Source organism: Panulirus ornatus, chromosome 24 (assembly GCF_036320965.1).
Source record: "Panulirus ornatus isolate Po-2019 chromosome 24, ASM3632096v1, whole genome shotgun sequence".
NCBI classification, from domain to species: Eukaryota; Metazoa; Arthropoda; class Malacostraca; order Decapoda; family Palinuridae; genus Panulirus; species Panulirus ornatus.
In genome coordinates this window covers 7,896,670-8,034,560 of record NC_092247.1, presented here as the reverse complement: position 1 = coordinate 8,034,560, position 137,891 = coordinate 7,896,670, and the positions used below count along the sequence as shown (strand labels likewise).

Sequence of the window (137,891 nt, the reverse complement as noted above, 5' to 3'; positions counted from 1 at the left end):
TGTGTGTGTGTGTGAATGATGATGAATGATAAGTCACTGGCGTGGCACGGGTCAGAGGAGTGGAGGTCTGTGTCATGGGCCATATTGATGGTGAGGTTGTTAGGGCGGGCGCGTGTTCATAGACACTGGTGGGCCGTACTTACAATGTGTGGATTAATTGTCTTGTGGACAAGTCTTCAGATCTCGTGTCATGGCAGATAATGATCCCCCTGCAATTGCTTTGTCATGACAGATCATGACTAACCTCAAACTGGCAGTCGTGATAGATTATGACCTACAACAACCTGGTGGATTCTATGAGAAAATAACTATGATATCATTCACATCTTTCCTCTGCTGGGACGTCCATGTACATTAACATGAGTCGTAAACTGGGAAAAAACGTGACGTACAAGGTTTAATGTTGTATGTGGCCCGTGACACACAAGGGTGTGTGGCCACTTCCCCTACCGGGACCTACATCAAATCCCCAGTCAACATACCACCATGAAATTCACATGGGGACTGAATACTAAATGAAATCAAGCATGATATAATGGTCATCTCTGCAAGAGCCAGAGGTATGGGTGTTGGAAGCGTGCCCCTAAGCCCTGTCTTTCATCATCCTGATCCTGTTGTCCCTGTAAGTTCAGAATCCATCTTCACAATATCGAGAAGATTTAACAATACGATTCAAGCATCCACCGAACATACTGCCCGGTTCTTCCCTAACTAAACGCCTTAACACCTCTAGTCCCAGCCGGACTGTAATCTGAGATGGCCTGCAAACGATCTAGTGCCCCTAATACCCTTGATCGTCGTCTGTTAGTGACATATATGCTCCTCCAAGGTGCCATACATCACCCGACGGAGTTCCTCCGCTGAGTGTGTAAGTGTGAGGCCGCATGCTGGACTAGAGTGTTAGTGTGAGGCCGCACGCTGGGCTAGAGTGTTAGTGTGAGGCCGCATGCTGGGCTAGAGTGTTAGTGTGAGGCCACACGCTGGGCCAAAGTGTTGGTATATGGCGCCATGCTGGGCTAGAGTCAGTAGGGTGTTGCAGCATGTATACAAGAGCGCTACGCTGTCGCTCAAGTTTGTCAGTGGTCACTACCCTTCCCAGCGACCGCTTCACCCATCACGCGCGACACAAACGTTGGATGCATTTCAAGACTCACTCACCTTCCCCCAGAGACACCACAGGTGACGGTGGTCTCCTCACCCTCCACTACACCCTTGGGAGGGAATAGGTCATCCCTGATGGTCCAGGTTACGAGAGGAGGATGTGACCTGAGCGCTCATAAGTGGTCGTCAGCTTGATTTACGAGACGAAGTGAAGCTGCCACTCGCTGGCCACAACTTCCCCGGGGAAATATTTATCAAGCGGTAGGAAACACTTTGCATGTAAGGACGATGAGTATGCATGGCATCCGTCACACACAGTATGTCAGACATGGATAATGGGAAGACAACATCCAGGCCAACCTCGGGATACACAGACGACAACAATGTCGCCTGGATCTATCGTGGTTGTGTATCTCATCTGACTGAGTATTACGTCTCCTTGGGAGTGAGTGGAGGAGAAAGAGAGAGAAAGAGAGACATGAAGAGGGAAGGTCATGACCCTTGGGAGTAAGGGAGGGACTTGGAGAAGGCCACTCTCCAGGGGAGTGATGAAGAGACTGGGGGGAAGGTGAGCAGCCTGGGGATTTATTGTAGTCGGAGGGCTGGGTCCGTCGACCGACCAGGTCAAGAGGCTCGAGGGGATTGTTTAAGATTTCCGAAAGAAGAGTGAGGGAGGGGAGTGAGGGAGTACATGGGAAGGACATATAACAGAGCACCTGATGGCCTATATCCAGGTTATCTCCCGTAGGACAGTAATAGCGTCCTGTGTGTCTAATCTATTATTGTTACGTAAACCCAGAACCCCTTTTATAGGGCCCCTATAGCCTGAAGGCTACCCTCCACGCAGGAGCAGGGAAATGTTGAATTCCTTTGCAGTGAGACGATCCTTGACAAGACAATACTCCTTTCCGTCCATTGACGATGATACATCCTTCATGGTAACCTTGATGATGCAACAAAAACAACAGCAGCAACAACTGAAAGGTAATCCCGACAATTGTACGCGGAATTTTCTGGTTGACGACCTGCAGAGTTGAATCGTTGGGTCTGAGACAAAGACGGTGAGTCCCTGGTCCAACTTGCAAGGAGAGCATCAGTATAAGTAGTTAGTTAAGAACGAGGGAGTTGGAGTGACATTTGAAATACACTGCGAGGCCAAGATCAAGGTAAAGAGGTACTAAATGAGGGGAATTCGCACTGCTGACGACGGAGTCGCCAGGAAAACCGTACATTCGGATTCGTACATAAGAACACGGGAATAAATGTACTAATGGCGTGGAGTTCATCAAGGTGATTCTGCGTAACCTTAGCAAGCTTGAGGACGCTCGGGAATACGAAGCTTGAGGGAGGGTTGCACGGCTAGGATTCTATTCACAACCCACATGGGACATAAAGTAAGCCCTCAAGACGAAAATAGTGCACTGGGAGAGATGGAGTAACCTATGAATACCAGTGCAGCGTTGTCTGGAGTCAAGGGTTAGCTGCTGTGTGTTCTCGTCAACATGAGTCTTCTCAGCGGTATCATTCCCACAGCTTCGAAAACAACGACCATTATTTCCATTCCAAAGCCCAACGAACCCAAGGATTTTAGACTAACGTCATTATCTTGCCTCTGGACGACCTTGTAAACATACTGGTAAACAGGCTTAGATGCAGATTGAAGAGAAGCTTCATCCAACGCTAAATGGATCTCTTCAGAGAAGAAGAACTGTACTGTCATTATTAACTTTTTTGTCGAATGATCAGATGTGCCTTCGCTGGTCTCAAGGGAGAGCTTCGATAAGGCTTAGGGAAGAGCAACTGTCTCAACTCCCAAAATTGAAGATTACAGTCAGACTTCTTGATACCGCCGCACAACCAGAGAGGCTTAGGTTTGTTTCCAATGTTAATTTCTGGTAGTACGGGCATGGAGTTAGGCGCGCCTCAAGGGGGTGTACTGAGCCTACGTTCATCAAAATTCCTCATGAATATAATCACCCACAGCCACTCCTCCCGGATGATGTTAGTGGCATTGGCTATGCTGATCCTATTCCCATGTAATCGCAATATTATGGAAATACGAGAAACTCTTTGGAAAGGTTACGCAGTTTATAGATCTGTTTTCACCATGTCAACGATCACACTAAAGTAATACTGTCACACTGCGGGAGAGCCTTACAGTGGAAGGAGTTACAGCAGGTTGGAGAAAGATTTGAGTGGGTAAAACGCTACAAGAACTTGGGTATGTTATGGACATATGGAATCGTGACTTCTTCGGAGACTTCGTGCGCGGGTGCAAGACCAGAGATCATTGAAAGCAGTGGCTATGGTTAGGAACTTAGTGTGAGCTGTTGTGTGTCTACAGTTGTACTATGGAAAGTGTACACCTTTTATGTAACAAGAGTTATGAGTTCCCTCGCAGCTGAGGCTGCCTAAGGACAAAGTAGACAAACTGGTGTGAATAATCATTCGTTACTCGTGAACTGCTATGGTCACCATTCTAAGGAAAGAGATAAATATGGTGTCCCTAAAAGATAGCATTTTGGGAATTAAGGATAAGATTTCGTATCAAGCTGTTAAGGGAGAAACCTCATTGGATTTGTCTCTACGAGCCTGATTCAGCGATACGAGACTTCAGGAATGATGAAGAATGGCCAGATCTAGTGGCCAATTTCTTAAGAGAGGCTGGATGAATTGGGTGTGTGGTGGCCGTGGCAGACTCTGAGAAGGTCCTCATCAAGAGATGCCACTCAGAATAATTCATGTGGCTGGGAGGAAGACCGTGATAACCCCTGCTGCTCTGAACAATGGTTATGTACACATGATCTACCGCATCTAATTGTTTACCGCTGGATCCGCGGATCATTCAACATGCAAAGGCAGGCGCTGCTGTTAAGGGCTGTCTTAAAGCAGGCTATCACGACGGGATTTTGAGATATGCGGGAAACTGGGTATCCTCCACAGGAAATGAAAGGCAGATAAACTTACTGCACAAGAGGTCCTGTGAGTCAGTGTCTGGCTGTAGTGAGATGCGAGGAGGAAGAGACGGAAAGGAGCTGAGCAAGGAGGTACACATACTATGATGTTGGATCTGCTGAGGGGCCGTTGAACTATGGCATAAAGGGCGCGGCAAGAGCCTGAGAATCTATCATGGACAGACTGAGACTATGGTATTGGAGCTAGGCCACCACTGGAGCTGGGTTCACCCTTTAAGCTGGGTTCACCCTTGAAGCTAGGTTACCCTTGAAGCTGGGTTCACCCTAAAGGGAATAGGAAAGATGATATAAGTGTTATGATGTAATGTATACGTGCAGACCAGAAATTTACGATTTCTAACAACTGAAAATCCGACTTTAGAAGAGGTCCAAGTAAGGAAATGTTCACACGAGCAAAACACTTCATAAGAGCGACAGATATCAACACGGAGGGGCCCGGTTTTTGCCTAAGACTGTAACGAGTAAGTGCTTCAGATGTTTGTACGTAGTTTAATACCTTTACATAGTTTAGTTGTGACCTGTAATGCCTACGATGTGGGTCACTTTAGTCAGCCTCGTCAGCACAAGACGTGAGGGGCTGTCAAACAGGTTATTAAAAATATCATCGTAACACCTGGCCCTCTGCCCGCGCCTGAAGCCTATGACACACGCAACTTTTCTCATTACCTCCAAAATTTATTCTTAGATCGTGATGTAAGCGGCTGGGAAGATATTGGTCAGTGTGAGGCGGGGAGTGCCGGAGGGAGAGAGGAACCTTCTCTCTCTCTCTCTCTCTCTCTCTCTCTCTCTCTCTCTCTCTCTCTCTCTCTCTCTCTCTCTCTCTCTCTCTCTCTCTCTCTCTCTCTCTCTCTCTCTCTCTCTCTCTCTCTCTCTCTCTCTCTCTCTCTCTCTCTCTCTCCCTACGACGATCCGGTCTTGCACAAGATGACTTCTTGCTCAGGAACACCTGTACGTACCGCTATCTTTCCCTCCCCCTGACCGATGCTTCTGCTTCTGTCAATCCCGTCTTCCCTTGACGAAGGTTGGCGCTGGGGTGACGACGTGAACCAAGAGCTTTGGTGACCCTGGGTGGGCGAAATGAGGCAAGTATTATGTCATTTGTTATTCGTAATTTGTTTACTTTAAACATACGGGTTGATCCCAGCACTATTAACTCCCTGTACGTGATCGCATCGATCAATTTCTTTACAGGTAAGACAAGGATAAAGGCAGCAGTTACAGCAAGTCCATCACTTCTCATATATAAACGTTATGACATTTCTGTGTACAATATACAGGATGATCTTTGTTGTAGTAACAGTTTGTATTACGTTGATGACGTCTACCCTCTGTCGCCTCAGCCAGTGTCATACACTAGGGTCAGTACTTGGCCATGTGTTAGCTCACACCCACCTGGCTCTCTCGTATCTGCTGTAGCCATCCGGTGATAGGATGCCTCCGCCACCATTGTCCCTCCACTCCCAGTTGCTAACATAGTACCTTCAGCTTTATCTAGATACACGAAGAATTACAGTCGATTAAGCTTCCAAAAGTTACAGTGAGTAATGTCCCACCTAAGTGTACCCCCCTGGCAGTGGAAATGATACCCCCTCCTCAGTAAACCCCCCTGGCAGTGTAAATGATACCTCCTCCTCAGTAAAACCTCTAAATAAATCAATATCCAACTCTCCATCAACAGCAGAGTTATCACACACGACTAGTAAACATTTATATACAGTTGTACACAGTAGTGCACGTCCTGCCTCCACCTCGTTAACACTTCTCATTAAGAACGAGTTATATAACCCGAGACGGACCCCTGCCTCAGTGATCCACGGGCTCTTACAGATTTAGGGCTTACGCTGCCACACTGAGCAGCGCGGGCAGGAAGGACTCCTACGAAGCTACGTGTTCTTTCAGGGGATACTCATTGTACTGTACCTGAGCATCGTATGTTTGTCGAGCATGATAAGCCACTCCATGTGGAAGGAAAAATAACAAACCCGAAGCGGCGATGCGAGCAAATATTGTCCGTCATTTAAAAATGCTACACATGTTCAGAATTCCTTTTAAATCCCGGATAGAAATATTTGCCCAACTAAACACAAAAATGATGAATGCATTTAACGACCTCATATGTTATTAACCCAATTTTATTTCTTCTCTCTCCTGTTTTAAATCACAAACTGTATATGGCGTGGAAAATTAACGACATTCGTTCTTGTAATGATGTATGAAGATCTATGTTTAGGTAGAACACGCTCTATCCATATGAGCACGACGGTACGACCTCTTACGTCCTGCAGTACAACGCTTGGATACGACGGCACGGCCCTTCAGTAAGACTCTGCAACTCTAAGGTATGATGACCAGGGCTTTGACCCAACCCCACGGGTCAGGTCGAAGGACATATTATTACATCAAAGACTCGTACCTCTTGGTTCAAGGGTCGTTTCATCGTACTCACGGGTCGAAGGTGATTTAGTACCATATACACGCATATGTTCCCAATCCAGCCTGCTAACCACATATGCATATTAGTCACTAGGGAGCCTGGTGAGCCAGCGAGATGTGTGCGTGTGTGTATGTGATTACCATCTATGTGTTACGGGGAGAGAGTTTTACACTCGTGTTACCCCGTCTCTTAACCTTGTGTGTATGTGCCTTGCCTTTTTTACTTCTTTGTGTGTGTGTGTGTGTGTGTGTGTGTGTGTGTGTGTGTGTGTGTGCGTGTGGCATGGTGATAGTGGTGGTTTACCATAGCGAGATGAGACCTCCCTCCCTCCCTCCCTCCCTCCTCCTAGCACCAAACCACTCTAGAAGACGCGGCTCTCAACGCTCGCTGTTTTAGCCCAGATAATATTATTGCCGTTGGTTGGGCAGCGCAAAAGTGCGTCGAGATGCATCCCGTCGCATGGGTACGACTCCCGACTATTGGCCTTCATTACTGGAAATCGTTCCCTTGCAACGTTCGCGACACAAAACTTTACATCCTTCTGATATTTGCTGGCAACTTCGCCCTGTTATTGGTCTTTGGAAGGTACTTGTGTTGGCTAAACTGGGAAAACACGTCCATTCTCTCCTTCCAGGACAAACCACAAGTGATGGACTAACTTCTTAACTGCGTCGTAACAAGGACGATTTGGCGGAGAGAAGGGAGGTAAATATGGCCATCCCGACTGACGTGCAGTTGAGGAAGTTAGTGGGGGGAGAGGGTCTTGGCCGGAGACAGTGTGGTGGAGGAGGGAAGGTGGTTCCCCAGGCAGCTGTGAGGGTTAGCTGGCTGGGGTCTTGGGACGGGACTGGTTGTGGTGGAGGGAGATGATCCTCACCGTCGGAAGGGGAGAACGTTCCCTCATAAATCCCGACAACATCACTGAACAAAATGTGAAACATTGTCATAACTAATGACCTGCACCACACATATGCCACATTACGTACTGAGAATTACAGAATAAATATATATAAAAGAGATAGATAAAGATACTTTTAGAATCTGCGTCATGAGGCGTAACAAGTCGTGGAAGGTTAAAATTTCACAACGAAATTCATGATCTTCAGAAAAGGAAGGAAATCTACAGCGAAGGAACACAGTTCACGATTCACTGAAGACCATCGTTGGAGATCTTTGAACGGCACATGACCACAGGTGGTGCACCATACATACACAAGAACCCTGGGAGAAATGTGTGTTTCCTAAGGAGATCCTGGCGATCCTGGGGAACAGCTTGGGGGGCCTCAGGTGTCGGTCAGACCAGCACGTAATTGTGGAGGCCTCTGGGGTATAGCCAGTGTTCTCTTGAGCAAACCGTGCGAGTGGAGCAGGTGTCGGCGCCTCATGAAGGGTGATGGCCGGTGGAGCAGTACATGTAAAGGAGGTACCAACTCCCTACGGTTGGGTTAGGAGCCAAACTGACAGTCTTCGTGGCGGGATGCTACAAGAGAGAGAGAGAGAGAGAGAGAGAGAGAGAGAGAGAGAGAGAGAGAGAGAGAGAGAGAGAGAGAGAGAGAGGGAGGGAGGGAGGGAGAACATGTGTGTTCCCCTCACCGTGGCTAGTTCACCGTGTCGCTGGTAATGTAAGGGTTAACCCGGACGTTGAGGTCTAACGCCTTGACCCGTCACGACCCGCGCCCTCACCCCTCACCAACTGCTGTGTTCTCAGCCTTTGCACTAGACTGACGGACACTTCCCACACGTGTGGACGGCCATACACAGCTTAGGGTGGACAGCCTCCGTCAGGAAGAGTCACTGTGATACACACTAAGGGTCGTAGAGTTAACTCTCGAGGTTGAACACAATCTGACGTAGCAGCACTCGTACTGAAGGCAACAGGAGGGAAGGGAGCGGCCATGATCCAGAGCGGAATACAAGTTCGCCGTAGCTGCTGTGGCAACGCCAGCCACCTCTGTACAACGTAATAAAGTCTCGGTCTCAAAGAGCGAGATTATACAGAATACGTCCATAACAACGAGAGAAAATGTATAACGATACACACACACACACACACACACACACACACACACACACACACACACACACACACACACAAACAAACAAATATATATGTATATATATCCATTAATCTGGTTATCCTCTTATTCACTTATTCTTATATGTCTTAGATAGGGGCTGGCGACCAAGTGTAATAAAAAGATATGAACAATAATAGTAATAATAATAATAATAATAATAATGATAATGATAATGATAATGATAATAATAATAATAATAATAATAATGATAATGATAATAATAATAATAACGATAATAATAATAATAACAACAACTTTGTATGAGAGCATACAGAAGCAGTGGACAAACACATGGCACGTTAGCATAAACAAAGCGAGCCATCAGCTAGTGTAATGAGATCTGGCGAAGACCACACCGACCACACCAGCAGTGATAGTGTTACAGGAATGAGCCCCACACATCACCTCCAGTCCTCATAACTGCCCGGGTTAATCTCAGGTTCTCAACGCTACTACGTTTTTCTCTACGAATACTTAGATATCTAACGTTATAGATGGAGAGTGCGGCTGAGGAACTAATTTCATCTAAGGTATTTTCAAAACGGACGTAATAATGCCGTCGTGGAAGTTTGATTATGTAGACGCGACGCTCTGCTGTATACTCGACGCGCTGCGGAACAGCACCTTCAAACGAATTCCAACTTCGCTTAAATCCCACAACAATAGAGTAACACAACCAGGGTTTTGCTCATGTCAGAGTTTTCTAAACTGTCTTTTAAATCATGAACCTATTCTAGGTTCAGGAAGTTGAAGCTTTCCAGACAAGTGAGCCAAGAGGCGTTGACCTGACTTTACCGTACGTCTATAGGTTTCAAGTTCTCTGGATTCATGATTAACACAGTAATGCATAATATGATCAGGTCCAGTTGCTTGACACCTGTTGATCGGTTGCTGGGGGTCTTCCGTGGAGAAGACCAACACTTTACGTACTCACACAATTATTTACTCAGAGTGAGTAACATTCACAACCTTAGTATAAATATCAAACATGAATGGATAAAGTATAGGATGCCAATAGACATCAAGAACATCTTAAATGAAGTATTTCATTTCTCCACTGTGCTACGAACCAAGGATGTACACACGAGAACACTCGAGTGTTCACAAGACATCACATTTAGAAGTGTCCTTGGGGTTAAGAGTACATTCCCATTGTATCCTTAATTTCTAATTGGGTGCCACATCTTAAGTCCTTCAGGCCCACATTTCTCATCTACTCCACGAGATCATCTGTTCTCTCCTGTTCGCTGGGAGTTCCCAAGAAGCGTTACACACCTCCTACCCTCGCTACTCCTTGGCCCCAGTAATTCTACCGTCGTGGTCAAGGGTCGTACCGTCGTGCACGAGGGACTAAGGTGTTTATCAGGTATGAAAATATCATCTCTTGCATGAAGATATTTTTGTTCCTGCCGTGGTTGTACGTATTTGTCACCTTACAAATTAAAGATGACCCATTTCACATGAGCTATGAAAGTACACGCGATTCAATGTATGATATGAATGAGATTAGAAAAAATATTGTGCATATGATATTTCACAGTTGGGTCCTTGACAGCGATAATTACTTGTTTAATTAAACTTATAGATGGTATATGAACAAGGTGCAATATTAAAGACATCATTGCACAGTAACACACTGGCCCAGACCTTGTCAACAAGTTTTTGAAGTGTACAAAATAACATCACCATCTGGCGAGGGAGGCATGTGCCTGACCTCCCCTGTGTCCTGTGATCAATGTATGATCAGTGCAATAACTAATTACACTGTTCTTTGTACAGTAACACCATCTGGTTCAGTCTCAATTATTGCACAAAAAGAGGATATATATATATATATATATATATATATATATATATATATATATATATATATATATATATATATATATATATATATATATATATATATATATATATAAACTAAGTATCTATCACTTAACGTCCCGGGAATCGAACCCCAGTTCATCTGTGTGGCAGCCAGGTAGTCTGACCCCCAGGCCACAAACAGCCCTCCGTAAAAATTTCCTGATTCACGGATCTCATGATGCCTCACTCATCCTTGCCAGGCGGAGACATGGACGCCCTACGCACACTCTGAACTAGAAAGAAAAGCTTATCAATTGACTCACAAAACATCACGTTAATGTGTATATACGTAATACCTGATGTAAACTATTTACCACTTACACCCCGAGACTCGAACCCAGGTCCACTGGTCCACCTGCTTCTTAAAAAGTTGAGTGTAGACCTACCTGTGCTGAGTGTACTACTTCCCTGCTGGTGTTGGGCGTAGTTCACTTGCGGGTCTGGAGGCGTTGAGAATATACTCAGCAAAATGAGTTATTTCGGTGGAATGTGAAGCGCCGTCACCATAGCCGCCCCCGCACACACACACACACACACACGCCACACACACACACACACACACACACACACACACACACACTAAATTGGAAGACCGCCTTGCGAGACGAACCACAACTTTTTGCGTGGAATTTCTCCTCAAAAACGCACATTATAATTTTCAAACTCTCACGCAAAATAACCTTTCACGGTGGACGATATAAACACGTAATTAGTACTTCAAAGGAATTTGCTTTCCTTTAACAGAAAGAGATTATTTTTCCCGCTTTTTTTTCTTTGTAGTGACTGATGTTTTGCTGGCTAGTGGCCGGACAGATGTGGCAGAGGTGTCACAGAGGGGCCGCAGGTAAGGCAGGAGCTTCCAATTAAACATGTTTATGTCAGGAGTGTCCATGTGTCCACACCTGTCACATTATGCATCACCACTCACTCATCCGGGGCCCTCCCGCTCTCCACGTCTCCCCTAACCTGGCGCAACTTACGCCCAGACCGTCACCCATAAAACGCTTTCAGTTCCTCCTGAGGCTGCAGCCGTCAGACGTCGAGAAAGTTCGGGTATGATTCTCGGACTCTACATGTTAAGGGTATTTCACATGAGGTGTGGGCCAAAGGCAGGAGGTGATCAGCGATGCTCACGTCCATGTCTGATGCTTCAAGTCAGAGAAGGTGGCAGTGACCCCTGCCCAGAACTGTATAGCGGGGATGTCGAGGGTGCAAGCAGCTGTTTCGCTGTGGGGTAAGCGATCCATCACATAGCTGACATGGATGGAGAGATATGAAGCATCGCTACGGAGAAAGAATGTAGTTCTGCTCTGAGTGATGATTGCTCTGCCTCTCCACCCCTGAAGCGGTTTCAGTTTAAGCTCAGAGCTTCAGATGTTGAAGCCTGGAGTCAGACTATGACGAGTGGACACGACCTGCTGGCCTGAATACGTAAAATGACCTCAGCTGGTATGTGAGGGGGTTGCTGAGGCCCTCGTCTACGAAGCTGCAGCTTTAGTTTCTGAGGCAGGACAGGTTAGGGGGCCAAGGTTAATGGCAGGAGTGTGTGGTGTCGGCAGATACCTGCCGAAACTTGGTGACCGCACGACCCCGGGGAAGCGCGTAGCTGCGTGTGGCGCCACACTTCATGGATACCATTCCTCCTCAACGAAAAAAAAAAAAAAAACGGGTTTGGTTACTCCTGTTTGTAAAACAGAAAACGAAGCACACGGGACTGTCAGCAGCCAATTAGGAACATCTCTACCCTAAGTTCTACGTACGCTGTCGCTCAGTCTTATGCAATTATGGATGTGAGGGCATGCGCTGCTGTCCAGGCTTCCTTAACCATATCACTGTAAGTCTTAGAAAGTTGACCACAACCTTGCGTCTGTGGCTCTACAGACGAGGTTCAAATGAAGTTAAGGGAGAGGGAAAGGACAGATCGTCTGAGGACAAGGGCCCGTGTTGGGTTAAGACTTGAAGAGTCTTTTGTAACAGCAACGAACACGGTAAAGCTTCTCGTCCTGTTTGCTGGTCTCTTGAATATGTTTGTCTCGTTGCATCAGGCAACCCCGGGGGATCATACTGCCCACCAGGAGGCAACGTTGATACCAGTTAGTGGTGGTGCTGGCACCGTGATGGTGGTGGCAATACTGACACCAGACGGTGGTCCTGCCTGTACGGAAAAGTCTCCTTAACTACCGAGGGCACGACACGAAGAGCACGAAGAGATATGACCCTTAAGCACGACGGTACAGCCCCTAAGAACGACGGCACAACCCTTGATAACGACTGCGGGACCCTTAGGGTCACACATATTAGCTTGTCAGCGTTTGATCTGACTCTTGAAATGCCAGACCATCGAACAGATGTCAGCATATCCGCCGACCACAGACCACACCTGCTACACTAGCGGCCCGAGGAAACTGTGCAAGATTGCATCACTGATACCAACGTAGAGACTGGTTGGTCTACATGAGAGAACCTTCACGGGTGAAACTCACTAACGAGCAGCGATGTGAAGAAACAAAAAGTCGTTGTCCTCCACCACAAACGTAAGCAAAAACAAAAAAAATGTAAAGAACCAATAAAAAAAAACGTGCAAAATTAATTGGATTCGAACCAGCGCAGATTATTGCCAATGACCCTTAGTGATGAAATCTGACATTCATAATTTGGAGGAACACGGTATCCGCTGGGAAGGATTGATTTTGTGGAATTTGTAAAGCGTCAGGACCTAATGGGTCATCCAGCGGAGTTCTGCATGAAAAACATCGTCAGAACTTTTAAACTATTCACATGGAGTCAGAGTTATATATTTTAGTTTTCTTCGAAAATATCTAAACATCTAAATATATATATATATATCATATAATAAATACATTAATAATTATATATCAGCGTCGTTTAAGAGGATTACTCTTTCATTTGCATGATGCTCAAAGATCTTACATTCGTGTGCAAGGATTGAAATGTCGTGCCCATGGACCGTTACCGTCATATTCAAGGTTCGAACCGTCGAGCTTTAGGATCGAACAGTCTCGCTCAAGGGCCGAACTTTCATGCTCAAGGATCGTACCGCAGTGCTCAGAGATCGGACCATCGTGTTCAGGGATCGTACTGTCGTGTTCAAGGATCGTACAGTCGTGTTCTAGGATCGTATAGTCGTGTTCAAGAGACTGACAGATCGGGATGAGTTCATCAGAAAAACACCCAACAGAGTGTCCATTTCGTCTTCTGAGGGATTCATCCAGCCTCGTACCTTGAGGACAATGGTTCATTTTCCGAAGGTGAGTCTTAGACACAAGGAAACACACGAGTACGTGGTCCAGGTGAGCCTCAGCTTCTCTTACATCACAGCATAACCAGACATCCTGACCACGGAGTTCATAACACCAACATGAGCATTTCTCGCATGAACAGTGAATGAGACAAGGATGAAATGAAGCCAATCGAAAGGTGATTCAGAACTATGTACACAAATATATAACAAAGTCACTTTCTTTGTTTACAACACTCGCCCTCCACAGGAAGGATCCAGACTTCTGAAACATCCTTTTGTGGTGAAACAGCATCGTAAAATTCTAATAAAACTCCGGAGGGATCTCGATAGGATAAAGTTTTGGAAACTCGCCGAAGTCCGATACAGTATTGAAAACTGGTACCGATGTCAATACTTCTCGTGGAATGCATTTATGAAGGAAATACCATTGTATTCACAGTAAACTTTAATAATGGTCCTGGGATTTATTCATACTCATATTTCAAGAAAACGATATCAGCGTCAACTCGAAACTGATTTATGAATTCAGTAACAGTTGTCACATTCCATTTGCCATGACGAGAAAATAAAAGGCGAAAATAGATGATACAGCATCAGTGTCCATCTGTCTATGTATCAATCATCATTTAAGCTATTCTTATTAACATGAGGTAGATGAAGCACGTGAACACGTAAACCTTTTGTGGGAATCAACTTTGTAAGACGTAGGTCCTTAACCTGACATACGTGGCCAGTCCTCCCCACTCTCTAGGACAGACTTCGTAATATAAGGTCTTTCACAGCTTAAGTCTCAGAATTCTTATGCCATGGTCGAAATTTGGCGAGTGTGGGTGAACACCACCTCAAGAAGATTGTTACAGAAGAATGTTTTGATCAGCTGAAGCGAACGTCCTTCTCGTAGCTCACAACTACGAATGTAGACGGTAGAGAACAAGACATTTATTAATGACAATGACTTCGTCGAATCTGCATCATTTTCCAAGCTGCAGGAGCCTCATAACAGGGGTCGTGAAGAGGAAGAAGAAGAAGAAGAAGAAGAAGAAGAAGAAGAAGAAGAAGAAGAAGAGGAAGATAAAGATGAAGAAGAAAAAGAACATTATTATTATCATTATTAGTATTGTCATTATTTTCATTATCATTATCATTATCATGATCATTATCATTGCTATCAGGAGTAGTAGTACTAGTAGTAGTAGTAGTACTATAATTGCTATCATCTTTATTGATAAAGATTGTAATTATAATAATAATGAAATAATAATAATAATAATAATAATAATAATGAAATGATAATAATAATGATAATAATGATTGATACTAATGATAATGATTTGCTAGTCGTGTCAAGGCTAGGTAGTGTCAGTGTCTGATCCAACCTGCACCACAGACCACCACTCGCTAACATATACCTACACATCAACAGATGATCCCTAAAAGACCAGGGGAGTAGCCGTCCTGGCCGACAGGAGCTGTTACCTGGGAAAGAGATCCGCCAGTTGACGTTCAACCTGACCTTCAGTTACTTCTGGGAGGAACAGGTAATCAAGATTAAGGGATCTTGCCTGAGATGCTTCACTCGACCAGGAGTCGAGCAGAGGCGAGTAGATTCATCATCACACAACGGAACCCCAATATATGGAGGTTTTAGCGAGATCGGAATTCTAGCTGTAATTGGTTTTCCAGGAGATGGTCCGTCTTTGCTCAATCACTGGTTAGCCTACACCAGAGTCCTAGAGTCTGTTGAACTCGTGATGCCTCTGGAAATCAACCAAGTTGCTCTGAGGATAACAGAACGGATTAGGATGTACGAGTTGTAGAATCTTTTAATAATACCCTACCTATGTTTCTATATAAGGATTAGAGATCCCTCAATAAGATTACACTTGTTGTTACAAGTCGCTCTTACAGTGTCAATCAATCCTCCTCACACCACAAGCTCGTACTCGGACATTTCATTTCTAATACATCCAACCCCGTCCGTTATATCATTACTATCACCATTTTTATCATTATGATTATTATCATGATTATCATTAATACCGTTATCATAATCATTGTCATTGTTATTATCATTATTATTACGTCACTTTCAATATTGCGGGATGTGACAGCGTTTTCCCGAAAAAGTACTATCTACAGGTCAACGCTATTCTCCTGAACAACAAAATAAACCTATATCACTTCCAGAGATCCTGTATATGGCGAATAGTGAGTTATGTAGAGGATATTCCAATCACAAGGCGAGAAAGTCACTTTTAACAAAACCTCCGCCAAAAGCCAATGGTGTACAAAATTACACTAGTTTGCCATACGAAAGAATGGTGTATTCACCAAAGAAAATGTAACTTTTATGGATAACGTAAACAAAAGTTTTTACTGTCTTATTTTGTCTGAGCCCTTGATAAATAGTCACCATTATCCATGCTGATTAGAACAAAGCTATCATCCTACCTACTAAATATCAGTAGAATTGACAAGTGGTAATAACTGCCCAAGCAGCGTTTCAAAACTCTATTATCAAATGTTTTGTTCAAATATCATCCTTCAAAACAAACAATAATATTTTGGTGATATGAAATGATTGTCTTTTGGAGAAACTGAATTTATGAGTCATAGCAATAAACAAAAGTTAACGATAACTTTTATTTCTTAAACGCTACAGCAACAACTGTGAGGGTCAAACTGGGTTTCGCAACACCACCGGCCATATAGTAAGGCAACGGAAGTAAACGTCCATCATTCACTAATCTGGATGTAGTAGCCTGGTAGTGTTGAGCACAGCGTGGTGTGAGGAGCCTCGACAACCGTCAACAGCTAACCAATTTGGTACTGATTCATGGTGGGGCATGGGACAGAGGACGACACCTTACACTCACTGATCTGGCTTTGTGACAAGAGCAGTGAGAAGGATGGAGGTGTCCATATGATTCGCTGGCAACCCTTGGTGGACTACCAACGTCCGAGGAGGATACAAGGTATAGATACGAGTCGTCTTTGTTCTTATATGAGGAAGTTATTCAACCAAGAAACAACATACGTTTTTCTCAGAACTTAGCGTATTACCGAATACAATATGTGTGATGTGTACTGTATCAGTTGTCCCATAATCTAGTGATCTCTTCTCCGTTAGATATAATTAAATCTGATCACTATTATTGCCTGAGTGACTTCATGCTTCCAACAGGCCACTCTGCACAGTGTAATTGATGATAAATGCTTTGACGGTATCAGTGTATGGGAGAGTTGCGTAGGTGAACAGATGGCCAAGATGAATCTCTATCACATGCGGGACAGTGTGTTTGGGGCATTTGTAGCTCCAGCTAGATGTAGGTCTACTCAAGGAGGAATCTATGCAGGACGAACTTGATTCCCTCACAGGTCAGGTACCGGGAGAACTAGGAGAGGCATTCTCCTTAACTAGAGCTGATGTAGATGATCAGCCAGTCCCTTGAGGACCATTATACTCAAAGGATCGCACCTTCAGGATTAAAGATAGACACACCACTCGCTCAGCAATACTGACACTAAACGGAAATCTACAAAAAGACATTAAATTTTCGGATTAACGGTAAACATTACCACGATTCAAATTCTGACAACTGTAGGTATCAAGATCATCCATCATTGGAATCATCAAATCCTAATAAGAAAAATACAGATGTTTTGTAACGTGACGACACAATGGGTACATGGAGGGTGTTTAGTTTTCCTTTCTTAGGCTACAGTTGCTTACATAATTGGCGGGGAGTGTGGCGGCGCGCGCCCTGTGACAGGGTAATTTCCCAGACGCCAAGTGTGAGACAGGCGGCGCGTGGTGCTGCCCGGCCGCTCATTATGCTCCCGCAGATATCGACTCCGCTAATAGACCTTTATTAACTATTGGCATCCATGTATTGCCCACGTAGTAAATAATGGGTGACTCTCTCTCTCTCTCTCTCTCTCTCTCTCTCTCTCTCTCTCTCTCTCTCTCTCTCTCTCTCTCTCTCTCTCTCTCTTCATCTACCCACCTCCATTAGTTCTCCATTTCTCTCCATCTTTTATTCTCTCTCTCTCTCTCTCTCTCTCTCTCTCTCTCTCTCTCTCTCTCTCTCTCTCTCTCTCTCTCTCTCTCTCTCTGGCAGCATAAATTGTTCCTATTTTCGTCGCTCACGGTCCATCAAGGCACTAGATATATAAAGGAACTTTATATGATGTAAATTGGCAATACAGAACTAATTAAGTGAGAGATACGAATGCAGGCCGTGCTAGCGACCCCATCATCCCCCCATCCCAGGGTGTGCCAGGGACCACTCCATCCCATCCCAGGGTGTGCCAGGGACCACTCCATCCCATCCCAGGGTGTGCCAGGGACCACTCCATCCCATCCCAGGGTGTGCCAGGGACCACTCCATCCCATCCCAGGGTGTGCCAGGGACCACTCCATCCCATCCCAGGGTGTGCCAGGGACCACTCCATCCCATCCCAGGGTGTGCCAGGGACCACTCCATCCCATCCCAGGGTGTGCCAGGGACCACTCCATCCCATCCCAGGGTGTGCCAGGGACCACTCCATCCCATCCCAGGGTGTGCCAGGGACCACCATTTTCCTGCCAGAATGTGGCAAGAACCCTTCCTCCTACCTCCCTCTCCCAGCCGGGATGTGGCATGGATCACCTCCCCTGCCACCCCGTGCCAGGCATGGATCACCTCCCCTGCCACCCCGTGCCAGACATCTAGCTCGCCTTCCCTCCCCAGGCCGTGCAAGGGGCCGCCACCTCCCCTCACGAGTCCTTCCCGTTTTGTTAGAGAGAAAAATATGCCTTCCTGCCCGTGTTATTCACGTCGTCACCACTAGACCAGTCACACTGGTATTCATGTGAGTCAAAATGTTCGATTTCCGGACTGAGTTGTGTGTGTGTGTGTGTGTGTGTGTGTGTGTATGTGTGTGTGTGTGTGTGTGTGTGTGTGTGTGTGTGTGTGTATGTGTGCGTGTGATCGTCTATTTCTTTCGTAAAGGGAGGGAGTTATACAATAGAGGGACCTCATCCCTTATACTTTTTCTATTATCATAAAACATTTTAAGACCCTGTATAATGGCCGAATTCACTGTTGCATAACTCAGTTTATTCCAGTCTTCCTCTACTCGTGTGCTACAGAAGTATTTCTTCGTATCTTTTTTAACAAGTTTCTTACTCAATTTCATGTTATGGCCACTGGTTGATCTATCCTTGCATCTTTCGAAGAACTGTTCACTGTTAACGTTATCAAATTAGTCTATAAATTTGAAAGTTTTGATCAAATCAACCCTTATTCTTCTCCCCCAAGGTGGACGAATCCACAGCCACTTGTCTCTTTCTGTAACTTATTTCTCTCAATTGTGGTACCATTTTTGTTGCCCTTGTCTGGACTTCCCTCATTAGTTCTCTGAACTTCAAATGTGGTGACCAAACCTGAGAGGTGTCCCACTTCCAGCTCAATTATTTTCCTGAGGTGGGACTCTGGCGATCGGTTAGGGACAATGTCTATTCCCAACTCTCTCACACACAGATTCCTGCAACTTATTTCCGACTAAAAAGTATTTACATCGAGGCCTTCTTTTATTGTGTTCCATCCTCGAACTAAACATTTACTCGGGTTGGATTTAATCATCCAACAGTCAAATCAACTTTGGAGATTGTATGGCTCCCCTTGTATGTGGATGCAATCCGCCTTGCTTTTTATCACTCTTCTGACTTTGGCATCATCTGCAAACATATAATAGGCTCCCAGGATTCCACCCATGGCACGTCGTTCATACTAGAGCAAGGAAAGCAGTGTGCCCAGAACAGGACCCTGTAGCATGCCACTGTTGTAACTATAGGACTTTATTCCACCAACTACTAGTGATATTAGTGAGGAAAAGGGGAACAGTAGGCAAATCCTGTCGTACCTGAAACAATACTTTGGCAGGTTTAATGGCTAAAGGTCATCATTTCAGAATTCATACCATAATCAACCACACAAAATACAGAATTAGATAATAAACTTATATCCCCTTTGCCTTTTTGCCTTAACATTATAAAAACATCCTGTGATTGATAAACATATTAATCATGTTATCTTATATGAATAATAATAATGATTTTTGACAAGATGCTTCTTTTCTTCAGATCAATGTATCCATCATGACGTAGGGAAACTGTAGGTCGACTGGAAGTTGTTGTGTTTAATGTTTATAGACGTATATAAATTGACACAAGTTAGGCATGTATTTCAAAGTCAGTATCTTGATTTATTACTTCTTTTTCTTATATTGAAAAAAGGATGACCAGGACATGAAAGTGAGATCTTTCTCGAGCATAACTTTTTGAAATATGAAATATCCAAATGCACACATTTTTAGAGAGGTTACCCATAAAACGTTTTCTCTAATGCATGTATAAAAGAAAATGTAATTATTTTAAGCTATAACTATAGTAATTGACGTTTTGCTAAAACTGCTAAAATTAAACATTATTTTTGTCTAGATTCTAGCTAACAATATGCAAATACAGCTGTAAAGATATTTAGGAACGTTAACATTAAAACGTCACTTGATTGCGGTTATAAAATTGGCAAGTTTTCCAATATTCTGAAATATGACAGTTTAACACGTATTTTGCACAGAAATACTAGTGATTTCAATTACATTTGCTACCCATATCATCCGTATATATTGCAACTCAGTACTAGCTTTGATAAAACTTTGATTCATACATGAGTTGCCATATTAACTTCATGTAAAGATGCGGGTCCCAGGGTCGGAAATAGGAGGAAACCAATAGCGTAAAAATCTTTCGTCAGCTACGCAATGATTCTCGGACGTAGTGGGAGGGAGGACAAAGTAAGGCCGTGAAACCTGAGCTCTGTCCTCTCGCACCAAGTTCGAGATTAGGTATGTTGGATGCTGCAGACAGCCTGGCGGAAGAAGATGCCACAGAATAAAGAAGGTAGAGTCAGGCGACACCAATAACTATAAGAGAGACAAGAAAAAAGCTGTGGGGATCGTGGTGCCTGGAGAAGATAATAGAGCGATAACAAAGAGGATGAGAACAATGTACAATGTGCAGGTCAGGTTTATATAATGGAAGGGAAGAACAGACTAATTTGATGATACAGATAAAGTAAAGGAATCGAAGATGAGATGAGAATATAAACTGTTTTGGTGATCTAGAGAAAGCACAAGACGTACCAGCATCGGAGATAAACAACTAGTGTTTATGCAGAAGTGAAGTACCAGAAAGAGAACGTCAGGGGGTAAGAAGACTATGAGGGTACAGGGTGTGGATAATGAATCCAGAGGAGTGAACAGGGAAAACAGTTTGAGGTATTATGTCAAGAAAGATGTTTGGGAAAAATTATATATATATATATATATATATATATATATATATATATATATATATATATATATATATATATATATATATATATAACGTATCTCCTGCGTTTCTTGGAAGGCAATTAAGAGGAGCAGGAGTTAAGAATCCTCCCCTCCTGTAATCTTTTCTGGAGAGGAGGGATAATAGAAGCAAGCGAGGAATACTCCTCAAAGATGCAGTTATCTGTACCTGGCGCTACCTCACTGAGGCGGGAGAAGACGAGCAAGAATATAAGAAAAGAGCTACTGCAGCTTCAAGGCCGTAGTAGCAGGGAGAGGAAGGAATCCCTGAAGCGAGAAGTTTTTTTACGAGATCAGGTTCCCTGACGAATGATGAGTGTTGAGACTCACCTTGCCATCGAGTGATGAGTGTCATGTTGGGTACAACCCATGACTAGGGTTGTATTCTCTGGCAAATTTTAGTATTAACCTTTAATCATAATGATATTCCTCTTGTGAGGAAGAGCAACGGCACACGAGAAATTCTCGACTGATTCTCTACGACTGACAATGGACTGTCTCCCAGGGTCATCCGGCCCACACCGCAGCCTCTCTCCCGCCCCTCGCGGAGACCCCTTGTGTATATTGAAGCGGGTTCAGTACGTTCACAGTCTTAGAGGAATGTAATATATTTCTTCCCTCAGGAATATACATCATTTGCCGATCTGCAAGTGGTGGATGGAGTGGCTGTGTATGTGACTCGAGCGTCGTAAAATGTCAAATGGCCACACTAACGTTGCACCATTTCCTAATTGCTGAAGACGCGTTGATAAAACTGATGCGTCAGTCTGCACGAAAACAGCTGCATGATATGACGATAGTCACCCCATCAGCCTGGTCTTTAATGTTTCCATGTTGATATTATGCTCTTAATTTGGATCGCATGAGGTAATAATAAAGTTTATTTTCCAACAAAGGTGACATAAGAAAGACAGACAGACAGAAGTGTATCTAACTTGATACAAGTAATATTTCTTGCTGCTGTATTTAGAAAACCTGAAAATTACATGAAGTACAGGACAATAAACTGTTCGATCGTCAACTGAACTCTAGTACCAGTTAATGTAGCTACTGTTCCCTGACGTATAAGAATCCTGGTATGAGTGCGATAGAGGAGCCAACGAACACGTGCCTTGTAAGCCAAGTACCCATTTTATCAACCAATCCCTAGGGGTGGTTCATCAGCTGAGTTGACGGTGAACCAGGATTCGAACCTTTAAGCTCGATCCTGGGCAGCCCGTGAATGCGTCACGGTCAGGAACGATATAACCGTTACACCATGGCTTCGAAGCTTCGATCATCTTAGGCGCTTTCATACACACAGGCACTCCCTCCATTACATGACCCCCAACCCTTGCATGCTTCTCCTCTCCCAAGTCCTCACTCCCACGCTGCTCTCCCCTACCCTACCCTTTCTCCTTTTAGTGCATAGAGAGGGGCAAAGTCTCATCAGGGACTTAGTGGGAACCTGGCGGATAAAAGCAGACCTACCGTGGTGGGAGGAGTCGGTCAAGTTTAACTACCGCCACAGACAACTTCAATTCACCCATTAAGGCCGTATCATGCTTCAGCCAGTCCTCCTCAGGAGCCACCAACATTACCACCCTCACGACCAGTTCCCTTAACGTTATCTGAAATCTAGAGTCATAGGTCGGAGCTGGTAAACATACCAGCGGATCTCTGCGCTTCCCACCGCATTGACGAATCACTGAAAATTGAGCGAAAAGATTTCAAGTTGTTTATCATCATACATTTCAGGGTTAAGAACCCCTCCTCGGACCAGCAACAGAGGAAACTATGGACAAGCGACCACGAGGGATCATGCCAAATGTTTCCCAGTATTTACTTCCGGTCCTTAAACTAAAGAAACGATGTGGATTTATGTAAAGAGGTGATGGTAAGCTTTGGAACTGCACCTGTGTGGCTAGTGAATAGGAAGGCGGCCACTAGGCAGGTGAGTGTTGTAGCTACGACAACACCAAGATTCCTTACCTAACACCTGTTGCGTCGCCCTCATGAAACAAGTAAAGACCGTCGTCAGCTTAGGAGCGCGAGGGAGACCTCATACATAACCTTCCTCAGCAACGGAAATCGTAAGCAAAAGTAGAATAGAATATTCATACATTATGCTTAACATAATTTTGAATTGTGAACGAAGACTGATTGTAGTTTATGGGTTTTGCCTTTAGTATAGCGTTATTACAGATCACTTTGATGAGTATCAAGATATTTCAATCCATTGAGCACGATGGTACGACCTTTGGGTGTGAAGGCGTGCCCCTTGACCTTACTCTTAAGGGACGGGTCAAAGGCGAGGCCTTCACACCCAAGTGTCGTACTGTCATGCTTAGAATGAAGTGGTTGCAAAATGTATTCAGCTAAATGCTACAACTCTACTCGCCTTAGTAATAACATATGGTAAATTGTCACTTCTTAAGATGCTGTACCATCACACAGAGGTATCCGGATAGGTCCGTGTGATTACTGGTTGTGTGCAGTGTTAATGTTTTTGTGGATTACGGAGAAAGAATTATCTTACCCCGTCTCCAAGGGCGGCCTTGAGGGAGGACAAACCAGGCGACTGCCAGGGGCCCAGAATTTGTATAATTAAAACAGTATAATTGTAGTGTCGTGGGAAGGACAAAGTGGAACTGAAATCGGAAATTGCTTGCAAGTAAGTCACCAAAAGAAGCCTTCGAGTGGGGACCCTTATGACTCCCTTGTGAGGATACTTAACAACACTATGGCCATCATCATCTTCGTTTTCATTGCTCTAGGATGGCTTAGATCCATACAACTTATCATTTCACACATCCTCAACTCACCGTGCCAACGTTTCCATTCACACCATCTCTCTACACGAAATGTTGAAATTGCGTTCGATCCCAGACCATTCTCTCAGCATCTTCCTCCTGCGTATACCAGTAGTCCGCCCCACCACGCTAGCCAGACAATAAGTGTGGCAACTTCCAGTCCGTTCCACTGTGCTATCACTCCACCTCACTCTTATACCTAGAAGCATTGATCAGCCATAGCTATACCATACACACACTCACATCTATTTCAGACCACTCATTCATATATATATATATATATATATATATATATATATATATATATATATATATATATATATATATATATACATACCGCAGCTTATGCCGTGTACCCATTTATCGATCCAGCCCAAGGGGGAGGAGCATGTGGGTTGGTTGTGAGCCGCCGGCTGGGCTGCCCCATCTGGTACTGGACGCTCCACACATGACCAAAATCCACCTTCATATCCCCTCCATTCTGGCTCGTCAGGTGTGGTTGAGTCGGCACCCAGGGCCTGACCACGTCTACCTCCTCACCTCCTCACCTCCTCTCGCCACCAGCTAACAAGCTGTGGTTGAGTCGGCACTGCCTTCGCTTCTGAACTCATTTACATAATTCAGAAATAACAGTCGTTCTCTGACTGATCCCCTTGAGTCTCCGCTTGTTATTTTAGCCCAGGCTGAATGAGCACGTCTGTCTTGTTCCCTGAGTAATATTAGTGTCAATATGCCCTCCCTTGTCTTCCTCGTCTATGATTTTGATAGTTCGAGGACATCTTCCCTTCCCTGCCGCCTATTTCCTTAAATTGTGGCACCATTCTTAACATTCTCCATAGGACCTACTACATTAATTCTGCGTTTACCATGTGATGTGATCAAGCAGTTTGACGTATGTTAAGCAAATCCTCTTGGACATCTTCTAGTCCAAGTTCTGGAGGATTATTCTGACACAAAAGATATAGTTTGCTGCTCTCATGACCCTCGTAAAGTTAAGCTCTCTTAAGAACTGAGCCATAATGTCACCCAGAGGAAGCTTCCACGGACTGGGTCTTGTAATTTTTCTCAGTACGATAGTCAGTCTTTGTTTCCTTTCATCCTTTCCCTTCGTTTCTCTGCACTTCTTCAGAACTGAAACTAAGCAGTAATTTATCAGGTCGCCTCTTTATGTTGTCTGGGTCTCATTACAAGTTGTCCCACTTCCTGGTGCCTTGTGCTTTATTCGTAATATTCTTCAGCTGTCAGCACATTCACGTAGGATTCAAGTCCATCTGACTAGTCGTTTACTACGATTAGAAATACCAGTGGTTCCAACAGTAAACCCTGGAGAACCTCACTCGTTATTTTTGTCAAATTTGAAAAACCACCCCTGACTAACTCTCATTGTTCTTTTCCAATCAGTCCATCCCATAAGTTATCCACCTAACACCAGTCTGGTATATTGTGCGTGTGTGTGTGTGTGTGTGTGTGTGTGTGTGTGGTGACCCACAATCATACAGAACAACAAGGACATGGCTTATCAGTGCAAAGCATCAGCCACAAATGCTGGACAGTGTTACGTCTGGGATATGTATGACTGATGACGCATGGCACCCCAGGCTGTCCGACGCTTGACGACGCGGATCACGACGCCACTGACGACGCGGATCATGACGCCACTGACGACGCCAGATCCGCTACGATAGGTCTCCCTCCAGAGCCTCCGAGTAATCACGTTATAAGAATCATTGTAGTTCTTACTAGAACAATAGAGACCCTAGCTTGAGAGATGCTCCGCATAACCTGAAGCATACATATCCAGGGCAGGGGGGAATTCGTTTGAATTTTCAGTCAACAATAATGATATTAGTGTAGATTAGCTTTCTGGTCTAAGTAAACTTTATGTTCACATGTTTCAATATCATAACTGAATGTGTGACTCGACCAGATGATGTATGGTTAGTGACTCGACCAGATGATGTATGGTTTCTATAATGTTTTTGTTTGAACAAGACAGAAGTTTCATGTTGTAGTGATGTGTCTTTAAGCAAAGACAGATCAAGATATCCGGGTGGGTCCTGCTAACTTAAGTAACCATTCATCTGTTCCTCATTGGAGTTCCGTCTCTACAGTCTTCGCAAAACCATCTGACGAAGGTTGCACATAGGAAATAAGAAAATGCATAGATTTTCAGTCATTTGAAATACAACTTTTAACTACTTATATCAGTCCATCTCGTCTCTAAATACGCCCTTTGCCCTTCGACAAACAACATTCCTCGAACGAAGAAAATCAAGCACATTCCAAACCAATCAGAGTGCAACAATCAGTAAAAGAAAATCTTCAGTCCATCATCAGCTCCATCTTGAATTCGGTCTTGCTGAGCGAAATTCATGACGCGAGTCCGTCCAACGCGAACCAAAATCTGAGGAAAATTTCGCCAGTTGCCGTGTGAGTCGTAAAGCTTCAGTCGGTTCGACTGTGGCAAGTGCGTCAAGCATGTGAGAATCTGCCTTATCTCGGTAGCTCGCCCTGCACTCCAATGCCAATGAGTCGAGTGAATACCACAGTTGGTGCCCTTCCTTAGGGTGTGAGGTCGAATCATGGTCATGGTATGGGGTGGAGTGCTTGGCATTTTCATTTGTCCGTCCATTTTGCGCCAGATCGAGTGGTAGTCTAGGTCGAGTGCTAATAATAATGGTCGAGTTACTACCCCAGGTAAGTGATAGCCCAGGTCGAGCGTTACTCCATGTTGAATACTATTCCAGGTCGAGTGGTAGCTAAGGATGGGGCTTTTGACCATATGTCCTCCAGTCGAGGACCAACTATAGCCTGGTTTCCGGCCGTATTGTTTCCAAGGCGGGCGGGGGGTCTTCTCCGACCCTACCGTCCCGCCCTGCCGCCCAGTCCTGGCCATATCACCACCGAAGTCTTATAAAGTTATTGTGCATCTACGGGAAGTACTCCCTGGCTGGGGGGCCAGGCGCGGCACTCGCCGCCACCACATTCAGTCGCTCATTATACGCACAGCTTCCATACTGATCAGGATATTCCCACAGAGGGCGTGACAGGATGCCAACTGGCTGGTGGGCGCTCCCTATACAGGTGTGGGACGGGTATCCCTGCCGTATGGGCTGGCCTCCCTCACACACCTCTTGCCCCGTGGGCGAGCCTCCTCCACACACCTCATGCCGTCATAATCCACGGGAGGATTTTCCCAGCGTGTAGCCAAAGGTAGGCAGGCCGGTGGGTCCTGGGAGCCCCTTAGATCCACACACACACACACACACACACACACACCTCACCCACAAGAGTGAAGGTCGAGAACTAAGCGTGAAATCCCTCTGTAATGGTGATGGGGAACGGGCGCGGCCAGACAGTATTTTTTAACCCCTATGGGTATACCACATTGTGATGTGCTGCAGTTCTGACCGGCCAACCTCCGTAGGCCAGACTGTGTGAACTCTTGAAGCCAAAACCATGATTACCGGGGCACTGCGATCGGGGAGATATCATCAGGCCACGTATTTAGATAGTCTGCGTCACACAACGTAGATAACAGACGATATGTGCGTTTACCTTAACCTCTTATTAAGAGACGGAGATCTCTTGCAATAAGACAGATCTTCCGTCATCCTGTTGTCAGTGTTGGATATGTTTACCGGACGTAAGTAAGTACTTCTGTGCAGTCGCTAGGATGGTGGTGTACTTATGGAGAGGAGAATCCTGGAGAGCCAGCGAGTCTCAAAGAAGACTGCCGGCCTCCCTCTCGGTTGATTTACTACAAATTCGGACCCTAACCACCGCTGTGACGTAACAGCGTACAGAACCTTGTTATTACCCAAGGACCAGACACTCTATAGCGCCAACCGCTCGAGAGAAGTCAGATTCCGGGACATTATCTCAAGCGCCCCTTACCTATTGTAATGTTTTTACTGTTGCTTCTGTTTGATTAGATATCTGACAAAGATTTTATTGATTAATGAAGCAATTTTTAGCAAAGTCTGCTCGAGGGTATGACAGCAAAGTCTGCTCGAGGGTAAGGCAGCGAGAGAAGATAATATCCCAAGACGTGGGTTCCTGCAGGGGGAGGTGTTGGGTCACCCTGTCTGCTGATGTCAACCATCTCCCTCCATCATGGGTGTAACGGTTGCCGCGCGCCCCCCTTTGTTGGCCCCCCGTGTGCGTTTAGGTGGAGGCCCCCCTAGCCCCCCCTGACCACCGCCGCCGCCGACGCCCCCTCACACGCCCCCCTTCCTCCCCCCTCCCCCTGCTCCTCCCTATCCCCCCCGACCTCCTCTTCGACCCCTGCTCGACGCCCCCGGCCATGGTGGTAGGATGTCGCGCAGTTTTCCCATTACTCGTTCGTTCTGTCTTAAGACACGTTATACTTTGGCGGTGGCCCTCACGTCTCGTGCAGTACCTACACTCACGTGTCACACTGTTGTTTACCATCGCGAACAAGGACCGGATTTAAAGTCCAACAATTTCGTGCTCCCAATATGTCAACGTTCTGGGAACGAAATGTTGCCAGTTCCTTCCCAAAACAAAACTTGCTTCATTTAAAACCAACGTTTGTTTCGAAGCAACACCGGTGGCAGGTATCGTACCGTGCATCTCATGGTCATAGCTCTGCATCCGATGGTAACATCAGGGCTAGTTTTAGTAAAATAAAATAAGAAATATATATTCTACAGTGCGGCGCTGGCTCGGAGGGTTCCCCGCTCGACCAAAGCAAAGCGTGAAACCCCCAACCAGTGTGTAGTCGTCCCTTAGCACAAACTGGCGTGTTCTCTGTTGGTGTCTTAATGTTATGAACTGGATTACTCTAATTTGTGTGGATATTTAAAAGGCAGAGCTTCAGGTAAGACCGTGTGATGTTCGTTGCCACTAGTGTGGTTTTTTTCTCCATTGTTTACGTCGTGGTTCCCTTGGGTACACCGAAAATGAAAGTGTAGAAGTATTGGAGGGATCCCGTCCAACTATTGCCTCCATGGTATAGGCTACCGATGATATTTGGGTCCCCTTTAGATATCAGTTATGTAACCTAACCTTATCAGAGTTTATAAACCTGAGATAGTGTAACCCCAACCCAGGGTTCGCTGTTCCTATTCGTTGGTGTTTTAGTCAGGAGGACAATAGCAGCACCTTCAAGTCGATCCTGTGGTGCACTCTGTTCAAGACGTCATTTATAGTATCGCTAGATTTCAAGGGTAGTATTTGGACACATCGGCAACCATCGTATATCTGTACGATTGTATTGGAACGATAGTTTTGTGGCATGTCTAGATATTTATGGCGTGCGCCTGGCAGTGGTGTTATGATTACTGGATTTCTCTCGACGATCAACCACTTGTGAATCCCTGGCCCAACAGGACACAATTTATCCTTACTGTTGCTATAGACACGTCGAACATAAATTAGGTAAGTATATAATGTATATTCATTTTCTTTAATCAGGTCTAATAATCCCATACTGCATTTATAAATCTTACGATCATACGATCACGCTAATGTTTCTGACACTTTAAGTACCAAAGTGCCAAATTTCAATTGTCGTATAAGGCGTGTTCTGAGTCATACGTAGCATGAAACGTTTCCATCAAAGCTCCGAACTAGACGAAACTGAGAAGTTTTTCAAGTCGGGGGGTTCCACTGCACGTCCGTCCGTAGCTAAAGACACAACTACCCGTACATGATGAAGACGTGGACAGAAACACGAATATCCGTCCCCTATTTACCCAAAGATGACAACAGTTGTTAAGACCATACACGCCGGACATCATGTTCACAACTCTGTACAGGTAAATCGAAACATCAAACAAAATAAGGATATTTCTATTGTCAACGTGCCACACACTTTGTGACTCGTGTTATTGTAGAACTATCCAAATGAACTTCTGGAGGTTTGATTGTGTCAGCTAATTCATCTCTCACGTCTTGACTGTAAGTAAAGCCAACATAATGGTATCTGCTTACCTCGCATGGGCTAGCCTACGAAAAGGGATGGAGTGAAAATCATTTATTTTTTTCTAATTTAGGATTATAATGTTAGAGATGGGTTGATTTTCATTTGTGTATCGCATCATCTTAGATGGTTACTGTTTTAGAATTGTGTTAAATGAAAGAAACACACACACACACACACACCTCGGGAGTATATATGACCAAGCACCAGGAAAATAAGAAACATCAGTTACAAAAAAAAGGATTATGACAAGGGTTGATAATTAAGTAAAGAAGCATTTCCTCATCATTGAAGTAAGTGATGAAAGTGCAAAATATAAACATTCATCAAACTTCATATTAGTCAAAATATCTTGAGAGAGATCCTCAGAAGGGGAGAATATCCACCACGTAATGCACAAGCAAGTATCATGTATGCATGTGTTTATATATGTGTGTAGATATCTGTAGAGACGTTTGTGATTACCCATGAAATCAAGATTTATTCTAACAAATGAAATGCACAAAAAGTAATCAGTTATCACACACACACACACACACACACACACACACACACACACACACACACACTTGCCTGAAGGTTTGGACTGAAAATTAGACATGTCAGCAGATAATGCATAGGTCATGAGGGAAGTGAAAAAGGGAAGGATTGCATCAACTCAATAAGAAGATCTAGACTGCAAAGTTAGTATGATATATGGTCACTGAAATTCAATTCAAGCAAATGTTAAGTGATGAGGATGAAACAAAGCGAAAGAAGGTCTCAGTATTATTGTTATCCAGCAGGATATAAGCTTCAGGATTCTGTATATGAAGAGTCGACATCATCCATAACTTGTCAACAGATTCCCACGTTACGATAGTTGTTAAGGACACAGTCTGGCTTCTGGCTCATATATTAGAGGAATAGCTTTCACGTTGATGGATAAGGAAATATTTAGCAAGTTGTTCATATCCTACATGAGGCCCAAACTAGAATATGCTTCTCACGTTTGGTCACCGCACCTAAGAAAGCATGAAGCTAATAGAGAAGGTCTAGAGGAGAGAAACAAAGACGGACCTAGGAATAAGAGTTACGGAGAAAGGTTATAGAGGCGTAGATTTGCCCACGTTGGAAGGCAGAAGAATGAAGAGGGATTTGGTCACAACCATCAAGTTTTTTAAAACCATATGACATAACATTAGATTAAGAGACTCGTTAAAGAATGTAGAAAATGGTTTTCTGGCATAAGAGTGGCGGATAAATGGAAAAGATGGCTGAGGACATGGTTATATAGGCATCACATGAGTGTAAGAAACTGTATGATGGTGGACAATGTAAAACCGTAGATTCCCTCTCACGAAAGGGTCCAGGGACGCCTTTAGCTTCAAGGCTGCACTGCACACGGTAGCAGGGACAGGGTGAACACCGAAGTGAGTTCTTCAACGAAACTGTAGATTCTTTTGTCAGCTGACAGTGACACCGCCTCTCTTGGTGTCATCTCGGGCGGAGTACGGTAGTGTGTCACCAGGTTGCACCTGCAAGTGACGGCGGAACCATCGTTAACCGATGAAAAGAGTAAAGCCTGGTGTGTGTGTGTGTGTGTGTGTGTGTGTAGGATCATGTATAGATAGACAACAGTTTGTCGATTTTAGGCAGCCATTCGGCTTGAAGTACATAGTTATAACTGGAAGGTCATAATTGTAACTGGCTAGAGCTTAAGATGACGGTGAGCTGGGTTGGATATGTAGGTGGGTGTGCGTCATTACCGACTGTGGGCAGGGAATTCTGCAGCCGAGTGTATTGGTGTGCTTGTGTATTTGTGTGGGTGAGAAGCAAAAGCTTCATGCAGTTGATAAGAGAAAACGAGTCACTATTCGGGGTCTGTGATGCACTAGCGCCCAGCCTCGAACAGGCAAACTAACCAGAAAAAATGTTGAATACTCTGGCAAACCCGCCTTCTCAAGTTTACCATATGAGCCAGGAGGGTATGGAGACCTGTGGAGCGAAGCTTCAGACAGCTTGAATTGTACTGATCAGTAAAGCAGCATTGCCATCAGGTTCCAGACCGTCGAGCAAGTTCGGAAAGTAAATACGAAGCTTCGGAATGAAAGATGACGTACATGAAGCTAATAAGGTCGTATGATGATTGTGTTGATCTTCATTTTCTGTGTCGTAATATTGCTTGTCCACCTACTGTGGAAATATTCATGGTGTTTGGTAAACACTTCGTCAATGGTTTCCATGGGGTGCAAGATTTTTACCCTCTCCTAACCTGATACATTTAAAAATTGGGAGACCCAGCGTGCATTGTTATCACCAACTACGTGTTGCATGTCTCGATAAGATTGATAACATTTCAGGAAAAGGTTGACATATTTATTTCCATTTTGAGAAAGTGACCCCTGACGGGGATAACTGTGGGATTGTTCCTTGTGTGAAAGTATTGCTTATAATTAGGCACTGAATGAGTTGACTGAGAACGTTCTCTCTTGTGAACTTCTGGTATGTAAACCTGATCAGTTTACAGTAGTACACCTGCAGCCTGGGGATAGAGTGGTAGTTGCAATGACAGGGCGAATGATACACAGGATTTGGAAGTGTCCACATTATCCTGGCAACACCCAGAGTAATCCTGGTAACATTCATGATCATCCCGGCTCATCCTCTAACCCTGGCTAGACCTGGAGTAATCCTGGCCATCCCCGCTACACTCGATGAGTCAACAGAATTGTCTCTCACTCGTATCTTCACCTTCCATGAAGATTTAGGAAGACGTTCGCTTCCGTGCTATGAAGAGATGGGTCATTACTGAAAATGAGAGGGGAAAATGGTGAAAGGATTATTCATTAAAGTTAATTTTAAGAGGTGTTCTGACGGGCTGTTGGGTCAAAGGAATTGCTAGTATGTCAAAGGGTTGTTCTCCCGTGCTCAGGAGTCGTACCGCCGTGCTCAGGAGTCGTACGACCTTGTTCAGTACTCCCATCGCCGTGCTCAGGAGTCGTACCACCGTGTTCTTGGTGATGAGAATTCCACGTTGACGCAAAACTTTTTTTTTTTTCTGAAAAATTATAAAACTTTTGGTCATTTTTCGTGGCCGCAGTCTACCCCTCCGTCTCATTCCCCCTACACAAACAGATGACCTTTGACCAATCACCCTGCTGGATGCCACGTGGAGTCAGCCACGTTTTGATAAAATAACTCGCAAATAACGACGAGAAATTACTGTAATTACCCTTACGTACTTCCTCTCTTTTTTTGTGTGGCTTTAGATTTGTTATCTATAATAACAAACCGTCTGTGACCCGCTGCTGGCAGATCTTCCCTACAGTTTATTACGAGTCATGGTTTATATCACCACCCAAGAAGGGGTTTAGGAGTGACTCGAATTTCCATGTGTTTTGATTCCCATGCGAGTCATCACTGGTATTCCTGTTATAAGGGTGGACCTTAAGGTCTTGAGTTTTGTAGCACCACGACCACCAGTGGACTTGGCTGGCTGTCATGGGGCCCAACCAGCCGCCACCCTCATGACGCCTCTGTTTGTTGATCATCCTCACATCATATCTACACATTATAGTTGACACCAACTTATTTAATGTGTTGGTTGTCCGTATGGAACAAAGATCATTGTTTCCATTCGCCATGTGTTCAGAAATAGACATTATCAACGCTAATTTCACTGGGTTAGGTTTTTGGTATGAAACGAAATGCTTCTGTATACCACTGGATGTAATTCACTGGAATTACGAATGAAAATTAATCTTCAAAAGGATCGGGACGTTAGGCAGTGGATAACACAGGCGCGATCCGTCTGCCAGGGTAACTCGTCCTGAGCGGCGATGCTGTGGACCAGGGGCCTGGCTGACCCAGGCAAGGGGACGGTATTAGAGGAAATTGCGATGCCGTGTGGTGAGGAAAATGCCCGTGCGTGTGGAGGGCCGGGTTGCTAGCCCCGCTACCAGCGACTATCGGAGGCACAAGTGACTCACAACAACATTAGTGGGAAAACTGGACTTGTACGTGGGTTATGAAGAGTTGTGAAGACGAAAAACTTGGAAATTACGAAGTGGAGGATTACAGCAGAGAGCACCAGTGTGATGAAACGGTAGGAGGGAGGCGGAGCGGAGCTGAGGGACGGGTGGGGTCCAGTGAAGGGCTAGCCGACCCCCCTACCCCACGCCTGCCTCAGCCGCCGCCCCCTCCCCTCCCTTACCCACCGGGCCCACCCTAGGGCTGGACGCTGTGCCCCTTACCTTTTTTTTTCATATACAGGCAGGGGGTAGATAAAAGGTCCTTCGGGACAGCACAGGAATGAAGGATGTCCGAGGAGGGGGGCTACGGGACGAGACCCTCCCTAGCCACCTTGGCCGCTTATTTCGAAGCCAAGCCTCACGTTTATGACAAGTTTTCCCAGAGTGGGTAGACGCCTCGTGGTAGCGATGAGGCTGTAGCTTGTTATAACAATGTTGTCATAATATGTAGTTAGTTCAGCGTAATTGGTCATTAGTGGAGGGCGGGTTAACCACGTGTGTCTTGAACGAGAAGATTGTGGCGGGGTGAGGCAGCCTGGCAGCAGCCACCCGGACGAGAGGGGGCAGCCATGCTGGTACTGCCTCCACCACACAGTCCCCTTTGTTGTTTGTTGCTCTCCCACATCCACAGGTCTGTACTGCCAGTGGTTCACCTGTAGCCACAGGTATATAATTACCAGGGACGGAGGCTTGGGAGGAAGGGAAGGCGAGGCCAGGGCCGCTACGGGCCCGTCCGCCGCTTAGCCTAGCCTAGCCTAGCTCTTGCGTGAGCGGTTATGCAAGGAACAGCAAGATCTTGCAGGCATGGCGATTGCGCAGGTTGGCTTGGGTGTGGTGCTTGGACAGTGAGGGTGTGGCCCTGTAGGGTCGGTACAGTCCTGGCCGGAGATACCAGGGTCAGCCCCGGTGGTGTGCAGCACATGTGCTGATGTACAGCTCATCATAACGTACCTTCTTAAGTTTCGCCGCGTAGCTCACCGTCGCTGAGGGTTCGTACGCTCCAAGTTAGCCATCTGTCGCAGTGCTTGTGGCAGACGTGGCCAGTACCAGGGTATGTAACGGTGACCTCCTGGAAGATCGTAGAAATGCTGCAGGAGACATGGAAATGGCACTTGATTGTAAACGAGGCTGAAAGTGAATAATAATGATGGGGTTGTACCGGGGAAGCCTGTGGCACGCACACTAAAGTGTGATCCTCCTATATATATATATATATATATATATATATATATATATATATATAGAGAGAGAGAGAGAGAGAGAGAGAGAGAGAGAGAGAGTGTGTCACGCAGTTAAATGTAAAAAGAAAGTGTAACAGTGTATGTACGTTTCCATGTCCATGATTTTGTTTTTGATACCTTTCAAAATAGCTGTAAACAGTTCAAGTCGTGCAGATTATTGGACATTAACTATATGTGAAGTATTGCAGGTTACTGTGAACACGGTGTGAAGGTGATGTTCCTTGCGGCTACAGCAGTAGTAGGTGGGGCAGGGGAAAGACTGGCGTCCAGGGCAGAAGCTTGTCGGAGCCAGAGTTTGAGTGAAAGTAGTTCGGGTGAAAGTATGACATTAAGGATAAATTTTGGATATTCCGCTCAGGTTTTACGAGATCAAAACAATTACATCAGCAAGTGCAGTCTTCTCAAAATATCCGGAATAGACAACTGTATCAACATTTGGGTCGCCTCGGTGCATGTGAATGTTGGTAGTGATGGGTGTGTAGACAACACTGAGAATACACAAGGGAAATACTGGGTGTATGATATGAGAAGAACAGCGGAAAAGGAAGGGATGGTGCGGCAGTGTTGGGGTGGGTGTTGGAGGGTGGGAGAGAGGGAGGGAGACAGGTGGGGCGGGACGTGCGTCGCCTGTCCTGCTGGGGAAGTAGGAGAACCGCTGCTACCCCAGCCCCGCTCCCCTGGATGGCGCCGCCTCTGCTGACGGCGGGGCCGCCGCTGGCTGAAGAGAAATATTGCGTCTCTGTCTTGGGAATCTGATACAGAAGTGTACGTGAATACAGCTGGGTGAGAGGCAGGATGGGAGAGCGTGGAGGGTATGAGAGTGGGTGGGTGTTAGGGCATGGGCCCGCGGCCTCATACAAGAGCGGCAGCGGTCACCACCTCCAGTCTGCCTCCCACCCTCCTGTACCAGCTGAGGAGGCAGGTGGTGATCACGCGGCGCAGGTGGTTCATGGCGGCCAGGTACCACGTGCTGCTCAGCTGTACCGGTTGTACCGCGGGAAGGATTTATCGCCGGTACGAATACCTCCCTACCAACCTACCTACAGCCAGACGCCATAAACCTGAAGGCTGGGGTCCGCGGAAGGGACGGGCACCCCTGCGGGCCCTTGTAATGACTGGGTGGTGTTGGCTGGGCTGCCGGGCTGGGCTGGGGGGTGGCAGCCCCAGGCCATAGGGAGGGTGTTGGGGGGTGGGGGGTTCGGGCCCGGGACCCCGGCCCCGCGCCCCCTTCCACAGGGCGCGCCGCCACGTCACCCATGGACCCACAGGGGCAACACCCACTCCCCTTCACCCTCCACACTCGCTGTGTACACTGTCCACTCCCAGTCTCTCTTGCTGCCTCTGTCAAAAGTCTCCCCATCTCTCTCCCCCTTAGCACTATCATATTCTCCCCACCGGACCCATCTTTGTCCTCTTAACACTACCATTTTCTCTCCACCGGAAAATATATCTATAAATCAGCAGTACCTGAAGCAAGCGTCCTGCCTCACCAGGAACCAACGCTACTCATCACCAGGAGTGGAGGGAGTCCTACGGTTTTGCTAGATACTCATCCGCGTCTTCGTGTTGGCTTCCTCCTTACGCTTTGCTTGGACGGGTGAGGGAAATACACCCATGTCCTTAGACGGGAAAAGAAATACTCACTTCCCTTCGATAGATAAAGGGAATACCCTCTCATCCTTAGACGGGTAAAGGATATACCTCCTTAACTCTCGAAGGAATTATAACCGATTATTCAGACTGGAACTCCACAGTGAAGGAAGACGTACTGGATGGATTTTCAGGAGCCGCTACTCGCTGCAGCCTCCACGACAAACAGGTATTCCAGCCGCTTGAAAAAGAGTCTTCTATCGCAAGGTTGAGTAATGATACAGAACAAACGTTTCGCTGTACAATTACGTCGCAGATTTCCATCTCACACACAAAGACAGACATACAAGAACAGGCAAATACATACCATAAAAAAGTCATTCCGCGCGTGGAAAGAAATTCTGATTTCAAATTTCAGAAGTTCATTCTTAAGAGAAGAGTGAGCCGAGTCACAAATACGGAAGGAGGCGGACTAGAAGCTAATAATGCCTTGTTCTTTGGGGATGTTAGAGGAAGAAGGCAAAGACGTGCGCTGGAACAAGCAAGACATGCATTCAAGTTTTCTGGGATGAAACCTAAATTTTTTTCTATGGGTATATGGACACACGTGTTGTCCCTCCTTCGCCACCTGCCGGTGGTAAACCATAACCCAAAGCGTGAGTACTTGTTGCTGTGGTGGTTCTGTCCACCGTGTTACCACAGTAGGGATATCAACGCACCTGGAAGTCTAATCAAAGTGCCTCAGAATCTGAAATCTCGTCCTCAGTGGTTTAGTAAGCAGACAATGGACCTTGACGGTTTCCCTGGACGTGTATGACGTACTGTGATGAGGCTGGGAGTGTTGGGACGTGTAGTTTGGTTTACAGGAGTGGGAAAGACATTGTACTGACGTACTGGACTCATGTGTCGCTCAGCCTTCTGGGTAGTTGGTTACTGTGTAATAAAACTATACAGCAGATGATCCGATGGACGTGGGACGATGCCCGAGGAGGTGGCGATGTTGCCTGTACCGTACCGCTGCAACAGGTTGACGGGGGTGAGGCGATGGCATGCGGGAGGGAGGAGGGTTGAAGGGGCGATGGAGGAAAGGAAGGGAAGGGTTCTTGGGGTCCGGGACGGCCGTGTTGGTCCGCGGCTGGCGACCCGTGGGCCCGACTGGTTAAATTACAGGCATGTGAGGTTACCAACCACCAGCCTTCTCCTGGGGTAGAACACCCCTGACTACCTATGGCTTTTTGACAGGCGTGGTAGAACACCTCAGATCAGCTATAGTGTCATGCTGAGCGCGTTAGAACACTCCTGCCCAGGTGTAGCTTCAATGTTGGGCGTTTTTGAACACTCTTGACCTACTAATACCTCGTGTTGTACGTGTCAAAACACGGAGAACCAACTTGCACCTGATTTTTGATGTTTCAAAACACACGTGCCTTCCTGCTGTTCATGTTAGACATATCAAAACTACCCTGACGAGTTTCACTTCATTTTGTACGTATTTGGGAGAGCCTGGACAAGCCTTATCTTGATACCAGATATGTCAGGACGCATCAGACTATATTACACGTACAATTAGACGTTTTAGAACACCTTAACCAAGACTCAAATTGATAAAACGTGGTAGAATGTTCCTTACCAGACTTCAGTTGATGAACATGATGGAACACTCCTTCCTGATCAGACTACTGCTGACAGGCCGAGGCTGGCCACTCCGTGTTGGACGAATTAAGATAAGGCCAGGAGAGTCTTCACTTGGTGATGACCACGTAGGAAAAGCACTAATCTTTTTTTTTTTTCCACAAAGTCCTCCATTGCTCCAGTCATTTTTTGCAATGTTTAAGTCTTCCTGAATTTTGAGCGCAATTTCCTTTTTGGCTATGTTGAGCGCAGGTAATGTACCTTGATGATTGCCATTACCATGGTCTTTATCTATGTTATTGCCACCACCGCCACCACAACCACTCCTCTCAGCACAGAGCTGGGAGACTATCCACCACCACCAGTCACTGCAAAGCCGCCTCCACAAAAGCCTGCAGGACACTAGAGGAAATCAACAGGAAGCAGGTGGAGGATTTCTTGACCAACTCGAGTTACTTAAGTGGGAGACGAAATGGATTCGGAAATGATAGATCATACTGGATGAATCCGTCAGAATATTGTGAGAGTAATTAATATCCTCGGAAGAAAAATTATGGGGGGTTGGATTGTATAGTTCTGAGTGCCAGAATGTGCCAAAAGGCCTTTGATGCTGTCCACCACAAGAATGACGATGAATTTGGTCCAACGTCTGAGGTGCAAGACGAGGGCTCTGGGCAGGGATAGACAGACAGCTGTCTAACTGTGGGAACCGAGAACACATTAGAGGAACCTCTTCAGTCAGGCTGAAGGTGACCACTAGGACTTCTCAGGACTCGTTGTTGGTTGATGCCTCTGATGTTTCTGAGCTATGGAAATGATTTGCCAAACGAGACAAACAAGTTATGAAGGGAGGGGAAAGTAACAAGGACTACGAAATACTGCGATGACACCCAGATAAACTGCAGCAGTGGTTGAACAAATAACTCGTGAAATTTAACCTTGACACATGCAAAGTTATTTGTATAAGAAGGTTATTAACGAGACCTGAATGTGAACACCATATGAGAGGAAATGATTCCAAAGAATCGTACTCGCCTAGAAGTTGACATCAAGCCAAACTTGTCGCCAAAATATAAGGTCAGAAGGCTCGTGAGGTTGGCAAACTATAGTCTGATCTAGATTGCATTCAGTTACATAGTCAGTGGAATAGTGAGGAAGATCTACACGATGTGCAGTCGAATCCAAGTGGAATATACCGCAACAGTAATTTTTTTTTTTTTTCAGGAATTACATAGAACTTCTGGAGAGGATATAAAGACATGCAACAAGAACGGTATCGGGAAATACTGGAAAGAGTTACGAAGAGAGGAGGGAAACCATCCATCATCTCTGTGGTAGAAAAAAAAAAAGATGAGAGAAATGTTGACTTAAATGCGTACTCCGTGGAGGTCATGAGAACGTAACACAGAACAGTTGTTTGAAGTCGGAAGAAATCGGGAACAAGAGTGTGTATAATTGAACGTTGGGTAAGAGAAGTGTACTGAGGTACGTGAGGGAGCATTTCTTCAGCAACAGGGTTGTGGACACGTGGAACGAGCTAACTAAAGAGTTAGTAATTGAGAACATTATTGGAAAATGGTCAAGTCTGTGTGATAAACATGCTGGGGTAATGGATAGGGCCCTACCAGTACAAAGGTTCCTCCACGCATGCACAGATAGGTAATAACAATTACATTTATAACAAAACCACCACCATCACAAATATCACAACCACCACCACGATCACAACCACAACCACCACTGCCACCATCAAAACCACGACGATCACAGCCACCACCAGCGCCACTTTTAACCTAACCTGCTTCCACCACCACAAGGCCACCGCCAGCACCACCACTGTCACCATATGTCATGATTCCTTGATACCACCATCTGTAGGCTGTAGACAATAACCAGCCGGAGCAGTACTACCGTACTGACGTGATTCCCAGAACTATCCTCCCCTCTACACTCCCCTTCCCATATCCTTCCCACTGTACCCCCTCCTCCTCACTGCACCCTCTCTTACATCCTCTCCACCTGTTCTGTTTTTTTCTCTCTCTTTCCAGCTCTTATCTCTGCATGTACCCCAGCTCCTGGGACTTGGACACTCGGCACGCGTCTTGTTGCTGCTTCTTATAACTTATGTGTAGAGATCAGCCACACGGGGATTGACCGTTGTGATACCTCCTTGCTTCATACAGCGGAGCTGTGGAATTCTCCTCTGTCATTTATCTTTCCCTCCTTCTATAATCTTTTTAACTTTTAAACTTCTAAAATAGTCTTTTTTCCTCATTTCTATCGTCTTTACCCAAGATGGCTGTGACTGGGATATGCTTTTGCCTGCATCGTTACGATAAGACGCATTTGTTAAGGATGAGGTGAATTTAGGTCTATGTATGACCGTAGTAAAGATGCATTTGACGATGTCTCTTTCCGCAGTGAGCATCGTGAGTAAAGGTGCAGGGAATGACATACAACATTCGCCAGAGTATCTTTCCAGTTATCAACGATTTCATTTCTTCAACATATAACAAATCGAACTCACAAAGTGACGATTCAACTCTGCATTCCTTCTCTTCTTTGAAAAGCTGATGAGAACTGCCAGAGGAAGCAGTATCGCTTGCTGCACCGTACATGGTGGTAAAGGATATGAGAACTTACATCAAAGGACACAACAGGGACTCGACCACGTTGACACTTGGAACAGGACAGAACAACAGAAGACAGTCCATCAGCTGTATTGTAATTTCCGTCACATATACCGATATGTCGTAAATTAAATCCCTCACAGATAAATTGTTATTTATAAGTGGTTTACTGAGACAGTTGCAGTGTTTGCATCGTTCTCTGAAACTCACATAAAGTGGTACATGGACAGTGAGGTCTGGATTTTGCGGTGCAACCAGTACAGGTGCGACAGGTTAAGGCAGGACATGTGGAGGAATTAATGTATTTTCAAGACCCTCTTACAGCATCGGTTCTTCGTAATTACTCAGTTGACGTACCATTAATATTTGTAATCGTAACTGAAATTTTAAACTTGATATTCATTATGATCTATAAGCCACGAGATGCAAGACCACAAGAATGTATTGAGCAGATGAGATATATAGAATCCTGCTGTGAGAGTCTCCCTTCTGTAACCTTCCCCCTCCCTACTGTATCCTGCCTCTCCCTTCTGTACCCTCCCCCTCCCTACTGTATCCTGCCTCTCCCTTCTGTACCCTCCCCCTCCCTTGCTATTGAACCCATCCTCTCCCTCCCGCATCATTTGTTCTGTTGGTGTGGCTGATCCATGATCTGACGGTGAGGTACGTATCATTTACTCATGGGGGCGTTATAGGGACGTAAGATTTGTCGTACATAACCTTTGGGACAATTTGTTGACTTGTATCTGTATACATCCATCTTGAACTCTCAAGATACAGGAATGTTGTAGGTCAGTGTTTACATGGTCCTCTGTATATACGTCATTCTTTAGAAAACTTGGACGCAGTTTTCAGCAGGAGCGTTTTTGTGTTTGTCCATCCATCCAGCGGGCTGGCCGGCTGTGTCCTCCCCAGTTGCTTATTTTTATTTTTAGGAATGTCCTCAGAACCGGTAGTAACCAGTTCCCAATTCTGACGGCTAAGAAACGGCCAGAGCTGAACTCAAGTGATATTTCGCAACGCGCGTTTAGACTGTGTTAGGTGTTTGGTCAGCTTGAGTGTAGGTATTAGGTTGGGTTACGTTATCTTGGAAAGGAATGGCGATGAATTCCTCCTGCTGAACTATTAATACAGGATGAAATTCGCGAGGTCTCAAGTGAACTCTGCTCTCGAACCTGCAGAGACCGGGAACCGGTTTCGCAAAGACACCTCAATCCGAAGTCCAAAGGTTTCGAACGAGTCCGGCTTGACATTTCATCATATGAATTCTTGCTGTTATTAGAAATTATTGTTATGTTATTTTATTGACCACAGTAATGTCATTAGTCACGTTTGTTATTCTTTTCATGTGTATCGTGTCCTGAGCCGTATCTTTGGGTCAATTTCCAGCCTCCCGAAACCCTCGTAAGCTATAAGTAGGGTTACGTAGGGTCTCGGACAGAGCTGTGGAGGTAGAAGGCCTCCTAGCCCATCGTAATGCATATGTAAAGCACAGTAAGGTCCCAGACCGGGCTGTGGGAGGAGAAGACCTCCGGAACCATCGTCGGGCATAAGTAAGTTGTAGAATCCTGACAAGATGACTGCTATGGAGGTATCACTATCCTACAGCCAAGCAAGATAACTGATCTAGAATGTGTCAAAAAGGATTTCTCTACTTCATCTTACATACAGGGACTCATAATCTATCGAGCGTGAGGAACACAAACGTGAACGATTCAACAGAATAAAGACCGATGCTTTGAGGACACTGGGTGTTCTTGGTGCAGGTCTGTGCACAGAAATACTTCCCATCTAACATGACGAGCGTGGCGGACCCTCCAACCGCTGCCCTGTGACCTGCTGCGGCAAACCTCCTATTGCTATCATGTGTCATGCCAGGGGAAGCCCCAACTGTTGCCATGTGATGTGCTGGGAGAAACCCGACAACTGTTGCCATGTGATGTGCTGGGAGAAACCCGACAACTGTTGCCATGTGATGTGCTGGGAGAAACCTGACAACTGGTGCCATGTGATGTGCTGGGAGAAACCCGACAACTGTTGCCATGTGATGTGCTGGGAGAAACCTGACAACTGGTGCCATGTGATGTGCTGGGAAAATCCTCAGATGTTGCCAAGTGATGTGCTGGGAGAAACCTGACAACTGTTGCCAAGTGATGTGCGGGAAAAAACCTTCATTTATTGCCATGGGATGGGAAAATCCTCGGATGTTACCATGTGATGTGCTTTGGGAAACCTTCACCAGCAGTCATGTGACATGCGGGTAACGAGACATGACATACTCCACAGACATGCCACGTAATGTCCCTAAGACACCTCCTGTTCCTGCTGTCACATGACATACTGGAGGTATGCAAGACTTTTGTGCCTTAGAGGGAAGTAGGGGACGGGAGACCTGGCACAATTCTCATATCACGTGACAGGAAGTCGCCTCCAGTCACTGTCATGTGAACTCCAAGACGAGTACACACCACGTTCCCGTCGTACACTGCTGAGGTCTTCCAGGATCAATGGTCATGGATTTATGTATCGTACAAAAGTAAACTAACTTCACGTATTTTTTTCACCAAGGAGTGGAATCCGAAATAGAGGGTGATTGCTCTCATCTCGGACATCATTTTAACCTTTTCCGTCATGGGAATCTTAAGGCATTAAGAATTTCTTATTCAAAATTTCTCAAAAATCTGTTTACGAGAAACAGTCACCAATGGCTTGGAGTCAACGACCTCTACCAGTGATGAGGGGCCAGGTAGGGCACGACCCTGAACTCGACGGAACGACCCTTGGATATCATGACCTCGCCTTTGACCTCATCCTTAGGGGTTGGTCATGTCAAGCACCAGGCTTTCGTATCCAAAAATCATACGGTTGTGTTCAGTAGTCGTATCTTCGTTTTCCAGGGTCGTCCTGTCGTTCTCAAGGGTCGTAACGCCGTGCTTAAAGGCTTAAGAAGTACCAGAAAAATATGCTATAGCGAAATATGTTTCCTTGTGTGAACTGCATGATTCTTATAAGCGTGGCTATATATCGAAGTTTTGCTACCAACTGTTGTCATCCTGACACCGTACCATCACTCATCGCCTTGCCACCATCTAGTGGTGTCAGCAGTACCCTACTCCTCCCAGGGCCTACTCTGTCACACTGCCATCACATATTGGCTTCACCCTATCACTAACCATCTTACATAGTGACATCATCATGCGATCACCCTACGTATCTGATTCCATCACCCTGTCAGTACTCACGCGTCACCCTGCCATCACTCTGCCGGCCTGCCCTCACCCTAGCCCAACCCTGGCTAACGCAGCCTCCACGAGGGGCTTGTGATAGGGGGGTGTGGTGTAGAGATGGGCCTTTGTGGAGGTGGTGGTGGGGAGGGTAAGGGCGTGCAGTGGCGTGCATTGTTGGTGTGTTGCTCCCCCTCTTCCCAACCTCACTTGTCTGGCCCACCCCACCCCCTTGCTCCCCGCGCCTGCCGCCTCCTCCTACTCCTCCTCCTCCTCCCTGCATGCCCGCCCTCCTCCCTCACTCCCATGGCCACCAGACCTCAGCTGCACCTCCCAACAAGCCTGGATTAATTGTCGGAAATTCAGAGGTTCGAGAGAATGTGGGGAGTTTCCGGAGAAGGTGGGACTGGTGTGAGGCAGGGTCCCCACTAGGTGGTGTGAGGCAGAGTCACCAGTGGCTGGTGTGAGGCAGAGTCACCACTGGCTGGTGTGAGGCAGGGTCACCACTGGCTGATGTGAGGCAGGGTCACCACTGGCTGGTGTAGGGCAGGGTCACCACTGGCTGGTGTGAGGCAGGGTCACCACTGGCTGGTGTGAGGCAGGGTCACCACTGGCTGGTGTGAGGCAGGGTCACCATTGGCTAACACCTCACACTGGACGACATGACATTGACCAACACCACGGGGGCAGCATAGGTGGCACTTCAGCCAACCAGCATTTGTAAGGTGTTAAAGAACAAGGGATAAGAAAGGACGAGAAGAGATATATTGAAGCAAATATTGTGATCTAGACAGAAGATAACCCTATTTTTTGTCATAAATTCTTCAGAAACAAATGATTAGCTGAAGAGCAGCTAATCGGACTCAGGGATTGAGAAGGAACAGCTGTAGTGGATGATATAAGGATATGCCAGGAACAGACTGACAAGCTCCAAAGTGCTTTCATAGAGGAAGACACGAACGCCATTGAGATGGAATAGGAGAAAAAAGGTCTTAGAGAGCGCCAAAATATTTATAGGTCTTAGAGAGCGCCAAAATATTTATAGAAAAAGAGACAGAAAAGGAATACTAAAAGGTCTTGTCGCATATGAGTCTTATAGTAATGAAAAGAGTTTTCAATATGTGCTGAAAATGCGGGCAGATCTACTTGACATTCCACTTGAAATGTTGTTTAAGATGTCGCTTGAGAAGGGTTAAGTGCCAAGGGAGGGCAAACGCCTTACCTCTCTCTGAGAAAGAAGACTTGGAGGAACTGCTGACTCGTCTCCCTGACGAGTGTAGTCTACAAGATACTGGAAAAGATAAGTAGAAAGCAATGGATGACTTCTTTGCTGAGAAGAAGCTGCCTAAGTCAGAGAACAACATAATGTTAGGGAAAGATCATCTCTAACGAACCTATTAGATTTTTTACGAGAGAGTGAGCTCCGTCTTAGACCAAAGATGAGGCTGGGTGGATTGTATGTATCAAACGTCAGAAAGCATTTGACACTATGCCACATAGGAAGCTGGTAAAGAACCTGAACCTCCAGGCAGGAATAAGGGGTAGACTCCTTCGTTATAGATATTAACTAAGTGTAAGGGAATAAAGGATGCTTTGCCAGAGGAGCCTCCTCGAGATGGGTTGAGGTCACTAGCGGCGTTTTGCAGGGTGTAGTGCCAGAACCGTTTCTCCTCTTGATCGACGTGGATGACTTGCCAGAAGGATTGAACCCCTTAATATCTTTGCCGATGATGCCAAGGTCTTGAGGGAAGAAAAACTGAGAAGGGATGCATTACCTTACAAGTAGAACCAGACAAACTCTGAAGTTAATCTGATACATACGTAGTTGATGAAACGCAACTCCAGTAAATGTGAAGAGATGAGGATAGGACGCAGCGAAAGAATACTTCAATATCTAACAGGAACTACACTACAAGAGTCTGTTTGTGAGAGATTTTGGCGTCCGAAAATGTCTTTAACCTGTTGCCAGAGTCGCACCTTAGAGGAACAGTTAAGAGACAAACTGTTGGCAAATATTTCCCATGCATTCAAATGCATGGATAAGGAAATATTTATCAACCTATTCACATCCTACATAAGGCCATACCTACAATATACTTCACCAATTTGGCCACCACACTTAGAGTACAGAAGAAAATTTTAGATAACAGAAGGTGGAAATGAGGACAGCAAATATGGTTCCAGAGTTAGAAAAGTCGAGTTACAAAGAAAGGCTAAACACCTTATTTGTTTATCATGGAAGATAGAAAGGTATGCTGCTGATCTAATCACAACCTTTAAGTTTTTTAACTATTTTGATGTAGACAGGGAACAGATCTTAGAGAGATGCGAGGATGGAACGAACAAAGGCCATTATATGAAATATAAGCAAGAAATTTGGTAGAAAAGATGGAAGTGAATATTTTTAGAGCATGATGGTGTATGAATGGAATAAACTGAACGATGAAATTGTGAAAGTAGTCAGCATACAGTGTAAAAAGTTGTGTGATAGCAGAGACAGTTCCAGAGATGGGGGGTCCCACGAGTGTAGATATTTCCCGTAGTCTACGAATAGTTCACTACACACGACGCACAAGGTGGGCGGCATGACGATGACTAACACGACACACTGGGTGGGCGGCTTGACACTGACCGAAACCACACAGGGGCGGAATGACTTTCGCCGACACCACATACGGGGGCGACATGACACCAACCGACACCACACACAGAGGCGTCATGACACTGGCTGACAGCAGAAGGGAGGATGGGGAGCAGCATGACACTTTATACACCCGCCAACGAGTGTTCGCTACCGAGCGGAAATCAGGTGGTTCCGGAGCGTCGCGTCGAGGGCAGGAGGCTGGTTGGTTGGGTGGCGTGGCGCGCGCCTGGCGTGTGTGGTGCCCCTACCTGTTGCTCCAGCGCCTCACCCACCTTACTACACACAGTCTACCCAGTCACGCCTCCTGGCTCAACTGCCCACGTCTTATGGTTTGTCTACCCACGTCTCGGCCCGTCCATCCCTACACCCACGCCTCCCGGCGCGTCCATCCCTGCAACCACGCCTCGTGTTCATCCACCCTTACCCACGCCTCCTGGGTCACCCACCTGTTCGTTGCCAAATGAACTCCTGTGCTCTCATGGACTCATCCACATACTGTTTTATCATGTTCACTCTTTTCTCACCACCTCATCCACCTGTACATGCCATCTCATCCATCCATGCGTCATAACACCTACTCGCATCTCTTAGTTCATCCACCCACGCCGCGCCACCTAGCTTACCACCCACGTATCCTTGCTCACCACTCACGCCTCTCATTCCCTCATTTTCTAGCCTGGCCACTTTGCGATCCAACGTCTCCTGAGGAGTTAACTTCGAAGTTTCAATCGCTGAAGATGGCGGAAACATTTCAGTTAAAAGTATTTTTGATATGTCTAAATGTTAGTTTCTTCAGGCGTGTCCGTGTTTGTAATGATCACAGGCAGCAGCATGCGTGGTTGACGCTTTAACCTTGCTCGCATCAGTAATCAATATGAAGTAACTTTCCTGTTCAACGTCCGTATTCTTGTAAGAGTTTGTACTGCTGGTACAGTAGTACAGTTGTATTACAGAACTGGTTTCATGTGAGTGGGTGGGCAGGTCGGAGGCGCTCCACAGTGAGGAAATCTGAGGCTTTTCTTGACGTTTACATGTCTCAGTCTGGAGTCACTGTGAATGCCTCAGCAGACGGTCATGTCCTGGGATGATGTCCCTTATTTTGGTCGAGTTCATCTGGGATTAGTCACGTCCAGTCTGGTTGGAACATATGCGGCACTGGTGTCTGTCCCACCGCTGCTGCCTCGGGGTTATCATGAGCCGTGAGGTCACAGACACCTCCCCTGGTGGAGGCTATGGACATTTGTACCAGGCGCGTCCGTTGGACTCAGTCTTATCTGTAGATTCGCTTTCCTTGTGACAAATATAAAGATCTTGAAATATGAGAACTATCTCGTAAGAACATCTTTGATATTATTGTTATTATTATTATTATTATTATTATTATTATTATTATTATTATTATTATTATTACCGAGTGCGTGGAGTGGCTGCAGGTGAGTGTGTGTGTGTGTGTGTGTGGAGGGAAGGGGTTGTTGTGTGGTAGGGAGGGCGCCGTACAGAATGCCTCTCATGATCAACTAGCAGTGAAAACAAGGCTAAAGTGGGTAGCTGGGGGGCGCCAGGCTTTAATGTGGTGGTGCTGGTGGGAGGATGGGGGGCAGGAGGGACAGACGGGGCAGGGTAAGGCAGGGGCGGCAGGGCACGGGTGGAGGGAATGGTGAAAATGGTGGTGGTGAAGAGCTGTAGGAAGGAGTTGAAGCGGTGGAGGAGGTTCTGGTGTATCCCATGATGATGTGGTGGACCTGAAGTTGGTGGTGGTGGAAAGCTGTAGGGGGTTGGTGTTCTGGGTGGGCAGGAAGAGGTGTAAGGAGTGGTGGTGATAGGGGGAGTGTGGTTGGCTGGTGGTGGAGAGGTGGAGGTGGGTGGGGGGAAGTGTAGGGGTTGGGATGGTGGTGGGTTCGTGGTGAGTGTGGAAGGGTCATACAAATTATAATTAAGGAGAGTGAGAGTAGTGGCGAAGGGTGCTGGGGGGGGGGGGTGTTGAGGGGGATGCGAGTTGAGATAAGAGAAGCGGTGGTGAGGGTGTTGGAGGAATCCGTGCACTTGTTGTTGGTGGTGGTGAGGGTGTTGGAGTGTGCCGTGTACTTAGCATTGACGTTAACAGTGTTGGAGTAATCCTTACACGTGATGTTGGTGGTGGTGAGGGTGTTGGAGTAATCCATGCTCTTGGTAGTGGTGGTGGTGAGGGTGTTGGGGTATCCCTTGTACTTGGCGGTGGTGTTGAGAGTGTTGGAGTAATCCATAGATGTGATGTTGTTGGTGGTGAGGCAACTGCAGTATGCCGTACGATTGGTGGTGGTGGTGGTGGTAACGGTGTTGGTGTACACTGTGCACTGAGCGGTGGTGTTGGAGTAATCCGTGGACTTGGTGATGGTGGAGGCTGTGGGCCAGGCAGTGGTGGCGGTGACGACGTGGGTGCTGGTGGCGACAGCAGCCCCCCTTCTCTCTCTCTCCCCCTCACCCCACTCCACCCCCCCCCCCCCCCATTCTCCCGCGGGCCTGTAGCCCCAGCCATACGTCAGCCCCTCCAGCCAGCATGGCCACACCTCGCTTATATCACTCACCTAACACCAGTACACACTAGCTACACTAAAACGTATGTTTCTATAAAATTCAAACATTAGAGGAGCGTTGGTTTTGTCAAGTGGAAAGGTTAGTTGGCCCGCTCCCTCCGTCTCGCCTTGCCTTGGCCAAATTGTGTAGTGTTCTCCCTCCTCCCTTCCCCCCAGGCTGGGCCGGGCGCGCACACCCCGCCACCACCGACCAATCCCTTGTTTGTGTAGCCGCCGCGCCGTACCCGAGGTATAGTCAGGGTCTTCAGCTACAGCCCAGCTCCACTGTTTTGCTTTTGAACGTGACACAGTCACTGTATCCTTTCTAAACATCAAATATCTCTGTACCTGTTTCAGTCTGGCGTAGTGGTTCTGTCCTTACTAATTCTTCATATCCTCATAATTTTCACTCACACTTGGTATTCTTATTCTCTTAACCCTTCATTGTGTGTGTGTGTGTGTGTGTGTGAGAGAGAGAGAGAGAGAGAGAGAGAGAGAGAGAGAGAGAGAGAGAGAGAGAGAGAGAGAGAGAGAGGTGGAGGCGCTGTGTGGTGTCAGTACATAAATACTTAACAAACAACTTTAGTTATGGGTAATTTGTCTCTATTACACTGAGATACAGTTTTACAGTTGTGATGTTATCAGTTATCTTCTGAATTTGGGTAGCTGGAGAGCCATGCATGTTCACAGACAGTCGTGCTTGCCTCTGATCTTCCAGTTAACGAACATTAACAGGTAATACTGCATTCAAAGCAAAGTTGCTGATATATCTGGTTCCAGATTTACAACTGGAGCCAGAATTTATGTATACACAAAGCTAACATACGCCTCATACATTTTCTCAAATTACAATATTAAAGGAAATAACAGGATTTTACTTTGTACCTTGGGGTGCTTCAGAATCACAAAACAGGAGACTTGATCGTTCATGACGAAGTAGTCTGCTGGGTGATAGTAATTATTGTACTTGAGTCCTAAATCTTACTAGAAATACAGACAATAAATTAGAAGCCACCATTCCATCTGGCCCAACAACCGGCAGGAGAACCGCACCGTCTGAAGTAGAGGGTAAACTGCAGTGGAAATCTTTTGGAAATATGCGAATACGAAAAGTGATTTATTCAAATACTGCAGCCGCCATATACACAAAGGATAATGCAAAGTTGTAATTCAAAGTTTTTAATATTTTCTGCAGTGACAGCAGCTAATGGTAGGTTGCCCTAATATTCTACACTGTATGTGTATCTTCCTTACAAAATTGTGTATTGGGTCGAAATTATTTAGCTTATCTAGTTCTATTAGATGTCATGGAGACTGAATGTTTAGAGAAGATAATTTTAGATCGCCAACTTTTCCTCATTAAAGATATGTCAGAGGGATGAAATTAGTTTTCTTCTTTTTTGTGTCTTCACTGACCAAGTTTGATGACCAGAACTGAACCTGTTTATTTTGAAAGAGGACTACCTAAGGTGTGTCATAAGCATTATATCCCACCAGTGATAGTTTCTGTTTCTAACCTTATAATTGCTTTACGATCTGCTTCTGGGACTTGCTCTATGTATATTGGTACCAATTATATATTCTAGGTTTTCCATGTACTTGTGACAACTTCTTAAGCATTTGATATTTGATTATCATTTTTCCCAAAAGAAAATGCATTATTCTACACCTGTGTCTACCTTGAAGTCTCTTTGATATGGCTCAGACAACTCCATTAATTCATCTGATTCACTTTAAATTCCCCAGGCAGTCTTTCTTGATTGAACTTTATTTTCTAATTTCGTTTCAATGGTAAATGTGGAACTTCTACCTGTGACTCCTGTCTTCAGGTCACTGCTATAGATAATATAAAGTATGGAGCTTAAGTTTGAGCCTTTTGGTATCCGTCTTGTCATGTCAGGCAGATATTTCCATATTTTATCTCAAAAAGTTAGTCTGCTGTCCATATCCAGATAGTTTTCTTCTCATGGGCCTTCATTGTGTGTAACAGACTTTTGTGTGATACGTTTTTAGATGTACAACTTATGAGGGTATTTTGGAACCCCAGTTATATTTGCAGGAAAAAAGAATTTTGTTGATTCGTTACATATGATGTTTTGTAATGTAAACCAAGTGATAATCAGTTATTGATTTACTGACATCAATAAGTTTAAGATTTGTATCCCTAGTTGTTGTTTTTCCAGTCTTACTGATCCATTCTTCAGGCTGGAAAAGGTTCATATGGTGAAGAAAGTTCAGTGTGAATTGGATTCCTCTTCCATCCATATGTACCTCCAAGATTCGAAAAAATGTTTTCACTTCCTTTACGAAATGGTCCCACCTGATGGATGTGGTCAGTTTCCCGAGCACTGTGGGAGCTCCATAATGAGAGAAGAAACTCCTGGGGCAAGAAGTATTATTTGTGCATACATCTATCTATGTTTGAGGACATTATGTGTTTGAGGTGGTTTGATCGAGTAAGTAATGAAAGGGTTAGAGAGATGTGTGGAAATGAAAAGAGTGTGGTTGAGAGAGCAGAAGGGGGTGTGTTGAAATGGTTTGGACATATGGAGAGGATGAGTGAGGAAAGGTTGAAAAAGAGGATATATGTATCAGAGATGGAGGTAACAAAGAGAGGCGGGAGGCCAAATTGGAGGTGGAAGGATGGAGTGAACAAATTTTGAGGATCGGGGCCTGAACATGCAGAAGACTGGGAGGCGTGCAAGGAATAGTGAACTGGAACGATGCCGTATACCATGGTCGACGTGCTTTCAGTGTACTGAACCAGGGCATATGAAACGTCTAGGGTAAACCATGGCAAGGTTTGTGGGACCTGGATGTGGATAGGGAGCTGTGGTTTCGGACCATTACACATGACAGCTAGAGACTGAGAGTGAACGAATGTGGCTTTTTTTTTTTCCTGGTGCTACCTCGCTGAAATCGGGGGTGCGATGTTGTTCCTTGTGCGGCGGGATGACGCCAAGATGGATGAAGGCAAGCTTGAATATGTACATGTGTATACATGTATATGTCTGTGTATGTGTGTGTATATATATATATATATATATATATATATATATATATATATATATATATATATATATATATGTGTGTGTGTGTGTGTGTGTGTGTACGTGTGTGGGAGAATATAGGGTGGGAGAGGCCGAAAGTTCTGGAAGCGTTGAAAAATGTGTGGAAGGCGAGAACGTTATCTCGGAAAGCAAAAATGGGTATGTTTGAAGGAATAGAGGTTCCGATGATGTTATATGGTTGCGAGGCGTGGGTTATAGATAGAGTTGTGCGGAGGAGGGTGGATGTGTTGGAAATGAGATGTTTGAGGACAATGTGTGTTGTGAGGTGGTTTGATCGAGTAAGTAGTGAAAGGGTAAGAAAGGTGTGTGGTAATAAAAAGAGTGTGGTTGAGAGAGCAGAAGAGGGTGTTTTGGAGTGGTTTGGTAACATGGAGCGAATGAGTGAGGAAATATTGACAAAGAGTATATATGTGTCAGAGGTGGAGGGAACGAGGAGAAGTGGGAGACCAAATTAGAAGTGGAAAGATGGAATGAAAAAGATTTTGAGTGATCGGGGCCTGAACATGCAGGAGGTTGAAAGGCGTGCAAGGAATAGAGTGAATTGGAACGATGTGGTATACCGGGGTTGACGTGCTGTCAATGGAGCGAACCAAAGCATGTGAGGCGTTTGGGGTAAACCATGGAAAGTTTTGTGGGTCCTGGATGTGGAAATGGAGCTGTGGTTTCGGTGCATTATACATGACAGCTAGAGACTGAATGTGAACGAATATGGCCTTTGTTGTCTTTTCCTAGCGCTACCTCGCGTGCATGCGGGGGTAGGGGGTTGTCATTACATGTGTAGCGGGGTGGCAACGGGAATGAATAAAGACAGCAAGTATGAATTATATACATGTGTACATGTCTGTGTGTGTGTGTGTGTGTGTGTGTGTGTGTGAGAGAGAGAGTCGATGGGCCGTTCTTCGTCTGTTTGCAGGCGCTACCTCGCTGACGCGGGAAACGGCGATCGAGTATGATAGCAATAATGATAATTTATATATATGTATATATATATATATATATATATATATATATATATATATATATATATATATATATATATGCCTTACTTCAAGGGTAAAAGGCTTGTGTAAAAGTAGAGAGGAGAGTTCCAAGTGAAGGTTGGTCTGTGCCAGGGATGCGTGATGTCACCATGGTTGTTTGTATATAGATGAGGTGGTGAGGGTGGTAAATGGGAGAGTCTTGGAGAGAGGGGCAAATGAGAGGGCCTGAGAAGTGAGACAGTTGTTGTTTCGTGATGATGCAGTTCTGGTGGCAGATTCAAATGAGAAGCTGCAGAAGTTGGTGACTGAGTTTGGAAGAGTGTGTGAAAGGAGAAGGTTATGAGTAAATGTGAATAAAAGCAAGATTATGAGGTTTAGCAGAAGTGATGGACAGGTAGTTGGGGTGTGAGTTTGAATGGAGGGAACTTGGAGCAAGTGAAATGTTTTAGTCACCTGGGAGTGAACATGGCAATGAATGGAACCATGGAAGCAGAAGTGAGTGATGGAGTGGCTGAGGGGGTGAAGGTATCCAGTAGCATTGAAGAATGTGTGGGAGAGAATATTATTTTAGAAGGAAGAAATAGGTATGTTTGAAAGTATAGCAGTCTCAGCGATATCTTATTATTATATGGATGCGAGGCATGGGGCCTGAACATACAGGAGGGTGAAAGGCATGCAAGGGATAAAGTGGATTGAAATGATGTGGTGTACTGGGATCAACAAGCTGTCAGTGGACTGAACCAGGGCATGTGAAGCATCTGGTTGTGGAGAGGGAGTTGTGGCTTAGGTGCATTACACATGACAGGCAGGGAATAGATATGAGTGGATGTGGCTTTTTTTCTTGTTCCTGGCACTAAATCAGGGAGCATCTCTCAAGTATGAAAGAAAAAAATGCATGTATAAAAAGAATTTGTAGCAATTATCATAATGTTTTATTTGCAAAAAGGTATCCATAGGGTGAAAACATACATTTATGAAATTACATGTGTATGTCTTGTCTCAGCATCATCATTCTTATAACAGAGACAAAAAAGATTAAATGCTATACTCCTCGCTGTATAAGTGAAATCTTTCCAGTTGGCCTCTGAGTTGAAATATACTACCCACCCATACATTAGTGTATAAAGCAAATAGAAGCAGTGATTGCAATTGCAGTTCAAGTTTTTACTAGTTCTAGTCCCCATCAAAAAGTCAACCAGATGTTAAAAGATATTTTGTCCAAGCTTTGGTTATTTTGTAGCTCTACAGAATACTGTATTACAGTATATGATTAACACAAAGTTCTGCATAGACTCAACCAGTTTTCATAAAAATTCAGTTACTTAAAGTAATGCTATTTTTTTTTTTTTTTTTTTTTTTTTTACAGTATGGGAGAATCAGTGCCAGATACCCAGTTACACCTAAGATGGCACTCCCATGCCACTACTTTCACCAGCATGCTCTCAGAGCTACATCATGGCCGGGCATATACTGATGTATCCTTAGTGTGTGATGGAGGTATCGTTAGGGCACATCGTGCTGTTCTCTCTCTCTGCTCTCCATACTTAGGTAAGAGTCAAATTTCAGTATGGTTTTATCATTCTTTTATTGTATTGCATATATAGTAATACAGTTGTATATATATTGCTGTTTTATGTAAAAGAGACTCAGTAAAATTTGAATCTGGTACCTGATACAGGCTTCTCAAAAACCTAATGAATGAACTCACCAAAATTTGAATTATGTTTACAAACCAAGTTTAAGTATTATGTTGGATTCATTCGACCCATGAATAAAGTTTGTAAGAGCCTATTAAGTTATAATGTTATGCAATGATATAACTACAGTCAAAGCACATTCATCTGACTAGATAATGTGTCCAGTCTTATTTTGGGTGTTTCTTAACAATACTAATAACTTGATAATTTTTAATTTCCTGTGTCTTTTATGGAAGTTATTATTTTCAACATACTTCAACCAGTTTTTAAAGTCTCTTAATAGTGTAGTATTCTATTGCACAGTATTCCAGGTATTGTACAAGGTGAGTTCTAGGTATCCCTGGGGATAGGGGAGAAAGAATACGTCCTACATTTTTCCTGTGTTGTGAAAGGTGACTAAAAGGGGAGGGAGTGGGGGGCTTGAAATCCTCCCCTCCAGTTTTTACTTTTCCAAAAGAAGGAACAGAGAAGGGGGGCAAGTTAGGATTTTCCCTCTAAGGCTCGGTCCTCTGTTCTTAACACTGCCTCACTAATGTGGGAAATGGCGAATATGTATGAAGAAAAAGAAGGAAAAAAAAGAAAAAAACATATATATATATATATTTTTTTTTTTTTTTAATTTTCCAAAAGAAGGAACAGAGAATTGGGCCAGGTGAGGGTATTCCCTCAAAGGCCCAGTCCTCTGTTCTTAATGCTACCTCGCTAATGCGGGAAATGGCAAATAGTTTGAAAGAAAGATATATATATATATATATATATATATATATATATATATATATATATATATATATATATATATATATATATATATATATATCACCATATGAAATATATATGAAAATATATAGATATAAATAGATAGATAGATAGATAGATATAGATTTAGATATACCCCTGGGTATGGGGGAGAAAGAATACTTCTCATGAATTCCCTGCATTTTGTAAAAGGCAACTGAGAAGGGAGGGAGCGAGGGGCTGGAAATTTTCCCCTCGCTGGAAGTGGGTGGGGGGATGCTATTTCATGTGTGGCGGGGTGGCAATGGGAGGCGATGGGAATGGATGAAGGCAGCAAGTACAAATATGTACATGTGTATATATGTTTGTTTATGTATATGTATATATACATTGAAATGTATATGTATGTATATGTGCATGTATGGGAGTATATATATATATATATATATATATATATATATATATATATATATATATATATATATATATATATATATATATATTCTTTCTTTTTCTTTTAAACTATTCGCCATTTCCCGCGTTAGCGAGGTAGCGTTAAGAACAGAGGACTGGGCCTTTGTGGAACATCCTCACCTGGCCCCCCTCTGTTCCTTCTTTTGGAAAATTAAAAAAAAACGAGAGGGGAGGATTTCCAGCCTCCTGCTCCCTCCCCTTTTAGTCGCCTTCTACGACACGCAGGGAATACATGGGAAGTATTCTTAATCCCCTATCCCCAGGGATAATATATATATATATATATATATATATATATATATATATATATATATATATATATATATATATATATATATATATATATATGTGTGTGTGTGTGTGTGTGTGTGTGTGTATGTGGGTGGTTGGGCTATTCTTTTTCTATTTCCTCACACTACCTCGCTGAAACAGCGATTAAGTATGATATGGATAAATGAATATATTAATTGAAAGTACTTTCATTTTGCTACAGCACTGGGAACCTGCAAAATATCAGGTATTATTATCTGCTGAAATTTGCCATTTGTTGAAGGTTATTCAGCTGTTACAGCATATTAATGAGACCATATTGTATTTTATTTCCTTATGAATATTGGCTAGAAAATTCAGCAATGCTTTACTAACATGCATCCTATCTCTTCCATAGCCATTGTATTAGGAGCATGTCCAGACACTGATGCACCACTGTTACTGCCTGAGGTTCCAGTGCAGGATATCCTCTATTTGGTCTCTTTCATATATCGTGGTCAAGTGGATGTCCATCAACAGCACATAGCATCATTCCTTAGGACTGCTAAGCATTTGCATGTTCTAGGACTTGAAGAAGGAGACAGGGTATGTATTTCTGAGATTGTATATTTGTTTGTCTCTCTGTGACCATCCTTTTCAGAGAAACTCCCTCATACTTATTTCACAAGCATATGTTTCATACAGATATTGTATTAAAACTGCAAGCATAAGATATGCCAGATAGTGTTAGGATGGATATTAGTAAACATGCCCAAAAATATGAATTAAGGCAAATGCCAACCAATCTAACTGTTGGTTTCTTGAGAATCTCGCATTTAACCTCGACCACATGGGTACCATCATGAACCTAATCTCTGCTGGTATGGTATACCAACACTAATTCTGTGTTTGTCCTGGCTTTCAGTAATTATTAGCATGCCAGACTTCAGCATGACTGCTTTGTTTAATGGAGAATGCTTAATTTTTTAAGTGTCTTGATACAACTAATAGAACATAGGATTTTTTAAATGACCTCTACAAAATGTCCCCATATTCTCAGTAAGTTGTCAAACTTTAGGTAAAGTAGTTTTTGAGAAAGATTCATGGTTTGGTTTTCCTTTTGCATTGACTTGGGCTTAGATATCACAGCAATGATCTGGACCTCAATAATGATACGAGAAAATTATAGTCAATCAAGAAGTTCAGTGCACATTCTCTCAGATTCAGCATTCCAAAATCCACCAACTCTCAAAATCTGGCATTTGGAGTGTACTGGTTTGTGAAACCCCCAACTTGTGGAATTACCTATTGGTGCCTTAGTCTCTGTCAAAGAAAAACCTAATTCTAAGTGCCTTTAGCGAGTTTTATTTTCATCACACTTCAGTTGCTTCCCATCTCTACAGGAATTCATGCTCTTTCACATCTGGAATATTCACAAGTTTAGATTCAACCTCTCCTGTCAAGCACCATATGTCTTCCTCACCTGATCTTTATGTCTCTGAAACCCAGCTGTCTAAGGCTGCCTCTTTTCACCTCTTTTTCAGTTTCAAAACTGTAACCTTTACCATTGTTTCCACTAAAAGGGCAATGTTTATTCCTGCTGCAGAATGAAAATACATATAGCTTATTTCATGGATCTGAAGTCACCCAACACACAAGCAATTGTAATTAGCATTGAAAAAGAATCCTAAAGTGTCAGTTACCCACATAACACATGGGGAAAGGTGTGCCCCTGACATGTGCATTCATATATCCCACAGTCATCAACAGCTACTTATTGACAGTTTGGGGCACTAATTATTATGATCATTATTTTTTGAATGTTAAACTGTTAGCACATGGAAAATGTCTTTGTATGATAGTAAAGAAAATTATCTGTAACTTGTCATTCTGTAACTCATAATTTGCTGTAAATTGGCACAGCTCCGACAAAAATTTATGGGAAACAAGTGGTTCTACAGTATACTAACTTAGTTGTAAGTGCCTCTTGGTATAGTGAGACAGTAAGGACAGTAGTGAAAAGAGGTAGATATCATACATGCCGTATGTACAGTCTAAATTGAATGTGTTATACAACAAGTATTTAACTCCCCTACTCATTGCCTCACATCGTACACTACCCTCTGTACATCTGCAACAACTTCAAAGCCCACCCTTGGATGTTGGTAAGTACTTAATATAACTCTGTTTTCAGTGTAATATATTTCAGTATGTGCCCATATTTTAGGGGATTTACAGTAATTCAGAAAATCCAGTATGTCAAGAAGGCCTCAGCTGAATTATGGAGAGTTTATTGGATTCCAGTGGTGTTGATGGAAAAAAAATGAAATCTATCATTGTAAGTTAACAAAATTGCATGTGCACAAATTCAAATGTCTGTATGCCAAAAATTTTGGTTAGTTTATCAGACTTTCCCTTTTTTTATACACTTTCTTGTTACCACTTATTAATTGATAAGACCAAAATATTTTACTTATTTTTGGCAGTCTTAGTAAACTGTTATCTAGGGTAGTCCTGACAAGGATATCTTGATTATTTTCAAAGGGTTAAACTAGATAAAGTGGAACTATTTTCCTGATCTTATCTTAATGTGTTTGGCATGGGGAATATTGGGAATGAGTGCCAGAATTATTATTAGCAGTACCAAATTGGTTAGGAGGGTAGCTGCCTGGCTTCAGTGAAATGGAGCTCCAAGGTTGGGTGAGCTTTAAGAAGTTGAGTATTTGGAAGCCTTATACAACACACTTCTAGGCTTTTGTTGCCAAGATAATTCAAGCCTAATTTGTTTACTTGAGCTTGAGACTGACTATTCTCATAGCTTATATAGCAAACAACTAAGCATGAAACTTTAGAAAGATGGAACAAATTACTGTTTTAGTATTAAAGCTGATAGTGAATGAGATAAGCTGAATTATGAAACTGCAATTTTGAAGTGTACAGAAGTTTACACTCTTGTATGATAGTGAATAAAGTTCAATAGATGGGTCCCTAATAGTGTAGAACTCCCTCCCTAAACTGTACACAAAGATAATTACAAATAGGTAAATATTTGTAATACAATCTGGTTATGGCCTGGGTCTGGATAGGGAACTGTGGTTTCAGTGCTTTGCACATGTCAGCTAGAGAATGGATGTAAGCAGGTGCAGCCTTTTTTCATCTGTTCCTGGTGCTTCCTCGCTTACACGGGAAACAGCTGTCAAGTATGAAAAAAAAAAGGAAATAAGATTTTGGGGTTTGATGTTTGATTCATACATCAAGGGCTGAATGCAAGAGCATTTTGCTTTATAATTTTTTTTATTTATTAATTTCACAGTTGGTTGACTCCCCAAGCAAATCTGATGCAAGCTCCAGCACTTCTGGAAGTGAAGCTGGTGATGAGCCCAGCACACCTCAGTTTGTTAATGGAAACAACAACAACAATGAAAATGATGATGATGAAGCAGATGAAGATGATGAAGAGGATGATGAAGAAGATGACATGGTAGTTAATTAAGACTTTGTTTTACTTATTCTGAAAGTTTTCCCTCAAATATTCTAACTAATTTGATAAACATCTTGGGGTTATTAAGTTCCCCTTAGCCTTTAACCAAGAGTCCATTGTTAACTAGTAAAGAACAATAATATGCCAGAAGACAGATGTTATACACAGACACATATTGAGGAAATTGTTATCAAATAATCTTTGGTTTTGTCTGTGTACTTCCATGTAACTTCCTAAGGTAGAGGTAGGGAGTTTATACTCTTGGTGCCCCATCTTTTCATCATAGTTTTATCAGATGAACCACTACTAATCTTTCAAATATTTCCTACATTTACTTTATTAGCCAAGGGTATTGATTATATTACAAAACTGAAGGACAAAAACAAGATCTGAATTTATGAAAAGTAATTTCCCTCAACTGAGAAGAACAGCGAATAAGAGAAATGAATGTCCGGCTTTCTTTGGAAATAATCTGTAAAATCCTAATGATAATAATATGTGCATATTTTTTGTCATCTGCCCTTAGAGATGGGATCACCTGGCACAAAATAATTTCTGCCAGTCTCCTTTAATGGAACAAGTCATATGTCATAATGGAACAAGTCATATGCCATATGGAAGTCATATGGAACAAGTCAATGATAACTTGATAGGGATGGGTTTTTCAACACCTCATGCTTCACTAGGTTATTATTTGTCTTTCTGGTCTCCCAAGGTCAATCAGATCCAGCTTAAAGATATATGTTCTTGCTTCCAAGCAAGAGTATAGCATTTCTTCCTGGAATAATGTCTTAGGTCCCATAGTAAGTTATTGATAGAGGAAAAATATCATCCAGGACAGAAATAGTAAAAATATTATGAAACAGAAGGACAAGAAGCAAAAGATGAATTCCTCCACTCTCAATACCACATCTAGATAATACGATATTATCATCATAAGTGAGCACCAGGGTTTGTTCCATAAAAAAACTGACATATGAAAGCCTTATTTTAAACTATTTTTTTTTTTTTTTACATTGGACACTCCAATAATGGACAAAAGTCCACATCAAGATCAGCCCTTAAGTGAAATGTAGAGAGGTTAATGAAAGAAGAAAAGAAAAGACAAGGGAAAGTGTTTACAAATTTTGGAGGAAGATAAAAACCTGTCTTTCAAGATGTGTCAGGTCATACTTATTGGGAAAGATATGAAAGGGTAGAGAGATCCAAGGCTTCAATGTGTAGGAAAAGAAACAGTTATCAAAATGGCCCACCCTTGAGTTGCCAACAGCCACAATGATCATGTGACAGCAGCTTGCCAAGTAATGTGTGGTCTAGCTAGTGGTGTGGGCACACAAGCTGCCAGCTCTCAGGAGCAAAACCTCAAGTAATATCTCTAGAAGAGGGAAAGTGAACCAACATTACGGCATAGGGCAAGTGGGTCAATTTTTGAAGTTAGTCTGGGAAGTTTATAAGCTGTCAAATTTTTTTATAGACTGTAAAGTACTCTTGTATTTACATATAAGATTAGCATTTCATGGCATACACATATAACGTAGATATCATTGTTTAGCATTTATAACTTCATTAATTACTTTGCAGAGTGAAAGAATTGACATTATCAAACATGAGCTGAATGTGAAGGAAGAACCACCAGAGACCAGTGAAGTTTCTGCAGATGTCACAAGTGATGGAAGGATTGATTTGAATTATTACTTGCAGCAAGCAATTCAGAGTGCATCTATGCCATGTCCATTATGCAAAAAGGTGAGTAACCATTTGTTGAAATTATTGGATCATGTGCAGCTAGTTTCCATGAATATCTACAAAGTTTGTATTTGGAATGAATCATAGTATCTAATATTAATGATACAAAGATGTTGTGTATAAGATTTTTATTGTACTTGATGACCATATCCTGTGTAAGTGAGGTAGTGCTAGGAAACAGACAAAGACCCATCCCTTCAAATATACACATATGTACATACACGCACATACACATGCATATACATGCATATACATGTCAACATATACATATATACATACATATACATATCAACATATACATATATACATACATATACATATATACAGATATACATATATACACATGTACATATTCATACTTGCTCACCTTCATCCATTCCTGGCACTACCTCGCCCCACAGGAAACAGCATCACCACCCCCTGCATCAGCAAGGTATTGCCAGAAAACATGAAAAATCCACACATCCACTCACACTCGGTCTCTAGCTGTCATGGTAATGCACCGAAACCACTGCTCCCTATCCTATATATAAAGTGAACTTTATATATATATTTTCTTTTATGTTGAAGGCTTTATTCAGACAAAAGTCCACATCAAAGCTGGGCCTTAATTGAAGTATATAGAGAATTACGAAACAGACAAAGAAAAGACAAGGAAAAGCATCTACAAATTTTTCAGAAAGTGAAAGACCTGTGTTTTGAAATGTGCCAAGTCATAGTTATTTGGAAAGACATGAAAAGGTAGAGAGTTCCAAAGTTTTGACTTGTAGGGAAAGAAACAGTTATCAAAATGGCCCACCCTTGAGTTGCTAATGGCCACACAATAATCATGAGACACAGCAGCCTGCTGAGTATTGCATGGTGTAACTAGTGGTGGGGGCACACAAGCAGCCAATAGTGAAAAGTAGGGAAATAATTTGTGGCAGGTCATAAATTGGAGCATCATCATAAATTTGGCCAAAGAAAGAGCCATCTGTGGGAGTTACTTCACTCCTCCCTTAGTTGTTTCTTTCATCACTTATTAAGGCAAACCAGGCAGACTTTGTATAAGACAATGCTGAGAAGATCTTTAACAATAAAGACAACACATTATTCATATTTGAAAGTAAAAACATTTGTCTTTTTGTATTTCTGCACGTTGTTCATTTTTTATTTTTTCAACTTGGTTTCTTAGAGAAATTTCTGACTGAAGTAATATACCCCTTTCCTTATATGTATTACTTCTGATATTTAATCAACTTTATCTTGTATGTGAAATCTCATATTTTTTTTCAGGAATTCAAAAGTCAGTCTGGCCTTAGAGACCATATACGATTACATACTGGTGAAAGACCCTTTGAATGTGAATTCTGCCAAATGAATTTTGCCAGGGCCTCACACCTTAAACGTCATCGCCGTATGCATACTGGTGAGAAGCCTTTTATGTGTCGTATCTGTGGTAAAGATTTTTCACGAGGAGACAAGCTTAAGGATCATCTAAGAAGACATGATGCTGAGGACAAGTTGAGCAAAATTCGAAAACAAATTTACAATCCAGAAGATACCACAGAACCAGACACAGAAGCAAGTCAACCTGCTGGTGTGACTCCCAGTTCACAAGTATTAACAACAAAATCTAATAATACAACTTCTGAACCCTCTTTAATGCCGCCTGCTAAACGACCCAGAGGCCGCCCCCCAAAGAATCCTATAGCACAAGCTCAGTATCAACAAGTAATGGCTCAGGTTCCCTCAGTACTTGTTCCACAAAGTGAAAGTTATATGCCTCATATGCTTGGTGTTACCAGCATTGGAGAATGTATTCTCAGACCTATAAATTAGAGAGATCATAATTTAGAGTTAATTCTAATAGATGAAGTTTTGACTAACTTCTGTAAAGGATTTTGAAGCTGTTATATAAATCCATAGGTGTTTTTCACTGGAAAATTTAGTATAAGGTTTTATCTTAGCAGTGTCAAAAATTTAAGGTAAGCAATGCTAGTGTTTAAGCCTCATTTTAGTGAATAGCTCATCATGTTCTTCATTCATGTAACCCAAAGTGTCAGATTTAATACATAAGTGTCATCAGGTCCATTCAGTAAATTTATTTTTTATAAGATTACCTTTTGTGGTTAAGGTTAACAGTATTATAAAAGACTGCACACTTTCGTCAGTGGAAAAAGTTTGGGACAGCATTAACAACTACATTGGGTAACTTGAATATATATTTTTTAATTTTCCAAAAGAAGGAACAGAGAAGAGGGCCAGGTGAGGATATTCCCTCAAAGGCCCAGTCCTCTGTTCTTAATGCTACCTCGCTATCGCGGGAAATGGCGAATAGTATGGAAAAAAAAAAATATATATATATTCTTCTTCATACTATTCGCCATTTCCCTTGTTAGCGAGGTAGCATTGAGAACAGAGGACTGAGCCTTTGAGGGAATATCCTCACTTGGCCCCATTCTCTGTTCCTTCTTTTGGAAAATTAAAAACGAGAGGGGAGGATTTCCAGCCCCCCCGCTCCCTTCCCTTTTAGTTGCCTCCTACGACATGCAGGGAATACGTGGGAAGTATTCTCTCTCCCCTATCCCCCTTTTTTTTTTGTTCATATATATTCGCATTTCCTGCATTAGCGAGGTAGTGTTAAGAACAGAGAACTGAGCCTGAGGGGGAAAATCCTCATTTGCCCCCCTTCTTTGTTCCTTCTTTTGGAAAAGTAAAAGCTGGAGGGGAGGACTTCCAGTCCCCCACTTTCTCCCCTTTTAGTCGCCTTTTACAATACACAAGGAATGTATATTTTTCATCTTGATCTGAGTATCATTAGTGCCAACTCATTCCCTTGTTGAAATTTGCCTACAGCATGTTATTGATCTAGAATTACTTAATGATACACTGGGTTTTCATACCAAGACAATATGGAATCAGAAAAAAATTCAGTGTCCTTTATTTTTACTTTGGTGCATAATACATGACAGGTAGAGAGTGGATGGGAATGAATGAGACCATTCCTTTGTTCCTGATGCTGCCTCACCAATGCAGGAATCAGCAAACATTCTTGAAAAAATATATTCTTTTTATGATGGAGAATAATGTTATGAGAATAGTGTATCTGTGAGTACCTCTTTATGTAGTTTTTGTCCAAATGCATTATTTGGATTCCCTCAATTTACTGCCTGGTAAATATTACCATGCGTTTTTCTCTCATCTCCTTGGGCATTAGAGTTCCAGTTCTATATATGGCCTTCATCAATATAGTTGTTTCAGACTTATATTTCTCACTTGCTTTGTTAAATGTTTACACGAAGACAGCAGGCTTACATATTTGTATTACTTGGGCTAAGCTTAGGCTCTACTTTTTGCATGTGACATAAGCTATTTTGTCCATAATTCCTGAGCTATTCACTTCAGTTGCTTCTTTAATGCAATCAATAGCTTTACTCATTCCTTTGTAATACAGTTGGTATTCACCTTTGGTTTGATATCTTTTTGTTATATACCAAGATGTTAGTGCAGATTTTAATCCTCTTGTATCTTCCTAATTGAGACCCTGTTAGATTTAGTACATTACTCTTGATACCCTAATATTCCTGTCAAACATTGATTATCATGTATCTTTCCCTTCTTTCTAGGCTGTATAGTATGAGTTCTTCAACCTCCCATGAGTTTGTTTCATTCCCTTTATTTGGCTGGCAAAGTGTCTGAATTCTCACTAACTTGTTTCTTCTTGTTTGGTCAGTGACCATACAACATATTAGTACTTAATTTTGCCTCATTTATATATACTAAACATTTTCATTATCAGCTTAAATGTCTCTTGTAGTGGACAATTTGATTAGTAATAATAACTAATCAAATTGCCCTTTGAATTCCAGGTTTTCCTTTATGATAATCATAGTTCTTTGATGGTTGCTTCACTTTCTCCCCCAGTTGGGTCTTTGTATGATGTCACCAAGAGATTGTGAATCAATCCCTGGCTTGTTTGCTTAAATGTATCATTGCTAAGTTCCATCAAGTTTTCTTTTGTCCTTTTGAATATTATACCTGTCTTTTGCATCTTTTTCCAGAATTCTGATTCTGTGATTTTATTTACTATAGTATCATCAACAAAACATATTCCTGTCCTTTTTTTTTACTTCTCTCTCATTGTCTGATATCACTATTATACACTGAATTAAGCCCTATACCATTCCTTGTGGCTCTCTATACAGAACATTTTAAGAGCTGGTTATGTTTGCTACTTTCTGAATTTCTGTTCATTATAAAGAAAATATACCCACCTACCTATCCATGAGAGAGAGAGAAAGACGGGGTTATATTATGAGGTGGTAACCAATACTGTGCCTTGGAGATAACAAATATTGTGCCTTTGAAAAATAAAGTTAACAGCAATACTCTTATGTGAATGTGAACTGTGATGGAGACTCATTCCTTTATGTAATAAGCTATATATTCCTTATTGTTAACACTGCTTTGCTAGATGTATAAGTAATCCAGACCTTTAAGAGTGATATACTTGTTTATGCAATGTGGGTACTGGATTTTTCCATTTATCTTAACATTACATCTCCATCATAGAATATGTTAAATGGGTGATGTAATATAAAATGTATTAGTTATAAATGTTATCTTTTTCATACATCATTACTGTAGCCCTCACAGTGTTTGATTTCATGTATTGTAACATAGATTTCACTATAAAGTTATCATTTTACAGCCATAACATCTGTCATTTTCATTATCATTCAGCTGTTATTAACTATGCATCTGTAGTGTAACATTTATTATACAATATCTCATGTACAGTAGTTCAGTTAATATTAAGTTGCACATATGAATTAGAAAATTATAAGAAAAATATAATAGTTGAGCTGTTGTAGAGATGAGACTGAGACCATTGGAATCATGTTACTTTTCTTCTCAAAAAAAAAGTGTATTTTGTACATTCCTATTTAAGTGGTCCAGAATTCTCTATACTCACACATAGCTTAAAAGAGCTGAAGTTATTCAATCACTGGTGTCAGAAGTGACTGATCATGTTTCATTTCCATAAAACTGTATATTTCCAGCTTTGTTTTTCCTTTACACTGTTCAGTAAAATGAAATTTTCCTGATTTCAGCTTGAGTTGGCTGTATACAGTGTACTTTATGTCTCTGATTCAGTGTTGCATACTTGAAACCAATATTATTCATGTATTCCTAAATCAAAATTCTTCAAGCAGTACAAATTCTTTTTACAATACTGCTGAGATAGCCCTAATTCTTCTTACATGATTTTCTCAGGGGTTAGCAATGAAGTATTTCTTTGCGTATGTTAGAGCCAAACCAATGCACTGAAACCCATATCTTTCAGGTGTTGAAGGTGAAGTGTTGGTAGGTCAAAATGCATAAGGAACATTTTGTGCACACTAACCAGCTTTTTGAATTGCAGAAATGGTGTGAAAATGGAAAAATGATGAATTACAGGTAGACCCAGATTTATGAAGCTTTGGTTTACGATTTGCAGAGTTACGGAAACATTTGAATAAAAATCCCAGAAATAAAATTTTTTTCTAAACTTTTGGAAGTGCTTATTCTGAGATGCCGACACAGGTATCTTAGGCTTCCCATTCTGAACCTGGTCAGTTTACAGGAAGAGAACCCTTTCATAAATCAGGGGCTACCTGTTCTGACAAAGGTAATTAATTGCTGGTTGAGGTCCTGTCATCTATAGTCACGCTATATTATAAAGTAAAGCTCCTTGCTGTTATTTAAAGAATAATGTAAATTAAAAAAGTCATTCCAGTCTGTCTTTTGTAGGTGCTCCTATGAATATTTTGAATCCCTGTGGAACATGTTTTGCATCAGTTTATTTTTTATAGATAAAGTTTATTTTCAAACCAATATCAAAATAAAGATCCACTTAAATTCATGAATATCAATTACCCTTCTTCTTTTGACATGAAGATACTTTGTGTTAGTCTCTCTTCATGCATCTTTCCCATGTTTGGGTCTGAATTGTTTCATCATGCTTTGATCAATTCTATGCTCTGATTAGTTCTGTCAATCGGACTATGCTTACTGCCACACCTTTCTCAGTCATTTCTCACATAATCAACCTGCCTCACGTCATACCATTATCAACTTCAAGCATTCAATTTTCAGCACATCCACCCTATTTTCTTTTGCATTCAAGGCCCAAGACTCGAATTTATACAACTTTGTTTGGACTACTTTCAAATATAACCATCCATACATATACACACTTTAATGCACCTAGGTTAACACATTCTTCCTCTCTGGGACTAATGTCAGTTCCCATGGTTTCATAAATAGTAAAGTCAACTTCCAGGTACCTAAAGCACTCCAATTCCTTTCCATACAAATTGTGTGGAAGAGTGTGACTGAGGGCGGTGACATGCACAGAGCATCAGCCTGAGGAGGAACATGTTTTTAACAGTGTTAATTATGTGTGGACAGTGTTTGCACTGAAGAATGTGGGTGACATATACTTTGAGAAATAGGAAGATATGTTTGCAGTATCTATGGATCTGGAGAAAGCATATGACGGTTGATGGATATGCACTGTGGAAGGTGCTAAAACATATGGTGTGGGAGTAAAGCTGTGGTAGTTAATCACAATTTCACTTTTTCAACACATTTTTATTATTTATGAACATTCAAAAACTGCCATGCTAGAATATTCATTATACCTTTACCTGGGAGAGAATATCAAGTTTGAGAGTTCTCGAGAAAATGTAGTTAAACCATGTATGTCTAAAGCCAGAGAAATAGTTGTTGGATTCTTCTTTCACTGCCCATATCTTACAACTTCCCTTTATGACAAAGTATAATAAAGATATATCTCAACTCAAACTGAACTGCCTCAAAATCTATTTCTTTTGGTTACTAATTATTCTAAAGATTCTGTTTCTCAATAAGTCAATATACTCTACTGCCATCTATTTCTCAAAGTAATATGTTGATATCCTATACTGTAAACAGCTAGATTATACTCATATTCTAATTCTGTTTATTTGAGTTTCATGAAACACTTTCAACACTTGCACATGGATGTCCCAGTGGATGTTCTCCAATATAATTACTTTGGCAAACACAGGATACAATCTGTGTTAAAAGCTTTAAAATTCTTTCAATATTTCTTTGTTTACAATATAATATATAGTTAAGAGTCATGGTATGATATGCGCACTAATTTTTACTTTGCATTACGTGGACATACTACATGTCTCAATTTCAGCACATCCACTCCAAGCACCTCACAGAAGTAATATTTACAGTAGTAATTAACAAACTCACTTTGTAATGATGTTAGTACAGTATAAATTTATTGTTTGGTGTATATACCATTACAAAACAGTAAACTATTTACTATTTAGTGTATGTAATATTATTCAGAAATTACTCACCTGTTCAAACAAGCAAATGTAAAAAATTCATGACTAAAACGTGTAACAAATTCTTAATCACAGTAATCATTTATGTGATAGCGTAGCGACAATAAGCATTTCAAAAAGCTCGCTTCATAATCATGTTGATATATGATATACTATCTAGTGTACATTATAAAGAAATCAGTTACAAACCCATCTCAAATTCATGGTGATGCCAATTCAAGATTTACTATTTGGTGTACACAGCATTATTGAGCAATCATTAATGAACAAAGATATGTAAAATATTAAACAGTATAAGACCAGAAACAGTTTTGCACATTCATAACTGTTGTAGGCATTTATGCATGGTATCACTTTTTAATATACATTCCTCATTCACTCTAGGATACTAGGAAGGCTCACCCCTTCATGCACAAAAGTGTTAATAATATGTATAATAAATATTTTGACTTAACAATCTGATTTTTAAGTGGGGAACAGGGATTTTTCTTTTAGGTCTTAGCTTATAACATCTCAAAGTTCCTATTAAATGTACATCCAAATTTCCAAGGTGAAAGTGAAAGTAAAGATTAGCAAATGACATCAAAGATTATCCCTAATTAGGAGAGAAACTTTATCATAACATTCTTTCAAAATCCTCTCATCATTTCACAGAGCACCTTTATGAAAATGTTTTTATTGCTGTTTTTAATGCTTAGGAGTGTTTTCATCACAATCACAGTTTTTCATAATACTTCTTAAGGAATTCTTCACATTCTTGGAGAGCAGAAACCAGATTAGTGTAAGCAGCAAGGGTGCAAGCCTTTGAAAGTGGTGACCAACAAAACATCTTATGCTCCTCTGAAATGGCCACTGCAGTTGTAGTGTTGGTTAACTCTGCTGCCCAATACACCACTGATTTTGGCTTATCAAATGCAGAATACTGAAAGTAATAAAATATTTCTAAACTTCTTTTCTCACCCTTCATACAGTATCTCTCCAGAATCAATGAACATCACACTTTAAATACATTCAATAGAGAAAATGCTTTCTTGACAAATCAGTTGGTTTATTCTGACACTTGGGGAGGGGGTTGTCATTTCATATGTGGTGGGGTGGCGACAGGAATGAATAAAGGCAGCAAGTATGAATTAGGTACATGTGTATATATGTATATGTCTGTGTATGTATATATATGTATGCATTGAAATGTATAGGTATGTATATGTGCATGTGTGGACACGTATGCATATACATGTGTATGTGGGCGGGTTGGGCCATTCTTTCGTCTGTTTCCTTGTGCTACCTTGCTAATGTGGGAGACAGCAACAAAGTATAATAAATAAATAAATATAAATGCTAGCAAAAAGATAAATAAATATGAATACCAGTACTTTTGAAGAACAGTTAACATATATGTTTTACAAAAAGAACAAATATCTGAATCAGAAAAATGTGCATGTGACTACCACCTTGGAAAAGGATAGTCAAAAAATAATTTACCATTTCTGCTTTTCATCAAGTTGACTTATCCTCCACAAACATTCCAGTCACAATGTAACTCTTCTTTTTTGTAATATGAAAGCATCTCTGGTTAATAGATTTCAATATTTTACTCTTAAATTTCTCCCCTTACACACTCTCCCAAACTCTGAAACTAACATCTGCAGTTTCTCACTTGAATCTGCCACCAGTGCTGTGTCATTGACACATATATCCTCTTTGTCAATCTTTCCTCACTCATTCTCTCCATGTGACCAAACCATTTCAATACAACCTCTTCTGCTCTCTCAACCACACTCTATTACCACAAATCTCTCTTACCCTTTCATTACTTAATCAAACCACCTCACACCACACATTGTCCAACACATCCACCTTCCTCCACACAACCCTATCAATAGCCCATGCCTCAAAACCATATAACATTGTTGGAATCACTATTCCTTCAAACATACCCATTTTTGCTCTACAAGATAATGTTCTCGCCTTCCACAAATTCCTTAATGCTCCCAGAACCTTTGCCCCCTCCCCCACCCTCTAACTCACTTCTGTTTCCATGGTTCCATTCGTCACTAAGTCCACTCCCAAATACCTAAAACACTTCACTTCCTTTAATTTTTCTCCATTCAAACTTACATCCCAACTGACTTGTCCCTCAACCCTACTGAACCTAAAAACCTTGCTCTTACTCACATTTACTCTCAACTTTCTCCTTTCACACACTTTTCCAAACTCTCCAAACTCAGTCATCAACTTCTGCAGTTTCTCACTCGAATCAGCCACCAGAGCCATATCATCGGCGAACAGCAACTGATTCACTTCCCAGGCCCTCTCATCCCTAACAGACTGCATACTTGCCCCTCTCTCCAAAACTCGTGCATTTACATCCCTAACCACCCCATCCATAAACAAATTAAGCGACCATGGAGACATCACACACCCCTGCTGCAGACCGACATTCACTGGGAACCAATCACTATCCTCTCTTCCTACCTGTATACATGCCTTACATCCTTGGTAAAAACTTTTTACTGCTTCTTGCAATTTACTTCCCACACCATATACCCTTGAGACCTTCCACAAAGCATCTCTATCAACCCTATCATATGCCTTCTCCAAAGCCATAAATGCTACATACAAATCCATCTGTTTTCCTAAGTATTTCTCATATACATTCTTCAGAGCAAACACCTGATCCACACATCCTCTACCACTTCTGAAACCACACTGCTCTTCCCCAGTCTGATACTCTGTACATGCCTTCACCCTCTAAATCAATACCCTCCCATATAATTTCCCAGGAATACTCAACACACTTATGCCTCTGTAGTTTGAACACACACCTTTATCCCCTTTGCCTTTGTACAATGGCATTATGCATGCATTCTGCCAATCCTCTGGCACTTCACCATGGTCCATACATACAATGAATATCCTTACCAACCAATCAACAACACACTCACCCCCTTTTAATATATATATAATGGAAAAGAAAGACTGTTGGATGTTAATGTTCTGAGAGGGGCAGCTGGTGGGATGTCAAATTACTATCTTGTGGAGGCAAAAGTAAAGAATTGTAGAGGTTTCCAAAAAAGAAGAGAAAATGTTGGAGAGAAGAGAGTGGTGAGAGTTAGTGAGCTTGGACAGGAAACTTGTGTGAGGAATTGTCAGGAGATATTGAGTGTAGAATGTCAAAAGAAAAGAGCTAATGACAAGAGGAGCAGCTGGTGAGATGTATGAAAAAATATTTCACATTTACCACTATTTCCAAAGTTCGTGATGTATTACCAGGAGCAGATGAAGAAAGGCCAAATCCATTCATATCCATTCTCTAGTTGTCACATGTAATGCAGCTAAAACCACGGATCCCTACCTATGACCAGGTGCTACAAACCTTTCCAGAGTTTACCCCATATGATTTACATGCCCTGGTTAAGTCCAATGACAGCCCATCAACCATTGTATAGCACACTGTTCCAGTTCACTCAGACAAAGGAAGGCCACATCCACAACACATCCATTTTCTAGCTGTAATGTGTAATGTGTCAAAACTACAGCTCCCTATCCACAACCAGGCCCTACAGACTTTACCATGGTTTACCCAAGATGCTTCACCAGTATATTTGTATTGGCCCCAATGGTGTTGTATGGACAAGTGGCTTCACTTCTATAAAGAAATGTCCAGAGGCTCCCCAACTTACGATGCTTTGACTTAAGATTTTTCAACTTTACAAAGGTGTGCTATTCAACACTTTATTATAAAATAGGCTTTGTATTAGATGATTTTGTCCAACTGTACACTAATGTAAGTGTTCTGAGAATGTTTAAGGAAGGCTAGGCTAATCTATGATGTTTGGTAAGTAAGGTGTTGTACAATATTAAATGTATTTTCAACTTATGATATTTTCAACTGACGATATTTTCAACTTACAATGGGTTTATCGGCACGTAACCCCATTGTAAGTCAGGGAGCCTCTGTACAGAGGAGGGGAATGTGTTGGAAATGCTATCTCTGTGAACATCATCTAGGGTGAGGAAAGTTGATGTGCCAAGGAATGATAGTGTAAAAGAGAGGTGTGATAATAAGGAGAGCACGTTTGTGAGAACTGAAGCACATGTGAAAAAAATTTTGCAAACAACTAAATCATTAGTCAAATTCTTTTTAGAAAACAAATGTTTATAATCTGTGACTGATATCAAAATGTTTTCTGAACTCTTTACAATTTGACAAAGAGCATCCTTACTGGAAGACTGCATTAGAGAGGAGAGAAAATATCAGTGGACAGGATTCCTCCAAATGTGTATCATATTTGCCAATAGATTTCTTGCTTTATACTTACACACCTTCAAGACCTTCTCAAAGGACTTTATTATTGAGAGATCTTTTAGATGTAATCCTGTTTCTTCCTGTGTCTCTCTAATGGCAGCCTCCATGTCTGACTCACCCGGATCTACATGACCTGCAGCAATACAGATATAAACGTTACATGGTAAAGTGTGTTACTGGTTACATGTGAAAGGAGGAAATTGAGAGTAAATGTGAATAAGAGCAAGGTTATTAGGTTCAGTAGAGTTGAGGGACAAGTTAAATGGGATGCAAGTTTGACGGGAGAAAAACTGGAGGAAGTGAAGTACTTTAGATATCTGGGAGTGGACTTTGCAGCAGATGGAACCATGGAAGCGGAAGTGAGTCACAGGGTGGGGATGGGGTGAAGGTTCTGGGAGTGATGAAGAATGTGTGGAAGGAGAGAACGTTATCTTAGAGAGCAAAAATGGGTATCTTTAAAGGAATAGTAGTTATAACAATGTTATATGGTTATGAGGCATGGGCTGTAGATTGGGTTGTACGTAGGATGTGTTGAAAATGAAATGTTTGAGGACAATATGTGGTGAGAGGTGGTTTGATCAAGTAAGTAATGGAAGGTTAAGAGAGATGTGTAGTAATAAAAAGAGTGTGGTTGAGAGAGCAGAGGAGGGTGTATTGAAATGGATTGGTCATATGGAGAGAATGAGTGAGGAAAGAATGACAAAGAAGATATATGTGTCATAGGTGGAGGAAACAAAGAGAAGTGAGAGACCAAACTAGAGGTGGAAGATGGCGTGAAAAAGATTTTGAGCAATTGGGGCCTGAACATACAGGAGGGTTAAAGGCATGTAAGGAATAGAGTGAACTGGAGCGATGTGGCATACTGGGGTCAACGTGCTGTCAATGGATTGAACTTGGGCATATGAAGTGTCTTGGGTAAACCATAGAAAGTTTTGTGGGGCCTGGATGTGGAAAGGGAGCTGTGGTTTCGGTGCATTACAGATGACAGCTAGAGACTGAGTGTGAAAGAAACACCATTAAGAAAAGGAAACACAAGAATCTTGAACACTTTTGTGTCCTACCACATCTTTTGAAGACTAGTTAGAGAGAAAAACAATAGTTACAATCGAGGGTTAAATGTGTGCATAGGATAGAGGTAACTGAAACGATGTGGTATGCTGGGGTCGACATAATGTCAGTGGACAGAATTAGGGCATGTGAAGCCTCTGGGGTAAACCGTGGAGGGGTCTGTGTGGCCTGGTTGTGGATAGGGAGCTGCAGTATCAGTATATTATACATGACAGATAAAGAATGGATGTGAGCAGATGTGGCCTTTCTTTGTCTGTTCCTGGCATTACCTTGCTAATACAAGAACTAGCAATCAAGCATGAGAAAAAAGAAATATGGAATGGGTCAAGTGACCTGTATACATAATCTGCATACGTATCTATTTCCTCTCTCTGTAACTAATCCTCTGAAGATGTGGTGATACACGAAATTGCTCAGGATTCTCATGTTTCCTTTTCGAAGTGTTCCTGAATTCATAGTCATATGTTTGTCATAATTTTCCTGTGGGGAGGTGTGGTGCTGGGAATGGATGGAGGTCAGCAAGTATGAACATGGTCATGTGTATATATTCATATGTATATGTGTATGTATATGTATGTATATATATCATATTATATATTTTGCTTTGTCGCTGTCTCCCACGTTTGCGAGGTAGCGCAAGGAAACAGACAAAAGAAATGGCCCAGCCCACCCCCATACACATGTATATACATACACGTCTACACACGCAAATATACATACCTATACATGTTTATGTTTATGTGGATATGTAAACGTGAATGTATGTATATATATAAGTATATGAGTGGATGGGTCCTTCTTTGTCTGTTTCCTGGCCCTACCTCTCTGATGCAGGAAACAAAGATCCAGTATAATAATAATAATAATAATAATAATAATAATAATAATAATAATAATAAAAATAATAATAATAATAAAATGATAATTCATGATCATATCAAGTTAATGAAAAAATGAAATTAATCATTTTCAGCTTCAGGTAGAGAATTGACAACATTAAGGAAAATGCCTTGAAGTCTACTGCTCTGTCTGATGGGTTAACTACACTCATATCAAATCTTTTCTAAATAATACATGTAACAAGAAGGAAGAAAAAGGGGGAAAGGAGGTAAAGTGGACGTTTCTTGGAAGGGGCAACTTAGTTTCAGGAACTACTGGTGGTGAGAAAAGCTATTGTTACTAACCTTTAGGAGGACTCCAGTCACCTTCTTTTCTAGCTGCTTGCAATAAAAGATACTCTATTCCTGTTGAGACCCGACGGAAGACGATGAGTCCTGCTGCTCGTACCTCAGGCACTACACTCATTATTGTTTGAAGAAGTGAGCTATGAATATGGGCACCACACTTCTGGAGATCCTTATGCTTCCTGTGCTAAAACTTTGCCAAAGCTACAATGAATATAAAAATTTTACTCAGCTGAAAGCATACATCAATAGTACACAATTATAGTATAAATATAAGAAATCAGAGGAAAAAATAATTCTATGGTTGGTTAGCAAAGCGTTGCAGTCTTATACTATGGTTCCACTTCACAAAGTTTGATGGATTCAGGACATTTGCAAGGAGAGAATAAAATGCAGCTTGGGATGACTTACCATATATCTAAACTTCCTAACTAATCACAATTAGGGTCTGTTCAGCATAGCACTGTACAACCATAGGCAACCAAACTTGACAGCTGTCAATCAGCAGTGTTTCATGTACTCATCTGTCAAGACAGGATATATATATATATAAATATATATATATATATATATATATATATATATATATATATATATATATATATATATATATATATTATAAAATATGATGAAGATATTACAGTGAGGAGAGCTATGATAATGAGGAAAAATAAGTGACATACTTTAAGACAAGTATATGAGAACCTCATTTATTATTCAATATCAATTTAATTCACCTTTGATTTCATTTTCTTAATATATGATTTTGGTGTCAACTGCATTCACTTGCTATGTTAGCTGTTTACCTCCATTACCTACATAGGTGAAAAGCGGTAATGTCAATCAATGTTAGCATACTTCGATTACAGTACAGACAATTTGAGTAAATGTTGGCTATTAAGTGTCAGCTTGGTTTTGAGAGATTTTATAAGATCATTTAGATATGTTAGCTTCCTTCACGTATGGCAAAAATATTAACCTAATATAACCCTTGGGGGTATAGGAAAGTGGCGCATCTTGGCGATCCGGTTTGTTTACATAGACAAATGTATAACTTTTGCCACAATTTCCACTTTCATAATCCTCCTTAATATTGTGTAATTAAATTCTTTTTAATAGACAGAATAGTCTTCGACAGATACTTCTCTATATACAGGTCACTAAGTTAAATAACGATTTAAAAGCACAATTCCTAAACCTAGTTTCAATGTACTTAAACTGATAATTTATCAATTTTCATTTATATCAGTAAATAGTGGCACTAAATAGGGATAGTAGTGATTAACTGGCTAAATGGGTAAAATAGTCGGCTAAAAAGCGTTTGTAACCAATGCCAAATGGCATTTGCAAGGCAACGTTATTTTGCCGACTTGCCGGAAGCAATACACTCTTTTTACTGAATTTTCCTTATGTGGCCGTAAACAGCACAAACCTACTGCTGTCTAGCATCACTCATACCAAATCTGAACTTTATAAACACAATGATTTGCTGTAGAGTTGGCCATGTCTGTCCCAAACATTAGTATTTCATTCCATGCAGTGGCAATGATTCTTACCCCCTCAAAGCACATCGTTTAACGGACGAATCAACTACAGTAAAATAGGCTTTGATGTCCTTGATAAAGACATAAAGCTCAGAAACGCTTGCCCTCGAACTACATCAATATCGACTAGATAATGTCGCCACATATCCCTAGGAGACATACCTTTTCTTAGGCAACATAAACTTGAGCTTGCAACGTGGACTTCATATGCTTGAGTCTGTGCTAAAGTTCACTATTTTCCTCTACTTGATTCTGTGTTCCAATCGGGGCCGCATATGCTTAAATTTAAGATTATTGGCTTGCATATACTTGAGTCTAATATGACTTGGCTGCATATATTTGAGTCTCCGGTCTTAGGCTTCATATGTTTGAGTGTAATTTCCCACAAGGGGATACATGTGCTGGCGTGTAAGGTTCGGGGACAGTGTGTAAGGGACTTTATTAAGTACAGATGTAACTTTGCTAACCACTTTCGTATGTCAGAAGTTGTTTTTCTGTGTGAATTATGAAAAATAGAGAGATTGGTGACCTATTGTATAGTTCTATATGGACAATATGAGACTGGTAACTCGAATGAAATCTTCAAGGGGATATTCCTTAAATGTTCTTTTCACTGAAAAAGAAAGTAATAAATTTCAAGAACAATGAAAATCCTTTACATAAAAAGTTTGACACACACCTTAAGGACAGGAAAAAAAATTCTTTACACACACACACACACACACACTCGTGCAAGCAAATTATGCTTAAAGATGGAGGTGCTGCCCCTTCCCCGACTGAGTGCCATCGAGTGCTGCCCTTTTCCTTACGTTGGTCTTAGTAGCAACCTGACAATGGGGTTAACAAGGTAGTTGAACTGTTTAACAACCTCCACCTGGAGGGGCGTATCTAGGGGTAATAGCGCTTATGGCAAGCACTGAAATTGTGCCCTTGGCATGATTAAAAATGTACATACAGTGGATGCATATAGAAGATATACACTAATAAACTGTTGAAGATTTAGGCCAAGCATGAATTTATATAAACTCTTACAAACTTAAAGACTTATTAGATCAAAATTGTAACGTAGAAGCGGTAATGTAACTGGTAGTAGCGAGTTTTTTTTATCTCACAAATCCTAAAAACAACAAACCTGTTGAGTGGCGCCCCCTTCAAGTGGCGCCCAGGCCACCTGCCCAACCTGCCATACCCTTTTGAGTTATAGATTTATTACTTAATCCTCCCCCCCCTCAAAGAAAAGGCTTTGAATATTAGACCTTCCTGACCTGTTATGCATTAATTTCATATTATATTGGAACTTATTATCAGTAACTTTAATTGCGAGTAAACTGACAGTGGCAAGTTATTGTTTGATATAACACAAAATACCATTTTGAGGTGTAATGGACAGTATATCTAAGTTATACATGGCCATTACAATACCATATTGCTCGTATTTTGATAGTCATTTGTTGATTGCTTTTAATATATGTGTACATAAGAATATATATCCTACTGGTTTAAGATATTAGTTTCTCAAGAAATGTAACCAAAAACATAATATATTACTCATATAAAAAGACATGATATATCGCTATCAGGTATGTTATATATTCGTTAGTAGTACATATTGCTGTGTTCGAAACTATAAATTAGTTTGAAATCGTGTTATATCTTTTTGTCAAGTAAATGTGAAACCATCTAATAAAGGGTAAGATGAAATATATAACATATATCACGACCACTTCCCGTAGATAAGTGAGTGCGAGAGAATCTGAGAGTCAGTTCACTTCAAATATGAATAGAAAAATTCAGGCCACGGACAAATTCTCTGGAAAGTGGACAAGTTCTGTGGAAGGCGGGAAAATCTTTGCGACGCGGGAAATGTAAAAATTCTAGAACATTCTTTAATGTTTAGTGACACTGACTTAGATTTCAAACTTTAAGATTTATTGAAGTCTCGGATAGAAAAATATCAATTTCAGGCAATTTTTTTACTAAAAAAGGTTTATTCTTTATTTTCGTATCTTTTTCTTATAAAAGAAACGAGTATTCTTAAATCAATGTCATAAAAATTACCCAAGTCGCATTAGGACTTTCCGTAAATGAGTGAGTGCGAGAGAATCTGACAGCTCATTTCAAACATGAATAGAAAAATTCAAGACACGGACGAATTTTCTGGAAAGTGGACAAGTTCTCTGGAAGGCGGGAAAATCTTTGGGACGAGGGAAATGTAAAATTTCCAGAACATTCTTTAATGTTCACTGACATTGACTTGGATTTAAAACTAAGATTTTTTGAGGTTTCGGGTGAAACAACAACAATTTCAGGCATTTTTTGACTAAGAAAGATTTATTTTCTATTTTCACATCTTTTTCTTATATAAGAAAGGAGTACTCTTCTTAGATTAATGTCATAAGAATTACCCAAGTCGCATTAGGACAATGAGACAAAAAAATTTCTGGCGCCAATGTTCTCGGGTAAGCATCCCCGTTTGCAGAACCATTATCTCGCGGGCTTTCACACTGAGTGGATGTCCAGAGATTCTCTTACCGATAGTTACGAATTTATTGAAAGAAGAGGTAAGTGGGCATTTATAGACTCTAGGCAGAATTTGAAATGAATGCACCAGGGAATTAAATGTGTCGGAGAAATGATTATTGGGGACGAAATGTGATTTCAAGTTTTTAGCCATTATGATGGCCGCCGTTTGTTGCATTTCTTTTACCTCGCATGAATCAGGCATTTGTATATTTTGATAATCATAATAGTCTACATTTTCTTTTCTTTCAAACTGTTCGCCATTTCCCGCATTAGCGAGGTAGCGTTAAGAACAGAGGACTGGGCCTTTGAGGGAATACCCTCACCTGGCCCAATTCTCTGTTCCTTTTTGGAAAATTAAAAAAAAAAAAAAAAAAAAAAAAAAATACTACATATTAATGTATGAATTCATGCATAAGTTTTAGAAGTTCATCCAGGTCCGGTGTGGGAGAATTCCTCGACGCCTTGTGCCGGTTCGTATACGATTCTCTTATTACATCCAAGTAGTTTTTACTTTTGACCAAAGTATACTTGATTTGGTATGAGGGGGCGAACTACGAACTATTAGACGGATAGAATCCTAATGTAGCAAATTATTACAAAATTGATTAAAGCTGTACTGATTCGTTTGAGTCCGTCGGTTATATTTGAATATATGAAACAAACATGATAACGAATTTTAGCTTGATAGTGCAATATGCTTTTTGGATAATACAGTTACAGGGAGTTGAATTTTTGAATTTGGTTTGTGGTACATATTTAAAGCATTGTTGCACATTCGTTTTCCTTTATTCACAAAAAGAATTAGAATGTTTGAATATAGGAAGATTATTGTAAGCTTTTTACCATGGGATGGTTGTTGAGATCCCGCCAAGACGCCATCTTTGTATATGTCAGACCATGTTTCAATTTGTGTAAATGTTCCCTTGTAGACGCTTTTTGTGCTTATTAAATAACTGATTTTAAGTGTTAATAAGCTTTTGCCTAAGATTAGTGCATATTTTGCGAAACGTCAAAGATGTCACGAATTTTAAGATTCCCGCCCAACCGCCATTGACTTTCCCGCCTGAAATTTATTTTCCCGCGCAACCGCCATTTTGCAGATGGCGTAGGTCAGAATAGCTGGTACCCATCTCTGATTTCATAACCATTCAGAAGGTACATCGAAAAGAATAATGTTTTCCTCTACATAGATTGCAGGCATAATGGAAATTTCTGGTATATCAAGGTATTGTTAGGCGATTTTTTTTTGTACATAATATGAAGCAAAATTTTCCTGCTGAACAATTTAATAAATATTCAGATCAGAAATATAACGTTTTACTTGATAGAAATAAAACATAATCTGTTTATTGATGAATACCTTATATATTTAATGAAAGTTGTACTGATGAATAATTTTTCAGTGAATTTAATTATATATGGTGTAAGAACATACGTCATACACATCCTCGTTAAGACACCACTTCTGTCAATCACACAGGCTTTTGTCAATAATGGCTCCCCGAGAACTTATGATTGAAGCTTATAACACTTTTATTGCAGGCTGTGTTGTTCCAGATGACTATTCTCCATCCTGGATTTCGAAAAGACTGACGTTGAGGCTTCCTTACACGTCGCACCAGCTACAGGAATGTGGAGATACGTTGCCATATTTTATAAAACTGGGTAACAAGGAAGGTTAGTGATATATTTTTTTTTCATTTTAGTGATTGAACAAGGCAGAGTGACTTACAGAAGCACTTATAAACTGCACTTTAATGTATCCAAGCTGGAATATTAGTGCTGCTACCTGTCATTTTTGTTTTTGTTTTGCTTATGACATTATAGAGGCACTGCCCACATAAGCATTGCAATGTTGATGCCACTAGAAGTATATCATGTTTTTCAGCATGGCATTTCTGAGGTTCTGTTTACTGATAAATTGCAGTGTTGATATCACTAATATGGAATATCAGCGGCAGCCACTTACAAGGTGCTTTTGATCTTTATGACATTGCAGAGACACTGTTCAGAGATGAACAGTGCAATGTTTAATGTCTCCAAACTGGGCTACCAGAGCAGATATCACACCCAGGGGGCTTTTATGAATTTTGTTTTTGATAATGACATTACAGAGGCACTCCCTTAAGATGAAGTGTAATGTTAATGTCAGCTAGTTACTGCACGCAAGGAATTCTTATTTTTTTCAAATATTTTTTGAAGCATTAAACAGACATTAAGTCTTGTGTTAATGTCACCAAACTGGAATATTAAAACAGCTATCTCACTCAAGGTTCTCAGTAATTAGAGTTCTTTATGATGATGTAACATTGTAGATGAACTTTGCAGTTACTGTCATTAAACGAGCATCAGTGCAGTTACCACATGCAAGGTGTACATACCATTTTTTCTTATTAATGACAAGAGATACTTTCTAGAGATGAGCAGGGCAATGTTAACGTCAAAACTGGAATATCAGAGCAGTTACCAAACCCAAGGGGCTTTATTATTTTTGTTTTTGATAATGACATTGCAGAGGCACTTTTCACATGAACAGTGCAATGTTTATGTCAGTAAACGTAACTACAAGTGCACTTAAAACACTCAAGGGATTCCTGTTTTTGTTTTTATTGTGACATTTTATAGGCAGTTTATGGACACTTGAGTTCATTATATTGTTTATGTCACTAAACTGGAATAGAGCATCTATCTCACTCGAGGTTCTTTGATAATATGTTCTCTATTTTATCAAGATTGTTTGTAAATGAAGATTGTGGTGCTTTTGTCATCACATGAGCATCAGAGATGGTACCACATTCAAGGTGTTATTTAACATTTTTTGTTTATGATGATTCTTACCAATTTTTGTTTGATAATGACATTACAAAGGCACTATCCACAGAGATAAACATTGCAATGTTTATGTCACTTGACTGGAATATCAGCTACCTCATACAAAGTGCTCTTTTACATATTTATATTGACACAGAAACACTGGCCACAGATAATAATCCGTGTAATGTAGTGCTGCTACCACATACAAGGTGCTCTATTTTTTGTTTTTTCCTTTACTGAGATGAATTGTGCAATGTTGATATCACTTAATGGAATATTACCCGTAACTACATACAAGATGCTTTTATCATTTTTGTATGATTTTGATAATGACATGACAGGCACTGTCCACAGAGGAACTGTGCAGTGTAATGTTACTAAACTGGACTACAAGAACAGCTACCACACCCAAGGGGCTTTGTCATTTTTGTTTTTAGTAATGATATTATAGAGGCATTGTCCACATGAACAGTGCAATGTTATTGCCATTAAACAACTTCCAGAGTAGTCCCTACACCCAAGGGGTTCTTAATATTTTTTTGTATTGACATAGGCAGTTTTTAGATATGAACATTGTAGTGGTAATGTCACTACACTGGAATATTAGAGCAGCTACCTCACACAAGGTTCTCAAAAATTATATTTTCTTTATTATAACAAAAGAGAATGTAGATGAACATTTTAGTGTCATTTTCATCAAGCGAGCATCAGAGGAGCTACCACATACAAGGGGTTCTTACCATTTCTTGTTTTTGATAATGACATTAAAGAGGCACTGTCTACAGAGGTGAAGAGTGCGTTGCTAATGTCATTGGAATGTCAGAGCTAATATCACCTACAAAGAGTTTTTCCACTTTTGTTTTTGGTAAAGACATTACAGAGGCAAAGTTAATGTCAGTAAATTGAATTAGAGCTGCTACTACACCGAAGGGGCTCTAACATATTTGTTGTTGAAAAACATTACAAAGGCACTTTCCATAGAGGTGAACAGTATATTGTTAATGTCAATAAACAACTACCAGGTTTACTATGCTTTTGTTTATATGGACATTTTATAGGCAGTTTACAGACGAAGTGGTGTTAATGTCACTAACTGGAATATTAGAGCAGCCACCTCAAGGTTCTCAGTAATTAACCTGTTCTTTATAGATGTTCTTACCATTATTTTGTTTTTGATAATGACATTACAGAGGCACTGTCGACAGATGAGCAGTGTAATGTTATGTAACAACACTGGAATATCAGAGCTGTAACCACATACAAGGTGCTTTTATCATTTTTTGAATTATGAAAATGACATTACAGAGGCACTGTTCAGAGATCAACCATGCAATGTTAATGTAACAACTGGAATATTAGAGTAGCTACCTCTCACAAGGTTCTCAAAAATTATTTTCTTTATTTTAACAAGATTGTCTATAGATTTTATTTTATCAAGATTCTGTGTATAGATTTTATTTTAAGGAGATTCTGTCTATAGATTTTTTTTAACGAGATTCTATCTATAGATTTTATTTTAACAGGATCCTGTCTATAGATGAACATTTTAGGGTCATTGTCATCAAGCGAGCATCAGAGGAGGTACCACATACAAGGTGTTCTTACCATTTCTTGTTTTTGATGACATTACAGAAGCACTGTCCACAGAGATGAACAATGCATTGTTAATGTCAATGGAATGTCAGAGCTGCTATCACACACAAGGGGCTCTATTTGTTTTTATTTTTGGTAAAGACATTACAGAGGCGCTGTTCACAGAGGTGAACAGTGCAATGTTAATGTCTTTAAACTGGAATATGAGAGCTGCTATTATGCCCAAAGGTTTCTATCATATTTGTTGTTGAAAAACATTACAAGGGCAGTTTCCATAGAGATGAACAGAATATTGTTAATGTCAATAAGCAACTACCAGGGAATTTACAAATCTTTTTTGTTTATATGAACATTTTATAGGCAGTTTAGACATGGACAGTGTAATGTTAATGTTGCTAAACTGGAATATTAGAGCATCTACCTCTCAAAGTTGTTATTATCATGTTCTCTACAGTAACATAACAGATTCTATCTGTAGGTGAACATTACTGTATTGTCATCAAACGAGCATTAGAACAGCTACCCCTTATAAGATGTTCTAACCATTTTTTTGTCTTTGATAATGACATTACAGAGGCACTGTCGACAAAGATGGACAGTGCAGTTTTTCACAACACAGGAATATCAGAGCTGCTACCACATGCAAGGTGTACTTGTCATTTTTTGTTTTTTGATGACATTACAGAGGCACTGTCCTAAGAGATGAACGGTGCCATGTTAATGTAACGAAACTGGAATATTCGGGCATCTGCCTCACACAAGGTTCTCAAAATTTATCAATTTCTTTATTATAATGAGATTGTTAGATGAACATTTTAGTGTCATTGTCATCAAGCGAGCATCAGACAAGGTACCTCATACAAGGTGTTTTTACCGTTTCTTGTTTTTGATGAACATTTTAGTGTCATTTTCATCAAGCGAGCATCAGAGGAGGTACCATATACGAGGTGTTTTTACCGTTTCTTGTTTTTGATAATGACATTACAGAGGCACTGTCCATAGAGATGAACAGTGCAGTGTTAATTAATGTCAATGGAATGTCAGAGCTGATATCACATACAAGGGGCTCTATCTGTTTTTGTTTTTGGTAAAGACATTACAAAGTCCCTGTTTAGAGGTGAATGGTGCAATGTTAATGTTTTTGAACTTGAATATGAGAGCTGCTATTATGCCCAAAGGTTTCTATCGTATTTGTTGTTGAAAAACATTACAAGGGCAGTTTCCATAGAGATGAACAGAGTATTGTTAATGTCAATAAGCAACTACCATGGAATTTACAAATCTTTTTTGTTTATATGAACATTTAATAGGCAGTTTAGACATGGACAGTGTAGTGTTAATGTCGCTAAACTGGAATATTAGAGCATCTACCTCACTCATGGTTCTGTTATTATCATGTTCTCTACAGTGACATAACAGATTCCGTCTGTAGGTGAACATTGCTGTATTTTCATCAAACGAGCATTAGAGCAGCTACCCCTTATAAGATGTTTTTACCATTTTTTGTCTTTGATAATGACATTGCAGAGGCACTGTCAACGGAGATGGACAGTGCAGTGTTGTCACAACACAGGAATATCAGAGCTGCTACCACATACAGGGTGTTCTTATCACTTTTTGTTTTTTGATGACATTACAGAGGCACTGTCTACAGATGAACGGTGCCATGTTAATGTAACTAAACTGGAATATTTGGGCAGCTGCCGCACACAAGTTTCTCAAAATGTTATCAGTTTCTTTATTATAACGAGGTTGTTAGATGAACACTTTAGTGTCATTGTCATCAAGCGAGCATCAGAGGAGGTACCTCATACAAGGTGTTTTTACCGTTTCTTGTTTTTGATGACCATTTTAGTGCCATTGTCATCAAGCGAGCATCAGAGGAGGTACCACATACAAGGTGTTTTTACCATTTCTTGTTTTTGATAATGACATCACAGAGGCACTGTCCACAGAGATGAACAGTGCAGTGTTAATGTCAAAGGAATGTCAGAGCTGCTATCACGTAAAAGGGGCTCTATCCATTTTTGATTTTGGTAAAGGCATTACAGAGGCACTGTTCACAGAGGTGAATGGTGCAATGTTAGTCTTTGAACTGGAATATGAGAGCTGCTAATATGACCGAGGGGATCTATCATATTTGTTGTTGAAAGACATTATAAGGGCAGTTTCCATAGAGATGAAGAGAGTATTGTTAATGTCAGTAAACAACTACCTTGGAATTTTTAAATCTTTTCTGTTTATATGAACATTTTATAGGCAGTTTAGACATGACCAGTATAGTGTTAATGTCACTAAACTGGAATATTAGAGCATCTACCTCGCTCGAGGTTCTCAGTTATTATCATGTTCTCTACAGTAACGTAACAGATTCCGTCTGTAGGTGAACATTGCCGTATTGTGTCATCAAACGAGCATTGGAGCAGCTACCTCATATAAGATGTTCTTACCATTTTTTGTTTTTGATTATGACATTACAGAGGCACTGTCATCAGAAATGGACAGTGCAGTTTATGTCAACACAGGAATATCAGAGCTGCTGCCACATACAAGGTGTTCTCATTTTTTGGTTTTTGTTGACATTACAGAGGCACCTCACAGAGACGAACAGTGTCATGTTAATGTAATGAAACTGGAAAATTAGGGCAGCTACCTTCCACAAAGTTCTCAAAAATTATCAATTTCTTTATTATAACGAGATTGTTAGATAACATTTTAGTGTCATTGTCATCGAGCATCAGAGGTACCACATACAAGGTGTTCTTAACGTTTCTTGTTTTTGATAATGACCTTACAGAGGCACTGTCCACAGAGATGAACAATGCAGTGTTAATGTCAGTGGAATGTCAGAGCTGTTATCACATGCAGGGGGCTCTTTCCATTGTTGTTTTTGGTAAAGGTATTACAGAGGCACTGTTCACAGAGGTGAACAGTGTTGATATCACTAAACTGGAGTATGAGAGCTGCTACTATGCCCAAGGTGTTGTATCATAGCTGTTTTTTAAAAACATTACAAGGGCAGTTTCCAGAGACGAACAGTATTATTAATGTCTGTAAACAATTACCATGGAATTTGCAAATATTTTTTGTTTATATGAACATTTTATAGGCAGTTTACAGATATGAACAGTGTAGTGCTAATGTCACTAAACTGGAATATTAGAGCAGCTACCTCACTCAAGGTTCTCAGTAGTTATCTTTATAGATGTTCTTACCATTTTCTCGTTTTTGTTAATGACATTACAGAGGCACTGTCGACAGGTGAACAGTGCAGTGTTATGTTGCAACACTGGAATATCAGAGCTTTTACCACATACAAGGTGTTCTTATCATTTTTTATGTTTTTTGATGACATGACCAAAGGCACATGATGAACCATGCAATGTTAATGTCATTAAACTGGAATATCAGAGCTGCTGCCCCATACAAGTTGCTGTGTCATTTTTTTGTGTTTTATGTCCACAGGTATGAATATTGCAGTATTAATGTCTTTAAAGAAGAATATTAGAGCTGCTATCACACACAAGGTGCTGTACCATCATCCTTTTTATTATGACATTACAGAAGTTTTGTTTACCGATGAACATTGTTGTTATATCACCAAACGAATACTAAAGCAGCTCCCTGTTAAGGTCGTCTTTTGATATTTTTTGTTGACATTACAGAGGCACTGCCTGACTATAGGAATGAACAGTGCAATGTTGTTAATGTCACTAGACCAGTCTACCTTAAAGAAGGGCTCTATCATTTTTGTCTTATGTTACCTAATAGAAGGGCTCTTATCATTTTTTTCTTTTATGTTACCTTAAAGAAGTTCTCTATCATTTTTCTTTTTCTGTTGCACTGAGATGAACAATGCGGTGTTAATGGCACTCACAAGAAAGGGGACCTTGTCATTTGTTTTATGGTTAATTGCATATTCAGGACATGCAGTGGGTAATCATTAACACTGGTTATTGTTTGGTTTAATTGATAGCCCTTAGTTTCCACTTTTCACAGCATTCGCTGACATAGACATTTTGAATAAAATCTCAAGATTCTATGAAGAAAGTTTGTTCATAACCACTTGGACTCAAGGAGCACAAATGTCATTGTAGATAAGAAGACAGATTTTACAGCAGTAAAGAAGCAATACCTAAAAACGTACCAGCATTTAAAAGGGACTTAGGAATGCATTAAGGACAATGAAGTATTTGATTTTGGTAAGTTGTTAAAAGTTATTATAATCCTGCAAAAATAACAAAAATAACTCGCTGTGAATCGTAAGACATTTTATATGCTAGAGCTTGCTAATGTGTTGTTAGGCATAATGATTGATATGATTAGAGAAACATTATGCATTGAATGATTGAAGGAAATTGGTTGATATATCTAAGCGGTCTATGCAAAATGTTGCATGCTCATTTCTTTCTGTACCTTCTCTTTAGAGACAAGAAGGAGCTTAATAGCATCAAAAAGGAAACGTTGGGTTGAGGGCGTTCTCCCATCTGGAAGATACAGATCAACAACCTTCAAAGTTCTCAGTCTTGACAGCCAAGACCTGGAACCACTTGGTGATATTTGAGACTCCGATAACTCAAAATGTAAGTACACAAAAAAATGTAAGTACACATTTTTGTTGAGTGGAAGATATGTTACATTGTTTTATAAATATATATATATATATATATATATATATATATATATATATATATATATATATATATATAATCAAGTATGTGTATGTGGGTGGATTGGGCCATTCCTCGTCTGTTTCCATGAGCTACCTTGCTGATGCGGGAGACAGCAATTAAGTATAATGAATAAAATGAATATAGGTAATCATTAGGTATTAGTTTGTAGGCAGCTAATGACCAGGGAGGTTATTGATGGCTGTATAGTGAGCCAGCACTTCAGTGGGCATCAAGTTGCACTCCTCTGACCCATGTAGCTGTCTTAATGCTTCATCCACACCTGGACTGCTGGCATTCTTTGCACAAACATACAATCTTTCCATGTCATGCATTACACTTGATAATACTCAACTTGCATTACTCATTCTTGTAATTAATTTTCCTGCAGTGTACTAGCCCAGCCTTTAGTAAAATGGTTGGAGCAATAGGTAGAAATAGTAGGCAGGCATATTAGGAAGTAATGGGTAGGAACCTTATGTAGAAGTAGTAGGTAGAAACACTTAGGCTGGAGTATTAGGTAGAAGTAGTAGGATGGAGCATAAGGTACTAGTAGTCACTAGGAGATTTTGGTAATCTGTGACGGAATTGCTGTCTGTCTGTGACCTGTTACGAATGAGGAACTAAAGGCTATGAAGGTGCACTGGAGCTCATTAGTTATGGAGAATGTTGCCGTGGCCACCCCCTTGAGGGAACGGGCATCTGAGATACAGATAGATAGTAAATGAACATTATAGATAATATAGTAAATATTGATGATTAATTGGGCAGCAGTGTCAAGGAGATGGCAGTGTCAAACTAAAAGTAATGCATTCAAATGATGGTCTGATAGTAAGTGAGAAAGAGCTAGTATTCAAAGATTATACCTAGGAAAAAGCACCTAATATTGTCATGATTGTTAAACTAAACATCAGAGATATGTTTTTAACTGCTATTCCCAGATGAGTTCATGATAGTAAGGAAAGAGGTGAAAGGGTGGGAGGATTAAGTCTCAAGAAAAGATAGCTTGAAGTTTCAAAAAGTAAGGAAAGATGACCCATTCTGACTATATATATAATGGTAAGAGTAACTAGTTGGAAGAAGAGCATAGCGGGAATATTGTGTAATCCTTCAAAGAATTGCAATGATCTTGAACATATTTAGTGATAACAGTAAAGGAACAAACAGGATGGAACATGAAAGACTTGCACTTCTTAGAGATAGTAAAGTACTGATACAGGGGATATCATTTATAAGAGCTAGACAGGGAATTTGAATTCTCATGGTGATGAGTAATGGAGACGAGTTTTAGAGCACACAGGAGAATTTCCAATACTAACATGGAAGGGAATGCACTGTGATGAGAAGAACTGATACGCTCATTGCTAGATCTTAGCTTCACAGATATTGGTAAAGGTATTGAGAATATAACATTTAAAGCACCACTTGGAAAAACTGATCATGTAATGCTCAAGTTTGACTTGTAAATGAGGACATAAAAAGAGCAGAGGTGAGTCATTGCTTAAAAAGGAGATATAATCATGGAAACAACACAAGCCACAATAATTTCTGTTGTATTGTAAATTGGGAAGAGGAATTCATTAGTGCGGAACCAGGGCTTTGTGGTAAGAGTCTGTGATATTTTAAGAGAAGTAGTTGAGATATGGGTACCTCAAGCCTCACTTATATAGGGAACAGTAAGAAGGGTAAAGGAATGGTTTGATGATGATAAAATGTCAACATGCAAAGGAACTTCGATATGTGCTGGAATGAATATATAGCCGGCACTAGCATTTTCAAGTTGTAAGAGCACATAGCAAGCATAGTAGGATAAGGAGGAGCAATAAAGAATCTTTAAGAAGAATGTTGTGGGCAAAGCTAGTGAAATTCCAAAACTTTTCATAAATTCATTAGGAGTCAGTAGCCAGCTAATCTAGGAATTCATTAAACGTCATAATCCTTATTTATTGTATGGCAAATGTAGACATTTGCTAGAAAAGTTGATGAAATCAACAGATATATTATCAGTCTGGTATAATGACACAATGTCATCCCTAAATGATGAAATAGGTACTGAGATGATGAATGTCAACAGTCAGAATGGCAGATATATAAACTGATGATCAATTCCCTCTTTCTCAGTCCAAAGGTAGAGGGAGACCTAGAAAGAGTTGTTTCTGGTACTAATAACATGGCTGCAAACTCAAGGCCTAATAGTAAAGAAAGAAATGGTTCTTGGACTAATGACACTTTCTCAGTATTTTTTAATCAGACCAAAGCAAATTACTTGAATAGGAGTACTGTAATACACATAGGTGTACTAAATGCTTAGGCTTACCTGCAGCATGCTATTAAGGTCTAATGAAAAAATTGACTTGCTAAGAAAATCAAATATAAGTGTGACAAGGGAAAATATGATAAAACTAAAGGAAATATTGGATTTAGATTTGGAGGAAGAATTTGATAATTGTAATGTCCACGAACAGTGGAATAAGTTTAGAAATGTACTAGAAAAGGAATAGAAGCAATTCCAAAGAAAGTTACCAACCAGACAGGAAAAAGAAAAAAATATGCCATCACCCAATTCCTTTCAGTCGTAAGGCTCTGTCCGAGATTAAAAGAAAAGAAAGAAATTATTGACTGGATATTTGAACACTAATGATGGACAAATATACACAGAATACTGTAAGACTAGGACCCAAGTCTGGGCTATTACCAGAAAAGCAACAGGAATATGAGAAGCAAATACCTCAGGTCGAACAAAAGCCAAAGACATTCTGGAAATGTACAAGGTCAAAAACTAAGAGAAAATCCAGTATCCCTGATTTATTTTAGGACCAGTCTAAAGGAATCAACTAAATCTGACAAGGAGGAGGCCAACATTTTAGCAGACTTTTTTTATGTCAGTATTTACATTGAGACTGACACTGAAATGCCAGAAGTGGAGAAAGTAAATGCACCACCATTACAAACAATGACAATCAGCATAGAGAAAGTTAAGAAAAAGAAAAAGCTGGATGAGATGAACATCTCCAAATCAGCAGGTCCAGATGGGTTACATCCTAGAGTACTCAGGGAAATCGGCAGTGTCATATGCACTTCCTTAGCAATCATATTTCAAATATTTACTTGAGAACTTCTGGAAGACTGGAAATGCGCTAGCACAGCCTTGTTTAAGAAAGTAGCTGGTAATGTGGACCCGTTGGTTTGACTACTATAGTATGCAAGCTAATGGAATCACTAGAGAGAAATAATTGAGCACATGAAAAGACAAGTTACTTAGAATCAGTTTAGTTGTATTAGCGGTAGTTCTACATTGCTACAAGTTTTAGACAAATGGACAGATGAGGTTGTTTGGGTGTAGTGTACTGCAATTCTATGAAAGCTTTTGATAAGGTCCTGCAACTATGCCTACACAAACAAGAAAAATACCAAAGTCACTGGTCAGTACATTGCATGTATAAGATCGTTTTTGCTTAGACAGAAAGTATGAAATAGTAAATGGGGAAAAATAGGAATGGAACAAAGTTTCAAGTGGAATACATCAAGGATATTTGCTGGGTCCCATTCTGTTTGTACTATACATTAATGATATGCCAGAAGTGTCCAGTTTAGGTACTAATGGTTACCGTATTTGTGGATGAAACCAAAGCATTTAGAGGTATATTTCAGCAGATTGATTGTGACAACTTGCAGAAAGACATGCATGCACTTTATGAATGGCTCAAAAAATGTCTTCTATGCTTCCACCTGGAGAAATGTAAAGTTATAAGAATTGCAAAATCAAAAGTAGAATGGAAAGCTTACAGTTTGAAGGAAAGTTTACCATCCATAGAGTACATAGCAATAGAAGGATATTGGAGTGATTATTGACACCAAACTCATTTGAACAACACGTGAGATAAGATCAATAAGGCAAAATCGATTATGGGTGCACTAAGAAAAACAATGGAATACATGCATTGTAAAACCATTTAGATACTATATACAGCACTGATGAGAACTCATCTTGAGTATGCCAGCCAAGTAGAGTGTCCACATCTAAAGAAACGTACATTGAAGCTATAGAAAATGTCAAGAGAAGAGACCAAAGAACTACTGGGGCTATCAACTCTCATATTAAGAATGAATCAAGAAATTAAGCCTTCAAACACTATTGATGACCCTAGTGGTGATATGATTGTGATGTACATGATACTAACTGGAAACTATGACAAAAAAGTGTCCAGTTTTATACAACTGTGTGATGACTCCACCCCTTGGCACCAGCTTAAACTATAAGTCAAGATGAAGATTAGATATTAGGAAATTTTCATTTGCACAAAGAACAGTAGAAACATGGAACAGCCTACTAGAGAAAGTACAGCACCATCAGTACAGTCCTAGATCGTTTCTGGGAAAGCAAAGGGCAAATATAACTAAAATGAGAAAATAGATGATGTTAAGAAATATAAGTTTAAACGAGGAGCTGACAGAAGAGGACTCCACGGAAGGCCTACAGTCGGAAGAGGATCTGTATGATATAAGGTTGTGTGAGGAAAATGTCCAGAGAAGAGTGATCAAACGAGCACTTGGGCTATCAATGCTTATACGAAGAACAACTCAAGAAATTGAACCTTCCAGTACCCAGCATATATATGCTCTAGAGGTGATATGATTTGGCGATGTCATCTCAAGGTACTAACTGGAAAATGTGATGAAAATGTGTCCAGTTTTATAGAATCCCATGATGACTCCACCACCCATGGGCACCAGCTTGAACTATAAATCAATATAAAGATTAGATATTAGGTAATATTCATTTACACAAAGAACAGTAGACACATGGAACAGCTTACCAGAGAAAGTAATAACAGCACCACAGGAGGCTTGCAGTCAGAAGAGGACTTCACATGAGGCCTACAGTCAGAAGGGAATCTGTGAGTATGATACAAGAATGTGTGAGGAAAATTCCAGAGAAGAGCGACCAAACAAATACCAGGGATATCAACACTTTCATACAAAGAATGACTCAAGAAATTAAAGCTACCAACACTAGCATACAGACATTTTAGAGGTGAAATGATTGAGATGTACAAGATACTAACAAGAAGATATAATGAAAATGTGTCCAGTTTTACACAACCCTGTGATGACCACCATCTGTGGGCACCAGCTTAAACTATATATAGACTAATATTAGATATTAGGAAATATTCATTTATAGAAAAAACAGTAGAAACATGGAACAGCCTACCATAGAAAGCGATAACAGCACCATCGATACAGTCCTTTGAAGCATGACTAGATCATTTCTGAGAAAGCCAAGCACAGAAATATACCAAAATGAGAAAATACACACAACCAGACATGACCTAAGCAATTTAAGTTTAGATGAGGAGCTGACAGAAGAGGACTTTACAGGAGGCCTACAGTCAGAAGATCTGTGATTATGTTACAAGGATGTGTGAGGAAAATGTCCATAGAAGAGTGACTAGACAAGTACTGGGGCTATCAACACTTTCATACAAAGAATGACTAAGAAATTAAATCTTCCAACACTGGCATATAGACAGTCTAGAGGTGATATGATCGAGATGTACAAGAAACTTACCACAAAATACGATGGAAATGTATCCAGATTTATACAACCCCATGACTCCACCCACTGGCACCAACATGAACTATATGAATCAGGATGAAGATTAGATATTCGGAAATGTTTGTTTTCACAAAGAACAGTAAAAACATGGAACACCCTTCCAGAGAAAGGAATAACAGCACCATCAATACAGTCCTTTGAAGCAAGACTAGATCGTTTCTAGGAAGGCCAAGCACAGAAATATAACTAAGGAAAAAATACATATCACTGGACATGACCTAAGAATCGTAAGTTTAGACGAGGATCTGACAGAAGAGGACTCCACATAAGGCCTACAGTCAGAAGAGGATGTGTGAGGGAAATGGCCAGAGAAGTGTGACAAAACAAGTACTGGGCTATCAACACTTTCATATGAAGAACGACATTAAGATATTTAACCTTCCAACACTGGCATATAGATGATCTAGAGGTGATATGATCAAATGCACAAGAGGCTAAGTAGAAGATGTGATGAAAATGTGTCCAGTTTTATAGAACATTGTGATGATTCCACCACCCTTGGGCACCAGCTTAAACTATAAATCAAGATCATGATTAGATAGGAAATTTTCAATTTCACAAAGAACAGTAGAAACATGGAACGACCTACCAGAGAAAGTAATAAGAGCACCATCAATACAGTCCTTTGAAGCAAGAGTAGATTGCATCTGGGAAAGCCAAGCACAAATGTAACAAGAATGAGAAAGTACACATGACATAGATTTAAGTCTATACAAGCTGACAGAAGAGTACTCCATAGAAGGCCTACAGTCAGAAAAGCATCTGTATGATATAAGGATGAGAGGAAAATGTCCAGAGAAGAGCAACTGAGCAAGCACTGGGGCTATCAACACTTGTACGAAGAATGGCTTGAGAAATTAAACCTTCCAACACTGGCATATAGACGATCTAGAGGCGGTATGATCAAATGCACAAGAGGCTAACAAGAAAATGATGAAAATGTGTCCAGTTTTATAGAACCCTGTGATGACTCCACCAAATTTGGGCACCAGCTTAAACTATAAATCAAGATCAAGATTAGGTATTAGGATATTTTCACTTAAACAGAAGAGTAGAAACATGGAACGACCTACCAGAGAAAGTAATAACAGCACCATCAATACAGTCCTTTGATGCAAGAGGAGATGCATCTGGGAAAGCCAAGCACAAATGTAATGAATGAGAAAGTACACATGACATGAAAGATTTAAGTTTATACAAGCTGACAGAAGAGTACTTCATAGAAGGCCTACAGTCAGAAAAGTATCTGTGAGTATGATATAAGGATGATAGGAAAATGTCCAGAGAAGAGCAACCGAACAAGCACTGGGGCTATCAACACTTGTACGAAGAATGACTTGAGAAATTAAACCTTCCAAGACTGGCATATAAATGATCTAGAGGTGATATAATCAAGATGTACAAGATATGAACTAGATAATATTACAAAGATATGTCCAGCTTTATAGGACCCCGTGATGACTCCGCCCATGGGCACCCGCATAAACTATATAAAACAAATCAAGATTAGATATTAGGAAATAATAATTTACACAGAGAACGGTAGAAACATGAAGCAGCTTACCAGAGAAAGTAATAACAGCACCATCAGGGCAGTCCATTGAAGCATGACTAGATCGTTTCTGGGAAAGCCAAGCACAGAATTATAACTACAAAGAAAATGCACCCATCTGGACATGACGTAAAGAATTTAAGTGTAGACAAGGAGTTGACAGAAGAGGATCTGTAAATATGTTATAAGGATATGTGAGGAAAATGCCCTGAGAAGAGTGACCAGACAAGTACTGGGGCTATCAACACTCATACAAAGAATGACTTAAGAAATTAAACCTTCCAACACTGGCATATAGACAGTCTAGAGGTGATATGATCGAGATGTACGAGAAACTTACCACAAAATATGATGGAAATGTATCCAGATTTATACAACCCCATGACTCCACCCACTGGCACCAACATGAACTATATGAATCAGGATGAAGATTAGATATTCGGAAATGTTTGTTTTCACAAAGAACAGTAAAAACATGGAACACCCTTCCAGAGAAAGGAATAACAGCACCATCAATACAGTCCTTTGAAGCAAGACTAGATCGTTTCTAGGAAGGCCAAGCACAGAAATATAACTAAGGAAAAAATAAATATCACTGGACATGACCTAAGAATCGTAAGTTTAGATGAGGATCTGACAGAAGAGGACTCCACATAAGGCCTACAGTCAGAAGAGGATGTGTGAGGGAAATGGCCAGAGAAGTGTGACAAAACAAGTACTAGGCTATCAACACTTTCATATGAAGAACGACATTAAGATATTTAACCTTCCAACACTGGCATATAGATGATCTAGAGGTGATATCAAATGCACAAGAGGCTAAGTAGAAGATGTGATGAAAATGTGTCCAGTTTTATAGAACATTGTGATGATTCCACCACCCTTGGGCACCAGCTTAAACTATAAATCAAGATCATGATTAGATAGGAAATTTTCAATTTCACAAAGAACAGTAGAAACATGGAACGACCTACCAGAGAAAGTAATAAGAGCACCATCAATACAGTCCTTTGAAGCAAGAGTAGATTGCATCTGGGAAAGCCAAGCACAAATGTAACAAGAATGAGAAAGTACACATGACATAGATTTAAGTCTATACAAGCTGACAGAAGAGTACTCCATAGAAGGCCTACAGTCAGAAAAGTATCTGTATGATATAAGGATGAGAGGAAAATGTCCAGAAAAGAGCAACTGAGCAAGCACTGGGGCTATCAACAATTGTACGAAGAATGGCTTGAGAAATTAAACCCTCCAACACAGGCATATAGACGATCTAGAGGCGGTATGATCAAATGCACAAGAGGCTAACAAGAAAATGATGAAAATGTGTCCAGTTTTATAGAACCCTGTGATGACTCCACCAAATTTGGGCACCAGCTTAAACTATAAATCAAGATCAAGATTAGGTATTAGGATATTTTCACTTAAACAGAAGAGTAGAAACATGGAACGACCTATCAGAGAAAGTAATAACAGCACCATCAATACAGTCCTTTGATGCAAGAGGAGATTGCATCTGGGAAAGCCAAGCACAAATGTAATGAATGAGAAAGTACACATGACATGAAAGATTTAAGTTTATACAAGCTGACAGAAGAGTACTCCATAGAAGGCCTACAGTCAGAAAAGTATCTGTGAGTATGATATAAGGATGATAGGAAAATGTCCAGAGAAGAACAACCGAACAAGCACTGGGGCTATCAACACTTGTACGAAGAATTACTTGAGAAATTAAACCTTCCAAGACTGGCATATAAATGATCTAGAGGTGATATAATCCAGATGTACAAGATATGAACTAGATAATATTACAAAGATATGTCCAGCTTTATAGGACCCCGTGATGACTCCGCCCATGGGCACCTGCATAAACTATATAAAACAAATCAAGATTAGATATTAGGAAATAATAATTTACACAGAGAACGGTAGAAACATGATGCAGCTTACCAGAGAAAGTAATAACAGCACCATCAGGGCAGTCCATTGAAGCATGACTAGATCGTTTCTGGGAAAGCCAAGCACAGAAATATAACTACAAAGAAAATGCACCCAACCGGACGTGACGTAAAGAATTTAAGTGTAGACAAGGAGTTGACAGAAGAGGATCTGTAAGTATGTTATAAGGATATGTGAGGAAAATGCCCTGAGAAGAGTGACCAGACAAGTACTGGGGCTATCAACACTCATACAAAGAATGACTTAAGAAATTAAATCTTCCAACACTGGCATATAGATAATCTAGAGGTGATATGATCAAGATGTGCAAGAAACTTACCACAAAATACGATGGAAATGTATCCAGATTTATACAACCCCATGACTCCACCCACTGGCACCAACATGAACTATATGAATCAGGATGAAGATTAGATATTCGGAAATGTTTGTTTTCACAAAGAACGGTAAAAACATGGAACACCCTTCCAGAGAAAGGAATAACAGCACCATCAATAGTCCTTTGAAGCAAGACTAGATTGTTTCTAGGAAGGCCAAGCACAGAAATATAACTAAGAAAAAATACATATCACTGGACATGACCTAAGAATCGTAAGTTTAGATGAGGATCTGACAGAAGAGGACTCCACATAAGGCCTACAGTCAGAAGAGGATGTGTGAGGGAAATGGCCAGAGAAGTGTGACAAAACAAGTACTGGGCTATCAACACTTTCATATGAAGAACGACATTAAGATATTTAACCTTCCAACACTGGCATATAGATGATCTAGAGGTGATATGATCAAATGCACAAGAGGCTAAGTAGAAGATGTGATGAAAATGTGTCCAGTTTTATAGAACATTGTGATGATTCCACCACCCTTGGGCACCAACTTAAACTATAAATCAAGATCATGATTAGATAGGAAATCTTCAATTTCACAAAGAACAGTAGAAACATGGAACGACCTACCAGAGAAAGTAATAAGAGCACCATCAATACAGTCCTTTGAAGCAAGAGTAGATTGCATCTGGGAAAGCCAAGCACAAATGTAACGAGAATGAGAAAGTACACATGACATAGATTTAAGTCTATACAAGCTGACAGAAGAGTACTCCATAGAAGGCCTACAGTCAGAAAAGTATCTGTATGATATAAGGATGAGAGGAAAATGTCCAGAAAAGAGCAACTGAGCAAGCACTGGGGCTATCAACACTTGTACGAAAAATGGCTTGAGAAATTAAACCTTCCAACACTGGCATATAGACGATCTAGAGGCGGTATGATCAAATGCACAAGAGGCTAACAAGAAAATGATGAAAATGTGTCCAGTTTTATAGAACCCTGTGATGACTCCACCAAATTTGGGCACCAGTTTAAACTATAAATCAAGATCAAGATTAGGTATTAGGATATTTTCACATAAACAGAACAGTAGAAACATGGAACGACCTACCAGAGAAAGTAATAACAGCACCATCAATACAGTCCTTTGATGCAAGAGGAGATTGCCTCTGGGAAAGCCAAGCACAAATGTAATGAATGAGAAAGTACACATGACATGAAAGATTTGAGTTTATACAAGCTGACAGAAGAGTACTCCATCGAAGGCCTACAGTCAGAAAAGTATCTGTGAGTATGATAGAAGGATGAGAGGAAAGTGTCCAGAGAAGAGCAACCGAACAAGCACTGGGGCTGTCAACACTTGTACGAAGAATGGCTTGAGAAATTAAACCTTCCAAGACTGGCATATAAATGATCTAGAGGTGATATAATCAAGATGTACAAGATATGAACTAGATAATATTACAAAGATATGTCCAGCTTTATAGGACCCCGTGATGACTCCGCCCATGGGCACCCGCATAAACTATATAAAACAAATCAAGATTAGATATTAGGAAATAATAATTTACACAGAGAACGGTAGAAACATGAAGCAGCCTTCCAGAGAAAGTAATAACAGCACCATCAGTGCAGTCATTGAAGCATGACTAGATCGTTTCTGGGAAAGCCAAGCACAGAAATATAACTACAAAGAAAATGCACCCATCCGGACGTGACGTAAAGAATTTAAGTGTAGACAAGGAGTTGACAGAAGAGGATCTGTAAGTATGTTATAAGGATATGTGAGGAAAATGTCCTGAGAAGAGTGACCAGACAAGTACTGGGGCTATCAACACTCATACAAAGAATGACTTAAGAAATTAAACCTTCCAACACTGGCATATAGACAGTCTAGAGGTGATATGATCGAGATGTACGAGAAACTTACCACAAAATACGATGGAAATGTATCCAGATTTATACAACCCCATGACTCCACCCACTGGCACCAACATGAACTATATGAATCAGGATGAAGATTAGATATTCGGAAATGTTTGTTTTCACAAAGAACAGTAAAAACATGGAACACCCTTCCAGAGAAAGGAATAACAGCACCATCAATACAGTCCTTTGAAGCAAGACTAGATCGTTTCTAGGAAGGCCAAGCACAGAAATATAACTAAGGAAAAAATACATATCACTGGACATGACCTAAGAATCGTAAGTTTAGACGAGGATCTGACAGAAGAGGACTCCACATAAGGCCTACAGTCAGAAGAGGATGTGTGAGGGAAATGGCCAGAGAAGTGTGACAAAACAAGTACTAGGGCTATCAACACTTTCATATGAAGAACGACATTAAGATATTTAACCTTCCAACACTGGCATATAGATGATCTAGAGGTGATATGATCAAATGCACAAGAGGCTAAGTAGAAGATGTGATGAAAATGTGTCCAGTTTTATAGAACATTGTGATGATTCCACCACCCTTGGGCACCAGCTTAAACTATAAATCAAGATCATGATTAGATAGGAAATCTTCAATTTCACAAAGAACAGTAGAAACATGGAACGACCTACCAGAGAAAGTAATAAGAGCACCATCAATACAGTCCTTTGAAGCAAGAGTAGATTGCATCTGGGAAAGCCAAGCACAAATGTAACAAGAATGAGAAAGTACACATGACATAGATTTAAGTCTATACAAGCTGACAGAAGAGTACTCCATAGAAGGCCTACAGTCAGAAAAGCATCTGTATGATATAAGGATGAGAGGAAAATGTCCAGAGAAGAGCAACTGAGCAAGCACTGGGGCTATCAACAATTGTACGAAGAATGGCTTGAGAAATTAAACCTTCCAACACTGGCATATAGACGATCTAGAGGCGGTATGATCAAATGCACAAGAGGCTAACAAGAAAATGATGAAAATGTGTCCAGTTTTATAGAACCCTGTGATGACTCCACCAAATTTGGGCACCAGCTTAAACTATAAATCAAGATCAAGATTAGGTATTAGGATATTTTCACTTAAACAGAAGAGTAGAAACATGGAACGACCTACCAGAGAAAGTAATAACAGCACCATCAATACAGTCCTTTGATGCAAGAGGAGATGCATCTGGGAAAGCCAAGCACAAATGTAATGAATGAGAAAGTACACATGACATGAAAGATTTAAGTTTATACAAGCTGACAGAAGAGTACTTCATAGAAGGCCTACAGTCAGAAAAGTATCTGTGAGTATGATATAAGGATGATAGGAAAATGTCCAGAGAAGAGCAACCGAACAAGCACTGGGGCTATCAACACTTGTACGAAGAATGACTTGAGAAATTAAACCTTCCAAGACTGGCATATAAATGATCTAGAGGTGATATAATCAAGATGTACAAGATATGAACTAGATAATATTACAAAGATATGTCCAGCTTTATAGGACCCCGTGATGACTCCGCCCATGGGCACCCGCATAAACTATATAAAACAAATCAAGATTAGATATTAGGAAATAATAATTTACACAGAGAACGGTAGAAACATGAAGCAGCTTACCAGAGAAAGTAATAACAGCACCATCAGGGCAGTCCATTGAAGCATGACTAGATCGTTTCTGGGAAAGCCAAGCACAGAATTATAACTACAAAGAAAATGCACCCATCTGGACATGACGTAAAGAATTTAAGTGTAGACAAGGAGTTGACAGAAGAGGATCTGTAAATATGTTATAAGGATATGTGAGGAAAATGCCCTGAGAAGAGTGACCAGACAAGTACTGGGGCTATCAACACTCATACAAAGAATGACTTAAGAAATTAAACCTTCCAACACTGGCATATAGACAGTCTAGAGGTGATATGATCGAGATGTACGAGAAACTTACCACAAAATACGATGGAAATGTATCCAGATTTATACAACCCCATGACTCCACCCACTGGCACCAACATGAACTATATGAATCAGGATGAAGATTAGATATTCGGAAATGTTTGTTTTCACAAAGAAAAGTAAAAACATGGAACACCCTTCCAGAGAAAGGAATAACAGCACCATCAATACAGTCCTTTGAAGCAAGACTAGATCGTTTCTAGGAAGGCCAAGCACAGAAATATAACTAAGGAAAAAATAAATATCACTGGACATGACCTAAGAATCGTAAGTTTAGATGAGGATCTGACAGAAGAGGACTCCACATAAGGCCTACAGTCAGAAGAGGATGTGTGAGGGAAATGGCCAGAGAAGTGTGACAAAACAAGTACTAGGCTATCAACACTTTCATATGAAGAACGACATTAAGATATTTAACCTTCCAACACTGGCATATAGATGATCTAGAGGTGATATCAAATGCACAAGAGGCTAAGTAGAAGATGTGATGAAAATGTGTCAATCAAGATCATGATTAGATAGGAAATGTTTCAATTTCACAAAGAACAGTAGAAACATGGGAACGACCTACCAGAGAAAGTAATAAGAGCACCATCAATACAGTCCTTTGAAGCAAGAGTAGATTGCATCTGGGAAAGCCAAGCACAAATGTAACAAGAATGAGAAAGTACACATGACATAGATTTAAGTCTATACAAGCTGACAGAAGAGTACTCCATAGAAGGCCTACAGTCAGAAAAGTTCTGTATGATATAAGGATGAGAGGAAAATGTCCAGAAAAGAGCAACTGAGCAAGCACTGGGGCTATCAACAATTGTACGAAGAATGGCTTGAGAAATTAAACCCTCAACACAGGCATATAGACGATCTAGAGGCGGGTATATCAAATGCACAAGAGGCTAACAAGAAAATGATGAAAATGTGTCCAGTTTTATAGAACCCTGTGATGACTCCACCAAATTTGGGCACCAGCTTAAACTATAAATCAAGATCAAGATTAGGTATTAGGATATTTTCACTTAAACAGAAGAGTAGAAACATGGAACGACCTATCAGAGAAAGTAATAACAGCACCATCAATACAGTCCTTTGATGCAAGAGGAGATTGCATCTGGGAAAGCCAAGCACAAATGTAATGAATGAGAAAGTACACATGACATGAAAGATTTAAGTTTATACAAGCTGACAGAAGAGTACTCCATAGAAGGCCTACAGTCAGAAAAGTATCTGTGAGTATGATATAAGGATGATAGGAAAATGTCCAGAGAAGAACAACCGAACAAGCACTGGGGCTATCAACACTTGTACGAAGAATTACTTGAGAAATTAAACCTTCCAAGACTGGCATATAAATGATCTAGAGGTGATATAATCCAGATGTACAAGATATGAACTAGATAATATTACAAAGATATGTCCAGCTTTATAGGACCCCGTGATGACTCCGCCCATGGGCACCTGCATAAACTATATAAAACAAATCAAGATTAGATATTAGGAAATAATAATTTACACAGAGAACGGTAGAAACATGATGCAGCTTACCAGAGAAAGTAATAACAGCACCATCAGGGCAGTCCATTGAAGCATGACTAGATCGTTTCTGGGAAAGCCAAGCACAGAAATATAACTACAAAGAAAATGCACCCAACCGGACGTGACGTAAAGAATTTAAGTGTAGACAAGGAGTTGACAGAAGAGGATCTGTAAGTATGTTATAAGGATATGTGAGGAAAATGTCCTGAGAAGAGTGACCAGACAAGTACTGGGGCTATCAACACTCATACAAAGAATGACTTAAGAAATTAAATCTTCCAACACTGGCATATAGACAATCTAGAGGTGATATGATCAAGATGTGCAAGAAACTTACCACAAAATACGATGGAAATGTATCCAGATTTATACAACCCCATGACTCCACCCACTGGCACCAACATGAACTATATGAATCAGGATGAAGATTAGATATTCGGAAATGTTTGTTTTCACAAAGAACGGTAAAAACATGGAACACCCTTCCAGAGAAAGGAATAACAGCACCATCAATAGTCCTTTGAAGCAAGACTAGATCATTTCTAGGAAGGCCAAGCACAGAAATATAACTAAGAAAAAATACATATCACTGGACATGACCTAAGAATCGTAAGTTTAGATGAGGATCTGACAGAAGAGGACTCCACATAAGGCCTACAGTCAGAAGAGGATGTGTGAGGGAAATGGCCAGAGAAGTGTGACAAAACAAGTACTGGGCTATCAACACTTTCATATGAAGAACGACATTAAGATATTTAACCTTCCAACACTGGCATATAGATGATCTAGAGGTGATATGATCAAATGCACAAGAGGCTAAGTAGAAGATGTGATGAAAATGTGTCCAGTTTTATAGAACATTGTGATGATTCCACCACCCTTGGGCACCAACTTAAACTATAAATCAAGATCATGATTAGATAGGAAATTTTCAATTTCACAAAGAACAGTAGAAACATGGAACGACCTACCAGAGAAAGTAATAAGAGCACCATCAATACAGTCCTTTGAAGCAAGAGTAGATTGCATCTGGGAAAGCCAAGCACAAATGTAACGAGAATGAGAAAGTACACATGACATAGATTTAAGTCTATACAAGCTGACAGAAGAGTACTCCATAGAAGGCCTACAGTCAGAAAAGTATCTGTATGATATAAGGATGAGAGGAAAATGTCCAGAAAAGAGCAACTGAGCAAGCACTGGGGCTATCAACACTTGTACGAAAAATGGCTTGAGAAATTAAACCTTCCAACACTGGCATATAGACGATCTAGAGGCGGTATGATCAAATGCACAAGAGGCTAACAAGAAAATGATGAAAATGTGTCCAGTTTTATAGAACCCTGTGATGACTCCACCAAATTTGGGCACCAGTTTAAACTATAAATCAAGATCAAGATTAGGTATTAGGATATTTTCACATAAACAGAACAGTAGAAACATGGAACGACCTACCAGAGAAAGTAATAACAGCACCATCAATACAGTCCTTTGATGCAAGAGGAGATTGCCTCTGGGAAAGCCAAGCACAAATGTAATGAATGAGAAAGTACACATGACATGAAAGATTTGAGTTTATACAAGCTGACAGAAGAGTACTCCATCGAAGGCCTACAGTCAGAAAAGTATCTGTGAGTATGATAGAAGGATGAGAGGAAAGTGTCCAGAGAAGAGCAACCGAACAAGCACTGGGGCTGTCAACACTTGTACGAAGAATGGCTTGAGAAATTAAACCTTCCAACACTGGCATATTAATGATCTAGAGGTGGTATAATCAAGATGTACAAGATATGATCTAGATAATATTACAAAGATATGTCCAGCTTTATAGGACCCCATGATGACTCCGCCCATGGGCACCCGCATAAACTATATAAAACAAATCAAGATTAGATATTAGGAAATAATAATTTACACAGAGAACGGTAGAAACATGAAGCAGCCTTCCAGAGAAAGTAATAACAGCACCATCAGTGCAGTTCATTGAAGCATGACTAGATCGTTTCTGGGAAAGCCAAGCACAGAAATATAACTACAAAGAAAATGCACTCAACCGGACGTGACGTAAAGAATTTAAGTGTAGACAAGGAGTTGACAGAAGAGGATCTGTAAGTATGTTATAAGGATATGTGAGGAAAATGTCCTGAGAAGAGTGACCAGACAAGTACTGGGGCTATCAACACTCATACAAAGAATGACTTAAGAAATTAAACCTTCCAACACTGGCATATAGACGATCTAGAGGTGATATGATCGAGATGTACTGGATACTAACCAGAAAATATGAAAATATATATTTATACAATTTTGTGATGACTCTGCCCATGGGCACCAGCTTAAGCTTTATAAATCAAGATCAAGATTAAATATTGAGAAATATTTGTTTTCGTAAAGAACAGTAAAAACATGGAACAGCCTTCAAGAGAAAGTAATAACAGCACCATCAGTACAGTCCTTTGAAGCAAGACTAGATCGTTTCTGGGAAAGCCAAGCCCAGAGATATTACCTCAAGGAGAAAATACACAACCAGAAGGGGACTCACAGGAGGACTTCAGTCAGAAGAGGACCTTGGAGTATGATTTAAGGATATGTTTGGATAATGTTCAGAGAAGATGACCAAACAAGTACCGGGGCTATCAACACTCATATGAAGAATGACAAGAAATTGAACCTTCCAACACTGGCATATAGACTATCTAGAGGTGATATGATCGAGATGTACAAGATATCCGAAAAATATGAAAATGTGTCCAGTTTTATTGACCCTCGTGATGACTCCACCAAACGTGGGCACCAGCTTAACCTACATAGATCAAGATGAAGATTAGATATTGGGAAATATTTGTTTATACAAAGAACAGTAGAAACATGGAACAGTCTATCAGAGAAAGTTGTAACAGTACACCATCAATACAGTCCTGTGAAGCAAGACTAGATTGTTTCTAGGAAAGCCAAGTACAGAAATATTACTTCAAGTAGAAAATACACATCTAGACATAACCTAACAAGAGGACTCCACAGAAGGCCTACAGTCAGAAGAGGATCTGTAAGTGTGATGTAAGGATGTGTAAGTAACAGAATAACAAGTTCCTCTGTGTTTTCACAATGGAAGATATTAATAATCGCAACACCAGTGAGATAAAATGGGGAGGAGGTTCTGGAAATCTGGATACTGACATCTGGAATAGATTATTATTGAAATCTGAAAGGACCCATAAAATGCTCTTGGTCTCGATGAAATTTCACTATATGTGCTATAGATTTGTGCAGATATGGCAAATGATTCACTTTAATTGTTGTACATTTTGTCACTGGAGAGTGGCAAAGGGAAAGGAAAAGGGTAATAATTAAACCAGTATTTAAAGAATACTAGGCACTGGTGTTGAACTACAGACTAGTCCCTCTACACAATGTTAGTGTGTGTGTGGTTTTGGTAAAGATTATTCAAAAGTATGTGATTAATTTTCACTGGAGGAGAAATATCCTAAGAGAGAGTGTATGATTTTAGGGAAAGGTCATATGTAACTGACCTCTAAAGCTCTGTGAGAGTGAGCTCAATCCTGGATGAAAAGAATGCTGTATTTTTTTTGTATTTGGACTACCATAAGCTTGTTATATACCATTCTTTACTGCTTCTTACTGTTCTCTCTGTCTTTAAGGCTTGAGATACCCATGTCTCTACTCTTTCTTGTAAATTTCACAAAGCTTTGAATCCTGGCTACTGAATTCCATATCGCTTTTTATGTTGACAGAAATTATTGAGGTTTATTTGATTTCAGCAAGTATATATCCTATTTTTGTCCTATCTCACCTTTGTTCTTGTAATGCCCGCATTTACCATATAGTCTAACTTGAGTATTGCATGATTACTTCCTCCCATTGGTGTATCATTATGTTCTCAGTATCAGTGTTAATATATGTGAAGATAAAACATGTTAGTATGAAGGAAAAAGATCTGCACGTTCTTAAAACATTTCCATGACTCCTATCACTATGAGAATGGCAGCACCCTTAGTCTTTCCCTTTGTAAGTGAAATTCCCCATTATCACAACTTTGCTATCCCTGAGAAGTAACTTTCACTGCTTTATGCACAATCCTGATCGTTCTTTCATTGTATGTTTGTTCTAGTTTGTTGCACTTTTTTTGAGGATTATACAATATTGATAAGCCTATACTGTTCTTTCCTACAGTTACATTTTTCCAATGATTGTTTGAATTGGCTGTTTTCAATGATTTTGTTGAAGCTTCAGCCTGTCATTTGTAAAGAGGGCTTATCCTCCTCCTCCTTTGTCTTCTCTGTCCTTTCTGTTATGTTCCCATCTGGGTAGAATGGGGTATAACTTATCTCTTTGGGAAGATTAGTTTCTACAACTCCAACAATATCAGAGCCACTTTCCCTTCTATGATCTTGTAGTTCCATCTCTATACCGCTAGCTATTAATCCATCAACATTTGAATACATTTGTTTCAGTTTGTCAATATGATCTAACACTTCTTCCCTCTCTGGAGTACTAGCAGGATTGCTCCATCTTGTGTCAAGTGTGGCATCTCAATTTTTTTTTTCTGACTATTCTTTGCTGGATATTGCAAAACTGCTAACAAACCATGTTGACCCACCTGCCCATAAAATGACAGACCCCCACCTCTGGGGATAGGCTCCAGTACTAAAGACACATCTTGTCTATTGATAAGCCTTGATGGAACAAATAAACCTACTCTAATGAGTTCAGGATACGAGAATTTCTGTATCCTATTTGAGGAAAAAGCCTCGAGTTGTACAGGAATTAGGAAAGTACCTTTCTTGTTGAGGGCTTTGGTAGTCTTACCCTTAAAGCTTCCTACCCTCTTTAGGAATATGGAATCTCCTTTACCCTGGTGAGGAAAAAGCCTCTTGATTTTTAAGGGATTTGGAAGTTACCTAGACTGTTTAGGGATATGGAATCTATCTATTCTCATAAGGGTTATGAATGCCTTACCCAATTGAGAAAAAAGAAGCCTCTAACCTGTTCATTGATATAGGAGCTATGTGTCATCGCATTGTCTGTGACCCCGGGGAGACCCAGCCTCACCCTGCTAGTCGTATATGGCTTGTCCTGGTGTGTGCACTCATGCATGAGTCCTCCCCGGCGCTTTCAATGCAGAGGCCCCAGGCATTTTTTTGTGTCTGTTCTGCTGACGGCTATGGAATATCTAACCTGATCAGAATTCAGAGAAAATAAAAGGCTTCTTGCCCTGTAGAGGAATAAGGTTGTTACCTTCCCTATTCATCTTGATGAAAGCTTCCTTACCCTATTCAAGAATATGAAGCCTTGTATCCGTGAGTGATACAGATGATGTTTACCCTGTTGAGAGTATGGAATATATGTATTGTATATGAGGAAAAAGAAGCCTCAGAGTTGTACAGGAATTAGGAAATTGCTTTTCTTGTTAAGGGCTATGGAAGCCTTACCCTTAAAGCAACCTACCCTCTTTAGGAATATGGGATCTCCTTACCCTGTTGAGGAAAAAGCCTCTTAATTTTTAAGGGATTTGGAAGTTACCTAGACTGTTTTGGGATATTGAATCTATCTATTCTCATAAGGGTTATGAATGCCTTACCCAATTGAGGAAAAAGAAGCCTCTAACCTGTTCATTGATATAGGAGCTATGTGTCATCGCATTGTCTGTGACCCCGGGGAGACCCAGCCTCACCCTGCTAGTCGTATATGGCTTGTCCTGGTGTGTGCACTCATGCATGAATCCTCCCCGGCGCTTTCAATGCAGAGGCCCCAGGCATTTTTTTGTGTCTGTTCTGCTGACGGCTATGGAATATCTAACCTGATCAGAATTCAGAGAAAATAAAAGGCTTCTTGCCCTGTAGAGGAATAAGGTTGTTACCTTCCCTGTTCATCTTGATGAAAGCTTCCTTACCCTATTCAAGAATATGAAGCCTCATATCCGTGAGTGATACAGATGATGTCTACTCTGTTGAGGATATGGAATATATGTATTGTATATGAGGAAAAAGAAGCCTCAGAGTTGTACAGGAATTAGGAAATTACTTTTCTTGTTGAGGGCTATGGAAGCCTTACCCTTAAAGCTACCTACCCTCTTCAGGAATATGGGATCTCCTTACCCTGTTGAGGAAAAAGCCTCTTAATTTTTGAGGGATTTGGAAGTTACCTAGACTGTTAAGGGATATGGAATCTACCTATTCTCATAAGGGTTATGAACACCTTACCCAATTGAGGAAAAAGAAGCCTCTAGCCTGTTCATTGATATGGGAGCTGTCATTGCATTGTCTCTGACCCCGGGGAGACCCAGCCTCACCCTGCTAGTCGTATATGGCTTGTCCTGGTGTGTGCACGCATGCATGAGTCCTCCCCGGCGCTTTCAACGCAGAGCCCCCAGGCATTTTTTTGTGTCTGTTCTGCTGACGGCTATGGAATATATACCCTGATCAGAATTCAGAGAAAATAAAAGGCTTCTTACCCTGTAGAGGAATAAGGTTGTTACCTTCCCTATTCATCTTGATGAAAGCTTCCTTACCCTAATCAAGAATATGAAGCCTTGTATCCGTGAGTGATACAGATGATGTCTACCCTGTTGAGGGTATGGAATTTATGTATTGTATATGAGGAAAAAGAAGCCTCAGAGTTGTACAGGAATTAGGAAATTACTTTTCTTGTTGAGGGCTATGGAAGCCTTACCCTTAAAGCTACCTACCCTCTTCAGGAATATGGGATCTCCTTACCCTGTTGAGGAAAAAGCCTCTTAATTTTTAAGGGATTCGGAAGTTACCTAGACTGTTAGGGATATGGAATCTACCTATTCTCATAAGGGTTATGAATGCCTTACCCAATTGAGGAAAAGAAGCCTCTAGCCTGTTCATTGATATGGGAGCTAAGTGTCATCGCATTGTCTGTGACCCCGGGGAGACCCAGCCTCACCCTGCTAGTCGTATATGGCTTGTCCTGGTGTGTGCACACATGCATGAGTCCTCCCCGGCGCTTTCAATGCAGAGCCCCCAGGCATTTTTTTGTGTCTGTTCTGCTGACGGCTATGGAATATCTAACCTGATCAGAATTCAGAGAAAATAAAAGGCTTCTTACCCTGTAGAGGAATAAGGTTGTTACCTACCCTATTCATCTTGATGAAAGCTTCCTTACCCTATTGAAGAATATGAAGCCTCGTATCCGTGAGTGATACAGATGGTGTCTACCCTGTTGAGGGTATGGAATTTATGTATTGTATATGAGGAAAAAGAAGCCTCAGAGTTGTACAGGAATTGGGAAAGTACCTTTCTTGTTGAGGGCTATGTAAGCCTTACCCTTAAAGCTACCTACCCTCTTAAAGAATATGAAATCTCCTTACCCTGTTGAGGAAAAAGCCTCTTAATTTTTCAGGGATTTGGAAGCTACCTAGACTATTTAGGGATATGGAATCTACCTACTCTGATGATGGTTACGAATGTCTTACCCAATTGAGGAAAAAGAAGCCTCTAACCTGTTCATTGACATGAATGCTAAGTGTCACTGCATTATCTATGACCCCGGTGAGATCCAGCCTCACCCTGCTAGTCGTATATGGCTTGTCCTGGTGTGTTGCACGTATGCATGAGTCCTCCTCGGCGCTTTCAATGCAGTGCCCCCAGGTATTTCTGTGTCTGCCCTTCTGATGGCTATGGAATATTTACCCTAATCAGAATTCAGAGAAAATAGAAGGCTTCTTACCCTGTAGAGGAATATGGTTTTTACCTACTCTATTCAATTTTATGGCTTTACCCTGTTGAAGAATATGAAGCCTCGTATCCCAGAGTGTTACACATGATGTCTACCCCATTGAGGATACGGAATTTATGTATTGTATTTGAGGAAAAAGAAGCCTCTGGGTTGTATAGGAATTAGGGAAGTACCTTTCTTGTTGAGGGCTATGTAAGCCTTACCCTTAAAGCTACCTACTCTCTTTGGGAATATGGAATCTTACCCTGTTGAGGAAAAAGCCTCTTAATTCTTGAGGGATTTGGAAGCTACCTAGACTGTTTAGGGATATGGAATCTGCCTATTCTCATGATGTTTATTAATGCCTTACACAATTGAGGAAAAAGAAGCCTCTAACCTGTTTATTGATATGGGAGCTATCTGTCACTGCATTATCTATGACCCCGGGAAGACCCAGCCTCACCCTGCTAGTTGTATATGTCTTGTTCTGGTGTGTGCATGCATGCACGAGTCCTCCCCGGCGCTGTCAATGCAGAGCCCCCAGTCATTTCTTTGTGTCTGTTCTGCTGAGGGCTATGGAATATTTACCCTGATCAGATTTCAGAGAAAATATAAGGCTCCTTACCCAGTAGAGGAATATGGTTGTTACTCTATTCAGCTTTATGTTCTTACCCTATTGAAGAATATGAAGCCTTGTATCCCTGAGTGATACAGATGATGTCTACCCTGTTGAGGGTATGAAATTTATGTATTGTATTTGAGGAAGAAAAGCCCCAGAGTTGTACAGGAATTAGGGAAGTACCTTTCTTGTTGAGGGCTATGTAAGCCTTACCCATAAAGCTACTTACCCTCTTTAGGAATATGGGATCTCGTTACCTTGTTGAGGAAAATCCTCTTAATTTTAGGTATTTGGAAGCTACCTAGACTGTTTAGGGATATGGAATATACCCTATTCTCATGATGGTTATGAATGCCTTACGCAATTGTGGAAAAAGAAGCCTCTAACCTGTTTATTGATATGGGAGCTAAGTGTCACTGCATTATCTATGATCCTGTGGAGACCCAGCCTCACCCTGCTAGTCGTATATGGCTTGTCCTGGTGTGTGCACGCATGCATGAGTCCTCCCAGGCGCTTTCAATGCAGAGCCCCCAGGCATTTCTTTGTGTCTGCCATGATGAGGGTTATGGAATATTTACCCTGATCAGAATTTGGGGAAAATAAAAGGCTCCTTACCCTGTAGAGGAATATGGTTGTTACCTACTCTATTCAGCTTTATGTCCTTACTCTATTGAAGAATATGAAACCTCGGATCCCTGAGTTTTACAGATGATGTCTACACTGTTGAGGATATGAAAGTTATGTATTCTATTTGGGGAAAAAAAAAAGCCCCTGAGTTGTACAGGAATTGAGGGCTATGTAAGCTTACCCTTAAAGATACCTACCCTCTTTAGGAATATCGAATCTCCTTACCCGGTTGAGGAAAAAGCCTCTTAATTTTTGAGGGATTTGGAAGTTACCTAGACTGTTTAGGGATATTGAATCTACTTATTCTCATGATGGTTATGAGTGCCTTACCCAATTGTGGAAAAAGAAGCCTCTAACCTGTTTATTGATATTGGAGCTATCTGTCCCTGCATTATCTATGACCCTTGGGAGACCCAGCCTCACCCTGCTAGTCGTATATGGCTTTCCTTGGTGTGTGCACGCATGCATGAGTCCTCCCTGGCACTTCAAATGCAGAGCCCCCAGGCATTTCTTTGTGTCTATTCTGCTGACGGCTATGGAATATCTAACCTGATCAGAATTCAGAGAAAATAAAAGGCTTCTTGCCCTGTAGAGGAATAAGGTTGTTACCTTCCCTATTCATCTTGATGAAAGCTTCCTTACCCTATTCAAGAATATGAAGCCTTGTATCCGTGAGTGATACAGATGATGTTTACCCTGTTGAGAGTATGGAATATATGTATTGTATATGAGGAAAAAGAAGCCTCAGAGTTGTACAGGAATTAGGAAATTGCTTTTCTTGTTAAGGGCTATGGAAGCCTTACCCTTAAAGCAACCTACCCTCTTTAGGAATATGGGATCTCCTTACCCTGTTGAGGAAAAAGCCTCTTAATTTTTAAGGGATTTGGAAGTTACCTAGACTGTTTTGGGATATTGAATCTATCTCTTCTCATAAGGGTTATGAATGCCTTACCCAATTGAGGAAAAAGAAGCCTCTAACCTGTTCATTGATATAGGAGCTATGTGTCATCGCATTGTCTGTGACCCCGGGGAGACCCAGCCTCACCCTGCTAGTCGTATATGGCTTGTCCTGGTGTGTGCACTCATGCATGAATCCTCCCCGGCGCTTTCAATGCAGAGGCCCCAGGCATTTTTTTGTGTCTGTTCTGCTGACGGCTATGGAATATCTAACCTGATCAGAATTCAGAGAAAATAAAAGGCTTCTTGCCCTGTAGAGGAATAAGGTTGTTACCTTCCCTATTCATCTTGATGAAAGCTTCCTTACCCTATTCAAGAATATGAAGCCTTGTATCCGTGAGTGATACAGATGATGTCTACCCTATTGAGGGTATGGAATATATGTATTGTATATGAGGAAAAAGAAGCCTCAGAGTTGTACAGGAATTAGGAAATTACTTTTCTTGTTAAAGGCTATGGAAGCCTTACCCTTAAAGCAACCTACCCTCTTTAGGAATATGGGATCTCCTTACCCTGTTGAGGAAAAAGCCTCTTAATTTTTAAGGGATTTGGAAGTTACCTAGACTGTTTAGGGATATTGAATCTATCTATTCTCATAAGGGTTATGAATGCTTTACCCAATTGAGGAAAAAGAAGCCTCTAGCCTGTTCATTGATATGGGAGCTAAGTGTCATCGCATTGTCTGTGACCCCGGGGAGACCCAGCCTCACCCTGCTAGTCGTATATGGCTTGTCCTGGTGTGTGCACGCATGCATGAGTCCTCCCCGGCGCTTTCAACGCAGAGCCCCCAGGCATTTTTTTGTGTCTGTTCTGCTGAGGGCTATGGAATATCTACCCTGATCAGAATTCAGAGAAAATAAAAGGCTTCTTACCCTGTAGAGGAATAAGGTTGTTACCTTCCCTATTCATCTTGATGAAAGCTTCCTCACCCTATTCAAGAATATGAAGCCTCATATCCGTGAGTGATACAGATGATGTCTACTCTGTTGAGGATATGGAATATATGTATTGTATATGAGGAAAAAGAAGCCTCAGAGTTGTACAGGAATTAGGAAATTACTTTTCTTGTTGAGTGCTATGTAAGCCTTACCCTTTAAGCTACCTACCCTCTTTAGGAATATGGAATCTCCTTACCCTGTTGAGGAAAAAACCTCTTTAATTTTTGAGGGATTTGGAAGCTACCTAGACTGTATAAGGATATGGAATCTACCTATTCTCAGATGGTTATGAGTGCCTTACCCAATTGTGGAAAAAGAAGCCTCTAACCTGTTTATTGATATGGGAGTATGTGTCACTGCATTATCTATGAACCCGGGGAGACTCAGCTTCACCCTGCTCGTCGTATATGGCTTGTTCTGGTGTGTGCACGCATGCATGAGTCCTCCCCTGCACTTTCAGAGCAGAGCCCCCAGGCATTTCTTTGTGTCTGCCATGCTGAGGGTTATGAAATGTTTACCCTGATCAGAATTCAGAGAAAATAAAAGGCTCTTTACTCTGTAGAGGAATATGGTTGTTACCTACTTCTTTGAGGAAAAAGAAACCTCAGTTGTACAAGAATTAGGAATGAACCTATCCTGTTGAGGGCTGTGGAAGTTTTACCCTTAAAGCTACCTACCATCTTTATGAATATGGAACCTCTTTACCCTGTTGAGGAAAATGAGTGATTTGGAAGCTACCTACCCTATTAAGGGATGTGGAATCTGCCTATTCTCATGAGTGGGTTATGAATGCCTTCCCAGTTGAGGGGAAAAAAGCCTTAAACCTGCTCATTGATAGGGGAGCTACCTACCCTGCTGAGAGGGCTATAGAATGTTTACCCTGTTCAGAATTCAGAGAAAATAGAAGGCTCCCTACCCTATTGAAGGATAAGAAGCTTCTCTATTATGAGGGCAATGGAAGTGTAACCCTAATAAAGGTTATTAAAGCTACCAACCCTACTTAGGGATATGGCATCCTTACCCTGTTGAGGAAAAGAAGCCTGTAACCCTTACAAGGCCCTATTTGGTTGGGTGGTTGGGATGGGCCAGGGTGGAACTCGCTTAGCAGCCACCTCCTCGTGGTGAGTTCTGGGTAGTTTAGGTCTGTGAAGATCTAGATTAGCAAAGAGCTGCTTAAATGTATGGTTTCTTAGAAGGCTTGAAATGACCTGTCAATTTCATTAACACCCCTCCTCTGTAAGTTGGTGTTAGAGTAAGTGAGCTTGGAAGAGAGACTTGTGTGAAGAAATACCATGAGAGGTTGAGTGGCAAAAGGTGAGAGTAAATGAATTAAGGGGAGAGGGTGAGGAATGGGATATATAGGGTAGCAGTGATGGCATGTACAAGAGATACAAGTAGCATGCCAAAGGTGGATGGTGGGTAGATTAAAAAGAGTAGTAAGTGGCGGGATGAAGAATTAAAGATGTTAGTGAAAGAGAAAAGACATTTGGGCAATACTTACAGGGATGGAGTGCAGACAATTGGGGGGTTTATAAGAGAAAGCAGCATAAGGTAAGAGGAAGGTGGAAGGTGCAGGGGTTGAAAAAGTGGGCAAATGAGAGTTGGGTTGAGCAAGTATCAGTGAACTTTAGGAAGAATTTTGAGTTTTTTTGGAAGGAGGTAAATGAAATGCAAAAAGCATGAGATAGAGAACAAATGGGAATATTGGTGAAGGCAAAAGGGGAGTGATAATTGATAGTAATGAAGTGAGGTGAAATGGAGTGAATATTTTGAAGGACTTAAATGTTTGATTATAGTAGCAGATGTAGGGTGTTTAGGTTGGGTTGGTATACAAAGTGAGAAAGCCATGGAGAGTAGTTTAGTGAAGAGGTGCTACATGAGATGAATTGTGGCAAGGCAGCTGCAGTGGATGGTATTGCAGCAGAATTAAGGAAGGGAATGACAATTGGTTGGTAAGGATTTTTACATATGTAAGGTTCTGCAGAGGGTAGCTTAAGGATCCGCTTTGACACTAACTACTTCATGAAAATATAACTGGCTATTATAGCAATAAGGGAGGTTTAAAGGGCAATTATGAGGTTGAGGGTAGTGAAGGCACTTGAGAGTAGATGGGATTGCAGCTGAAGTTTGGAGAAAGTGTGAGAGAGTGGAGCCTTTGATTTGTTATAATTTATTGAAGCACAATGTTGTGCCTGAGCATTGGATGAAGCTATTATTGTTCCTTCATTTAAAGGAAAAGGTGCATAGGATGTGTGTAATGATTATAGGAATTATGTCTGTAAAGTATATCAGGAAAAGTACTTGCAAGAGTGTTGATTTATAGCATGATGGAAGTGACTGAAAGCAGAATAAGTGAGGTGCAAGGGGGTTTAAGGAAAGTTAGGGTATGTGTGGATCAGATTTTTATGGTGAGTGTGGAAAAGTATCTAGTGAAAGATCAGAAACTCTGCGGCTTTTATTGATATAGAGAAAGTGCATGAAAAGTCGAGTGGATACTGTATGGTATGCATTAAGGATGTATGGGGTAGGGAGACAACTGTTTTATGATGTGAAAGCCTTTGATAGAGCAATAGCAATTGTAAGAGTGGATGAAAAGTTAAGCAAAATTTCCTGTATACTTGTGGGTATGGTATTCCACTGTGGCTTTTTAGCATATGCTGATGGAGTGATAAGAAAGATGAAAGCAAAACTAGGAAAAGGTGATGCGGAGATGGAGTATAGTAGTGAGTATGGTGGCTGGTGACAATCATGTCTGTGGATGATGCTGTATTGTTTGCTGAGTGGACAGGAGTTGGAGAAGGTTATAAGATGTTTTATATGTGTAGGTGATTAAAGGTATATGTGATAAAAGGAAAGTAATGAAGTTTGAAAGGAAACAGAATGAATGTATATAGGTTTTGAAAGCCCTGTTGAGTGAAAGTTTATTGAAGTGTTAAAGATATGGAGGAGAAAAATGAAGTCAACACGCTTTAAGTATTTGGGAGCTATCTCGGGTAAGTTTGATGGTTTGGAAGGAGAGGACAGTACAGAGTAGAAGAGTCAAAGGGTCCCTAAATAGAATAATGAAGATTAGAGGCTTATATAAATGAAGAAAGGATTAAGGGACACCATGCATAGTCATCCTGACCAATGCAGCCAAAGCATGACATGGGATGAGTCACGGATCAAGAGTCCAGGATGTTGAAACAAGTTATTTGAGAGGAGTATGTGATATGACTAGATGGAATTAAGAAAGTATTGAGGGATGTTACAAGAGATTTGGTATAGCAGTGAATGGAAATAGTATGTACTGTAGAGTGAAACTTTTTTGGTGGTGTGGCTATGTGGAAAGAATGCATGAGGAAATTTACAAGGAGAGTGTGCTATTAAAGGTATTGATTGGTGTGAAATAAAGTTCTCCTGTGATAGGGAAATAGAATGGAAGAGAACTATAGGCTGTAGGGAGAGAAGTGGGGAAAGAATGTGTGGTGTATGCGAGGGAGGCACATAAGGACACGGAAGAGTGGGAACTTTTGCCATGGCCAACATCTTGGTGGGAGTTTCCGGATGGAATGGCCATCAAAGATGGATTGTTAGTATGATCCATGTTGAGCCTGGGAACTAATAAATAGGCATAGATTGCTTGTCATTTACTTGGGTTTAAATTCAAGAATTTGTTTGATGTCATCAATCTATGTGTCCCCCAAGGAGCTTGTTACATACAAAACTGATGGCCTTCGTAACCTTTGCAGTTATTAATACCAATTAACTGGCCAACCTTAATTTTATGGTATTGAGAATTTCAGTGTAATATCCATCCAGTAGCAGTTGCTATCAGATCCAACAACATGCAGTCTGCTTTAATTGTTGTAGTAACATGCAGTGATTGTTCTCATATCTTAAGAATTATCTTCAGGAGTGAGCTTACCATGACAGGCAGATGCATGGATGGAAACTACCAGATACAACAGGATCATAGAAAAGACAACCACAAAGAGGACTACTAGGAGGCACAAGCAAATAACGAAGTGACCACTGACAAATAAGTGATCAGGAAGTACATAAAGATATCTTGATAAAAATTACCATTTCACAACCAGTTGTGAACAATGGTTTAATAAAAGTAGAATTCTCTGAAAGGCTATTACTGGAATTTATTATTATATGCAAACTTGTGTAATATTGAGATCCAGATAGGCTATTTATATATGATTTAATATATTACTCATGAATGTATTTGTGTGTTCAACATTAGGGCAGTTGTTTAAGGTATTTTGTTTCTGAATATGAAGAGGCTGGATGGAAAGAATTTGCCAAATCTGATTTTTAAAATGTTTTGGGAAAGAAGCTAATAATCAGGCATCAAACTGTTGATGATATCATAACACCAGTGATAGTAAGTGTAATGTATATCATTAAGAAAGAACGATAAAATGAGTGGATGTGGTTGTTCATCATCTGTTCCAGACACTAACGCAGGAAATGGCAATCAAGTATTAAAATGAAAATAATACTTCTATATCCTGCATAAGCAAGCTATTTCCAGCTGAGGTCTCATTTAGTCACATCCAATCACTAACTGTCATGTAATGCACCAAAAACCAGAGTGCTTTTCACGACCAGGAACCACAAACCTTTCCATGGTTTCCCCTGCCTTCTTCATATCCCCAGGTTTAGTCAATCAGCTTTACAAGCAATTCCAAAATAAGAGAAAAGTATTTGACAGAAAAATACAGAATCTGGCTATTAACAAAGTGCATTATGATTATGCTAACTGCAGTTACAAAACATATAAAAATGTCATTTATGTTAACTCACTTTGAATTACGGGTTCTGGTTTTGATGGTACATACATATTAGCTAGAGTATCAGTGTGCAAAGGAGGCCATTTCCTTGTTCCTGGCTCTACATGTAATATCCCTTAAAATATTTGAGTTGTAATGCTTTCTCTAAATTTTTTTATCCTTATTAAGCATTCCAGCCATTCATGTACTTGCAGTGGGAATGTAAGAAACCATTAATTTTTGGCATGTGGGGCTCTTTGTTTCAGCCATTCATGTACTTGCAGTGGGAATATAAGAAACCATTAATTTTTGGCACGTGGGGCTCTTTATTTTATAAGTAAATATACATATATTTTCCCTGACTGGTATAAAATTCAGCCAAAGATGCGCACATATATAAAATATTCACAATATGGTTTGGACGTTTCACAATGGTTGTGAGCATGATCATGCCCCCATTCCGGAGGGAGGCCCTTACACTATCACTCACATTCTTACACCACATTCAAGTTTCTTTATCAGTGCCAGTTCCACTGTAATCAGTTACATTTTTTGCTGTGACAAGTTAAGTACTGGCCACTCAATCACTGGCCTCTAGTCTTGCTCTGCTATGTACTGTATATACCAACCATGAGTAGTGTTTGAAGTGATGCTGTTTGATGAAAGTCATCTAGTAATACCTCAGTTACTCCCAACCTGAAATGGATCGGTTGATATTGTCACAAGTCTGTCGCGTCACAAGTCACTGACATTCGTTAGGTGCAAATTGTATCCTCATCTATTTGGACCATTATTGTTACTGTTAGCCACATGTCATCATGACTAAATTGCTTACTATTCGTCAGGTGCTCAGAAAGTCTCCAGTCATCTGTCACATACCAACTACCATATAATATTCTACCTCACATGCTACCTGCCTACTTTGTCCCTCACATTTATTGGTTTTCTAAGTCACTAAGTTCTAGGCACTTGTCAGTATTTGTTATTTCAACAGTAGCTACTGATCACCTCTTATTACTTACCATTATAAGTCTTACTAGAATACAGAATGATCCCAATGATATACAAAACAATGCTTTTGTTATCCATTTGCAACATAATATTTTAAATGATGAGCACAAAGGAGAGGCACCACGACAGGTATTCATCTACTCACAGACTACCTATATATAAGACTGTATGATCCACTGAGTACATGAGAAAAAGGCGGACTTGCCTGGGCAAGAATGAATGAATTGTGATTCACAATGAGTCGTGACACCTGAGTATTATTGAGGAATCAATATAAACATGAACAGTGACCGCCGTAATAAAGCCATCACCGACTTGGGGTTCGTGATAAAATTAATTGGAGTTTCTCATCCCAATATTATCAATGACATTAGGCCTTAAAGAAATCCTGAGTAGTGCTTATATAAGCTTTTTTTTTTTTTTTTTATAAAGAAAGGCTGGAGGTCGGCTTTTTTTCTGGAAAGAATTAAGTAAATCAAGGCTTAAAATTTTATAAATTAGACATCAATAGAATATGAGCAAAATCATCTTCGTACTGTAAGATGTACGAGCATGAACTTGCTTAGTTGTATTTATTAGAATAATTTACATGTATACCAAGTTGAAAATGCATTGCTACCTTATCATACAGTAGTTTTTCAAGGCAGTTTAACCTAAACAAAGATGGAGTTTTCTGACCACATCCTATCATTTACTACCAGACTCCACCTGTTTGAGGTTACACTGCTAGTGAAAAGTCACCTCTAGCAAGGTTGTATCATTTGGTGTACAGTCTCGTCAAAGAACTTCTCATTCTAAAGGAGTCTTCATTTCACTGCTTCTGGAAGTAGTACAGTCTTGGGTTGCATGATCCTTTGCAGGGTTTTGGTTAATGCCAGGACTCTTCCATAGAAATTGGTCCTGGGGTAATTATAAACAGAATAAAGATATCCTACCCTTTCCCAGCATGTAGACAACAAAACATCTTTTCAGGCTTGTATTTCAAATATCTGAGAAGCTCGTGCACCTGTTTATGTGACCTTAAATAATTTTCACATAAGTTAACTCATATTGGTAATAAGTATACAACTAGCTTCATCTCCCGCAAGCAGTTGTAAGCGCCTTTACTGCCTGAAGTAAGAAAAAAAAGGTACTTGTTTGAGTAAATTTGACCATATAAAGAATAGCTACCATATTGTCATGTCTTTTATATATATAGTATGGTATGAATATAGCAGAAAACCTTGGCAGTACATCTTGATATGACTTCAGTTATCCATTGCAGTTGAAAATGACCGAAGACCCAATGGGAAGCTTTTTTTTTCATCTTTCATCTAGGGGCCCAAAAATCAGTATCCAGATGTAACAGATTAGGCAAGTGATACTTTCTGGAAAAAACCCATAAACTGCAATTCCTGTGTATAATCCACATTTATTCTTTGCTATTTGGCACTACTATATTAATTTGTGAATCAGGTTAAATGTTACAAGTTTAGCACCTGTTTAAGGAAGATTTTTCTTGAGATACTCAAGGATATGATTCACTAATCTGTTGTACATAATACCCCTCAGAGAAGAGGAAGACTTGCGAGGCAGATCAGTTTTTAATGTCAAGGCTCTTCTAGAAGCTGAAAAAATGCAACGTATTTTAAAGACATGGACTTGCCTTACATTAATATTTATTTCTGATGTACTGTTAACTTGGTAAAGTAAGGCACAAGTATAGTGCTGGCAAGCATGACCCCTGCAATCTGGAACTCCTAAGCTAGATGGTGAAAAAGTAGGTGATACCAACGGCAAAAAAAGTTAATACACTTGCACAAACATGACATGAAAACAGCTTGGTGATATATGAAAGCCCAAGAGGATGAAGTGAGTCAAAGAGATCCAAGTTGTAACTTAAAGATGACAAGGCAATAGTAACATTTCATCTACAAGTTATACTAATGGTAAAATGATACCATCTGGAATATAGAAAAAAATATAAACTCTCATAACTTAAAGATTTCACATAAATGACTTATTTAGAAGTTACCACAGCCAGGAAACCTTTCAGTTTTGTCTTTGTTTTGAGAGACCTTTGAAGCTGCAAGTGCTGAATACCATTACTGCAAGTTTCTTCAAGGTTTCTGTTTAAGGGCACAAATTCTTTGCTCCATAAAGTCAACAAAAATGTTTTTTCATAACCAGAAACACCACAAATGTTTTTCACTTCCAGTGTTTAAGTCCACTAATGCTCCTTCACCTTTACTTTGTAAGATCACTATATATGTCTGTTCACCTTTTCCATCATGAAAGATCACCAAAAGTTATATTTTGTGATGTTCATTTTCACTACAGGATCAGCTGAAGTATTTTATCCACTATTGTTTATTCATACTGATTTTGCCAAATTATATTTCTAAGAAAACTATTATTTTCTAAGGCTAGGAATGGCTACTGGTGGGTTCTCCCAGGAGAATGTATGACTGCAATGGTGGGGGGAGTCCTAGCTGAGGAGTTCCAGAGTATATTCTCTTTGGCGTGAGCGAATTGCGGATAGTGCGCCAACACAGAGAGGTCAGGCTGGCAGGTTGCATCCAGTGGGGCATCATAAGAGTCTTCAACTCCAAGAATACTGGTCCTAGTATCTGAAAGGGAAATGCAGGTTGCAGTGTGGGTCTTCTCTCATTATAGTTAAGGAAGTTGGAATGTCATGTGATTCATTTCTCTTTAAACACCAAAACAAATTAGTAATTGAAGGTTTTATCTGAGGAGATAAACAAGTGGGCAATGAAAATATTATTTGAATCTTATGATGCATCGTGCATCTACTGATTTTTGAGTATTTTCACACCAAGTCAAGCATTACTGTTGTTCAAATTCAGTAAAAACATACCTTATAACACCTAGACTGTCTAAACATAGTTCTCAGGACATGCTGATGCATTCTCCTTGGGTTATCAGCCATCATATGAGACAGGATGGTGATGGTATAGGAACAATTTTCCACTCTCCGGTGAGTAATCACAGCCTGCAGGATCAACACATTTTATGTTATTTATCCTTTTGATTTATGGTATACATGATATCCAATGTTAACCACTAAACTTTTTATTATTTATATGGGTATGTTTGAAGGAATAGTGGTTCCAACAATGTTGTATGGTTGCGAGGTGTGGGCTATGGATAGAGTTGTGCGTAGGAGGATGGATGTGCTGGAAATGAGATGTTTGAGGACAATGTGTGGTGTGAGGTGGTTTGATCGAGTAAGTAACGCAAGGGTAAGAGAGATGTGTGGAAATAAAAAGAGCGTGGTTGAGAGAGCAGAAGAGGGTGTTTTGAAATGGTTTGGTCACATGGAGAGAATGAGTGAGGAAAGATTGACCAAGAGGATATATGTGTCGGAGGTGGAGGGAACGAGGAGAAGTGGGAGACCAAATTGGAGGTGGAAAGATGGAGTGAAAAAGATTTTGTGTGATCGGGGCCTGAACACGCAGGAGAGTGAAAGGAGGGCAAGGAATAGAGTGAATTGGATCGATGTGGTATACCGGGGTTGACGTGCTGTCAGTGGATTGAATCAGGGCATGTGAAGCGTCTGGGGTAAACCATGGAAAGCTGTGTAGGTATGTATATTTGCGTGTGTGGACGTATGTATATACATGTGTATGGGGGTGGGTTGGGCCATTTCTTTCATCTGTTTCCTTGCGCTACCTCGCAAACGTGGGAGACAGCAAAAAAAAAAAAAAATGTATTATACTTGATTGCCACTTCCCACATCAGTGAGGTAGTGCCAGGAAACAAGAATGGCCCCTCCACTCGTGTACACATATATATACATTAATGCACATATACACAAACACATATCCAAACATATACATATATACACGTACATATTTATACTTGCTTGCCTTCATCCATTCCCAGCCCTACCCTGTCCCACAGGAACAGCATCGCTAACCCCTGCGTCAGCAAGGTAGCACCGTGAAAACAAGACAAAAAAGGTCACATTCATTCACACTCAGTCTCTAGCTGTCATGTATAATGCACCAAAACCACAGCTCCCTATCCACATCCAGGCCCCACAAACCTTACCATGGTTTACCCCAGACATTTCACATGCCCTAGTTCAGTCTATTGACAGCACCTCAACGCCAGTATACCACATTGTTCCAATTCGCTCTATTCCTTGCACACCTCTCACCCTCCTGTATGCTCAGGCCCTGAATGCTCAAAATCTTTTTCACTCCATCTTTTCACCTCCAATTTGATCTCCCACTTCTTGCTCCCTCCACCCTTGTTATATATATATCCTCTGCCAATCCTCACTCATTCTCTCCGTATGTCCAAACCATTTCAACACACCCTCTTCTGCTCTCAGCCAGATTCTTTTATTTCCACACATCTCTCCTACCCTTTCATTACTTGATCAAACCACTTCACAACACATATTGTCCTCAAACATTTAATTTCCAACACATCCACCCTCTTCTGTACAACCATATCCACAGCCCATGCGTCACAGCCTATAATATTGCTGGAACTACTATTCCTTCAAACATACACATTTTTGCTATCCGAGATAACGTTCTCTCCTTCCACATGTTCATCACTCCCAAAACTTTCGCCCCCTCCACCACCCTGTGACTCACTTCTGTTTCCATGGTTCCATTTATGGCTAAGTCCACTCCCAGATATCTAAAACACTTCACTTCTTCCAATTTTTCCCCATTCAAATTTACATCCCAATTAACTAGTTCCTCAACCCTACTGAACCTAATTAACCTTGCTCTTATTCACATTTACTCTCAACTTTCCCCTTTCACACACTTTTCCAAACTCAATCACCAACTTCTGCAGTTTCTCCCTTGTCAGCCACCAGAGCTGTATCATCGGCGAACAACAACGGACTCACTTCCCAGGCCCTCTCATGCCCAATAGACTGCACACTCACCCCTCTCCAAAGCTCTTGCATTTACCTCCCTAACCACCCCAACCATAAACAAATTAAACAACCATGGGGACATCACACACCCCTGCTGCAAACCAACCTTCACTGGGAACCAATCGCTCTCCTTTCTTCCTACTTGTATACATGCCTTACATCCTTGGTAAAAACTTTTCACTGCTTCCAGCAGCTTACCTCCCTCACCATATACTCTTAAGACCTTCCATAAAGTATCTTTATCAACCCTATCATAAGCCTTCTCCAGATCCATAAATGATACATATTTACCCACCTGTTTTTCCAAGTATTTCTCACACACATTCTTCAAAGCAAACACCTGATCCATACATCCTCTACCACTTCTGAAACCACAGTGCTCTTCCCTAATGTGATGCTTTGTACATGCCTTCACCCTCTCAATCAATAACTTCCCATATAATTTCCCAGGAATACTCAACAACTTATGCCTCTGTAGTTTTCTGTAGTTTGAACACTCATCTTTATCCCCTTCGCCAATTCTCAGGCACTTCACCATGATCCATACATACACTGAATATCCTTACCATCCAATCAACAACACAGTTACCCCCTTAATAAATTCAACTGCAATACCATCCAAACCCACTGCTTAGCCGGATTTCATCTTCCGCAAAGCTTTCATTACCTCTTTTCTCTTAACCAAACCATTCTCCCTGACCCTCTCACTTCACACACCACCCCAACCAAAACACCTGCCACTCTATCATCAAACACATTCAACAAACTTACAAAATACTCATTCCATCTCCTCGCTTCATCACTACCTGTTATTACTTCCCCCCTTGCCCCCTTCAATGATGTTCCTATTTATTCTCTTGTCTTATACACATTATTCACATCCTTCCAAAACATCTTTTTATTCTCCCTAAAGTTTAATGATACTCTCTCCCCAGCCCTCAGTTGCCTTCTTTTTCAACCCTTGCCCCTTCCACTTGACCTACTGCCTCTTTCTTTTATACATTTCCCAGTCATCTGCACTCCTTCTTTGTATCATCCAAATGCCTCTCTTTTCTCTTTCACTGACAACTTTAGTTCATCCCACCACTTGCTTCCCTTTCGAATTTGCCCACCTCTCACCTTTCTCCAGCCACATGCATCTTTTGCACATGCCATCACTGCTTCCCTAAATACATCCCATTCCTCACCCATTCCCCTCACCTTTTGCCATTTTACACTCAGTCTCTCCTAGTACTTCCTCACACAAGTCTCCTTTCCAAGCTCACTTAGTCTCACCACTATCTTCTCCCCATTTTCTCTTCTTTATTGAAAACCTCAACTTATCTTCACCTTCACCTCCACAAAATAGTAATCAGACATCCCTCCAGCTGCCCCTTTCAGCACATTAACATCCAAAAGGCTCTCTTTTACATGCCTATCAATTAACATGTAATCCAATAATGTCCTTTGACCATCTCTCCTACATACATATGTATATCTCTTTTTAAAACCTGGTATTCCCAATCGCATCTTTTTTCAACACACAAATTCACAAGCTCTTCACCATTTCCATTCACAACATTGAATACCTAATGTATGACAATTATACCCTCAACTGCCACATTACTCACCTTCACATTTAAGTTACCCACCAATAATACCTGGTCTCATGCATCAAAGCTGCTGACACACTCACTCAGTTGCTCCCAATACACTTGCCTCTCATGACATTTCTTCTCAGGTACATAAGCACCAATAATCACCCATCTCTCTCCATCCACTTTCAGTTTTACCACATCAATCTAGAATTTACTCTTGCACTCTATCACACACTCCCACGACTCCTGCTTCAGGAGTAGTGCTACTCCTTCCTTAGCTCTTGTCCTCTCACCACCCCCTGACTTTACTCCTAAATCTTTTCCAAACCATTCTTTCCCTTTACCCTTGAGCTTCGTTTCACTCAGAGCTAGAACATCCAGATTTCTTTCCTCAAACATACTACCTATCTCCTTTCTTATCTTCGTTACAACCACACACATTCAGACACCCAGTCTGGGCCTTTAAGGAGGACGAGCACTCCCCACTTGACTCCTGTTTCTGCAATTTCTTTAGTGTTCGTTAATTATTAAAGTTGATACGAACTAAAAGGAACTAACCTTGAGGAACCAAGTGAAGACGCTCTGGTCTTTGTCACTACCATCTGCAGCTCCCCACACCGATGCTCCATGGTTTAATAACGCCCGTGTTAGGGGAAGTGAGTCATCCAAGTGCTCTACACTGTATGTAAGGAGTGTTCGACCCTTTGGGATGGTCACAATGTTAATAATTGTCCTTGCCTCAGAATTTAACTCATGAACTTAGTATGCTAAATGACATCAAAATAACATATCATAATAGAAGACACCAGAAACAGACAATTTTTCATGGAATAAGGCAGCAACAACCCTTTTTGAAAACCATTTAATTCAATGAGGTTTGGTTAGTGACTATGTTATTAGGTTTTCACCTCTGCAAGAGCAGATACAGTAACAGTTAAGCTATTATCCTTGCCACATTTATAAGTTTTCAGTAACAAGTCTGAAGCTTACTTCATTATTAGCAGCATCAACCTGTGCCCCAGCTTGTAAGAGTAAGTCTGCAATCTGTGCTGCCCGGTCATAGAGCCCCTGACGAAGAAGATTCCTTACTGAGTGCAGTGGTGTCTCCCCAGCATTGTCCTTACTGCTCACATCAGCACCACTATCCAGTAGGGTTCTCAGTGCCTCAACCACACTGTTACTCCGTACATCACCTATAACCCAGAGATGATACTACAAAAAAAGTGTACATAATGGACATTATCTTGATCTAAAATACATCTGCTTCAAAAAATCTTTTGACAAGGGTCTATATTCATAATTACCACAGGAACAATTTTCATGAAAGTCCTACTGTTTCCCCAAGACTTTTCTAAAAGTAAAGGCTGCACCACTTCTAATAGCAAGGAAATGTAGAGTACTACGGATTAAGAACTCTAAGATTGTTCTCCCAGTGATATGGCCTAGCCAAGGTGAGTTTTCACTTGAGCAGACAGTCTGGTAACACTATTAAGTATGCCTTTCATTTCCTTCCTGCTCCAGGAGTCCCTTCTATCCTTATGAGGCACCTGCAGCAATAAGAAAGCTGGCTAGGTCCACAAGTCATGAAGCGTGATGTGCTTTCATCCATGTGAACACGTCTTTATGGTAGGAGCATCACATGCATAGTCTTAGTATATCTGAAACGAGGTTTGCAGTATTTTGGCGATGGTTGGTGTCCAGATGCACATAAGCAAGGAGAAGGTGACTAAAGTTTGTCTGGGGAGTGTGGTTTCTGATAGGTTGGAGTTTAAGTCTTAGTTGGGGGGGTTTCCTGTGTAGTGCTTGTCAAGCTATTTCAATGTTTGTGTTTTGTCAGTGTTATATGTGTTGGGGATGGGGGATGTGAGACAGGGGGTAAGCTTTTTATTTCCACTAAGGGTTGGTGGTTAGTTGTAGAGTGGTTTAGGTAGGAGAGGTCTAGTGCTGTTGCACAGAACTGAGTGCCAAGTATGTCGAGGTGGGATTATATTGGGATTATATTGTTTCTTTGTGAGGGGCTTAAGAGTTTGTGGTTGCTCGGGCAGCTAGTGATTGTTCTAGAACAGTATGCTTTACAGTTTTGTTAAATTTCCTTGAGAGAAAATGAAGACTAAGCAGCTGAGGCATAATTTAGTGATGATGGGTTGTTTTTTAGGATGCTGAAGGATCGTTTTTCCTGTCCTAATTTAGTGCCACTTACTGTCATAAGGGAATTTAGTTTGTGTTGCTTTTGTGTTCATATTACTGGTGGGGTAAGTGAATGTTGTGTGTGTTGTATGTGAGTGGTTGATGTTTTCTTTAGCAAGAGAGACTGTCCATTCAAGGTGATTGGATGGTGTGTGCTGGATTCGAGTCTGTGTGGAGTTAAAAGAGTGACTGAAGACCTCTGTGGAGATGCAGACATTCTGTTCTGAGCGAGCCACTGTTCCCATTGTTTAAAGTAGCGGTGCATATTTGAGGCTGCTGCTGTGATGCTAGGGTGATGTAACTGTAAGGGTGTCTGAATACGAAAAAATTCACAATACCAAAGAACCTTCACACTGATGTTTGCCTGAGGTAATGGTTGATACTTTAAGAAGAGATTGAAGACTTTAGAGAAAGAACTTCCAAGGAACTCCACTGTAGAATTAATTCTTTTAGAGTCATTGTGAGTGACTGATATGGAGGGTGTCCATGAAATGAGCCAACCACTTTTTGTTACCATGGAGAGTGAAGTCAAATATTACTTTTTGAGGCTGTGTTGGGTGACCATGTGTATAGCAGAAAACTGAAATATAATATCTGTACATATGTAAGGCATGTATACTAGAAAGAAGAGAGGAAAGTGATTGGTTCCCAGTGAAGGCTGGCTCTGTGGTAGATATGTGTGATGTCCCCCATGGCTGTTTAATTTGTTTATAGATGGGGTGGTTAGGAAGGTATATACAAGAGCTTTGGAGAGAGGGGTGAGTATGTAGTCTGTTGGGGATGAGAGGGCATGGAAAAAGAGTTAGTTGTTCGCTGATGATACAACACTGGTGTCTGACTTGGGTGAGAAACTGCAGAAGGTGGTGACTGAATTTGAAAAAGTGTGTGGAAGGAGAAAGTTGGGAATAAATGTGAATAAGAGCAATGTTATTAGGTTCAGCAGGGTTGTGGGACAAGTTAGTTGGGATGTGAATTTGAATGGAGAAAAACTGGAGGAAGTGAAGTGTTTTACATATTTGTGAATGGACTTAGCAGCAAATGAACCCATGGAAGTGAAAGTGAGTCATATGGGGGGGGGGGGGGGGTGTATTCTGGGAGCGATAAAGAATGTGTAGAAAAAGAGAATGTTATCTCGGAGTGGGGAAATGGATATGTTTGAAGGAATAGTAGTTCCAAAATTATATGGTTGCAAGGCATGGGCTATATATAGGGTTGTTAGGAGGTAGGTGAATGTGTTGGAAATGAAATGTTTAAGGACAGTCTGTGGTGTGAGGTTGCTTGTTCGAGTAAGTAATGAAAGGGTAAGAGAGATATGTGGTAATAAAAAGAGTGTGGTTGAGAGAGCAGATGAGGGTGTGTTGAAATGGTTTGGACATATGGAGAGAATGAGCGAGGAAAGGTTGACATAGAGGATGTATTAGTCAGAGGTGGAGGGAACAAGGAGAAGCAGGAGACCAAATTGGAAGTGGAAGGTTGGAGTGAAAAAAATTTTAAGCCACTGGGACCTGTACATGCAGGAGGGTGAGAGGCATGCAAGGAATAGAGTGAATTGGAACGATGTGGTATACTGGGGTTGATGTGCTGCCAATGGACTGAACCAGGGCATGTGAAATGTCCGGGGTAAACCATAGAAAGGTCTGTTCCCGGTGAATGTCAGTTTGTGGCAGAGGTGTGTGATGTCCCCATGGTTGTTTAATTTGTTTATGGATGGAGTGGTTAGGGAGGTAAATGCAAGAGTTTTGGAGAGAGGGGCGAGTATGCGGTCTGTTGGGGATGAGAGGGCCTGGGAAGTGAGTCAGTTGCTGTTCGAGGATGATACAGCTCTACTGGCTGATTCATGTGAGAAACTGCAGAAGGTGGTGACTGAGTTTAGAAAAGTGTGAGAAAGGAGAAAGTTGAGAGTAAATGTGAATAAGAGTAAGGTTATTAGGTTCAGTAGGGTTAAGGGACAAGTTAATTGGGATGTTAGTTTGAATGGAGAAAAATTGGAGGAAGTGGTGAAGTGTTTTAGATATCTGGGAGTAAACTCAGCAGTGGATGGAACTGTGGAAGTGAGTCACAGGGTGGGGAAGGGGACGAAGGTTCTGGGAGTGATGAAGAATGTGTGAAGGAGAGAACGTTATCTTGAAGAGCAAAAATGGGTATGTTTGAAGGAATAGTGGTTCCAACAATGTTATATGGTTGCGAGGCATGGGCTATTGATAGGGTTGTATGGAAGAGGGTGGATGTGTTGGAAATAAAATGTTTGAGAACAATATGTGGTGTGAGGTGGTTTGATCAGGTAAGTAATGAAAGGGTAAGAGAGATGTGAGGAAATGAAAAGAGTGTGGTTGAGAGAGCAAAAGAGGGTGTTGAAATGGTTAGGACATATGGAGAGAATGAGTGAGGGGAGATTCACAAAGAGGATTTATGTGTGAGAGGTGGAGGGAACAAAAAGCGGGAGACCAAACTGGAGGTGGAAGGATTGCGTGAAACAGATTTTAGGTGATCAGGACCTGATCATACAGGTGGATGAGAAGCATGCAAGGAATAGAGGGAATTGGAATAGCATGCAAGGAATAGAGTGAATTGGAATAATGTGGTATACCAGGGTTGACGTGCTGTCAATTGACTGAACCAGGGTAAACCATGGAAAGGTCTGTGGGGCCTGGATGTGGATAGGGAGCTCTGATTTCAGTGCATTACACATGACAGCTAGAGACTGAGTGTGAATCAATGTGGCCTTTTTTGTCTGTATTCTTAGCACTACCTCGTTGAAGTGGGGGGTAGTGATGCTGTTTCCTGTGGGGTGGGGTAGTGCCAGGAATGGCTGAAGGCAAGCAAGTATGAATATGGTGTATACCATTTGCTTCACACAGGTACCTTAACTAGAATTTGACGTGTCAAAATCCGTGGATCATGTGAGTGGGGGAACCTGGAGTGAGGACAGAGGTATGCTTCTATAATAAAAACAGCAAATGAATGAAATATAAATAACTTTCCATATGTTCAGTAATGATATCGGTATGTCAGTTCTTGGGAGATCATCATAGTACTACTTCAAATTATATATTCTGATGTCCCATAACTAGGTGTGGTCTAAAAGAAAACAAATATATTATATTACATAATACAGTATAAACAATTTTCAGGAATAATGTTAATTGTTTTTTATGTGTATCTTGCATTTCTTGCATTTCTTGGCTTTATGCTTCAAACTGAGCCTATATTTGTGATTCTCCCACTTTGCACATATCGTGAGTGATGTCCTCTATCCTGATAATACAGTTAGAACCTTTGTTTTTTTGCAGTGAATACATTTTATGAACAATATATGATATTCTATATATATTTCAGATGCTGTGAGACAGGTGGGACCTTTGTCAACAACTTCAAGAAAGTGGCTGGTGCTATGAGGAAGTCTTATGGTAAGTATTCAATGTTTTATAGGCAATGCAATCATTAAAAATATTTCATGTGTCCTTTGGATGTTAAAAGAGTAAACCATATGCATTAGTTCAAGCTCTTTAAGTGCCACAGCACCCAGTGTCATTTCTTGCATGTTGTGTGCCTTTACCATAACATTGGTATACATTCTTTCCTCTGTATTTCTCTCTTTTTATTTATTTGTTTTGTTTATAGTGTAACCATTAATAAGCATGTCCATGATCAGGATTTTCAGTTTGCTTATATATCTGTGTCCATGGTTTCCTTCTACTTTGTTAGTTGTGTCCATGTATGGTATACACCATTCCAATGAACTGATCTGAAATGCTTACAGTTGTAAAAGTATACAGATTACATATGTTATACAACAAAAGGAGAAGGTGGGTTTTGCCACACACCTCCCTCAGCAAATTGAAAAAACTGACATTGAGTCAGCTTTACTTCCTAGATAGTACCAGTCTGTTGCCTTTATGTGTGTTAAGTGTGGTGTACACAAGTCTATTTTGCTATTTAGGCATTCTTGGTTTATTGGCTTTCGTGTGTGTTCATGTGTGGTTACATCATTCTAAATTGCTGTTAGAGCTTTCGTGGTTTATTGGCTTTTGTGTTCGTTCTCGTGTGGTGTACACCATTCTAGTTTGCTGTACAGGGATTCCTGGTTTTTGTAGGGTATTGTGCTTTCAGTAGGTGAATGCTTTTAAACATACAGTGTTGGCCTGTATGCCTGCAATGCTTATTTGGAAAGTTGTATCACACATCAAAATCAATCCTTGTTATATTTAGTTCATGTAGTATGCAGGTGGTTATTGGAAATCCTGTTTATATACTGGTGATTGGAAAGGTCTCTGTGCTTAACATGCTGTTTATCGCAGTACATTACATAAATATATGCCTGTTGGTTTCATTATTCATGGTATATTAAATAATTCAGAAATATCTAAAGAGAAACGAAATTAAGAGTTCCTGAGTTTATACTGCATGATGATAAAGATATACTTTGTCACTGTCTCCCACATTAGCAAGGTAGCACAAGGAAACAGACAAAAGAATGGCCCAACCCACCCACATACATATGTATATACACAAAGATATAATAATAACTTTTTCTCTACAGGATACTCCTGACTCCTACAGAGCTTAGGAAGTGAGCCACATCCACTTGGCAAGACCACTGGTCAAGAAGTGTAGTGATGTGTGGACGTTGAGACGAATACATGACAATTTTGAAAAATGTTTTTATCTTATTCAGTATGGAAGTTACAACCTGACATGAGGGGTATTGTGATGAAATAAATCAGTGCTTATGATGCTGAAGAGATGTTCAGAACATATCTCTCGAGAGCCTCAACTTGCTGCCATTGAGAATCTCTTCCTTTTCAGCAGCTTAACAGTTACTGAAAGGGCAGACACTCCGAGCTCTTGAAAAAAACTTAGGAAAAAGTCATGGTCCTTGTATGTTCTGAATATTTCCCATCTCTCCAACATTAGAAGCACCAATTCATCTAATCGCAAGACTCATGCCAGAATGCAACTGGGTATGATGAACTTGTTCTTCTCAATCGTTATGTATTCACCCTAAAACAAACAGTTCAACATTCACTTCTCATGGGTGCTTGTATGTACTTAAATTTAAGCAATGAGAATGGATATGGACAAAACAGATATATAAATATTAATGTATTAAGTACAAACACACTACAATTACTTTTCCTGATGAATATTACTAATTTTAAAAATTTTCATCAACACAAGATAACTAAAGATTAATGAACTAGGGAGCTGGACAAAACAGACATATAAATATTAATGTATAAAGTTCAAAAACATTACAATTACTTTTTCTGATGAATATTACTATATTTTTTAACAGTTTTCATCAAAACGAGATAACTAAAGATTGATAAACAAGGCATGTGTTATGCAGTGCCATGTATGAAAAAAAATACATTCTGTGTATGATTTGGAGAAGGTAAGAGAGGTTTGACTTACCAAGCAAGAGAGCATGGAGTGGTGTCTGGCCAAGGACATTAGGTTCATTAACGGTAGCACCTGATACAACCAGCTTGTTGACAAGGGGACCTGGCTGTGGCAGGAGGCATGCCACATGCAGCGCCGTAGGCGTGAACTTCTGTATATGCACACACCACAAGAAATTTTATTTTTAGTGACTATGAAATCATAACCCAAATATTTGTGTATCTGCTGGGCAGCAGCCATCACTATACTTTCTTACACATTTACAATTAAATCTAAAGAAAGTACTTTATGCTTGTCATGTTTAAGTGAAAGTTATATGGTTCTGTATTTTGCTTTGAGCTCAGGACCGTGATCTTTTAGAAACTACATTATTTTATTAGTATATGTGTGTTCTGCTAATTACCACATCACTGTGTCAAAACATCAATGCCACAACTTTGTGCAGTCTCCTAGAAACCAGCCACACATTTTTGAATCAATGTTGTGCAGTGCATCATATCATGTTTAATGTATGACATCCTTTTATAAGGTATCAGCATGTCACAGAGTCATGAGAATATTACCATGGAAACCTAGTCACTGCTTGCTATATAGTTAATTTATGGATTCCACAGTTTTTTCTAGCTTGAAACACTTTCTCTTTTATATATATGTATATATTCGATGTATAGCATGATGTGATTATTACACGAAAGTGCACTTGGGAACTTATCGTGTTTCATTTTCTCCATGGACTCGTAGGATATAGGGGATAGGGGAGAAAGAATACTTCCCACGTATTCCCTGCATGTCGTAGAAGGCGACTAAAAGGGAAGGGAGCAGGGGGCTGGAAATCCTCCCCTCTCGTTTTTTTTTTTTTTTTTTTTTAAAAAGAAGGAACAGAGAAGGGGGCCAGGTGAGAATATTCCCTCTAAGGCCCAGTCCTCTGTTCTTAACGCTACCTCGTTAACGCGGGAAATGGCGAATAGTATGAAAAAAAAATATATATATATATATATATATATTTTTTTTTTTCATACTATTTGCCATTTCCCGCGTTAGCGAGGTAGCGTTAAGAACAGAGAACTGGGTCTTAGAGGGAATATCCCCACCTGACCCCCTTCTCTGTTCCTTCTTTTGGAAAATTAAAAAAAAAAAAAAAAAAAAAACAAGAGAGGGGAGGATTTCCAGCCACCCGCTCCCTCCCCTTTTAGTCGCCTTCTACAACACGCAGGGAATATGTGGGAAGTATTCTTTCTCCCCTATCCCCAGGGATAATATATATATATATATATATATATATATATATATATATATATATATATTAAAAAAGGGGGTGACTGTATTATTGACTGGTTGGCAAGGTTATTTAATGTATGTATGACTCATGGTGAGGTGCCTGAGGATTGGCGGAATGCGTGCATAGTGCCACTGTGCAAAGGCAAAGGGCTATAAGAGTGAGTGCTCAAATTACAGAGGTATAAGTTTGTTGAGTATTCCTGGTAAATTATATGGGAGGGTATTGATTGAGAGGGTGAAGGCATGTACAGAGCATCAGATTGTGGAAGAGCAGTGTGGTTTCAGAAGTGGTAGAGGATGTGTGGATCAGATGTTTGCTTTGAAGAATGTATGTGAGAAATACTTAGAAAAGCAAATGGATTTGTATGTAGCATTTATGGATCTGGAGAAGGCATATGATAGAGTTGATAGAGATGCTCTGTGGAAGGTATTAAGAAAATATGGTGTGGGAGGCAAGTTGTTAGAAGCAGTGAAAAGTTTTTATTGAGGATGTAAGGCATGTGTACGTGTAGGAAGAGAGGAAAGTGATTGGTTCTCAGTGAATGTAGGTTTGCGGCAGAGGTGTATGATGTCTCCATGGTTGTTTAATTTGTTTATGGATGGGGTTGTTAGGGAGGTGAATGCAAGAGTTTTGGAAAGAGGGGCAAGTATGAAGTCTGTTGGGGATGAGAGAGCTTGGGAAGTGAGTCAGTTGTTGTTCGCTGATGATACAGCGCTGGTGGCTGATTCATGTGAGAAACTGCAGAAGCTGGTGACTGAGTTTGGTAAAGTGTGTGAAAGAAGAAAGTTAAGAGTGAATGTGAATAAGAGCAAGGTTATTAGGTACACTAGGGTTGAGGGTCAAGTCAATTGGGAGGTAAGTTTGAATGGTGTGTAAGGACTGATCTTTCTCTTTACATATATATATATATATATATATATATATATATATATATATATATATATATATATATTATTCCTGGGGATAGGGGAGAAAGAATACTTCCCACGTATTCCCTGCATGTCGTAGAAGGCAACTAAAAGGGGAGGGAGCGGGTGGCTGGAAATCCTCCCCTCTCATTTTTTTTTAATTTTCCAAAAGGAGGAACAGAGAAGGGGGCCAGGTGAGGATATTCCCTCAAAGGCCCAGTCCTCTGTTCTTAACGCTACCTCGTTGATGCGGGAAATGGCGAATAGTATGAAAGAAATATATATATATATATATATATATATATATATATATATATATATATATATATATATATATATATATATATATGATTTTTTTAGTTAAGCCTTCACAGTTGTAATCATTTATATTTGTAATTATACTTGATCGCCGTTCACCGCGTCAGTGAGGTAGCGCCAGGAAACAGACGAACAATGGCCCATCCACTCATATACACATAATCGCCCACACATGCATATACATATCAACTTATACACATATACATACATATACACGGACATATACATATATATACACATGTACATATTCATACTTGCTTGCCTTCATCCATCCTGGTGCTACCATGCCCCACAGGAAACAGCATCGCTACCCCCTGCTTCAGCGAGGTAGCGCCGGGAAAACTGGCAAAAAGGGCCACATCGTTCACGCGCAGTCTCTAGCTTTTGTCATGTGCGATGCACCGAAACCACAGCTCCCTATCCAAATCCAGATCCCACAGACCCTTCCATGGTTTACCTCAGAAGTTTCACATGCCCTGATTCAGTCCATTGACATATATGTGTTAGGGCACCACAGTGCCATGTTATGTACCACAGTCTAGAGGTTTGCATTCAGGCATCACAAACATACCTCTATTTCTATCGAATTTTCCTGCTCCTCGTATCCAAAGAGCAGACTGCATATCGTGAAGCTGTCGCATCCCCGGCATTTCGATAAGCTTTTGACTTTGGTATCTGAGGAAAGAAGAAAAATGAAAATATTTGAGCATCCTTTATATTCAAATTAGAGTATGTAGTAAACACAGTTGAGGTTTTTAAGTCATCTGAGGTTAGAGTTGCATATCATGTACAATGATAATATGGTGTAAAGGCATCTCCAATGACCCACAATTTTTTTGACATCTGTAATATCGCTCCTGAGAAATTACAAGTAATTGAACACAGCATTGGTCTTATCACTGTCAGTGAAGCCCAGTTTCTTATTAATACTTCTCGTT

General features: G+C 40.8%; 3 protein-coding genes across 18 annotated transcripts in view; 1 reads left to right on the top strand and 2 right to left on the bottom strand.

Moving 5' to 3' along the window:
- Positions 1 to 16,565: 16,565 nt before the first annotated feature.
- On the top strand, positions 16,566 to 67,695 carry LOC139757081 (uncharacterized). 4 transcript variants are annotated; one of them, XM_071677134.1, is made up of 6 exons: positions 16,566 to 16,691; positions 54,797 to 54,978; positions 57,004 to 57,191; positions 59,899 to 60,066; positions 61,648 to 61,812; positions 63,088 to 67,695. In XM_071677134.1, exons 2-6 carry the CDS (start codon positions 54,798 to 54,800, stop codon positions 63,631 to 63,633), a joined length of 1,248 nt encoding a protein of 415 aa, XP_071533235.1. In that variant the 5' UTR covers positions 16,566 to 16,691; position 54,797; the 3' UTR covers positions 63,634 to 67,695. The 4 variants fall into 4 exon arrangements, with proteins under 4 accessions (XP_071533235.1, XP_071533233.1, XP_071533234.1 ...); XM_071677132.1 differs by lacking the exon at positions 16,566 to 16,691 and adding an exon at positions 28,601 to 28,749; XM_071677133.1 differs by lacking the exon at positions 16,566 to 16,691 and adding an exon at positions 28,985 to 29,309.
- Positions 67,696 to 68,409: 714 nt separating this feature from the next.
- Datp (purine phosphoribosyltransferase family protein Apf) lies at positions 68,410 to 78,442 on the bottom strand. 12 transcript variants are annotated; one of them, XM_071677139.1, is made up of 5 exons: positions 77,970 to 77,987; positions 76,158 to 76,270; positions 75,747 to 75,950; positions 73,512 to 73,627; positions 68,410 to 70,107 (listed from the first exon to the last, which is right to left on the bottom strand). In XM_071677139.1, the coding sequence occupies exons 3-5, from the start codon at positions 75,865 to 75,867 to the stop codon at positions 69,901 to 69,903; spliced, it is 444 nt and encodes a 147-aa protein (XP_071533240.1). In that variant the 5' UTR covers positions 75,868 to 75,950; positions 76,158 to 76,270; positions 77,970 to 77,987; the 3' UTR covers positions 68,410 to 69,900. The 12 variants fall into 12 exon arrangements, with proteins under 12 accessions (XP_071533240.1, XP_071533237.1, XP_071533242.1 ...); XM_071677136.1 differs by lacking the exon at positions 77,970 to 77,987 and adding an exon at positions 77,453 to 77,874 and having other exon boundaries at positions 75,747 to 75,933; XM_071677141.1 differs by lacking the exon at positions 77,970 to 77,987 and adding an exon at positions 77,453 to 77,869 and having other exon boundaries at positions 75,747 to 75,939.
- Positions 78,443 to 119,669: 41,227 nt separating this feature from the next.
- Positions 119,670 to 137,891, bottom strand: part of LOC139757078 (uncharacterized) — a 130,285-nt gene continuing 112,063 nt past the window's right edge. For both annotated transcript variants that reach the window (XM_071677128.1, XM_071677129.1), the window contains exons 3-8: positions 137,525 to 137,628; positions 134,461 to 134,599; positions 127,849 to 128,051; positions 127,417 to 127,560; positions 123,236 to 123,370; positions 119,670 to 122,987 (exon numbers count right to left, since the gene is read on the bottom strand). In XM_071677128.1, the coding sequence (XP_071533229.1) occupies positions 122,784 to 122,987; positions 123,236 to 123,370; positions 127,417 to 127,560; positions 127,849 to 128,051; positions 134,461 to 134,599; positions 137,525 to 137,628 (929 nt within the window). In that variant the 3' untranslated portion in view covers positions 119,670 to 122,783. The remainder of the gene's footprint in view (positions 122,988 to 123,235; positions 123,371 to 127,416; positions 127,561 to 127,848; positions 128,052 to 134,460; positions 134,600 to 137,524; positions 137,629 to 137,891) is intronic.

Bases quoted from the DNA above. Each gene is read 5' to 3' on its own strand.
- LOC139757081 (XM_071677131.1), top strand. From the start codon at position 29,670: ATGTTCACAACTCTGTACAG. The intron at 54,979-57,003 runs GTAAGAGTCAAA...TCTCTTCCATAG, and splicing joins TCTCTGCTCTCCATACTTAG to CCATTGTATTAGGAGCATGT. The intron at 60,067-61,647 runs GTAGTTAATTAA...ATTACTTTGCAG, and splicing joins ATGATGAAGAAGATGACATG to AGTGAAAGAATTGACATTAT.
- Datp (XM_071677136.1), bottom strand. The intron at 73,628-75,746 runs GTTAGTAACAAT...GTATTGCTGCAG, and splicing joins TGACTGGAGTCCTCCTAAAG to GTCATGTAGATCCGGGTGAG. The intron at 70,108-73,511 runs GTGTGTAAGTAT...TATTACTTTCAG, and splicing joins CCTTTGAGAAGGTCTTGAAG to TATTCTGCATTTGATAAGCC.